The sequence below is a fragment of the Argiope bruennichi genome, chromosome 9, assembly GCF_947563725.1.
Source record: "Argiope bruennichi chromosome 9, qqArgBrue1.1, whole genome shotgun sequence".
Taxonomy (NCBI): domain Eukaryota; kingdom Metazoa; phylum Arthropoda; class Arachnida; order Araneae; family Araneidae; genus Argiope; species Argiope bruennichi.
Window position 1 is genome coordinate 106054473 of NC_079159.1, and position 130130 is coordinate 106184602.

Genomic DNA, 130130 nt, shown 5'->3' on the forward strand with positions numbered 1-130130 from the left:
TTATTACATTCCAATGCATAATTATATTTTATACATATCCTTTCTTCCCTAATGAATTAAACACATTCAATGGATTAATTCTTTTCACATGATATGTGTTGTATCCACAATACTATTTTTTTTGTAACTAACTGCTATTGCCTTCTTTTTTGAAGCTTTATTCATCTTGTATCAAATACAAGAATTTAATTTAATTTAATCTATTGTCATGAGTCACACTATCTTTTAAAGGCTACTTATAATTTCAGTAATTAAACTACAAAATACATACATTTTAATTTATAACTGAAAAAAATTAATTAAATAATTTAGAACAAAGTAGACTTAAATTTAAAAAAAAATGCCTTTAAATACAATATGAAAGAATAACACTAAAAAAAAATGTAATATGTTATTGCAAACTTATGTTCCAAAGTTTGATACATAATATTTAGTGTGAACTTTAAACACTAAATTTACTTCGTGAAGAAAGTAATTACAACTACCACAAAACGCTTGAAAAACTGTACCAATCCATATCTACTTATTAAACAAGAATTCATAAAGGGGGGGCTCAAATGGCTGTTCTAATTCATAAAATACTTTTCAAAAGGAAAATAATCTAGCAAAAATTTCCATGATTAGTAGAAAGATAAAAGTTTTATGAAAACCAAAGAAGGATAATATATGATCTTATACAAATAATTAAGGGTATGCACCACCAACAACCTGGATTTGTTTTCTTTTCTTTGTAAACATTGTTGCTTTAGAAGCTTTGACACAGAGACAGACACACATAACAAACAATGGATACGTTCAGACATTTGAGCGATTCAAAATTTAGAACTGTTTGTTCAAACACAAGGTCTGAAAACAGTCACTGGTTACAAAGGTCGATTGTATTTAAGTACTATACATAAAAAAGGAGATTCAAAATGGCGCGCTGTGAGGCAAAAACTGCACCTCAATCATCACTGAGTTAACTAGGGTTTTCAAAAAGACAAATAAATTTTTAACTATCACTTGGCAACAATACAAAAGAATAAATGATTTTTAAAATGTGGATAACACAGATAAGCACCACTTTAAAAAAAATGAAGATTCCATATTTTTCTCTCATTAAAGTTAATAAACGCATATTGATTAGTAAATCATTTATAAAAATAAAAGAAAAATGAGGTGAAGATTTGCACAGCAAACAAAAAATAAACATGCAATCACTATAATGACAATTTCTTTTTTTTAGTTAAAAAAATTATAAGCTTGCAGCTTTTCTTCTAAATTTTGTTAGATATAAAAACAAAACTCAGCAGCACTGCAAGAGTTATTCATATTGATATAAAGCACTAGAAATTCATTTTATTTAATTCTGATATTAAAATTTTTGTTTAATAATAAAATGATATTTTTTTATTTCTTTATTTATTAATTATAACAAGTTTTATGCCCCATAGTAATGTCATATTGAAAAAGAACGACTGTAATGGCACATAATTTCTTATAAAGACTTAATTATGGGCAAATCTAATGAAACTGCAAATTTTAGTTTGATTTATATTTTCTGATACAGTGAGGATAATACTTGAATCCCAACATTTTTGTCAGTCAAGTCATTCAACAATGAATTCACTTGACTTGACAGATAACATTTTCAAGTCATTTAATTTATATTCACAAACATACTCTTCAAATTAACCAAAAAAAAAAAAAAAAAATGAAGCCAAACAAATTTCACAACTAAAAGAATAGGAAAAAAAATAAAAAAAAAAATTCTACTTTATATTTCAAACAAGACAAATTTATAGCATAACAAAAAAAAATTTAATGTTGTTTGTAGATAATATTCCACAGTTATTGCACAAAGCTATTAAATTAAGTTCTGTCTCAAATATATTTAAGTTTCAGTTGTACTTAATGATAAAATCTGTTCTAAAATAAAAATAAATTTGAATGTTCCAATTTCTTAAGTAGAATTAGTACCACAATAATAAAAAAAGATTTAAAAAAAAAATGCAAATTCAAACAAACATTAATTTTCATGAAATAATATATATATATGTTAGACTCATTTCTCTGAAAAAAGAATCCAGCAATGATTATAATAAATTACATGCAGAATATAAAAAGCCCACATAGTATAAGACAGGACTTCTTAAACCTTTTTTGCTATCAAAGAACAAGGGAAAATTTTATATCACCAGTTTCATCAATAAAACATCGTCATCAAAGTTCGAAAATATATGATAAAATGAATTAACTAAAAATTGCTATTTATCACGTCATAATGAAAGTGATCATTTTCTTTCTTTCTTTTCCATTTTTTCTCCGTTATTTTTACAATTAATGGATCTGAAATAAAACTGCTTTTTCAGTTACAATATTTCACACTTGGGCCCACAGTTTAAGAAGTCCTGTTATAATACATTTAAATCGGCTGAAAATTTCAAGTCATGAAAACAGTGATTACTGATGAAATGGATTTCTACTGATTTCCCTTACTACAGACAAAAAATGTTTCTAAATCTTCACCTCCAACTCTAGAAAACTGTAGCCCCTCCCACAAATTTCAGCATTATTATACAAATAAATAAAGAAGAGTTAACCTAAGCAGGGATAATTGATTGTGTAATTCCAGTACACAAAATTCATGTCTGATACTGAGACAGTCTTAGTGCTACAAAACGATGAAGAATAGTCTTTGGCACAACATTAGAAATAAAATAAAAAGAAGAAAAATCTCAGAAAGATGCTAACCTAATTGTAAGATTCCTATAACAAGTACTTTATTTGCATTTTAAATAAACAAAATTGCAGAACTAGACTATTTTTTCTAGTCTTTTAGTATTTTTATGCTTATTGCATTCTTAAGAATTTCCAAACATTTATACACAACACATTTAAAAAATAAGAGATATTTTAGCCACTAAGATTTATCAGCACTCAAAAAATGCAGGAGGAAAAAAGTGTGCCAGTCTTCTTAATTTACATTGAGCAGTTTCTTCATGTCCTTGTAACATATATTATACTCATTCCCATAAAATATGAATTCTCGTATTCCACATGACATAACATATAGTATACAAGATGGCACGTCTGTTTTGGTTAACAGACAAATACTGCAATATAAGATAAAAATTGTACACAAACTGTAAAATAGAGTATAATAATGAGGGCAAAATTGTGACAGGTAGTTTGAGTTCTATTACTTAATGTGCTGAGTATCGATAACAATAATTAATTTTGTGACCTCAATTAAAAATAAATATTTAAACAGAGTCTGATACTTTGAAGTAAAAAAAAAAAAAAGAGAGATAAAATATTAATATATACAGAATTTCCTTTCACCAAATTCATCAATATCACTTTATTAAATAAACTGTTAAGAATAACAACAGTCAAAATGATGAATCATAAATAAATGAAAATGTGATTCAGCTTTCACAGCACAGTAAAATGTGCAAACTGAAAGAACTTATGATCATTCCAATGCATCCTTTCACACCCAAAAAGAAACAAAATGCATTTTTTTTAAACTAAAAGTTTACATGATAAAACCAAACAAAATCAACCCAATTTTAAACGAAAAGCTGATGTACATCTTTAAACACAAACACTCACCCAGCACAATATCATTTAGTTTTAAAAATGCCAATAGTGGGAGGGAGATCATACCTTTTTCGTTTTAAGTCTTTCTTAAATCCACAAAGCAAAGACTGGAGAAAAGACCATCGTTTTGTTTACCTTTTTTTGTTTCGAAACAGAGATGAGCGTTTTAAGATGCAAAAAGTGGTGAGAAGTATGCGCCAGAAAAATTGAGTTTGGGACACCAATGTTTAGGTGAAAAGGGGGACAAAGCTATAGATAGTCACTAACATTTTCTGTACACATACGTCAATCTAGGGCAGCTAATAAAATGTCCACTGCCTGTAGATACATTTGCTAAAACATAGCAGAGAAGAGAAATTGCAGGAGATGAAGTAGAGAGTCTCGTGTACACATTCACTTTTTTCTCTTGGCCATATAAGTAGCGTATAACATGTCTTAGTTCTTGTAGTACCAACAACACAAGCTTCCATTCATAAGTCACTGTAGAAGAAGTGGAGAAAACGAGTCTGATTATCTTTTACTCACATGATGAAATGATTCTTTCATAGTCTTCAGTTTTTTTTTCAACTCAAATCACATGTTAATCATTCCAGCTTAAAGCCAGAGCAAGTATTCATCTTGATTATTTATTCACAATTGGCAAAAAAGAAAATTCATTATCAAGTTCTAAAGGATGAGCCACAGAGTTTATCGTTTCTCACAAGTGGAATGATTAACTTTTAAGGATTTCCCACAGCATGATTTGTAAATTAGCACACCATCCTTTTCTTTGAGCACCCAAATCAGAAGAAGGGGAAAGAAACTGGGGAAAAAGCTGGCCTCGTTAGAGTGAAACAGTACGTTGCATGAAGTTGTCACAGAACACGATGCTATAGACGAAAGGTGCAATGCATCTTACAAAGTAGATTATTGCCTGAACGTGAGATGTGAGTTGGTGTATATAAGCTCTAATTTTCCATATCCTTTGTCTCCTGCATATTCTCTTATTAGGTGCTACGACTGGGATCAAGCTGATACTAGAAGGTAAAAAAAATACAAAGCGTAATTAAGATTACAAATTAATTCATCAATAGTTCATTTAAAGTACCAGAAAATAAAAAAATTTTGATAGTACAATTTTTAATAATTCTCAATTCAGTGAGCTACACTATTAGAATACAGTTTGCTAATATTACCAAACTTTTTTTTAACTTTCTAAAATGAATGGTTTGATTTTGTATTGAAAAAGAGATTGAAAGAAATGTAATTGGGGAAAAGATAATTCATATAACAGAAGAATTTTCTTTTTTTTGTATGTATATATTCCTTTCATTTTTCATTTTAAAAATATTTTTAAAATTCAACAACAAAAAATAGTAGAAAAAGCACTATTGTGCTTGTTTTTTAGGCACCTCTTATTAAGTCAATTAAGTCAATAAATACAAACACAATTTGCAATATTTCACAACCATAAAAAAATCTCTTGAAAAATCAGAAGGCATGATTTCCTTTTTCTTTTGATTTACAATGACACTGAGTTAAAAAAAAAAAATAGTTTTGTTACACTACTTTTATGCTCTCTGACCACAAATTTCAAGAAAACAGTTATTACTTCATGGCAAAAATGATGCTATGAGAAGATACTGATAAATACTAGTTTACACAAAACCTATTATGAAACCAATTTTTCTTCATCAACTTAGACAGTAACAACAACCTTTATTTTCAGCATTAACAAATGTTATTGAATCTCAGCTATTAAACAAAAATAACTAAATTGAAATTTCTCCATTGAAAGAAAATACTGTATAGCATATTATTTAAGAACAGGCATTATGCAATATAAAGTACAAAAATAATTAGAGTTTCATGAAATTTACGCATGGACAAAAACTCTTTTTTAAACAAGTATAATTCAAATTTTACAGAAAAATCAGAGAAGCAGTTTGAAGATTAAATTTTAAACTTATAAACAAGCAGAAATATTATTAAACTAATTGAATATGGAAATAAAATTTTTTTAAAAAATTACTCATTTATAACTGGTGCTTGTTTTCTGTGCAGTATATTATCATGTCATTCTTGCAATACAATTTACATATTTCATGTTAAATTTGTAATGCTTTTGCTGGAGTAAATTTCTAATACACTTCAGAGTATTTATTTTTGTCTACCAGATATTTAAAATGCAGGCTTTGGAACAGAGCAAATATTTTTTTATCAGCAACACTGATAGGAAATTCTTTTTTTCAATGGTTCATGAAAATAATTTATTTTAAATAGCTTTTATAAATTGATTAAATTAAAATATTAATCCTTCATAATACTCAGTAATTAAACATGCTAAGAATTCAAATCAAAGACCATAGCTTATAATTTAAGGTAGTTAGCTAATAATCAATCAGTTAAATGTTTCTTAAAAAATTCCTGTCAATATACATAGTGCAATGGAATATTTTTCTTTTGTTCAGAAAAGCGTAGTTATAACGATCATATAAATGATGGATCTTTTATAGAATTGAGTCATGAATATACAACTCTGGTTTTGAAATAAAGATTCTAAGATGAAGCTACTAAATGTTCAAAGAATTAAAAACATTGAAACTTAAAAGCACATAATACAATGCTTTTTTTTTTTTTTTTAATTTGCACTGAAATATCAATTCTAAGCACCAAAGAGGTGGCATATGTGTAAACTCTCAATATGACAACTTATTTATAATTTCAAGACAATTATTTGCTTCATTTGAATATTTTCATTAATTAAGGAGCTATAGGAATGTAGGAAATTTCTTCCATTTTATCTTCCTTCTAGCCGGATGATCTATCTAGAAACTTATCTAACTTTTATCCTTCCTATAACATATCCTTGCCAGTTCAACATTCATAAGATAACATCAGGAAGGACAATGATAGATAAATTTTTAAATAGTTGTCTAGGGGCTACCGAGGAGGTTAGGATGCATATTCAATGAAAATATGTTATTAGGTCTATTGATTAAACAAATAAATTAGTCAAAAATACATTCCATGAATCAAGATATATAAGGATAATACTAAAATTTTGTTAAATATATTTGGTTAGGTTCTTACCTGTTTCATTCTTTTCACTTATTCATTATAATATTTTTGAACACATAGCATTTCTTAAATAATATACAAATGTGGATGCTATGTAATAATTTATATATATATGAAATGCTAATATATGTAGCACAAAAATCGCTCTTATTGCCGAATGGCAACAGTCCAATATAAAAGAATATGATCTAGTTTGAAAATAGGTTTAATCATTACTAGATGGATAATCACTATGGAAATTGGTGACCATAAAATATATTTCACAAAAATGACTTTCATATTATTTAAAAACTTAAAATCTTATCTTTTTAAAGATATCAATTCAATTTTGGTACAGTTTTTATTTTTAATAAAATTTTTAAATGCAATAAACAATCTGTAACTGTGATAAATTGATAAGATGAATTAAAATTTTTTTTGGCTATGTTGCTTACAATACAAGGCTTTATCAGTAATTCTTTAAACAAATAAGGAAACTCAATTTTTAGTTGAGTGCCCATAATTATGCTATTTGAACTAAACACCAGATATGGCAGTCAATAGCATCTGTTACTAAAAATTTAATGTTATTGTGAAATTCAAATTCATCCATCACATGCATTAAGTCACATGCTTTGATCAATGCTAATATTAAGATTCAAAAAATTACTTTGTTTGGATATTAACTCAAAACATGCTAATTTAACTCCCACTTTTTATTTTGTGGTACATATATCTTTTAATTTGCACCCACAGTAATTAGTAGCACATTGATTCAATAAAATTCCTTTTTCACATTTGTATTATATTTATGCAAAAGTTTTTTTAAAAAACGCCTTCCATATTTCATAGTTTAACAGGGTGAATCTGGGCAAACAAGCTGGTTGCCAGTTATAAAATAAAATTTATAAAATAAATACTAAAAAAAAAAAAAAAGAAGATGCATAAAAGATATCTTTTAATTTTTAAAAATTTTGATGTCTGTGTAAAATGCTGGGTTAGAATATTGAAAAAAGCATAAATATAGAGAGATTTGAAAGGATCCAGACAAGCTTTCAAGGTAACTCTGATTTAAAAAAAACACATCAATTTTATAATGGGGGAGAATTGTAGGATGTTGAAATCTCATTCTGGCACTGCTCGTTTTCAACCATTTTTATAAACAATAAATTGTAAAGTATGTCTCTTTAAAACAGGTTATTCTTTGCCTTATCCTAAATTTCAAAAATATGAATGATATTTCAAATAAACAAAAGCAATTCGATACCAGAAAGTGATGGTAAAAACAGATTAAAAACATTATGGTTACAACATTTATATTTAATACTTTACTTTGAAAACACATGATATCTTCTATATTATTTTACTACTATCTTCTATAATAAAATTCATATTAATTATATTTTTAAGTGATATTCATTTTGTTAATGGTTTGTCAAAAATAAAGTATAAAGTAATAATTGCAAAATGTGCATCTCATCGATGGAATTTTATTATTTCACCATTTCATTATGTAGATAAAATAATTATAGAAATATATAGATAAATTAACACAAATATTTTTCATTTGTGTAATGATCCCCTTCTTATCCACCCAATCACCTGTTCCATTCTGCTCTTTACCACCTCCCTCTGCAATTCTGACCCAGTCAGAATATTGCAGCACTGCTTAATTTATGATTAAACTGTTGAATAGGGATATAAATGTAGAAACATGTTTGCTACAAGGCACTATATGTCCTAAATTAAATTTGGCAAAAAAGCAAGCATTATTAAATTTAACAAATGTAACCAGAAGAGGATGAAGATGTACTGTTGATATAGCAGACATGTATTTAAAGTATGGAGCAGCAAGGAGAAATGAGTTCTGTGCTAGTTTTATGTATTATAAAATTATTAAATAGTTAATGTGCAACAATAATTGTAAGCCAAATAGTCCCTGTTAGCAAATAAAGTATCAAAATATGCATTGGTAACAATTACTTTTTATTGTGGTCAAGCATTCACAGGTTTTAAACAAGCATTCACAGGTTTTAAACACCTTCAATAAAATTATGTACACATAGTTTAATAAAACTTTTTTCTCTTCATTTCAAAATGAATTGATTTTTTATTGCTTATATATTGCTTTTGCCATGCACATGATATTTCAATGCATATGTTCTTAAATAAATCAGATTTGGCTTGATAACTTACTTTACCTTTCAAGTTTGCTGGAGCCTTTCGAATCGCTTTGCATACAAATTTTAACCACATGCATTGTTATTATTTATTTATTTTAATTAAAAAAATATAAAATATTTTCAACACAAAATAAACTTATTAAATATGTAGATTATACATAAAACAAAAAATTTATCAGACTAAAAAATATATCCAGAATTGAAATTTACTTACAAGTTTTGAAGTTATATAGTTGCAGGGTTCAACTTCTACCAGGTTCAAAAACTGTTCTTTGCAACTATTTCAGAGGTATGCAATAATTTAATTAATTCCCAAATCAAGTTTTGAGTTAATTATTTAAAAATTAAAATTCAAAACAAAAGCAAAAAAATATCTTTAAAAGAATAGCCAACTGTCACTGCATTATATTATCATTTAACCTAATAAGTTCTTCTTTATTAAGAAGATAACTGTATAGGATAGGAGAGGATTGTTAAGTTTAGATTTAATATGTTAGGAATAATTACTTACATTGTCTTGGCCATAATTTGGAATGCCGTAATCCCCTATCTGAGGTCCATCTTCTCTTGGTGTTCCAGGGCCAGTAGCTGGGGAATTCTTCATACCTTCCATACCATCTGCTAGAAACGAAGGTAGTAGTTATATATATAATTAAACAATTTCAATATTTTCAAAGCTTTATAATCAGGGAAATTAAAACAGGAAAAGAAAATAAATTGCTATTTTAATTTTGGGGGAAAAAACAAACCACAATCTGAATCATTTATAAATTTTATTTGTTATAAATTTAAGCAAATTATAAAATATAGCCCAAACTATTTGTGTTATTTCAGATATTATAACTTTATATGGCTATAAATTAAAATACATAGACAATACTGTCAATCTGTTTATTAGATATAAATTTTGATCTTACCTGAAGATATGCCATTCAGAACAGGTGGTCCCATATCTGGACCCATAGGTCCCATAGGGCCATCAGGACCAGGACCCATTGGAAACTAAAAAAAAATTATATATCTATCTTAAACATCTAATGGAAATTAATCAATTGGAAAATGTGTCATGTGGTTCTTTAATGATGAAATAAGCTTAGAATCCAAACTTTCTCTATATACATAGTAAAATCATAAATCATAACTTTTTCCTGCATATTCTCACAAGTAATCTTATAACTGCTGCAAATTAGAAATGCATGGTTTCAATAATGCTAAAAGTTTCATGTAATATTTTAATATTAAAAAAAATTATTTTTAATGTGATGCAAACATAATTTCCATGTTGATTTAGAATAGTTGCTAACATATTGTATATTCTTTGTGTATTGTGTATTCTTTGTCACAAATTTTAATAATCTGTCAAGATAAAATTGATAAATATTTAGAAAGAAAGAAAAAAAAAACCACTCTAGAGAATAATCGGAGTTACAAATTAATATTCAATTAGAGAAAAGGGAATTCAGCACTTTAGTGATGATAGTCCAAATCAGTACTCAACAAACGAAAGAGAAAACAAATAAGCCATCAGAAGATATAAAGTTCAATTAGTTTGTGTTAAATTTAAGTACCAGTTCTTAGAATCTGAAGAAATTTTTAGAAAAATTAAAAAAGTTTGAAATTCTTTAAATTTGAATTTGGAAACTGCAAACATTTGACCAAGATATTTATTAAATATTTCCACAAAATAATATATTTGTTCGATCATTTATAACAGTAAATGATCAAATATATCTGTGAATATTACAGAACATGATACTTAAATTGGTATATAGCATAACATGGCCCCATTATTAAAAAGAAAAAAAAAGATAACAGAAGATAGAACATTGCAAATTATATGATACGATTCCTATTGTAAAAGAATACTTATCACAATTTGTTCTTTTAGTAACTATTATTGATCTAGAAAAATTATAATTCACAACTTTTTAATTCTCCCCATTTAAAATTTCTGGATTTATAAAATAGAACCATAATAACTTTCACAAATGATTTTTTACAATAAATATAAAAAATAGAAATTACATAAATTTAAAACTTTTAGGCTATAAGTTCCCATGAAAAAATACAGATCTTGATAAAGAAATTCAAGAAAGACTTGCTGTTTTATGCTACAGCCTACAAACTAAAATGTGAATTCATCCTAATTATGAAAGAATAATAATAGAAAACTTTATGAGAAGTTTACTTCTTTTTAAATGTTGGTAACAGCATAAGAAAGACAATACAGTATTCTTATAGCACTAAAGAAAAATATAAAAGTAGATTTATTAGAATTTTAATTTCTTCTCTACTTAAAAAAAAAAAAAAAAAAAAAAAACTTTAGGAAATGATAAAATGACACACTAACAAAAAAAAATTATACTTTTGTTTTGCTAATGAAATTGTTTGAAACTATATGTGCATATATTTATATGTATTTTATTTAAATTCTGTAATATTTGAAATAGTACAAATTCCTGATTCACAGAAATTTTCAATAATGAAATATAATTTCATTTACTCTAGCATGATGTTTTATTATTATATTTCAAAGCAAATTAAGAATAATTCTAATCACAAACATTGAAAACAAGTGTTTCACTTACCCCTGGCATATTACCTCCTGGGACAGGTTTCATCATAGTGTACATTCCATCTGGTCCAGATCCTGAAGAATCTAAAGCATATAGCAATCAATTCTTTTTTTAACAACAATAATTATTTCTTCCCCAAACGAATAATGATCAGGCAAGAAATAATTAGGAATACAAAATAAAACATGCAATCATCAAATCAAAATAACATAAAAAAGATACAATAAAAAGTTGAACTAAGTTTTTGAATGCAATGTAAAACTACGTTATCTCAAAAATGCAAAAATAATAGTTATTAACATGAACAAGTAAATAAATAAATTACATCACTTAAGATTGTATACAGACTACAAAATAAATATAAAAAATTAATAAAAAAAACAGACATTAATAAGATTCACCAAAAATAAGGACAAAACCAACAAAAGAAATTAACAGAAAACAAAAACAACTATGGGAAAATTTTATAAACCTCTCTCTTTTAAGCTGTTTAGGGAATCTGAAAAAAATATCTAGAATAAGTTCTGCTTTCCATTGGAAGAAAATGCTTTAATTTTATAATTTGCAACATTAAGAAAATTGACATGATTTTATATACAAAAATTTTCTTTGTTCTTTTTAGAGCTTGGTTGCAAGAGAATTAGTCTGAACCACATTTATGATTTAACTAAAAAGATCTTCCTATTTTTAGGGAAGCCTCTACACTAACCAATAATTTCTTCTCTCTGTTTAAAATAAGTAAATGTTACTTTGAAAATTCTTATAGCAAATTATAATTAAATTATAAAATTTTACTAATATACAAGAGATTATTTAAAAGTAAAATATCATGGACAAAGATCAACAAATTCTATTATTTATGTAGAATACAATGAACCTCATTAATTATGGCACCATTTATCAAAAAATTCAGCAAACATAAAACCAGTGCATAATGGCTTCAAACAAAAAGAAAACATGTTAGAATTATATGTTTAAAAAAATGAAGATTTATGGATATATAATGTTTTGTCAATTTAAATATATAGACTGACAGATGGTCAACCACTTGATGGATTTGGTTCAAACTTTGATACAAACTCCCATTTAGCAAAGATGCTAAAACTATATATCGAATTTTATCTATCCAGCTTTTTATGTTTCACCGATATCGAGTTCACTTCTACACAGAAAGTCAGACAGATATATTTTCAATTTTGAATGAATGTCACTCAGAAGTGAAGAGAAACCTACAATTTTAACTTGAAGATTACATGTCAAATTTCATGTAATCGCTGACACACATTCCAAGATTCCACATTGTGTGTGTGTGTGTAAAACAAGATTTGAAGAAGTAGTTGTTGAGTTCATGAAAACATTTTATTTGTCATTTGAATGAAATAGTCAAATACAGATCCCCCCCCCCTCAGATTCCTTCATTCAAGTCATGGTAAGGGCAGTGAAACAAACTGAAAAGGAAAGTAGAAAACAGGATAGATCTAGCATGAGAAACTATATGGGGCTTATACAGTTTCTGAAAGGAGTTTGTCAATTTAGTAGGGAAAATGTATGGGAAAATGAATAGCCCATGCAACATAAGTTAAAATTACAGTAAAGTACAAGTGACTAGAAAATTATTTTTAGAACATAGCTAATTTGAAATTATTATATATTTTCATATTTCTTGATAAAAACGATATAATTATCATTCCAATTCTTTTTACATAAATGTTAAAAAAAAAAAAAAAGGTTTGTTTCTTTTTAAAAAAATTATGTAAGCAAATTTAATATTTATACTAGTATTTCTTACTTTTAATCTTTTATATATTTTGTAATTACTGCCATATAATATGTAATAATAAATGGCACCTCAACTTTTTCTAAAGTATGAGTAAACTAAACTAAATAAATGGATTGCTGCAGATAATAAAAGAACATTGACAAAAATGCAAAATAAATTCTATTAGGAGCATGCCTGAAATTCTCATGTATATCATATTATAGTGATAGCACTGTCAACCAGTTTAAAATTATTATGGATGTAAAATGATCCGGTAACTAAAACTCATTATAGATTGCAAAAGTTATTGCTGTTAAGATGGAATAAATAGATAAGCCTAAAGATCAACATGACTTAGATGCTAGTTAGATAAAATCAGTTTCTTTAATTTTATTAATTCCTATAATGTATGTATTTTACCTTATTTTGAAACTTATTTAGGACTTCTACTTATAATATCCTTCATATAAATAGGTTTTTTTTTTTTTTTTTTTTTTTTTTTTGTATATATCCAAGTCACTTAATGGAAATTCATTTAAGTTACCTTTGGTTTCACATTAATGAGGTTCCAATGTATAAAAACTTTACATAAACAAAAATTTGGAACATTAATTATGGTTAGGAAAAAAATTAATCATGCTTATATACATTCTAAGTTTTTTTTTTTTATCTCTATTTATAAAGGAAAAGTATTTTAAATCTAAAACTTCTTTCATATTTGAAAATAGATAAACTATTTAATTAGAAAAAAAAACAATTTAATAATTTATACTTCGTCTAGTAGTTATACTACATATTAATAGCATGATAGTAAATAATCATCCAAATAATTTAATGGCTTTCACACTTTTACATTTCTTGTTAAGATAATCATCACATCAAATTAAAACTGCAGAACTGTTTATATAATATCAAAAAAAAAAAAAAAGATATTTAAAAAAAATATTTAAAATTTTATTCAATAGTACTCTATAAACAATTTTTTAAATAAGTCTTCAATTTTGGTATGATAGGCTAAAATAAGGCTAATCTTATAGAAAATATCACAAAGCCTCATCAGTAATTTAATAAAAAAGAAAGTTTGAAAACAACTCTAATCTAATTACTTTGAAAAATTCTATTTTGCATTGTAAACTACACTACATGTATATAGTTTTATATGTAAATAAGATTAAAAGCAACAATCATTATGTTACTATACAGTACCTTGTGGACTTGGCATAATTGGAGTTCCTGGACCTTGGCCCCCTGAACTTGACACAGGTGGACCCTGAAAGAAAATTATAACTTTTAGTACTTATAACTTAACTTTTTTACTTATAACTTTTGTAGAATTATTGATAAATATATTTTGTTAATATTATCTAAAAACATCAGTTAGGGAAAATTATATAAACAGATTTCTATCATATTCTAGATCAATTAAAATAGTATCAGCTAGTGAATTATATACTAATGAAACTTAAAAAGGAATAAGCTAGTGTAATTAATCCAATAATACTTCAGTAATTAAAATTTTTATTTATATTTCCTTATTACAAAGCATATAATTTTTGTTAGAAAACTACTTACTCCATAATGACTTCCAGGTGATGATGATGAATAATTCATCTGAAAAACAGTAAGAGTTTTTTAGCTTTTACCAGAATTCATCTCAAACATTTTTTTTTTTTAAATTCATAATAATCTCTTACAAATATTATTTGATATTAAAATTTTAAAATTAAATTTAGTTAAAAAAATTAACATGTTCTACTTTTAATCATAAGTTGTCTATTTTTTTTAGAAAAAAATATTCTTTCAAAACAATTTCCCAACAAAGTATAATTGCACATAGCTACATAATTAAAGAAATATCTGTTCCAGGTGATGATGATGAATAATTCATTCATTCATTATATGCATTCCAATGCTTTGAATTAAAAACAACAATAAAAAAAAATTCTTACAGAAGATGTGTTTGGATTCCATGGTCGGCCTCCAGGTCCAGGCCTGCAAATAAATATAACAGTTAACTATATTTCTATTTCTAATTTCAATGCCTTAATTATTAAAAAAATTCAACTGTATATAAATGTATATTATTCTGATCAGCAACTGACTTTGTTTATTCACATTTTTATAACACTTCGAAATTCAGCTATCAGAAAATAAAGAGACAAGTATTAAATTATTTAGAAAGTAACTTTTATTTCAGTAATTCAGAAATCTTATTAACAATATAATACAAGAAAAAATATTTTTACTTTATTCTCTGTATGTTTCTCTTTGGTAATGTGCATTGAAACATGGTTATTATATATTATATATATATATATTATTAGGGGCTTTTCTAAATACTCCCTCTGCCTGAAATATGATATACATTCTATACATGAAAATTACAGAAGCAGGCATAGAATTTGGTAAACTAGCAATGTGTTTTGTCACAGTTTTTGAAAAATTACAAATTTTAATTGGCACACATTCTTTTCTGATTAAGTGAAAAGTCTTTATCAATAAATACAATTTCATTCTTTGTGAAAAATGAAGTAACACCTTGTTTTATAAGTAAATTGAAAATTTGAAAATGGAAAGAAAAAAAAATATTTAAAAACGGGGGAAAAAAATACCAAATCAAAGCAATTAACAGACAGAAAGTAATATTGATCTGATATAAAATATATTAATATCTGAAATGACATACCAAATCAAAACAATTAACTAACAGAGTAATATTTCATAAAAATAATGGTGAGCAAATATAAAGTATTCCCAGAATTCCATGGAGAAGAATAGATTCTATTTCAAAATAATTTTCTATATTGAATTTTATGAATATATAACATTATCAATAAAATAAACCTACTTAAATGAAATTGCATTTTTCTTTAAATGTATACCAAATATATGGACAAAAATAATTTTCAAATGCCTATTATATTTTTAGATGGAGAGTGACAGTTTTAAAGGTGAATTTTTTTCTTTCTAATTTTAAATATTTTGTAATTGTAAATTATTTTCAACATTCATAGAGAGATAGTAGGATGAAAAAACAACTGGTCTTCCTTTGAAATATCTTATGAGTCTTTATAAAGCTTAATTTTTAAGTTTCTTAACAAATTGTACAAATTACTAAATGCTAAGCTCTTTGCTTTATAACTATAAGAATAAATCATATTTGGGATGATCCTTAAATAACAAAATATGTATAAAAAATATTTGATACAAATAGCCTCTGAAAACATTTTTTTTTTTTTTTAAATAAGTGTGCTAGAAGATATTTTTAAAACTTGATTTAAATTGGAGATTCGATTTAAAAATTTCACCTTTACAAATACGAATAAGCCAGATTAAATGAAATTGTATTATGTTAATACATATATATTTTAATGATAATATTTCTAAATAAAAACAAAATAGTGAGATAAAAGAGAAAGAATATTTACATAGACATGGGGGACATCTGGGGTCCAGATGGTCCCATGGCTCCACTTGGAGGCCTCATTCCACCATAATTCTAAAACAAAAAAAATTGTCATATTAATATAAAACTGGAAATTTTCTGACAAAAATTTATAATATTAATCAAATGTATTTTTTTTAAAGTTAATGTTATATGAAATATATAATATAAAATTGGGAATATTTATTAAAGAATTCAATTATTGAAAAAATATTTTTAAAATTACACAGATTTCAGAAATATATTAGGCTCTTCAAAGTGATATTAATGTTGATATGCATGTATTAATTAAAAAAAAATTACAAAATATTTTTTGAAAAAAAAATCAAATGTATTTATTATTTGCAATTAAAAAAAATAACATAATCGCATTTGAAATTGTAACTTGAAAGAAGTGATGTAAGTTATACAACTGCAAATAATATAAAATCTATACAGCGGCAGCACCTTTAAAAAGCTATTAATCTAGATAATGTAAGGCCAGAAGTTCAAATTTTCAATGGAAGTTTACATGAAGGTAAGAGTGAAAAAGAGAAAGATAAGAGATTACAATATTTCAAGCACTGAAAAATTGGCAACAAAATTTGCACTTGCATTGATTTATGCATTTGGCATTTTACTATGCATACTTAAATACATTTTTAAAATTTTTAAATTCTCAAACTAGTTTATGGAAATTTCTAAAAATATGAGTCCATTTGGGGAATAATCACACTTTTAAATGCTTGATAATATTTCTTCATGCTTAAACAATTATTTTTATGCTTTTTAAGATAAATCAAATTTTTGATTATGTGAATTAATTGATGGAACATCTCAATTTTTTAACATTGTAAGAAGGATTAAAGAAACTTACGCCTGGATTCATGGGTCCCATAGGCTGCCCCCTCGGAGGGTTCATGCGCGGGTTCATTGGACTCATTCCTGATGGACCTATACAAAGAATACATATTTTACATTAGAAGACATAAAAAATTACGTTTAAAATTATAACAAAATTTTACAATATGCAAATATAATTAACATATATCTAATGGAAAAAAAAAAATAGTTACTGAGCCAGGTAAAATAATGTCAATATAATTGAAGACTGGAAACGGAAAATGTAGTTAAGAGCTGAGTTCCATATTTTAAAAGTATGCCACCTTTTTGATGCATAAATATGCACGGTAAAATATTTTTTAAATGACAATTTTTAATAACCACTGATGAAGCCCTGTAGCACAGTGGAATTAGTTCAGTCCCTCCTGATAACAAAAAATTTAAATGAATTATTATTATTTTTTATGCTTTTATATTATTTATCTCTTTACTAATAAAAATAAAACAATTTTGTTCAATTTAAAAAGAAATAAAATTTTTGTAGAACATGAGACTTTTTATTTTCTAAAATTCCATACCTCAAATGGCTGAGAGTATATTTACAGCATTGTGCAAATTGAAAGCCTAGGTATTTATTACGTCTTGAAATAAAGGGGAAAAATCATTTTCCATTTCCAGTATTCAATTAAAGCAGAAGAAAAATAACTCTAACAAATAAAAACTCCTACAAGAAAATTTTCCTTCATTTGGAGAAAATAATAAATATTTTTTTGCACAGCCTTCAATTATATTGATATTTAAAGCAGTATTCCAATAATTGTATGATTGATTTAGTCAAATCCTTTTAGTAAATAGCATCATTACAGTGCAATTAAGAATGAGATTTTATACCGTATAATCATAGATCAATTTGGAATCATTAGCACAATTAAAATTAGTTATATTGAATTGTTTTATAAAATTAATTTTTTATTCTTTTAAATAAAAAGTAATCACTTCAAAAAAATATATTAAAAAGACGAATTTTTGTATCGAAGTTAAAAAAAAAAAAAAAAAAAAAAAAAAGGACATAATCTTGAATTTTAACATTAATTGAATTTCTTGTTAAATATGTTTGGTTAAAATATAAGGAATAGATTTGTAACTTTTTATTGGTTAGAGGAGGCTATCAATCCGAAGGAATTAAAACATGCATTAATATATGTGAAAGTGTTTCATAGATGTAGAATTTGAAGGAAGAGATGAGAAAATCTCAAAACGATGATGGTTATGATCTGATTGTTAGCAAAGGAGGAACAAAATTCTATAAATAATGATTGGTGAGCAAAAAATAAATCCTCTCTTAGAGCAATTCCTAAGGAAAGATTTCCTTTTTTCCATTAATGCATAATTACTAAATGCAAACGATTAAGTCAGTCCGAATGTATAACACGAGTCTTACTAAATAAACAATATCTTTTCAACTAAAAAATTGAAATTTACTGTTTCGTAGCATATAATTTATGAAACCGTCCTTCGAAGTTATAAAAGCTTTTCTTTATTGTTATAAACTTCTTCCATAAAAATCATTTCTCAAAAAAGGGGCTAATAAAGTTAAGGCCATGGTTTTTGACATCGCCAGCTTCGAATTCGTCTGAACCAGCATCGATTTTCAAGATATAAAATTCAAGAAACGTCAACAGGGGAGAAGAGAAAGAAAGAATGGAAAAGGGGAATGGATAGGCGTGACGGACTCTTACCATCCGGTTCCAAAAAGCAAATTTAACGACTGTTTCGGGCCAACCGATTTCAACAACTTTCTCTCTCGCAACAAGAGCCGCGTCGTCCCAAGCAGAATCCATCATTTCGAAACACCTTTTCCAGTGGAAGAGAAGCAGCAACGAGCAATTAAAATCTCTGGGGACCCATCGAGCAAGCATCCCTTTCCCCATCCCCACGGAGTCCACAGTTTTCTTTTCAAGCACACGACGGGGACTCGTTGCCGATAATTCGCGCACTTTCAGAGAACGTGGGGTCGTTCGTTTGCCTTACACACTCTCGCACCAAATATCGGATGATAGGGCCAGAGAATAAAGAAGGTTACTTACGTGACTACGGTCTCGAAAGGTTGGAAATAAGGAGGAAAAGTGTGTAAAAGAATAAAGAAAAATTACAGCTGCTGGCGTGGGTTGAAGACGAATTGAATCTAAAAGAAAAGCTTCGACGGTAGTAGGAAGAATTTCTACAGGACATCCGCAATCTGTAACAGACCAGTCATACTGTGAAGGATTATATGAATCGATGTGTCTTTGAGCCCTTCTCAAGTAATGGGACCAATGAATGCCTACTAAATCCCTTTTATTTAATGCGAAAAACAGATTTGAAATAAAAAAAAAATGCACAATTATACAACAGGCTAGACCAATACAAACTTTCAATCATGTTTACCTCAAATCTGTAAAATATTTTCGAAACCTTAACTTTTTTGAAGTTTCGAAACGAAAAACTCACATTTTGTTCCGTTTATTAGGTCAATATAGTTCTTTGATGATTTACGATTATTATTATTATTATTGCTTTGAAAATTACAGTTTAGAATTCTTGGTGGAATAAATTTTTTGTATGGCTTTCTTTAAATAAAAGAATTTAAGTATTAGTTCTGCGTAACCCTTGCGTAGAGTACAAAGTTTGTGTTCGCGAAAGTGCAGAAAGCTCGGAGGCTGAATACATGAAAAAACTTAAAATTTTAAAACTTAGGATAATCTCATAAAAAGTACACATAGGGGCACATTGAATAGAGAAAGTTCTAAACAAAAAATAAAATGGGTGTATGAGGGGAGGCAGAATTGAAATTTTGCACAATATTTATAGAATTAGCTCCTCTCGTTTTGTTTAATGCATATGAGTATCATGAATGACAAGGTGCAATTTTTTCCTTTTGCGAAAATGATAATAAAATATCACTTTGATCTTACCTTGCCATGAAACGAATTCTCCGCTTTCACCTGGAATTAGAATACGTAAAAACGGAATGTTAGTTTATCAAAGCGAGCATGCACAAGACAAAAGAAAACAGGTTTGTTAATAACAGCAAGTCATTATCGAAACAAGTCTTGAAAGTGTTACAAATTAGTTCAAAGATTTAAGGTAAAGCAAACAGGCTCGCGCGGTCCAAGAAGGGAATGATTGGTTGTTACCATCAGGATCGAAATTGATAAACAAGAACACACATTAGTACGTTAGCTGTCACGAATATATTCATTTTGACAGATGTTATGTTCAATGGGAACTCGATCTTTTAATAAATCGATTTATGCAAATTAAAAGACAAATCTTCTTGAAGAGTTTCTGAATATTACAATCAATATGACATTAGAATGAAAATGTTAAGAACCAAAAATTATTCAAAAGAGTTCACAAATTTAAAATAAACAAACGAATAAAAAATCGATAAACATAATTAGTCAATGATTTTACTTGTATTATTCAATTTACATGTAATTACAGCATATTTGATAAAGAAGGGAAATAACAGATCTGGCATTTGCATTGCTTTAAGAAAAGATGAACATTAATACTTTTTCCAATACGCCGATTCACGCTTTTAAAGTAAAGGAGTACTCAAAGAATTTAAACGAAGAGGTGAAAATGATATTATAATTAAGTAAGGGAGGAAAAATTCAGACGCCTAACTACATTTATTCTTCAAAAGGCCTATGTAATTTTCGAATTACATAATACTCTATTGATACTTTATTGCTTCAATTTTTTTACCATGCCGTGATGTTTCCTATGCAACCACCATTCTTACTAACTGTTATCAAGTCTAAAACACACGTTTAAGTCGTCAGTGGACAGAAATTACAATAGCGTAGCATAGCTGAGTGGCGTCAAGGCTCCGGTGACTCCATTTTCATCAGTGGTTATCAAGCGTAAATGGAGCCTAGAATTTGATATCACCTCTTCCCTTTCTTTGTCATTATTAGCTTGAAAAACTGACAAAAAGAGCACTCGTGTATTGTCTCCTAAAATTGCCACCTTGCCCATTTATACCCCTCACGCCACTGAGAGACTACAGAAATTTCCAATGGAGTCAATTCATATAACTTCACAGGTAGACAAAAATAACTGCATATACTGTCAAGCATCTAAGCACTTTTTGGTATATATTAAATTAGGATATTAGTATCCTTTTCTTCTTGGCTATGTTCAAATGGATCACAAAATTGGCGTCGCACACTTGACATATTCTCCTAGGGAAAGGTGTAACTACAATAAGAAATCGCAGGATAAGTAACCTCTTCTTGCTTCTCTTATGTGTGTAAGGGAGAGGGTATGGTATTGGTTTTGGACTCAGTTACCTCCAATCCGATGACAGAACTACCTTTAGCAAGAGCGATTAGAAAGTGGCCGCTAATGGTCTTTAGAACTCCGCTCTCAACTTCCGTGTTATTATTGCGATAGCTATCATTCAATTAAACTCCGAATGTTTAGGCAGCCCAATAGTAGTTCATTTGTTATGAGTGGGCATGAACTGACTACACAATCACCATTTTTCTCTTTTATGAATGTTTAACAAATAAAAAAAGAGTCAATCCAATAGTTTTTAATATTTTGACGTCATGGTTGCCTTTCAACAACTATTTGGTTATTTTCATTTAATAGAGATTTTTTCCCCCTTTCAAATCAAAAATTAGTCATAATGATTATGAATCGAATGTACTTGCGACCGTGTTTACTTTCTAATTTATTTTTCACTTCATTGTATTACATACCTAAAGTATAAAACTATAAAAATTCTATTTAATGAAAGAAATGAAAATATAAAGCATATTTGTTACAGTGAAATTGATAAATTTAGTGTATTTGTATGATTTACAGTACATAAATTCTCTTTTATGTTTATGAAAAAGAGTTAATCGGTCCCTCGAAAATTTTCTCTGAAAGGGCACACACTTTTCCACTCGGCAACGAAAATTTCTTTACAGATCCAAATAAATTCTTCACAAGTTCGTTGAAGATCAGGCAATATACACCCACGCACACCAGGTTGCATTTTACAATAAAAACCTTCAAAGGACAATAAATAAACCATCCGAAAAACTGAGGGGGGAGAGAAAATGCTTTCTTTGCAAATGCTAAAAGCGAACAAACGAAAGCACCACTTCAACACACTTAGTTCCGAAAGGACGCGAACGGGCTGACATTAAAACTACTGGCGTGGAACGCAGCAAAACAAGGGGCTTCATTCAGCATGGAAATTTAATTAAGCCAAACGACGACCAGACAGTTGCCATGATCCGATAGCGAAAAGCAGCACAACAGGGCAAAATGGCAGCAGCCCCGCAATGTGCGGTGGGATGCCAAAGAGAGACCTCTCGCCATCCTGCCTGCCAAAGAAGCGGGGGAAAAAATAGTAAAACCTCTCCTGAAGACATTTGAGATAATGGCTTCATCCGAGTCCAGGGGTAATAACCCGTTACCGGAGGCATTGCGCCATTTGATAGCTTCTGACGCTGGGGGATCTGCCTCTTGCTCAAAAGGAGGCTCTTCTGGTCAATGCGTGGCAATGGATGTCTTTTAAGGGAAGTCCCTGGGCGAGATGGAACGTGCCGCCATGCCCGTGGAATACTGCCGACGAGTGAAAATTAAAATGGCCGCCAAATATTCAGGCGCCCGACTACAGCTAATGCCTTTCCTTCTGGACTGATTAGAATACGGAATGGGATGGCTCGAGATAAATCATTCCGAATTCCCTGGAAGATACCGTCATTCGCAGGCAATCTTCGCAAGTAAGATGGCAGGCGATAGAAGGGGGTGAGTGTCTCCCACGGGGTAAATATGCCAGAAACAACGAATAGTATTGGGGTATTTTTGAAATGCGTAATGGGATGCTGTGCAGGTATTACTAAACGATATCGGGTCTCGATTTTTGAGAAGGGAAAGCCTCAATTTTTGAGAAATGTTACAGGCAGCTGATACTTGATACAGAGCTTTGGGGATAAAAATAATCAAATTTAGAAAGAAATTTGGTTTTGATAATAATTACGTCAAAAGCGGGGAGAACATGTAATAAAATTTACGAAAGAAATTTTGAAAAGAAAAAAAAAAAAAAAAATGGAATTTTCTCTTATTATGGTAGCTATATTTTTTTCGAATATTTAAGGACCCATGACAGGAATATTTTTAAGTGACATTCTGAAAATATTTCCTTAAAAAAATGTGGGTCTTATATATGAAAAGAGGTAGTATTCCTTAAAAGTGTAAAAATATTAATTAAATTTGTCATGATATTATCGCGGTGCAATGCAAATGTAACGATTTTACAAAACTTTATAGAAATACGTTTTCTTCTCAAGGAAAAGTTCTAAATTACAGGCAGGGCATTAGTGCGGTAAATTGTCAAAATATGCTTAATTTGGCAGAAATTCATTTGCACAATATATAAGTATTAGTATTTATTTTTTAGACACTTCAAATATGAGTCGCTCAGAAGCCAATACGGTCACGTTTGCTTAATCTTTTTTCGATTTTTGGAAATTTTAATGGGATTAATAATATATATATATTTAGTTATTCATGAATTTACACGTCTCTTTGTTTTTTCCTAAACAAGTACATATTAATAATTATTATATATTCATTTTTAATTTTTAATACATTAAAACATTAATACTCATATATTATGCAAATGATATATGAGTATTAATGTTTGTACTTGTTTATGAAAAAACAAGTACGTCCTTTTTTTTTTAGGACGTAACCGCATTGGCTTCAAAGTGATTCATACTTAGTCAATTAAAATCAGCCAAATCAAGCGCAACTTTGAATAAGAAGATCAAAATAAGCAACACCTAGGACTATAGCCTTACCTTGCCTGGAGGGATCCATACCACTTGGCATCATTGGCTGTCCTGGAACATTACCAGGTGCCTAAAAAATGAAAGAATTTTTAACAGATACAAAAACTTCCCTTCAAAATCATTATTTCATAATATTTTTGAAGGTTTATATAATAAATAAAAAAATTCATAATTATAACACAATAATTCAGAAATAAAGAAAATTAAAAAGCTGATTTCAATGAATCTGAAAGATTCCAATCGAGTCTCTCTTAATAACTGATCTGGGTCAAAATAAATGTCTGGTGGTAGGGTGGTTATTTATTTACCTATTCGGACGACAAACACTAGAAAATAATGATCCGAGGTTGTTTTTTTTTTTTTCGGGTTCAGTAAATACGACCCAATGAAGCATTTTTGTCACGCATGCGAAAGGTGACATTTATTAATAGTTGGATGGTCATTGTTCATGAACATGAAAGACCTTAGCAGGCTGCTGATGGACGCAGGAACTCCGCAAAGTAAACAGTAAATGTCGTATAGAATTCATTTTTCTCCCAGTGGCTAATTTATCGGTGAAAGCAAACGGCACAAATGCAGTGAATAAGAATGTCTGAAATGGTCTGCTTTTATGCTTGGAAGGAAGTGCGCTCAGATATGAAAACAAATGCCAGCATAAAAACAGTACATTAAAGGTATCTTTTAGTAAGTGATAAATAAGCATCTTTACATTTTGATGTTCATGGTTTTCTTTCTGGAGAAAGCCGGTAAATAATCTGGAAAATTTTCTGCTATATAAATGATACTACCACTATTTTCTATGCATAAACTGTGGGAAAGTATTTTCTCATGGAAATATTTTCTGAAATAACTAGTACTGTAATACATTTTTTTATAGTGAATACATAACCAAAAATAAAATTTTACTTTAATGATAGCTGACAGCATTAATATTTTACAAATAAACAAAAAACTGTACGCCAAATAAAACAAAAAATCAAACTATTCACTAAAACAAGACAATCATATTTTAATTCAGTTTTATTATATAACATTTTTGTCTAAGAGTGTATGATCTTTTCAAAACGATTGTAAATTCAAGATAAAATTTCATTGACAGCAGACAAAAATTATAACAAAAATTATAACGAATTATTTTTTAAAAAAATTCAAAGAATTTTTTTAAAAAATCACTTATCAAATTGATCATTTTAATGATAACTGAGTTGATCAATTAAAAAACATCGTGATAAATCTTTGAATATGACTATCACATACGAAAGATGCTATATATTGTTTAAAAAAGTAATGCAAATTAGACTGCGAAACATCAGAATGTTATCATATCATAGACTGACTACTCTGACCCGCCCGAAGGCACGCGTAAAAACTTGAATGACCGGACCGCCGAGACCACAACACTGGCGGGAACTGTGGTTGAGTCCAAAGGGCCATCACCGGCCACGGTACAACCCTTCCCTAAGGCAATATGTCCTTTCATCGATGTGAGGTAACCACCGCCTCAAGGGTGGCGAGAATCAACCACCATGCTAGAAGCTTCTCCTCCTTAATTACAAGGTGCCCCCTTCCTCCCGATGAGGCTAACATGGTAACATATTAGAAACATCTTAGGTTCGGTTCGTCTTCGTTAGACTAAATTGAAACAGTCTTTGCAATCAGTGCCAAAGATACCATGCAACTTACAGAGCGAATACCCATCCTAAAACATTATCACGTTAAAAGAATAGATTTTTTATCGTTAAATTCCATGCTCGGTAAAGCGTTTTGAACGATTTCTTGCATCACGCAATTTTTTAGACAGTATAATAAATTATAAACATCGTCAGGTTAACATCATATTTGGCAATTTAGGAGTACCATGGACATAAAGTTAAGCCTACATAATTTAAATGAAATTAAATATAATTAATAACATCGGTGAACCAGTTGATCACTAAAGACGGCTGTTTCAAATAAAGGCAACATGTTTACTTAAAACTATCGCTCCAGTTCAAGTTTTAATTCAGTCAACTTCGTGGAATTTAAAATTAGCAAACGAATAGGAAGAAAAAGAGGAAACTGACAAATGATGAATTTGAGAAAGTGCATAAATATGAATATAATGGAATAAATTTACTATAGGAACGTGAAGATGATAACCAGTTTTCCCGAACCAACACAGAATTGCAATCATTGAACAAAAATTTTTATTAAGTACTATGAATTCATTTTTATGACAAAAATATTAGATATTCAGAAATTTAAAAAAGCGCAGATAACTTAACAAATAGTCACAGAAAATTAAAAACTTCGACATATCAGTTAAATGTGAAGGGTTAGAAATTCATTAAATAACAGATATATAGAAAAAGAAGTGCAAACAGGATCTAAAAAATGTGCGACCAGTCACCACTTAAGTAAGCAGATGTCTATTCCAGTAGTTAAAACCAGTTTAAACATGTCGGGGCAATTAAGGTGCAGTGAAATAAGGAAAAATAATTAGATGGATTATGGTATGATCGTTAGATAATGAAGGACGGCAATGAAAAAGAAAAAAACATTCCATTCCTTCATACCGAATAGATCATTTAGAAAACATTCCACGGTACAATTTACTTACAGTAAAATTCCGTTTGACTGCAGGATACCTTTAAAGTTGCCGACTATAAGTGGAAAATCCGAGGATGTTAGATTCTCACTTCCTACGCGTCATAGCAGGCGTTCATTTAAATAAAATGCAACATATCCCTTGGATAATCCACAGAATTCAAGATTAACAAAAGTTTCAAAGAATTATGAAATAACACAATGGATATTTACAGCATGGTGACTATGTTAGCAGAGAAACAAGTTTTACAGTTTGGATGCGTGAGACCGAACATAGTGTCATGCATCTAAAATTGAATCCAATACAATTGAATACACAGTGGCTTATGAAATATCATAATAATCGAATCTAGAAAATGGTGGATTATATAATTTTTTCGACTTAGAATTTAAAAATCCTGTACATAAGACATATCCTGTTATACATAAGAATATAAATATATCAAGTATCTTTAAACCATTTAATACTAAGTACGACAGCTTTTTTTTATACATAAGAATCCTGTTATACATAAGAATATAAATATATCAAGTATCTTTAAACCATTTAATACTAAGTACGACAGCTTTTTTTTAATTATAATAATTTAAAAATACATTTCAAACAAAAGCCGGTTATTGCTTGCAGTTTATTTAAAATTTACCGAATTTTTTTTAAATATACGAGGTTTTTTAAATTAAAGCTGATTTAGAGTTATCTAAAGGATGTCAAAACCTAATATGGATATATAGATTTATTTTAAGATTTACAGGATCTTTATTATAAATTTTATAATAAAGATCCTGTTAATTAAATTAAATCCTCATAAATTAAGACGCTTGGAATACTTCAAAGATGTTGAAATCAAAAAGGATAAAAAACTTGTTATGAAAAAAGGGCATTAAAAGTATTCCTACACCGTCTTACTTATTAACTATTCATTTTATTTAAGAATAAATATTTTAATCATATTTTTCTACGAATGCAACTAAAAATATCTAACCATTAATTGCACGGTTAAATTTAATTAACATGCAGATTATAAAGTGCAACAGACTGGTTTCTATAAATACTTAAAAATTCTTAATCTGCTATAAACAGACAACGATAAAAACTATTTAATTGGTTCGAATTATTTCTTTAAGCTGTAAGTTATTAGCCATTAATTAGTTAGCAAGAAGAACATTACGATCATCTAATCAAATACGATGTATTTTTTAATAAAAAATATTAGATTTTATTTTCAAGCGTAGTTAACGACAGATATTTTCAAACAATATGCAGATATTTATTTGTTTTTATTATCATTAACGACTTTTTTATGATTAAAAATATGAAGTATTTAATTGCAAAAAAGGAAATAAATTTTAAACAAGAAAAGTTATAATTTCAACAAGCAGGCGATAATTCTTCCAAAGACAAAATAATTTTATAATATTAAAATACTCGGCAATTAAATCATTTTTCTTTTTATTAATTTATTATTTCGTTTGATGGTAGTCACAATTATTAATAATGTACAAAGGATTTTTAAGATTTTATATTGACAATATTGTTAAGCTGATAGTTCGGAAGCAGTTTAAGCCAGTCTAACGAAAATTATCCAAGAAAATTGTTCCATCAATCCATCAAAATACAAAGCCCTTTTAAAATAATACTTAATCTTCCCATCTTTTATGTGACTTTTTACATATACATAAACTAATAGAGAAAATAACAATAATAAGAATAAAAAATGGCAAAGTAAAAAAAAAAAAAAAAAAAAAAAAAACGGAATACGCGATGCTATTTTCGACAACATTCAGCTTCTGCGTATAGATTTAATCGCATTAATTTTGAATGTAAAAAAAATAGCATGATAATTAGTTGGAACATCGAACATTTCACTCTAAGCATCCACTTAACCTATTCGCGTATTTCTTATCGATTACCGATATTAAAAAAATGTTCTATATGAATTTGCAAACGCATAAAAAAAACTTACATCATAATTTCTACAAATGCTCGTCCTTCAAGTGCAGTAATTGTTTCTAGATCACGCGATGGGAAATTACAGACAGTTTTTATATGTTTTTTTTTCTCGCTTCCAGGTTATCAACACTTACACATTTATTGAACTGCAATAAGCATTATTTTAGTTGAGGCGAAGTTTGCAGCATACGTAGCTTTTCAAGAGTTTTTATGAGGTATTTTTTTAATTCTCATTAATCAATAACAGTAAATCAAATTCATTATTTTAAATTCTTTATTATTCAACTAGAAGTTGTGTCTGTCTAATCTAGAAGGCTAATAATATCTCAGATCTAATTATCACAGATTTATCAATTAAAGATTCAGTAGATAATTTCATGTACATTAGTAGAATGTTTGAGAATTTAAAAAAAAAAAAAAATCGAAATTTGCAACGCACTTTAGATATAAATATATAGTAAATAAACAATAATGGCCCCGAATTTAATGGACTAAAAAATGTTAAGAACATGCAAATCAAAAGTAATCACTAAAATAGGAACGAAACAAATATATACTAAACTAATAAAAAATGGCAATGGCAAACATAAAATAAAAAAATAAAAAAAAACCGCTAAAAATATTAGCAACAAATATATAATATACTGAATCAGCAGAAATAATAAAAGTTGTAAACCTCAGTTTATTGACCTTTGCTACAATCCAGCATAAAATACAAAAACGTGAAGTTCTCATAATATGTTTTTATTTATGCTTAGCTTTATTCATAAAATGATAAATCAGTCACTTTATCAGCCAGCATAAAAAAAGAAACCTTTCTTAGTTACTTGATGTCAAAACAGAAGTTGGGATTTGCGTATCTTATAATGTTGCAGATCAAATGGCGTAGATATTTTTAATACCGCCTAGTGTTACAGATGGCGGTGGACGATTATAGTTACTGATTCATCTATTAGTAAATAACAACAATAAAAAAAATAACGATCGTTTCGTAACGCTTTACTTGCGACCCATTGGTATGTTTACAAAGACTGTCACTTATACCTTACAATTTGTGGGAGAATTTTTTCCTCGAGTTTCTTATATATTTACAAAATGCGGTACATTCTGTAAGAATCTATGATATGATAATAGCAGCATATAAATATAAATGGAAATAGTAGGGTAACAGTAGTTGTAGTATGGAAATAGCAGATAATAGTCGCTGTAGTAAAGTAACGAGAATCGAGTAGGGATTTTACAGCAGGTAAATGTGACCTACAAACAGGATCCAATTATGCTTTCTAGGAGCCCTTAGGCAATGCTTATCTCGGAGCCTTTTTTCCCTTTCAAACTTTCAAAAACAAATACATAAAGATTAAATTAAAATTTATACAAAAATAAGTAAATTTAAACAACAAATTTCGACAAACTGAAATATCAGTACGTTTAATTGTAAAATTTGATTTTCAGTAAATCACATTTAAAAAAAATGTACCACTGAAACTTAAAAAAATCACATTTTGAACCATTATGATCACATACAGATATAATTCCAAAAACGTACTTGGGTTCAAACAGGCGTGTGAAATGTGGAGATTCTTTAAAATTTCGAGTTCGGATTTTTGACGATTACAATACTTTATAATACCGTACACGTGGAAAAAAAATGCATATCTGAATCTTAAAAATAATGTTAGATAAAATAGTAAAAAAGGACATTTTTTTTTACCGCAATCTAAATAATATTTAATAATAGGATCGGATATTTTTTAAATTATAAAGTACTACATTTTTTTAATTATAAAATAACATAAAATTTACAAACAGTAATTAATTACGAATATAACGTTCCAAAATGAATTCAAAAGATACCCTCTTTGCTCGGTCTTTATAATTAAATTTCACAAAATTAAATAACTTTCAAAATACTGCAAAAAAATCTCGAGTATTCGGGGGTTCTCTATAAAGTTCTGGAGCTTCTAGACAATTGATTACTTTGCCTATTTAATAATCTGGCAATTTGGTGAATCATCCTACATAATTTTACAATTTTGGTGAAATCATCACATAAAATATTCATTTATTTGAGTAACATGGGTTTGGTTTTCACACTTACGCAATACACATCGACAAATAGACAACACAGTGATAGATTGAATCCAAAACTTGATGCACAACTATATTACTGATGAAACCACCATAAAACAAATTTCATCCATGTAGTCATTCCTTTTTTTAATTATCGTATTCACATGAATACATCTCTAAAACGTTGAAACCCATCTGAATTTCGAGGGCACATTTTCTAACGACTATAATAGTTTCTCTCAAATATATAAAGGAAAAAACTCATCCTATTACGAATTTTTTTTTTTTAACTAAATGAAAACATTAATGACTTCATTTATTTTTAGCTAATATTTAAAAAGATGCTAACGAAGGAAATTGAATAACAAAACTTAAAACGTAGGACTGGGACGCATTAACTGCCATTAATTATTTCGGAAGGCAGTAAAAAGCATTATGTTCCAAATCCCAAATGATCTTGGCAAAGTCGTGTTATTGGAAGGCAATTAGTCGCTGTCTCAAATAATCGACAAATATTTTTTTAACCTTTTTTCATAATTACCTATTTTTTAAAAATTTGTAACTTTTTTTTTTTGTTAAAATAATTCATCGCAACGGTGGTAGATTAAAGCGGAAAAATTAAATAGTTGTTAACTCAAGTGGGATCTCCGCCATTACTTCTAAACTTCTTCCGTATCAAACAGTTATTTAAAATACCTCGAACAGAAATACACAGGAAAAGCATTAAGAATTTCTTATGCAAAATGTATTGAGACAGTTATAATATATCTAATAATTAATAACAATGTAATTAATATTACTACTATTTAATATTCTGTTTTCCGTAATATTGAGTTGAATATCTTTATTCGCCAAGAAAGTTCTCCAAATCCGAATCCATTTGAGCAACTTCACAGTTGCATGATGTATGTCGCTAATTTTGATTAAACTTATCTTATCCAAACAAAGGAAATTACCATTTAAAACTTTGATTGCATGATGTTGATAGATCACTCTAAGTTGTTATTGCCAAATGGCGAAAATAATTGGCGGAATTGGACTAATTGTTGAAGTCGGGGACACTGTCTAAGTTTTATTTAGCAATATTTGTAGAAAATTGAGATGGACGATCCTTGAGATGACATAATCAAGTGCCATTAACTTTCATATAAGTTAATAATAATAATAATAATAAATGGCGAAATCGATACAGAGTCCGTGATGGGGTTTATTTTTGGCTCTACCAGTTATTTTAGGCATATAGATGGTGGACGAATAGTTGGTCGCCGAAGAAGACTAATAATAGTTGCAATTTCCATCATGCTTTGCGTGCAAATATCTCATCAATTGATTCAACATAAAACCAAATGCTTAGATAAATTAGGAATATCAATTCAAACACGCATATCAGTTTGCTTAACCATAACCATCAGTTTGCTCAGCGTAAACCACATATGCCGAGATGCAGCTGAAGGTCCCAATCGGATATTGCAGTAACCGCCTATCACTATGTTATAAATATGTGACAAATTAAATAAATTAAGTTAAACGGGTTAATTTAACAGAATAAACGTTCCGTTATAAAGTAACAAGAAACTATATCGGAGTGGACCTTGCAGTTTCGAGTTTGAGGTCAGATGACGACGACAACATCGATAATTATCCGACCTTTAATTTATTATTTAACATGATAATATTTAAAAGTAAGATGGTTAAATTGCGACATGTATAAAATAGAAGTCGTTAAACACGTTTTACAAGGAAGACATAGATAAAGAACTACAAATTCTGACAGAAAGCTACTTTTTGATAATCAATGCCCACCAAGAAAAGATTATTCAATTAAACAAGCAAAATTTTAAATGCACTTCGTCAATAACTTTGAAGCATATTATCGTACAAAAGCCCTTTTACACCATTTAAAAAAAAAAAAAATTTAGTTTTATGCTATATCAATTTTATCTTCGTACAACTTTTACTTATTTTATTACATTTAAAAAAATATTTTTGAATATGTTACACATTTAAAAAAAAAATAATTTTAGTCACTGTATCACTACTGTGTGTCTTGCCACGCACAATATTTTTTTTTTGTGTGTGTACATTATCGTAGTTATTATTAACAGTAATTTTTTAAAAATATTATAAAAACCTAATCAAATCAAACCTAAAATATTATCAGGCTACTTCATTTCGAACTAAGAAGTCGAATCTTTTCTACCTTTGCTTTCTAAGCTTGTTTGGCATTTAAAAAAAAAAAAAAAAAAAATACGGAAATGAAGCAACTTTAGGAAATCGGTTTAAGCAAGTTGTTTCATTCTTTCGATATATCTATAAAACATACTCCGTGCCAACATTATCACATTACAGAAGCTGACTTGCATCGCATTTTTCACTAAATAATCAGCCACATATTTCAGTCTGAAGCGAGGCTGGATCCCACTAATATAACTCCGAAGTCAATACCTTATGGCCATCATAGCAATATCAGCTTATCGTCATAATCTAATATACATCAAATACTCTCTCTCACCGCATATGATAGACGAAATGCAATCTATTGTTTCATATCTTCGACACCGGCCACAATGTACCGGTGATGAATCGTTTTATTTACGGAAGAATGATTACCAAGTACACTTTGGGCCACATCGAAATAGCTGCAGTATCGGCACATTGATCCCTGAAGGGTAATTACAACATTACGTTCCGATCGCTCCTAACAGGTTTTCCTAATGAATTAAAGACAGGAAGTGGAGGATGGACGAAGAGCGGTGTTTCTCGTCGCCCCAAGGCTGTTCACCTCCTTCGACATGATGTAAAGTTCCTTGGAGAACACACCAAGGGATTCAATAAGGTTAAAACAAATAATTAATACATCCATGCGTAGCGGTCACAGACAACCCGCAGAAATGAAGTGCGGACAACTAAGTTGCCAGTTGGGTTCCTCAGAAATACACCTGCGAAAGAGGAATGTCCTGGTTTGATCAACCTGGTTGGTGAATAGGCGTGTGGAGCTTAGCTGATGGCGATCGTTTTCAAATGGAAAGTGTTCCATCCTATGGACTTTTCATTTAGAATTGTTCCATAACAGCAGACAACTTCGCAGGATCATAATTCTCCAGGCAGTTGATATTCAAGAATAATGTCTCAGCAATATTCAAGCGCTATAAAATGGATTTTATAACTTGGGAATTGAACCTGCTTTAATTAACTATAGAGATTAGTACTTCAATCCTGGAATTCTTTTCACAAACAAATAAAAGTGTTCTGCCAAACAAACGAAAGAGGAAAAACTCTGAATATAAGACATGTGCATCACTTCTAAGCATTTAATTACATGAAAACGCCTGTTGTTCTTTTTTATTTTACATTCAGAAATTTCTGTATTAATTAATTTGTATTTATTTCGATATATTTTAAACTTATTTGTATTTCTGTTGATCTATATAAATAAAACACTACCATACGTGGCACGGAAATCGTCAGTTAAGTGTGAAGAAATAAGATTTTACAACTGCATTTATTCAACAATTCCTTAATTAATGGAATTACAAAATATCTTAATAGAATTGCAGAATTTATATACATATAAAAAAACGCTAGCGTACCTGGTACAGAAATTGCTCCTATTATTTAATGCCGAATGGCAACAATCAAACGTAAATAAATACTTTTTACACGTACATTTATTTAAGGCCTCACTTATGAATGGAGCTTCAAAATATTATTAGAAATATCCTGGAGAAAGATCGCCATGTCAATGAAAATTTCATTGGGTCAAAAGTAAAAAGATATAAAAGAAATCGAGAAACATGCATCAAACAGTAAGTTTAATCCAGCATGAAAATAGGTTTAACTATCGCCAAATGGGTAATTGACGCGACTTATTTATGGGAATTGATGATCATACAACCCAAAACTATGAGTTCGCGAAAATGGCTTTTACGTTATCTTCAAATTCAAAAAATTACATTTTTAATGACATCTATTTCATCTCTGTAAGAATTTTTGATAAGTTTTAAACATGATACACAATCAGCAACTATGATAAGTTGAAGTGAAATTTTATTGACTAATGCTGTTTGCAAAACAAGGCGTTGCTAAGAATCCTTTAAACAAAGTGGGAAATCCACAATTTGCGCTCCTACGCCCATAATTACGCTATTAAAACCAAACACAAAACCTGGCGGTCAAGAGTATCTGTAACTATGTTTGAAATTGAAATTCATCAATCACAACATTCATTCGTGTGCCAGAGGTAAAATTACGATTTAAAAAATTGCTTTTTTTTTTTGGACTGAAGCAGGATTTTCACTTCCATTTTCATTTCGTAGTATAAACATTTTTTTATTTTATTTCATACTCACAATTATTAGTAGCGCTATAATGCAATTTAATTTATATTTTTAGAGCGCATGATATAGTAAGACGAATTTTTTAAAAATGAATTATATATTCATAATGTAACAGCTTAAAAGTCAGTAGGTACTCTGCGCGAACAAGCTGGTCGTCAAAGGCGGCTAGTTATATTTAATTTTAGAATTAAATTGAGTACTCTTAAATTTAAAACATTTTCAAAATGCAAATATATTTTCAAATAAAAATAATAAAGGAAAAAATAGATTGTTTCTAATTCAATATTTACAATTGTTCTTTGGGGCTCATTTTTTAGAATCCTACCCTCAAGGAAATAACCAAATTCTTTTGGTTTATAACATAAATTGAAATGAATTATTACAAGCAGCTTTTCACTTATCTATTTCGTACAAATAAGATAAAACGCATTTTAACGGGATTTTTTCAAAACTTACATACATATGTGTTAGGTATCTTTTTCACAAGTTATCTTTCAAACGAAATACCCTAGGAATTAGTTTTTCAAAGCATAATAAAATTATCCTCCCAGTTACTTTATATGCATAAAAAAAACCTTAAGGGGAACAAATAAATAATAAAAAGAATTTAAAAACCAATATTTACTTATAATAAAGAATAAGAAACTATATAGTCAGTTGGCAGTTTAATTCATCGAAGATTTAATTCTCCCATTGTCGGCACAGCCAAAAGAATAACCGAAATATAAATAATAAATAATCTTAGATTCTCACCTAGTTGCCAACTTTTGATTAAACAACGTATTTATTTAGTAAAAGTCGTGAAAATAAGTAACATTATGCCGAAGATTTTTAAACAGAAATGCTAGATTATAATTTGCTTAATGCAAGGCTATCAACTCTACTTCAGATAAAATTAAATAATAATGTGTTCTCTAGAGATTCTCAGTCTAACGCAATTTGCTGCCATTTAATTAATGAAAGTAGGCACAGAACATTCCACACAGAATAAATTTAATCAATTTTGCATTGCACATTAAATAATTCTAATTCTTTACATCATTTTGTTTTTAATCTGCATAAGTGTATGAGCTCGAATAAAACGAAATAAAAATTTTAAGACTAAAATTAATTGAATAAATATATAAAATTAGATTATGTTTTAATGACAAATCGTGAATTAAAAGCTTTGATCGAAAATTTAATAATTTTCACACTTTCATTAAAATATCACAATCCACAGCCTTGAGATTAACATCATTTTATTGATATATATTTAGTGATAAATAAAATAAGTAAATAAGTAAAAAAAAAATTCAAAATTACCTTTGTACTTTAAATTTTTATCGCAATTTTATGATTTTTTTTTAGATCCAAAGATAAATGAATGGAAATGCAATGAATTCGCATTCACATGAACTCATTCCGGCAATTTAAATTTGGAATCCAAACAGCAACTCCAACGAGAGAAAAGGATGTGAAATCACAACACTGTGCTACGACACGACATGCTCAGTTACGTTTGTCATGTGACCGCTGTGAAGACCATTATATTTCACTGTTTATATTTGAACATTGTGAACAATTAAAGATTAAAGAAGAAAAAAAGCAGTTCTGTAAATATACCAGTGTACATTGTACATAAAGCACAGGGCGTTAAATAAATAAATAACACAGCTTGTCTTTAGTGACGCCTTCTCCTAGCCCGGTGTTTAGTTTTCAGTCCGGGCTTGCACAGTCTAACGTAAGATATATTCACAGTAGTATTTCTTACATAACAAGAAAACCCAATTAAGTTTATTTAATATTGCAATCAGAATTCAACAACCACTGCAAAACCACTTAATAATGCCGTAAATCGGCAGAAAAGCAATAACTACTGTTAACGCAATAATTTAGTTCCCTCGGAATGCTGTTGTACATTACAGTGGAGAGAATATATGCATACACTGGCCCCGGTATTAGGACAGTGCTAGGTGGTCGGCCATAAACACGCGATGTCTATTTCCTGAACCCACCTTATAATTACGATCATTATCGGTTGTTCCGAGCGAATAATAGAATAGGGATGCGTCGTTAACAGAGAACGATAGATTCGAACTCATAAAACACATCTCGTATCCATAAATCCACCTATAACCGTAACTGGATAGGGAAATAAAACTGCGAGCGCCTAATACTACTACAAAAGGACAAAAACGGTTCGATATTTAATTTAGCTAATAAACGCCCCGGATGATATTTCCGGAAAAGATGAGGGGGTAGGGGGTGGATGGCAATGGCAAAGCGGGATGTATTTTACTTTTGAGAAAAGAAAGAAAGAAAAGAGGAAAATTTATGAGCGAATTAAAATTAAAGCGAAATATTCGTTCCAATTTCGTCGAAGATGAGGAGAGGGTTCAGCAGGAGGATGAGAAAAGGGGGTGGGAGGTTCAGTCAAAAATCATAAAGTAAATTACTACAAACAGAAACGTTAAAAGCGTATCGAAAATATAAATGACGGCAATAACTGGTTTTGAAAAGAGAAAATTGGGCGGTATCGTTTCTATCGGGAGACGTCCATAACGAGCCCGTTCAGTAATTTAACTTTTACACACACAGAAAGAGATGAAAAATGGGGCTCGAAATGGTGAGGGGGGGGGGCGATGAGCGTTAAAGAATGGATGGATTTTTGACTGATGAAAAAGATTATTATGAGTCGAATGGTACGGAGGCGGGAAGCAGGGGATAGGATAGGACAGGAAAAGTCGCGTGTATTCCACGGAAGCATGTGTGATCGATTTTACAACGAAGGGACCGTGGTATTTTATTCAATAAACAGGTGCGTATGTGTGTATTTTTTAAAAAGGTATGTAACATTGTGGTTGACAGATTGAAGTGTCAGTTGTGAGCCGTAAGATGAATGGCATAGTCGGCCGAAGAAAATAATTTTGTAACATTTGTAAACAGATTTATGAATTATTTATTGCATTGTGATCGACCCGGAGTAATGATATTTAATATTGAATCATTCCATTATTATCCTTCAAATGGCGTAGAAGAATTTAAATCCATATCTTATTTTGCCGTGTTAAAGAAATACAAATGATTGATGGGAAAAAGAAAAGTAGCCAGGGACTTGGTAGTGATTGTGTTTAAGGTAAGTAGCTATATTACAAAGTCGGTTTTTTTCCCACTTCCCGGAAATATGATTTTTAAAAAAATTTAATATTCTTAATGCTTGAACAGTTTTTTTTATAAAAAATCTTGAATATTCTTTCTAAGTTCATTTTTTGTGAAATGAAACTGATTTTTATATATACATTTATATACATTTTAATGCTATTTTTCATCTTTAAAACCTAATTTCTCATATTGTTATTTTTGGTAGAATTTTCATACAAAAAAATCTCATAAATAGAAATTTAATGGACATTTTTTTGTTCAAATTTGGTATAGTAATGTCTCGGTATCTCCTGCAGTTTCTGAATTACAGAATAAGTAATCGATTCATTTAGAAATATTCTATAGTTGTTTTAATGCTTCACAATGGAAAAAAAAATTAATGAAAATTTTATATTATTTATCAACTAAACCTAATATTTAAAGAATGAATAGGAAATAGAATATAGGAATTAAGTAATATATATATCTTAAGCTGTCTGCAAAATTTTAAGTTAATTATTTGATAAATCACTAAACTAAAGTAATTTATACCTTTTTTTTTGTATACCTTTTTTGGGCCGAAAAAAGAAACTTTTCCCTAAATAAAAATTTATTGTCATTTAACTAATATATTTTGGTTTCATATATGTTTTTTTTAAATCTTTTTTATGTAACCATTCAAAAATATAGCCATTTTAGAGAGTTTTTTTTAAAAATTCATCCCGAACGTAATCTCATTAAAAAGTCAGCTATATTATTGGCAAATATAACCAAACATTCAAAAACATGCATGGCTATATCAAGCCAGACCCGTCAACTAATATAGACGTAAAAGTGACTGCATGGGGATTAAAGAAAATGATGAAATTCTGAAGTATAGAAAACATGTACATACATATATTCTCCCATTAGAAAAGTCAATTTATCCTGTTTCTCCAAATGAACCTCGCTTCTACGTATACCTATCGACACTCACAGGGAATACCGGCAATTTTAGCAAGGCCGGATTATCAAATAGCCAAACTAGGCCTAACAATTTTAAGGGATCTTGAGCACTCAAGATATTTTTGCAGTATTTTGAGTTATTTAATTTTACATTTTTATTTAATTATAAAGATCTTGCAATATAACTTATTCAAATAAAAATCAAGTATTGTTTAAAATAATTTTGGAACATTACGGCAGCAACATTCCTAATTAATTAATATTTTCACGTTTTTTGTTACGTTATTTCATAACTCTTAAAAAAATACAGGGGCTTCATAATTTTTATCTCATTATTAAATATTTTTAAAATTGTGGTAAGAAACATTTTTATCTCTGTCTGTCTCTCTCTCTCTCTTTTTACTATTTTGTTTGAAAATTTTTTTTATATTTCTATTTACGATATACCGACACCAATTATCCTTTTTTTTTTTTTTTTTTTTTTTTGGAAAGTGATTTATAATTACGCGCATTTTGCTATCTGACTTTGCCACAATTTACTTATAAAAATTAAATTAATATAGATAACAAAAATTGGCTTTAAAAACTTCGTGAGGAAAAGAGACCTCGAGATTTGCATTTCCCAAACGCCTCTAGAATGCTGAAATCCGCCCTGAGTTTTAGGCACAGGTGGACTCTGCATTAGTACTCGAATAACCTGCAAGATATCATACAGCAAAAACGTTCCCGAGACTTCGGTCAAACAGAACACGCGACGCTGGCAAACAGAAGACAAGTTTTCATTAATAATAGCCTATTCGGTCAACACCGCCAACGAAACAAGACTCCTCAACGTAATTGCAAAGGGGACATCCAAGCCTAAAAGCGGGGAGGAGTCGCGGGGAGCTCTACCGTCCATTTCGCTTCTCACGTGAGCAGGCAAGAGGATCCGGGCACGCAAAATTTCGCCCAAACTGTCACCGTCCTGCCCAATTTATATCGCTCGAAGAGGTTGACGCTGTCAAGAGAACGTCATTAATAGCCAGCACCAGTGGCAATGACAAGGAAAGGGATAGGGCTCTCTGGCCATCGATATATTATTATGATGGCACCTGGGAAGGGAAGGTTTTTCACTATCGTGATGAAAAATGTCCCGTTTTTCCTGGGTAAAAATTTATCAGATAACGCATTGGATCGTGGCGGGTTATATCGCTGGAGTGTGCAGCAGAGGAAGAAGATAGAGAGAGGGTATAAATTATGACTGTCAAGATATTTGTCCAAACGCAAGAATTGCGCTATCGGAAATGATAAATAAGATTAAATATATTTTGCAGTATCTTTCTGTAAGAGCAAATATAATAGTTGTCAAAAAAGATTTCATTTGGAATTATTATTACTGAGATAACATTGTTTGGCTTAGGTGCTAAAATATTTTAAAGGCAATTAACAAGGTTGACTATTCATAAATAAATATTGACACGCATATGACATCACAGCAAATAAGCATAGCAAAATGAACGCGTTCTTTTTTTTCCCCCACGTTAAAACTGATTTATTGATTTTCATTTTTGTTAGAAATAATAAGTGCAAAAGACAGTCATTTTTCCTTCCAGAAAATGCGGTATATTTTTGACTTAATTTAAAATTATATAATTTGAGTGAAAAAAAATCATAGCTTTTGAAATTTAAAAAGTACTAACTTATCACTTTAAACCTATTTTTAATGATGACAATAACAGGATGAAAAAAAAAAAAGTTACAAGTATGTCAGCGTACATTTTATTTTTTAAATCCTGTTCCAATATTTTAAATTAAATTCCGATTTCTTAGTTTTTTGATCATTTAAATTACATTATATAAACTAAGCTAATAAAAAGAATTCTCGTTTCATTAACTGAACATTCAATGAAACTTTTCCAACTCCAAAAATCAGTTAATTTCTAAATACTTACTTGATGTTAGAACAGAATTCATTTATTCAATATACTCCTAAAAATAAAACTTCTAATTTTATGTACTAAAATATAAGTAAAAAAAGCCATAAAAATAGTTCGCAATACGGTTTCAAAAAGTTATTTCAGTACTCAGTTTCTTGGCGACGATCTAATTACAACTCGATGTATTAGATTACAGAATAATATAATTGGATCAGAAAAATATATAAAGGAATATCGAATTTTGGTTTATTTTCTTAGTTAACAGAATTTTTCATTTTTATCTGTGCATCCATTATTCATACAAATAGCACTTAAAGCAATACTTTCATTATCATTCTTTCGTTGAAAAGTATAATAATAACAAAATTTAAAACTCTTATAAAGTCCAATAAAGCACGCAAAACTAGACTCACGTTAAATTCCACCTGTTGCGGCATCCGCACACCTGGTCCTCTGGGTCCACCAGGATACCTGGGACCGGGGCCTATGAAGCTCTGAAACAAAAAATTAGAATATGTAAATAGGCTTCACACAAATGGCTTTTATTACATCGGAAATTTGAAAAATGAAATATTTAAATAAATTTCTATAAGAAAGCAGATTAAGAATAGGATTAGAAGTAATTAAACAATTTAAATAAAAAATCTCGGGCGGACTATAATAAACATAAACCATACTTATTAAAATAGCTGTTTCGATTATTAAAAAAAAATCAAACTTTAGAATATCATTGCAATGGTTTGTTTAATATAAATAATATCTGCTATTTTTAAATCACTGGGAAAATATTTTTAATGCCTGTCGATAAAGGAATTTCAAAACAAAGAATAATAAGTACATTAGTAATGAGCTACAATTCGATCCGAACACGGCAAATAGTAGAAAACAATTAAGAAAATAGAGTTAATTGACATCACTGAATATGTTTCAACATTTTAAGATTTGCAGTGATGCATTGAGAAATAGTATCTTGTCTCTACAAATTCCTTTCCGGACTTCAGTGACGAAATCATGAGTGAAAACTGAGTTGATCGGCATTTATACCTAATTAACAGCAAAGATTAACCAGAATAATAACAATGATTAACCAGATTAACAACAATGAATTAACAACATGATTAACCAAATTAACAATAAAAATTACAGATTACAATGCGGTCATAAGTTTTCAGATTGCCGCCATTACTATTCCAAAGCAAAAGGAATTTTAAGGCTATAAACTTTCATGCATCCATTGTTTCCCAACATGTTCGAAATACATATGCTGCGTAACTACAATAATTCGCATATGACTCACATTCAGCAAATTTCTATCTATACTTATAATAAAGCTCAATGTGTGTGTGTGTGTGTGTGTGTGTTGGCGCTCTACAGGCCAGACCGTTTGACATACATCTACCAAATTTGGTACATGTATACCTTGGAGGTTGGGAATGTGCACCTGGGGTTCCTTTTTTCGAATTTTTAATTAGAATTTTAATTATTAATTAAAAACTAACTTTCCCGCCAAAAAAATCTTCCATTTTCCCCACCGCCAACTTTTCCGCCAAAAAAATCTTCCATTTTCCCCATCGCCAAACGAGAAAGGCTTCAGTTTTTTTTTCTCCCAACAGTAATGAGGCTAGGGTTAAAATTTTTCGGCGGATTATTTCAGTCGATTCTGTTTATTTTCTTAATGTTTGATGCATTTAAAATGAAACATTGTTAATTAATCCATGTTTCAGATTCATTCTGAAATACTTTTGAATTAAAATAAAACAGAATAAAGGAAATTAAAAATTTCTAATCCGCATAGCGTTACCCCAACTGGCGTAGAAAAAATCACGTATTTCCGTTACGTAACCGGCGAAGAAAATTCACGCATGCGCATTCTGTTCTGATTGTTGCCATGACAACCGTTATCAATGGATGATTTAAATTATTTTTGGGTTAGTTGCATGCTTTTGTAAGTAAATTGTATTTATGTTAGTTATATATTTTTTGTATATGCTTAAAGTTTTAAGTACATCGTTTTTTAAGTAGTTTTTTTTAAACTTGTTTTAGACCGATTATTTTAAACGATTCTGTTTATTTTCTTAGTGTTTGATGCATTTAAAATGAAACATTGTTAATGAATCGATCTGCTCATAATGAATCTAAGAAAATTTTGTTGACCAACTCTTGAGATATTACATAAATTAAAAAAGATATTCTTTAGTGCGCATAAAGTTTAAACGCTGAGTGACTCTATTTTCAGTAATCAGATTATAAAAAAAAATGCTTTGTTTCAGTAAAAAATATTATTATATTAACTGAAGATTAATTCTTTCCACTTTAATTTAAAGCATAAATTCTACGGGTGCTAACAGAAAATGAGAGAGATACATATTACGTTATGACTGAAGGCCTTTATAATATTATGAATGAATTATATGATAATCAAAATTTGAAGTTTTAAAATATTTTGATGAAGAAGCTATTAAAGTAGAAATTGCATAAAATATTTAATTATTAAAATTTTAACGAACATTAAGATTGGCGAACCGGCTGGTCGCCAAAGGCGGCTAGTTATAAATAAAAGAGAATGTGTATCAAGTGACATTCAAAAAGCCAAAACGTTTGATTCAAAGATAGTAAATTTTGCACAATTATACTTTGGAAGATAGGAAATTTTAATTAATTAAAAACTAAATGTGATTTGGGCGTTTTTTTCAGTGCATATTATTTCCCCAAAACGATTTTTGCATCACTATAAAAACTCAATGCGAAAAAAATTATCGTTTTATTGATATATCAATTCAGTTGTCGTTGTCCCCTTAATTTAGGCAATTTGTCAAGATTATCTTTATTATTTTCGACAATATATTGCATCATTGCATTATAATCCAAACCATTTTTACTGTAACATCAAATATTTAATGGCACAATTTTCTTCTATTGTTAAAAGCCAAGAGAGAAAAATCCTACTTCTAATCCTGGCAGTATGTGAAGAAAAAGGAAATGAAGCTACAATAGAGCGAAAGACAAGAATACAATTAGAAGATAGATTGCCTGGGCAATTACGCTTTAAGGTGCAGTGATATCATGAAGATTGAATCCATTAATGAGGTTCATGTACACAATAAACAAAACCTGTGTAAGGCTACTAAAATAATGCCTGTTTGATGTCTATCATTATCTGATACTTAAAAGTACTTTGCTGAGGGAACCAAGTTAAAATTATGTGTAAGAAATTCATATAAAATTTAACTCAAACGATATTTTCGACAAATCAGGTGGCCATTAAAGACGACGAAAGTAAATGTAAAAGATTAATCTATATATATATAAAACGCTTACGTGGACGCAATATCAGGCCGAATTTGTTAATAGCCGTTTGGCAACATTTCGACCTCTCTGGGAACATCAAGAGGCTGTACGATAAGATTTCAAGCGAACGCTATTCTTGTATCGGTTTGAAAATTTTTTAAACAAAAAATTAACGATCAAAAAACAGACAAACTTTTTTTACAATGAGTGCAAGTCGTGCCGTATCGATTTTAAAAAGAAATCGTCGAAAAAGAGAAGACAGGTCGAATGAAAATGCTCAAGAATCGTTCATAAGAAGATCCAGTCGTAATGAATGAGATAGAGTTAAACGCTTATGTGTCCGGAGTGAAGTTTCCAAACGGACTAAATTTGAATATAGCTGCTTCCAGACTTTTTTTTTTTTTTTGTAAATATCAATTTTTTTTTTAATTCTGTTTATATGGTATAGTTCTCAAATTTGAAAAATTGTGAGAAATGCATAATGTTTTTTTTATTTGTTTTCTTTGGTGGATGTATACAGTTATTCAAATGAAAAATTTTTTGTGTTCACAAATAACTTTGATGCAGGTGATTTTTGTGAGTGTACTTTTAGCTTTACATTTTTCATTTCTTTCATTGTTTTAACAATTTTTGGAATAAATTGAATCTGAATATATCTGTTGCTAGACTGGAGTGGTTTAGTAGATGCGAACCGAGAGGAACTGCATTAACAGTTCCTTAGGGTTGGTGAACAGGGGGGCGAGCAGGGGGCGGAGCCCCCTAGTATTGAATATTTTGTGTTTATAAAATATTACTAGGCTTGTTCTTCATGAAATATATACATATATATTATAGCGGTTAAATAACTCTACTACCTTCTCTTTTGATACAACAGATGGCGTTACCTTAAATAAACATCAAAGTATATTTTCCACGATACTTCTTGGGGGTTATTATTAGATTGTATTCTAAGTGAGTGTCGTGTATTTTCATGTTTGTGTTTGTTTTCTCTTGTGTGAAATGTGGAACTTAGAAAATAATTAAATAACTGTTCCTGAAACTCATCTATTATTTTCATCCACCTCAATAATGAAATTAAGAGTCCCATCCCTCTACAATATTTACAATTATTGTTCGTTAATTATGTGGTAATTATTATACATGAGTTGCGTGTACATTAATATTCAAAATTAATGTGTTTATTTGTAATAAAAAAATGTATGGGAATATTTGCCATATTGGACTATGTTAACTTCATTTCAGTTGAGCGGAAATAAAGGCATTATTTTTTGCACACGAATAACAATAGAGCGAGGCAAGGAAGTTATGAATATAAAAGAATAGTTCTTTAAGCCAAAAAGACGTCACATAATCCAAAATCTTCCACGAAGAAAGCTGACACTGAAGCGTGCAAAACAATTCCGCCATGCGCATCCATCCACCTCTCGGGTCGAAACATGTTTGTCCACGAAATAAAATACGAGATTTAATGTTCTCTAAGCCTCACAATCTCAACCATCTATTCATAGGCAAGTCTCATATATCCATTCTCCTTCCAGCTAAGCAAAGAAAAGTGAAGGGGGGGGGGGAGGAAAGAAAGTAATAATAATAATAACTGATAGTTTCAAAGAAGGACACGCCAATACGGCAGAACAAAAGGTCGGTGATATTAATGGACAAGAGAGCTCTTTTCATCGTCATCTTCCAAGTAGCACAACACAGGAGATAAAAAAAAATAAATAAAAGGAAAAAAGAATCGAACCCCCCCCCTCCCTCCCACTCTGAAGAAAAGAATCCAAAGAATTAAGATCGTAATCGTGTGAGGTACTTATGAATGCTGGCCCATTGCTGTCAGAGTACAATGCAGCAAGGACAAGCGATTAATCACAGGGGAGGACATATTTTCTCCCGTTTGCCCACCCGTAGAGCCTCCAGCCACAGCTAACAGCTAGGACCATTAACTAACAGGTTTCACTCGATTATAATCTCTGAAACACCCTCTTTCGAAAGGAAAGAAGGGGAAAAAGTCGGATTCTTCCCTTGAAATAAGTCACATAAAAAAGAATTAGAGTAAAGGTATGGTCAATTAACGACTCTTTATTTTAATGGTTCGATGGCATGCATCCACTCAAGAGCCTGAAAGGGCTGAAGCACGAAACTTCAGTCAGTTCAACAATTTTGGCCTTTTCATTAATCATTTTGTAAAAACACTATTTATTAGAATGACTAAAATCCACAAATCTCCGATTTATGTTAGAAAATTTAACGAAAATGCTACGTAGTGATCCAGCCATTACACAATACTACCGCGTTATTTTCATTAAATGCAAATATTTCATATTTTTATTCGGTCTGAAAAATTAAAAATGACTGATTTCATTGATAAGTATTTAAAGTAACAAATCAAGAAATATATTCTTTAGTTACGGTTATGACTTCTTGAAGCTGAAAAGTTGCGAAATTTTTCACAAGTCTGTTTTTTCCCTATTTTTTAGTAATTGTCAGCAAAAATAGTTTTCAGGAAATAATTTTGAGATATTAATGAAAAATTTTCGATTTAATAAATTATTTTCACAAAAAAAATTCAAATTAAGTAAAAAAATAATTAGGATTTTATAAAAACCTTCTCAGCAACTAGGGTGTGATTTCTTTTCCAGTTATTACAAATGAACGCTTTATTTCTTAAAAAAAAATTATTTTTTAAACATTGGGTCATGTATTGTAAAAGTTTAAGTCCTGACTTAAAGTTTAAATTATAACAGCATCACAACACTGAATTATTTTCCATTTTATTAAGATAAAAGAAAAATTAATTGTCTGTCTCTGGAATGTCACGGATAAAAAGTAAATATTTCTAAACCAGAAATGCAGAACGGATAATCTGATTGCTTTTCTCCTGCTAATGCCTATAACGAAGCAATCTACGGGTTCAAAGAAAAACTGATGAATCAGTAATCTCCTGATTCATCAATTTGTGTCACTGTATATTACTACAATTTTACGCAAATACACAGAAATAGGAATGAAGCTCAGCTTAACTTGTATTCTGTTCCAAACGCTGGCGAACCAAATTCAAATCCCTCATTACATTTTGGTCTATTGCATTTAAAGGAGCTTTCAGAAACAACCAGGAAAACTTGTTACGACCAAAGATAAAATAACGATTGATTGATTTGTCACAGGATCTACATATCTGACAGAGCAAGTAATTAAAAGAGCCCGCATAAATCAGCCGGTACCTCTGGGTTGATCTCCAAGAAGACGTTTCGCAAGAGCTGCTAATAAGCAAGCACTCTAGTTTGATGCAAATGACATATTAAAGTTGTCAACTGATGAAGGCGAAATCTTACAGGGAGGAAGGAAATAAAAAAAAAAGCCCACTCTGGATTAAATTCATCGCATGACACGTGCTGCCATGAATTTTAATCGCTGATTAAGAGCTGCTACCAAAAAGAAAACACGTAGACATTTCATCAGCAGTATACCTTTACAGGCTCGGAAAATGCTTGACGTCGCAGAAAACGGTGGGAATCTGACATACCAGAAACTAGTTTTATTTCCTTTTGATTGCTCAGTGAATTTCGATTCCATTCAATAGCTTTATTCATGAGAGTCCAATGCAGGTATTCATTTCCGTGTCGTCTGAGACATTCCTTTCATTTCCTTGTATGTCGATGGGTACAGTTTTGCTGAACAAATAGCAAAGTTGAATTTGAGATGCTTGTTTTAAATTCTTAAACACATCAGAGACATATAGTTTGATATATTTCCCAGCTACTGACAAACAAGATTATGCACATGTCTATTCTTTTAGTTAATCGTCCTATTTATATTGAATAGTATATGGTATATCGACGAAATACGAAAACCTACAAATAATTTAAATCTGCAATTTATTTTAGAATCATACAACCATTCATTAAGGCGATTTCTACTCACATTACAAGATAAATAAGGGAATAAACAATATTACAACTATTTTCTAACTGTTTCTGATGAAAGTGCCAAATGTGAAACGATAATAACTTGTGACTTGATGCAGCTGCACAGAAAGAAAAACTGTTCTTTTTATCCTGGTATGTATAATAAAAAAAGGCCATAAAAGCAAAAAAAAAAAAAAAAATCTCACCAAATGAAAATAATAATGATAAAAAAAAATAGATATCAATAAAAGGTCGTACCTCCGAAACGACTGCGCTATCTCATTACACCAGTAATAAAAACCCTTGTTAATGATATATTCTGGCGCGAAGTAAGTTACTGTTCCTTGCGTTTACTCTATAAAGCTTTTTCGAACACATAAAACAGCAGATTATGCAACAACACCAACATATTGTAATGAACAAAGTAGTTAATAATTACGAGGCAATACAGAATATGATGATAATTATAGGAAAATTTAAGAAAATATGACTTTATAGAGAAAATAAATAGAGATGCTTTTATTGAGGAAATAAACTTGAATCTTCCAAATGTATTTACCATGCAACTTCCGAATTTTCCACTTGGACATCTGATAAATAAATATATCGAAGGAGTCTCAGTGACCCACTAACTCCACTTTTCTTCTGAAACAAACATAACTAGTGCACCGTCGATATCTATTTTCCAGAAAGGCAAGCATCCTTAAGCCCAAGATGCGACCTCCCGATAAAGCATGGTAACGGAACAATACTTTCCCATAATGACCCTCTCCAGGAAATCCGGCACACAAGAACAATTACATCCAAAACTTGGGGACAGCAGCAAATGGGTCGGAAGGCATCTCCCACCACCCTCAAGACAGCGGTTTTATGCGAATTTTTAATCCAGGTCTCTCTCGTAATTAAATAAACTCTTCCGTGACGCCCGGCCGCATGTCATTAATCTCCCCCGCGGTGGGGATAGAAATTCAAGATGGTACCCCCAAACAAATTCTTGGTCTCGTAATTATTCGGTCCCCGTCGCCCTGTTAATGGAATGAGACAGCTTATAATAACTGCCTCCTCGCTCTATTCACCCCTTTCCTTACTTGCGCAAGATCCCACTCAGTCAATTATGCCTTGAAATGAGAGATGGTGGCTGGCTGCGCCTAATGCACCTATCGCTCCAGCCGACGCGATAAGGTACGATATGCGGTTGTCATTTACCCCGAGAGCCCGGGTAACTGGATATCTAAGAAGTGGGAATTTATTTTTCGCGTCAACAGCGGATAACGCATAGGAGCCCAGGAAATGGGCTTCAGCACCTCGGTTGGAGGAAAGAGTAATGAGGCTCTGCGATGCTTGCACCACGATAGGAACTCACCAGAGGCATTTCTGCAATTCTTGTATGAAGACTAGTAGAAGTGCCAGCCTAGACGAGCTGTTATGCAGTTCAGATTATCTCAGATATGATTATAACAGGTTAACTAATAAAAGCCATAGCAGAAAACCTCACGCTAACTGGCAAAGTGCTTAAAATTATTATTTGTAGTAACACTTTAGATGCAAATATATAGTCACATTAAAAGTTTTGTTTCCCTTGTAGTGCGGCCTTCTTTATCCGTAATTTTCTCGAACATTCAAATCAAAACTAATCATTAAAATTGAATTTATACAAACAGTGATCCACTAATTTTAAAAAATGCCACGTCCAATACATAATAATAATAAAAAAAAATTTTATACCGAAATAAAATATTAGCTATAGATTCAATTTGGTTCGTGAAAAGAGAATATTATGAATCAGTGTAAATATAAATTAATATCGAATTTTATTGAAATTATCGTTCAAACTTCAGCTCATTGATATTTGTTATAAAGTTTATTATTGTTACTTTGTTATTTATTATTTAAAGTTTATTTGCACATCGATAAAACAATTGAAGCATTATAAATATCACACAGACTCAGCTGCTAGATACCTAGGTAGAAATTTTACACTGACGCAGACCAAATGGGTGAATATATTTTTTTAACTCCACCAGCTTTAAAGATAACGCTGGACAAGGGAAAAAAAGTATCCGGTAGATATATTCTATAGAAATTACTAAAATTTATTCGTAGAGTTCTAAGTGATTAGTATTATTAAATGCGATGCCTTTAATCAAAATTTAAACAAAGCATGACGTCAATGCTAAGAATTGAAAAGTAAATTTGAACAATAGCAGCCCTAAAAGAAAACGCAAAGTATCAAATTCGCCATTCTTGAAGAATGCGAATTTTAAGGCAATTTTGGCTGACAAACAGAATGCAAAAGTATTAACTAAATTAATTTACATTCATTAGAAAGTGAATGGGACTAATCACAATTCTACATTTGTTTCAAGATCATTAGATGTAAGACTGATAATATTAGAATTGTTTTTGATGTTAAAATTTGAAAAATGTATGATTATAGAGATGTGTATTTATCACTACTTAAATCCAAATCACAATTATTAACACTCATCGGATTATTTTATAAAAAGAATGAGATGTAAAGGAATTCGAAATAAATTCAAGAAAATATTTTCAATCAAATTATTGTATGAAATTTTTTAAATGAGAATAATTATAAGATTACGTAGGAAACATCATTTCACAATGCAGAATTAAATTAAAAAAATTCTGAAAGAATAATAAAGAGTTTGTTAAGTGTCGACAAAAAGATAATTTTTCATAATTAGCTAAAAACAAACTATTCTAAAAATTTAAAAAAAGAGTAAAATAATGATTTTTCTTGCTATTATTATAATTTTAAAATGACATTACAGTTTTCAATACTATCTAGTAATACACTAACACTGTCTAAAAACCTTAAAAAGAATTTGCATTTAGTAGATCAAATTTGTAATTATCAAAATTGTTTATTAAAATTTTGACTATACGTCATTTTATACCAGATCAATGAAAGAAATATGAACAATAATAAAAAAAAATATTACGGAAATTGCTAGATTTTTGTTCCTAGTAAAAATAAATTTAAAGATAAATAACAATTTAAGAAAAAATAAACTCATTCTCAAACGCACTCGTGCAACATTAAAGAACTAAATGAATAGTCAGTGAAAGTTTTTCCTGAAAGGATCTAAAAACCAAATTTTAGATAAAATACACTTTTTATTTATGGCGTTCCATCTGCACATTCTTTCTTTTCTTTAATTCCATAACTTTCATTTCAAATAATGAAACAGTAGATGGTTTACGAATTCGAATTTCAGAAAAAAAAGTTAATAAATAAAATGAAAAGAAAGAACAAAACCAACCTAGCCATCTGGCAAAGATGAGTTAATTTCGATCCCCCAGAGACCGTTAGCTTCCTAAAACCATTTCCACTTCCCCAAGTATAAATTTCAATTTTGACCCAACAAAAACAAATAAAATGCAGAGGGAAAAAAATGAACGTAAAAATAGATCACCAATATATTTATGCGACTCACGGATACGCGAAATGTGAGCTATAAATCAGCAACTAAAATGCACAAAGTGAGAGTAAAGAAAAAAATATAAATAAATAACCCTTCATTTTTCACAAGGCATAACCGCGCGCATAACAAACATCGCCTCAGAAAAGAAAGGAAAAAAATAAGTATAAAAATACTTTTTTTCTGGCGTGTAGTTTCGCATTTCACTGTCAGAGCGAAAGATACACTATGTTATTATTCCACTCAGTAACGACGAAGCGCCATCTATGGCTCACCGGAGAAAACTCGGACGAAAGGCAGCAAGTTGTTGACAGAATTCGGTTGGACTTCGATCCCGACAGTTGGGCTGAGCAGATTGGGTGCGATATTTATCGCTTATTCGAATTTTTCTCTGCTGGATTTACGTTATCTGCACTAGCGGTTCTGCTATTTATCATGCCATGCATGCTGTGCATATTTTTCCGTAAAAGATGCTTTAGCAGGGTTTTCTGAATTCTGAGCGAGTGCGTTTTTACAAAAGAAATAGTGCCTTGATTAGTTTAAGAAGTAAGACGCGCAACTGTTGATAATTACGTAGAGGAAAAAAATTGATAAGATTTTTTTTTTAAGATAGTGATTACTGCATACTTAAGAATTGGATTTGATATCGTTTTTAGATTCTAAGCACCTTCTTAAGATACTAACACGAGCACTCGTTTCAGTAAATGTGTTAAATTAAATAAGATGGGGGAAAAAACAATTTTAAACCACTCTATTATTTATATCAATAGTTGAGATCGGGAAAATAATCATGTGATTATCAAGACGGATATTAGAATTCGGAATGGTACTTACAGAGGCAACGGGAATTTAAATATCTGCGGGATTATTTTTGTATTCGTTTTGAGTTTCGGTTTCACATGCGCGTAAACTTGTTTCAGTCGACGAAGCGAAACCAGTGTCGTTGAAGTGTGAAACACCTGCTTAACATGTGCAATTTTCGTGACACTTTTAATCTTGTGGGAAAATTAACCAGCCTAAAGTGCCAACATGTGTGGATTACATTTCCCTGATACATTAATCTTTTTCTTTATGGATTACACGAACCTCTGGAAATGCCTGTTCCAGTTAATGCATCAATAAATGGGGTAAGTCAGAATTTAATTATTTTTATTTTATTTTAGCCGTACTGATGTATGGATTTTTATTTTCAATTAAACTGCGAGAATCATTAGATTAATAAAGTTTATAATTAAATATAACAAGACCCATTTCGCACTATTAAATCTTTATGATATCTAAAATAACTACATATCTAAATAATAATGCAAAAGTAATTGAAATGAACGAAGATGAAAAGAAAAAAGGGCGATTGAATGAAATATAAAACCTAATTCATTCTCTTAAAGTAATGCTTTAGATATAAAATATGAATTAGTATAGAATATGGTAATAATAACACTTTATTTAGTGCAACATTTTAAGTCGTACACTTTTGTTAAGAAAATACTGCATTTTAACCTAGTTTGAAATGTAGCTTTTCTGCAATTTTTCGTATCTGAGTGGGAGGAAGTAAAAATATTCGAAATAAAACTTTCGCATTCTTGCAAAATAAATAAGATCAAAACTGCTATGAACAATTTCAGATCAATTTCTAATAAATCGACATGAAAAGAATCAAGAAAATGCAGTTAAATCTCAAATTTCACATAACGTCATTATACATATTTTAAAAAGTGGAGGAAAAAAAAAAAAAAAAAAAAGGCTAAAATTTATAAAAGTATATTTTATTCCAGAAATTATGCTAATTCAAATTGGCGTGAAATAAAATTGGGTCTTTTCTTTTTTTTAAATTACTTCTTTAAAAATTTACGATTTACGATTACAATATTAAAAAGAATGCTTTTTTAAAAATTACAAATGTTTAATATGTAACTTCGCTTGCTTTGCGGATCGGATATCCTTTTGATGTATATATTCTTATACATGTTTTCTGTAAATTCTACGTTTGTGGTGTATTATCAAGTGGTATCAAATTATCGTTCATTAAATTGTATTCAAAAAATTGCTTATATGTATGGAAACGGAAGCAATGCCGTAACGATTAGTAGAATTTAACCTATTAAAGCAAACGATTTTTTTAAATATTGATTTAGTGAAATAAAATAATTGTAATCACATTAATATAGCTTTTCAAACTGTTGGTTTGTTTTAGAGAAAGCTGCTCAGATAAATCAACAGCTGCTGCAGATAAAATAAGAATTATTGAGGGTAAAAAAAAAAAGAATTAAAAAACGATAAAAAGAGAAGACAGAAAGAAGAGGGGAAGGGGGTAATTTCTAGCTGATAAAACACTGAGATAAGAGAAGCAGATGCTGAGCTGTGCGTTACTGAAGTACACTTTTTTTTCCCCGAACCAAAAGTGAAGGGCTTATTCGTGATAATGTCAACAAAACCTCGCGCGTGACTGGTTCATTGTCAGCGCCCCCTGTGGGCGGTATCAGATCCTAACGGATTACAAGTGTTTCCGGTCATTATGTTCCCCCATGAACAGTCAGGAACTTTGAGCTTTGTTGTTTTAGCGAATTCGAATTCTTTGAAATATCAAATGGGCGGGTTTTCTCAGAATAAATGATTTGACTCGTCTATAAATTATTTTAATATTTCAATCAAAACAACAGCGAAGCTTTCAAAAAGTTTACTTTTAGTTTCCAAACACGTGTTCAGGTCAGTTCCCCCAGAAGCATATTACGCCATAGAAACAGATTAAACGATATGCAGCAAGTCTATTTTCCAGTCACTTTTTATTAACATAAAACTCTCTCTGTTGTTATAAGAACTATGGTACAAGTATTAAAAGGAATTGTGCAATTAAAAAATGGTTATTAATATTAAAAAATTTTGTACGTCCGTCTTTAAACTTAAAATTTAAACAAATAATAATAATAATAATTTTTTCCCCTTAAGACGATTTTTTATAAAAAAAATTAGTTTTATGTTTCTCTTTCTTAATGTACCGAATTATATTTTTGAGTTCCTCATTGTGGACTGTATTTATTATTGTTACTATGCATAGTTAAGGTTATTAAATGTGGTATTTCCTTTGAATTTAAAGAAGCCTAAAAATTTGTATTAGTTTGAGCAAATGCACAAATATGATATAATGTGGAATTATTTAATACCACAAAATTAAGATTCTGTGTAACTTGAATGATTAGAAATGTTTTCTCTTGTACTTTTAATTTTACATCATTAAAGTGTTAAAATATCATTTTTAATTTCTTCTTATTTGAGTTAATTCAATGTCTGTAAAGCATTATTTTTATTCTGAACTGTTTTTATTATTTAAATTCATCTGTACTTTTGCCTTCAGAGACTTGTAAATATTTTTTTTGTTTAAAGTATATTGAATTTAAAAAATCTGAATAGTACAGTAAAATTTTGAGTACGTAAATTGTGAGTCGTACTGTTTATTTTAAAGTTTTCTAGTGGAACTGCTGTATTCAAAAGGCTTTAATTCACTTTATTAAAGTTATATACTAATTAAAATAATTATTTTTAATGTCATTAAATTTTAAATTATTATCATTATTTTTAAATTTACTTTTTGTTCGCTTAATAATTATATATTATTAATTAAAAAATGTAAGATTATTTTTGAAAATCATATTTTTTTTCCGTCAAAACTGCAATTTAATAAAAGTTATCGTTCTCAATTGCTATAATCATTTTCATCCTGGTACCGTCAACTTCGAATTAATCAAGTTCCACAGTAAATAAGGCAGTTATTATTTGTAACAAGAATTAAATATTAAATCTCGGAATTTCAATGCCGAATATCAGTAAATGTTAATTTGGTGATGTCCCCCAGAATTCGTGCAGCTATAGTACTGAATAGCTTTTATTCACCCCTTTCCTGAAGTTAAAAGACGATTTTATTTCTTTGTCTTGGCGTGCAATTTTTTCTATTCCTACTATAACCAGCATTTAAGGAGTGCAGTATCACTTTCAGGTTAAAGTTTAAATAGCGACTTTGTTTCACTCTTATTTAGACAATAGATACTTTATTAGATGACTTAAACACATAATAATGTTGAGTTCCGAATCTTAAATTGTCATTTCATTTTGTTATGTAGCATATTAATTAAAAAAAAAAAAAACTCCGCAACTTAAGTTTTATCCATTTTTAACAATTCATTATAATTATTTTTCAATAAGAAAATTGATGTTTGAAAATGCTTAATGAAAAAAAGTGGTAAATCAACTTGCGGCCATCTTGATTATGATCTTGATGGATTTTAAATAATTGTAAATATTTGTTTAATGACTGCATTCATTAATTTAGTTTTAAATAATTATCCATCAAGGATATGTAGGACGATAGTGGGAGACTATGACTATTAAGTGTCGCCTTCCTCAATGACTGGTCGCAACACGCAAGTCTAAGTATCTCGACTTACGATTCCAACTCATGCGATTATTAGTTAATAATGAATCTGAATTAATATAATTCACTATCCTGAATATTTGTTTTGAACGCAGCTCGTTTGAGTATACAGTACATAAAAATAGATGTAATTTTAAATAAAGTCGTTTTTTAATTATTATTATTATTATCGATCAAGATTCTTGTTCATATTTCTGATTTGAGTTTTTGGTCACGGAAATTACCGAAATTGAACTATTTCTGTCAGATTATTTGTTGTTAGCAAAAAGAATTGGAGTAACGAGTTTGATTAAAAATATTTCATTAATAGATTGGAAATAATTTTTGTTGAATAACTTTCTTGTTTATATAAAAAAAAAAATTCATTTAAAAAAAATCTTTCTTCAAATATATATATTGAAGAAGAGAGAGAGAGAGTGACTTTTCTTCCAAATTTGTTTTTAAATTCATTGACAGGATTCGCTGCATGTCCTTACAGTTAAAGTGATGTCGCTGTTGGGGAGGGGATTTAATTTCGATTTCGGAGAAAGAACAATTTCCCAATGGATATATATATTTATTTTCTTGTCGCATCCAGAAAAGAATAGAAAGATCGCAATTTTCTATTTCGTTAAAGATTGAATACTTAGGAAATGACTACGCTAAATATCCAAAAGATAACGATCGTTTTACCTCAAAAGCTACATCTAGAACCATTTTATTCGTAACCATCATATCTGATAGTTATATAATGGATCAGGATATCCGATTGCCATCAACATTAATAACTACGTCTTATACAAGACAGAATCAATATGCCTCTATAAAAACCAGGCGAACATCGATAACATTTGCAACCAGAGAACTTAGTGGCGCAAAAACCGTCATTCAGCGGGGAATACGAGATCAGAACGGATTCCTTTCAGTCTTGACAGAAAAGTATCTAAAAAACTTCGGTAAGCTACGTACTGTGGCTTTAGCTGCAAGCATTTTAATACTGATTTCATTGGAATTAAAAAAAGTAAAACACATAATAAAAGTAACTTATTATTTTGCAATTAATTTTAATCAAAATCAGAATTTGCTGATGGAAATAATACATATATTGTTGTTTTCCTTCCCTAATCAATTACAAAATATAAGTGACATTAACAATGGGTATTAACTACTTTATTCTGACGTTTAATTGAAACCAGCGGCTTGGTCTTAGTTTAATTAGCTACATTAACGACCTAGTTTGAAGCAAACAGAGTACGACTTACCAGTAACCAGATGACGAGGACGACATTTGGGATGGCATCCCCTTTTCAAACTTTTAGATCACATTATACAAAAGCGTTTTTTTTTTTTTTTTTTTTTTTTTTTTTACGTCAGAATAAGCATGCGCCACAAAGCTCCAGGCCTACATACACGTATGTTTTTGTAGTGCAAGTTTCGAACCTTGAATCGCCCTTCTCACAAAGCAACATGGTCGAGAAAAAAAATCAGCAGTGTCATTTGTCCTCATGTATTTTATGACTGTGGTTCGAGTTTATACTTTCATAACACTTGGACCTATGCCTTTCAACTGAATTTTGTTTGTTTTGATGTCTTATAAATTGGGACAAATAGATAATTGAACACAATTAACAAAAAATGCTGACATAATCTTGACTGTGTCTTCACAAACTTCTACTCGTGGGAGCGAAAATCCCATCGTGGGTCCTCAAATGGGAGAGTAGGGGATAAGCAATAGCATCTGCACATGCCCCCACCATTACACCCATGAATGTAATCGTTATTGTGGAAAATAAAACGCATTTTTCAGATTAACTGGCAAACATTTACACTCCCCCCAACTCGAGATTAAAAACAATTTTAGCATTTCCATAATCAAAGTTTTTACGCTTAATTCACGTGCGGGCGGAATGAATTCGCTTTCCAAAAAAGCAACAACGCGAAAGATCTGTTTCGTCTCGGTTAAGCCGCAAACCGTGCGGCGCAAGCTCGAGTTTCAGTTTCAAAAATTAATCTTGTTTGCTCAGCTTAATCTAGTTGTCGAGTTTCGTGCAAATTTCCCGTCGTTTATTCTCGCCATTTGCGGCGCTCTCTGCATTGGGAGACGCCGGCGAACGTTTTCAGGTGCTCGCATTCCTAATAAAAATGCTACTTTACTGCTACTGAGAATGGGGGGCGGCGGCTGCAGGAGCGGGCGCTACGAAAAATGCAGGTGCCGCTGAGTTCTGAAATGAAAAATGAACCGCATCAACTCGCTGTCCCAAGGCCGCGTTATGAAGTAGGCTTTCAAAGATGTCACTGGCGGCGGTCGCCCGTTAAGAGTTGAATTAATCGTCGGTGGCAAAAGTCATTTAAATTGATTTTCGTTTCACCCTCTTTGAAAATAATCCGTTTAGGGTTCTCGGAAGTCGGACCTTCGCCTGGATTATTTGGAGGACCGCGATTTATATTCGGGCCGTCATTAACGTGACTGAAAAGGTGAGGGAAGAAGAGGGGGTTGGTTATTTTACTTTGTTTTTCTGAATCATTCTAGTGTGGAATTCCGGCTCGATAAGATCACAATCAATCATTTTTAGAAGTGGTGCGTCGGTTGAAGTTCCAATATGACTTCAATCATCATTATCTTAATGAAGAATAAAAAGGCTCTAACGTGAGACTTCTTAGTTATGAGCTGTTTCCGAATCAGATGTTCTCGAATCCTTTTTTAAAAAATAGATTTCATTTATTTGTAATAAAAACTAGTTAATTGTTCTACATGAAAGTTAACGGTGATTGGGTTTCAAATACATTTTCGAGATAAATTTACGAATTCTAATGGTAAGATGTATAATATTTAAAATCCGTAAAAAATTTTTCAACATAATCAAATATAAAGTTATGAATGAAAATGAGTATGCCCACGAAATATTAATTAGTACAGAAAATAAACCGCTTTTTCGCTATCCAAAAACCATGGAATCTCATTTTGAATGTCGACCAATATTTAGAAACGCCACGACTTGCTTTCCTCCAAAGGTGTTCCATATTTGGTCATTATCACTTAACTTTGCATGCAGTTTAGAGTTTCTTTAATACGCATTTTGTTTTAGCTAGATTTCAAAACGTTACAGCAATTTTACTTATTTTTATGTAGAAAAAAAAAAAAAAAAAAAAAACTAGCTGCCTGTGCCCGAGGATCGAAACCAGATCTTCCAACATTCCTCAACCTCAATGCATGGTTTATATATTTATCCCCCCAGTGAATAATAATCAGAAAGGGCACGTTCCCATGAAAAGAATCGAAGGACATCGACAAGTGACGGAACCTGGACACCTGTTATTAGACGAAGGGAAACTAATTAGGAAGTAGGGCCGATGCACTCCACCCGGGGCACTAACTCACTTGGGTGCATTAAAGCAAACAAGATTCGTCCGGCTGGATCCCTCATTAATCTAAATGTCTGTCCGCGTTGTTCCGCATTCGTGCCGGGGATCACCCGTCGAGTTCTGGCCGCAGTGAATTAAGGGGCGCATATCAAAGCCCCAGTTGCGTGAGCGGCCTTCCCGGGGGAATAAATGTGGCATCTTGGCTTGAGCAATCTACTTAGGGCGCCGGGAAATAATATGGCTCTGCGAGGGATGTTTCCATCTTAACTCTAGGAAAATTTCTCATTAATTTCATACATTTTGGGAATCATTTGTTTCACGGAGGTCGTCACGGTGTGGACGGACTCATTTTTATATATAAATGAGGAGCTAAATTTAAACAAAATGACTCATTTTTAAATTTAAAAAATATATCTCCTAAATAAACTTTATTACAAATTTGAATACCATGTTGTTTCTTTTTGTGGTTAATGAGATTTTTTTTTTAGATGTTAATTTCGGAGATAAATATTGTTCAAAAGTAGCATTAAATAAGAGGTAAGACAGTGAAACTGCGTAATGCATGCATTAACTAACTTTTGAGTTTTCGATTTGCTCTATAATTATTTGATTTGTCTTATTTGAAGGTAATTCTGTTTCTACGCGATGTAAAGTCATAGAAACTTAATTTCATTTTTTGTTAACATAGCTTTTGGTTTTAAGAGTGTTTTTCAGGTCCATTGCCAATGTTAAATTGCCAATATGATGTCTCCGTTCGTTTTGTCTATTTTGAAGTATGACTAGTTGAAAAAATTCTTTTTTCACTTCAACAGATACAAAGTTTATAATATGCTGATATCTAAGTTATAATTAAACATAACTTAGTAAAGATTAATGGGAATTGGGTGGTTGTTATTGAGTAATGATAAAATATCAAAAGACGAAATATAATATAAAGATCATGGAAATAATTAAACCATCGGATTATATGAAGAATAATAACAATCCCCTACTCTTATCCGTTCATTCTTTATCTTGAACTTCGAGCAGGATTATTTTTAAGTTATCGGTCGATTCACAACTGATGATCTAGTTGATCTTAAAAACAGATTCCATTTACATTCATCCACTGGATGTCGGATTTTGTTCCTACTGATGAATATCGGTGCAAGTCTTTTGTTCTTCTTGGTAAGATATTCAGCCTAGCTTGCAAGAAATAGCGTTTCTGCGTGTGACACACATTCATAGACGCAGAATAACGGGATTAGATGACAGCGGAGAAGGCTGGGGGAGACAGGGGGAGGGGAGTGACAAGCAAAAAAGAAAAAGAAAAAAAATCTCACAGGCAAAAGAAGAGACAAAGGGAAACCGTTCCTCCTAACGGCTGACTGGAATATCAGGAGTCGAAGAAGTAACAAGTGGCCCGAAGACACTACGGTGACAGAGGCAGCAGGGAGAGAAAGGAACATCTCTCCTCTTTCTTCGGAATCAAAAGCAAAACAAAAAGGGGATGCCATTTCTCTTGCGCCCATGTCCAGAAAAGAAAATGGCTCTCTTCCTTCTCTCTCCCCGAGGCAAATGCCACTCTGCGCACAAAGTTCAATCAGGCATGTCACACGGTATTACTCATGTTCGGACGGTCAGAGCCGTCGTTTTCTGGAGGACTGTCATGCCTCGTATCTCACGGTACATCGGCCTGCTGCTGCTTTACTTTTTGATGTGCCGTTATAAGAGGGGAAAAATATATATAACTTAAAATGACTTTTTTTTCCCTCTTCCTTCCTTCAAACTCCGACACACACACCCCCCTTTTCCAGAGGATCCTTTCTTCCTGGAGCATCGCGTTTTTTGATATCGGACGTCTGGAGAACGGTTTTGGGATGCGTTTCTATTTTATTTTTGGAAAATGCCAGAGGCGACACACGAAGGATGGGTGGATGGAGGGAAGATCCCGAGAAGCTGGATAGAGGATTTTGTTTTTGTGTAGATAACGTTTAAGGTAACATTTTTGCCGAACACTTCTTTTAGCTATTAAAAAGTTCGAAAATTCCTAGTGTTAACAGTTCCTAGTTCATTGGCTTTAGATAGATGTAAACAAATCAGTGTAGCGAAAGTGATAATGTTGAAACATAATTTTAGGGGTGGGTGGGTGCAAGATAAATATTTTAAAATGCATGGTAAAATATGACACTTTGTGAAAAAGGCAAATAATAACTGGCATATCCTGTTCAGCCTGCAGTTTCTGATGGCGATTTTTTTTTCCTTCTCATTTGTTACTAAACTATTTTAAAATTAAAATTTAAAAAAAAAAATATAATAAACCAAAGTTTTGGGTTCATTGACATAAAAATACCTTAATGGCCCATATATCATTTATTTAAATAGATATAATAGTGAATAACACTTAAGCAGCCCGAAAACTAAATTCGAGTTCAAAGCTTTAATAAGGGAAGCCATAAAAAAAATTAAACATCTGCATTCAGGTACGAAACCAAATGACATCGCAACTGGTTCAACCGGCTTAAAAGTAACTCTAATACATAATGACTATAAGGGAACTCAAATCATGAAATAGCAAGATCAGTATTTTAATATAAACAAGAGACAAACTTAAGTGCCGAATTAATTTGCCAATAATTTTTTAATTTCATTTTAAATAATTTTTTTGTGCAGAATAATCCTACGTAAGTGTTAATTAATTATGAAACATTTTAATATCTGTCTTCTCCTGCTTAATGTCAGACTCTTGTAAATACTATTAAAGGAACAAAGTATATGTATTGGATTAAAGCAGTGCATTTCAGCATTGTCGTGATGTAAATGACATTTCTAATTATTACTGGCATGATTGGCTGTGACCTCAAAGTTGCAGAAAGAAAAATAAAATAACGAGCTTTTTAAAACTTTTCAAAAGATCCTCACCCCTCTTTTTTTTCCCCATAACAAGCCACGCAATTATTCTAAACTGAATTTCGAAATGCTCTACCCCTCTCTCTTTAACCATTTTTGAATCTCGTATCTTTAATGGTTTCTGAGGCAAGCTTTAAATCTGTTCCAACTGCCAGCAAATGAATGGCGGGCAGTATCTGAATTAAATCCCTACTAGAGAAATGAGAAAACAGCCTTAACATTCCAATCCCAACTGCTTATTTGTGTGAGAGAGGAGATGGACTGCGCGCTCCCCCAAATCGAAGAGCAAACGAATTCGATTTAAGGTTTTCGGGCTGCCAGAGGAGAATGTTTATTCACACAGTTAACTTCTAAACGTGAGCACACACGAATACAAAACAAACACGGTGCACGACTTTCGGTCGTTTATGGGCCATTAGGGAATCGCTGTTTCGGGAACGATCTTGCGCAAACACGGCCCGGAAATAATGCGGGAATACGATACGTCTGCTCCTCCCCCCGATGCCAATCAAAAAGAAATCACTTCATAGTTGTGTGCAAGAGTGCATACATGTATGTTTCGTTTCGAGACTAGAAAATCTCGGGAAACACAGCGTCTGTGTAATGAGATGGCTCTTTGGGCAAATACATTTCGATCAATCTCAACTACTACCAGATTCGGAAAATAGAGTGCTGTTTTAGGGTTTTGAATAAATCTTTCGCTCTCCCTCCCTCCCCTATTTGAGAGGATGAATGTTTTTAGGTAAGCAGTATCTTGACATCAGAGAACGAAAAAAAAAAAAAAAAAAAAAAAAATTACGGTTTTTATGGAAATATATATATTTGCTGTCGCTTTTTGCATATTTTGTGCTTGTTTGACAATTCAATAAATGCAAAATGTGAATCTTATTACTATTTTTTTTATTCTCTGTCATTGTAAAAACATTGTTGATCAACTGATCACAATCAATTCACAGTTAAATTCAAGGGAATGTGAAAAATAAACACTAACAAAAGGGCATTTTCGCTTTAACAGAGAATATACAAATTGCAGTTACTTGATCGATACAGAGATATAAAATATTTGGACGACCTTCTAAATGGCTCAAATTAAACTATTGTCCAATGAATGGAATTTTTGTCCCCCACTGAAATGGTTTCTGTTCAACTAAAGAAATCCAAAATAGAGAAATTCTATTCAGTATTATCATATCTGAATCATTTTTTAAAAATTATTACTAAAATTTTTTTTATTTATTTAAAAAAATTATTGTTAAAATTTCAGAATAAAGCTACTTATTAAATATTTGAAGGAAAAAAAAAAACCCTTTCTTTTAGGCGAGCGATAGATTTATAATAAAGTTTTTTGTAGACGATAATTTTAATCCATTTCATAATATTTTCAAAAAATTAAACAGAATTAATTTTGATAAAAAAAAATGTAAGAATTCCATTTCGACATGCAGACGATATATTTTTTTAATTCAGAAAAGTATCTTAATTAAATTGCGCATTAAATTACGATTTCATCTTTTTTGGCTTTTATTAGAATATTTAATATATGATTAAAATAATAAAGAAGAATTGCCATCTGTATTTCGAAATTTTACTTCATTGTAGAATGATGGTAATGAAAGCCACTGCTGCAGATTTAATAAAATATGATTAAGATTTATATGAATGTAATTTAGATTTTTTTTGATCAAGAATTCTTGATAGGGCTCGTTTTTATTCTTTTTATCTCATTTTAGTTAGCTAAATTTAATAAATAGCATAAATTTATCCGAATATTGGAATAACTTATTCTTTAGAAGGGATCATACAAATGGAAACTCAATGATTCTGGATCATAATAGATTACATAATAAACATTTTTTAAAGTATATTTTTACCGTAAAAAAAATGGGCCGGAGCGATGTGCTGCTTTTGTAAAGTGAAAATTTCAGAACACTCGATTCAAATGCTCAAACATAAATTACAAGTGCATCATCAGAGCCTTTCTTCTGCAACAGCGAAACCGCTTCAAGAAAACTGCCAGTTTATTTTTAGTGACCTCCTCTTTTTGGCGAGAGGATTGGGAAGATACGATTTATGACATCGGCGAGGCACACGACACCGGACATAAAGCAGAAGTCCCTCCGAATGTGGCCCATAGCACGTCAGCGAGGTGCTTTCGCCCTAAACTTCGGTCGGCAGTCATTAGAGGAGCGCAGACCATTTCTCACGTATCCCCGGAGCCAGATGACGCAGGATCTCTCTTTAAAGTGAAAGAGAGAGTGAAAAAAAAATTTAATAACGCTCCGGGACTTGGGCCGCACGTCCCAGGAAAGACGAACCGCGAAATGGGCTTCTTTAATGGCCTGGCGAGATGGCGCGAATGGAATTTCTGATACGAACCCCTTTACTCCCCCGATGAGCACGCGGAAAGGGACTAGGTGGCACAGGCCTCGAGAAATTCATCTGTCTTTCCCCCGGAGTTGTCGGTTATCAGGATCTGCTGCAGTTATTATCGGGAGAGGGCGCGCTTCGATTTGTACGCACCGATGACATTCCTTGAAAGGTTTTTAAATTGGGGATGTGTTATGGGAGAACCTTAATTTACGAAGCCCATGTCGAGTAGTCGAGTTATTAACCTAATATCGTCCCGAACTTAGTGATGAAAGTTGATCGTGTTTTATTTATTTTTTCGTTATTAAAATTTTTTCCTGCAGACGGCGCTGGAGGATAAATTTTCCAAGAAACTTTTTATGCATGAAAACTATCGAGTTGCATGAATTTTTATTCATTTTATTAAGTTCCTGTAAACAGATTTCTGCTTCTGAAACGGGACAAGCCAAAGTAAATAAATTAAAATGGAAATTTTTATAGGTTTTTACTAAGCAAAATTAGGAAAAAAAGAGAGTAGTTATATATTGTAAATGTTAAAAAGACTTATATGATGTACTAGAATTTTCGTTATCATAATCTAAATATCCCTTTCCTTGAATATTTTAATCACTTCAATCGTTTGATTTTTGCAATATAATGTCAGATTAGACTTATTAGTAATGAATTTCAAATTTTAATGGAAGAAAAAGCTATAAACAATTATGAAGATGCGCGACTTTAAAGTTTTTTTTTTTTTTTTTTTTTTTTTTTTTACTGTCTACATCATTTTTCTTGATGCTTAAAATGTTAAACTTGTTGCATCTATACGAGAGAACACGGTTTATGCTATTTGCTCATTTTTTATTAACCCTTTATTTACCGACTGTACTTTAAAATGCCATTTAATATCTTCTGATATCTTCACAATCAGTGAAGACTATTTTTTCTAACAGTTTTTGAAAGAACACGAGGAACGTATTTCCAATAGAAAGCAGTAGATATCAACTATAAGTAACATTAAAATTATTAATTTAATTAATTAAATTCTTTAATTAATTGAAAAGTTTTTTTTCTTCTTCCTGGGTTTATTCTATACTAAAACTTAACTAATGGTTCAAAATTAAATTTGAAAAATTGATGGTAAAATAATTCGGTAAATAAAAAGGGTTAATAAAAGCGCTTTAACTATTTCCGTTTAATTTAGTTTTTAAAAAATTCCGAAGAATCATATCATAAACATGTTTCTGTTGTTCATAAAATCATCGCTAATAAACGTTAATTAAACGAAATCATTTTAATTAATACCATTTTGAGGAAATTTACTTTTGATTTTAGAAAATAAAAAAATGCCGGGAATTTAAGAGAAATTTAATTTTATGGTTTCTAAGGAACACCGCGAAAATGTCAAAATATTCAGTACTGTTACCAACATTGCATAAGTGACCTGGTTAACGGTATTTCCCATTACTGAAAAGCTATAGGAAGTTGCATTATATGCTGAAATGAGTTTCGCTTAGAAAAAAGCGCGGTGCAAGATTTTTGGGCTAACATGCTACGAGACATTTTTCTGTTGGATCACAGAAAGATTTGAGAATAAGGAAGAAATCAACATGTTCATTTTTTTCAATAAATAAATCGATGTAGGAGAAAACTCTGAGCAACAACTGATGCAAAAAGATTCTTAACGATGCTTTTAAGAACAGAGCGTATTGAAGTTCTGAAGTTTTTCTTTCCAGCTCTGATCAGATTTCAGGATTCGATTCGTAACTAGGATGCATTCTCTCTTCTTACTTCATAAAAAAAAGCACCACTGAATATGAGCCGTCATTCCGCTTCGAACCGTGTATGGTTTTCAAATAACTGCTCTCCCGAGATAGGCGAACGTTCTGAAATCGCATCACGTAACATACGAACGCATCCACTCCCTTCTAAGGCTCGGCAACTTTTCAAAACCAAATATTTTCGGTCCCACAAAAATATTATTAAAAAAAAAAAAAAAGGAAAAGAAAAGCGAGAGGACAGCGCTTGGAAGATCTGTACGCGGAATACCAACGACCGACAAGGACAGTATGGGCCGCTCTGCTATTTGCCGCTTCCTATATCATATTTTTATTGACTCCCATTGCCTCGGAACCAATCAGCGGTCGACATCCGCGGCCCATAAAAACCACTACCTGCAGCAGAAGAGAAGAGAGATGTACTCATGAAGAAAAATGAAGGGCTGATGCGAAACGGTAATGGATGCGAGCTCAGTAGGCGAGCTGCTGCAGTGTTGAAACGTTCAGAATTATTGTTATGATTTTTTTCCCCCCCAAGAAGAAATGCTCGGAGAATAGGAGGAACGGGCATGAAGAAATATAAAGGTAGAATGCGCTGTTATGTAAACCCGATTCTCTGGCGAGTTATGGAGGAGATTTAGATACGCAGCAGGATGGCAGGTGGCATTACAGTCAAAATTTAAATAACCGTGTGGAAAAAAAAGAGAATAAAATCTCAATATCGAGCTCGCGAGTACTTTTTTTCTTCTGCCAAGTCGACACTGCGTGTAAAGCAAATCTGTTGCGCGCGCCTATTTGGTTACAGCACGTAACGTGTTACATAGCTGCGTGATATTTGTCAAATGAATTCCTGAAGATTTCAAAATTTTATTCGTGATGTTTGTTTTCTTTGAACAGCTGGAGCTAAAAGGAATTGTATAACAGGGCACATCATGGGATCCAATTAGAATTTATTTTTGTTTTTAATTTTTAGCATTTGCTCTCTGATGTCTCATTTCCTTGCACTGCAGTATCATTAACGTTTCTGAGTTTTCTATTTGTAAAATTTCGTAAATTATTCAAGAGATCGTCCTGAACGCTGACCACGAATTCTATGTCAGATTCATTTTCAGGAAAATAATTACCCAGTAAATTCTGTTTTTAATCATTTAACATTTTTTTTTTTTATGATAGCAACACCAAGGTTGTAAATAAAACATTATTCAATCAAAAAGAAAGCTTTCCGAGTTTACAACTGTTTAAAATTAATTTTATTAAAAAGTATTCGGAAAAAAGAATGGGGGGGGGGGTAGTCCTATGAGAAATCCCACGTACCCAATATTTGACTTGTGGGAGATCATTTGAGCTGTGATCAGCAATTTAAGCCTTGTTTATAGGAAAAATCAATGTATGATTTTCTGTAATTAATTAAGAATTATCCTAAATATAATTCCCAATTCTTATTTATAGTTAAGAGTGTGTTTTTAATGAGCATGTATTGTAAGTTACTTAAATCCATCCGTTTTGCATGAGTTTGTTCATAGTTTTGGTTCAAAACTCAATTGGAACTAATATTTTGAAAGCCATTTCTCTTTCAAGAACAAAGGCCCTTTCATGTCTAGGCAATGAGTTCGTTTCTTAAAAGTGAACAATGGAATTTTTAATAATCAACATTATAATATATAGGCTGGACACTATTTGTTAATTACGTGATGCAAAAATCATTCAAAATGCATGACAAAGTTGACCGTTAGACCTTAAGTTTCCAAATTTGGTTCAGAGAGAGAAAAAAAAAATTAAACTTAAAAATCCAAATACTATTTTAAATTATTAAAAATTAATAAAAACTTTAATGCTTAACTCATTAACTTATATATTTATTGAAGAGGTTAAAGAAGACAAAATGGTTACATAGAATTATAGCCAATTTCGCCCATAAACCATTTTTATTCCACTTAAAAATTATCAATGGTATTAGTTTTATTACCATGCAACATTTTTCTCTTATTTTAATAAACTTCTATAATTTAATACTTAATAATATTTTTTAATATCGTTTCATTGTTGTAATAAATAAACTAATTTTATTATTTCGATCACATTTTCACTCGCAATCCATTTTCCACTGTATTTCGAGCTAGATGTCAAGAGTGGAAATTAAGTGAGTCTGAAAATCAAATGAGTGTAGGAATGGATAATAAGTCTAAAGATACAAAAATATCGCCAGTTCTTTTCGATTGTATAAAATCTCTTTCGTTAATGAATCGGTTACGACTTCATGCTATTAATGTAATGAGCACATTATGGGTACTCGGAGAAACAAAAGGGTACAGAAGTTTTGATTGATTTGAATATTTCGCCGCAAGAACGAGATTAAATCACGAGGTTAATCGAGGTTATGATGGTATTATCGATACGAATACAATCGTACATGGAAAATTTTGCTTTCTTTTCTGCATTCTATGAGCCACAGTGTCTAGAATGTCAATTCAAGACATTGAAAATAATTACTAAAGAAATACTTTATTATTACTAAAAAATAGAAAATGACTAAAGAAATAGCAATTCCAGTGTATCGAATTCGTGATATTTTTTTTTTTTTTTTCATTCATGCATTCGATGGTACGCATTTAATTCAATAATTCTCACCAACTTATCGGTGATCATTTGATAAAAAGTGTAACATTTTAGATTATTTTGTATACGTATCATGAAAAAAAATCCTATTAATATATGTAATCATCCACTACACTGGGTGGAGTTGAAAAATATTCCCGTGTTTTATCCCGTCATTATCGGATGCGAAATCTTAACATCTGTTTTGGCAGGCAGCTTTTTATTATTATTATTATTACTGAGACAGTTTTTTTTAATGTTAAAATTGACTGATTTATCTGTGTGTGAATAAAGTTAAGTACGGGTAAAAATTATGGGATCGTAAATTTAATATTTTATTTACATTATTTAATGCTGGATTATAATAAAGGTCAATGACTTAAGGTCAGCAAATTGTATTATTTTAAATTTAGATCGATTCATTATAATCTTCTTTCACGGATGAGTTGTAGTTATTGCTAATATTTTCTTTCTTTCTTTTTTAATTTTGTATTCAGCAGTCATTTTTTTTAAAAAAAGGGAATCACTATTTATTTTGATCTGAGTGTAGTTACGTTTTGTAGTTCATACAATTCTAGGCTTTTATCGTTTAATTTTAATATATTTATACATCGAAAATGCGCTACAAATTTTTTAAATACCCTGCCTATATGCATGGAATTTTCTACTACAACTTTCGTTAGTTAATCTATGACAGTCAAATCTGAGATATTATTAACAGAAAAACAGCCTATATAGACAGGCATATCTTCTAGTTCACATATATGCAAATATATTCGCCATTTTGTCGATAGATGATTGAACGTATAATTTAAAAGCAAGGGCATGATGAAGGAATTACACATATAAGTTACCTGGTTTTTCAACAAAAACCCGAGAGAACACGCGGCTCATTTCAAGAGTTTCAAATCGAACTTTTTCGAAGAGTTAGTGCGGAAAATGTCTCTTTAAAAGCAGAAGAGAATTATGGAAACGTCGATTAAAAATCGCTTAGCGGTGGCGTGCTGCAGTTCCACCAAGGCAAACGCTGTTCGTTACCGAGAAAAAAAAAATATTACCTTCGGAACACATCAACGTCTTAACTGATGTACACATAAATAAACCTTCCTAAAATAATAGCCGTTTCTCCTGTTTGTCTATCCGTGTTTACACAGTTGTGGATCTCTAAAAGAAAGTTGCAGGAGGAAATTGTGTTTGTGGAAAAAAGGGGTGAAGGAAATTTAGAATTTAGAACAAAGAAATTAAAAGCACCGTCCTGTTTCGTGATCACCAGTTCTTTTAAGAATTATTGAACACATTAAAGGCAATATATTCATATGATGCACACTAAGCGTCCCGTTCTGGTTTAATTTTGTAATTCAATGCGACCTTTATAGAGGGGGGAAGAATGCGATGTCACCCATACAGGTGAAAATTTGGAGTTAAATATTTAGACTCCATGCGAATTGTTTAATCATATGACTGTGTGGTTAAGTGAATTTAAATTTATATTATCAGAAATTCGAATGATTTGCATTTAGTCATTTTTTTCAGGGCAGGTGACAAAAAAAAAAATAAATCATTTTGCATATTATTAATAAGATGTTGAAAAAAATAGAACGTCTGCTTTTTTTTCCTTTTTGGCTGAGAAGAAGAATATTTGCATTTGTTAAAGTATCGGAATTAATAATTATTCACTGAGATAACTCAGTAGATTGTAATAAACGTGCAGGTATTAAATATATATACCATTAAAATATTCCAGAAAAATAATAGCATTTTTAAAATTTTTAAAATATTATTTACGATTACGCACAATGAACACAAAATAATGTTTTAAAAAACATTTTTTGGGGAGGTGACTTAAATTGGACTCAGTTGACTTAAGATCTCAAAGCATTAACAACAATAAATCGGAATGGAATATCCAGAAAGTATGAAATAATATTTATATTATAATTAATAATTATTACTTACTTAACGCAGCTTTTATTTAGCCTTATTTATCTATCTCGAGGTAGATCCACCATTGAACCTATCATCAGTGGCAACTCAAATTTTGTGACAATATTGCGAATGTTACGTGTATCATTACACCAGTTTAATAATTTTATTTAATTCATACAAAGGATCCCCCCCCCGAATTGCAGCTTTCTCTCATGTGGAAATAGCTTAGGTTGGACTCGCTGATTTTCGGATTCTCAGCTTAATGATTATATAAAAATTCCAGGTTCAATCAGAAACGTATTTAACAGTTTATCCCTCTTCCTTTCATTTTTTTTAAAAATCTCCACTCGATCATTTCAGTATTATATAAATATAGATAATGTTATATATATTGAGAGGAACTTTAAAATTCTTGAAACTCCTCCATTTTTAAACTGGATAGGCATTTTGAAATAGAACTCGTTATTTTCAGTCAAAGTCTGGTGAGGAGGGCACCTCAGCAGTTCCATGCTCAAAAATGTCCCAGACTCAAGAGTTGTCGGATCTTAGATGTAATAGAAACTCAAACAGTAACCTTCCTATCCCTATCCCAAAGCTGAAATCTTTGGTTGATTTACGAACTTCGCCATTGGGTTCTCATAAAAAAGTTACGCATGTAAATGCTGAGTTTTTAAATGAATTTGATTTCATCCAGAGACATTGTTGAAAGCGAAAACTGCTTACTGTCCATGGAGATCAATAGAAAACAATAGTAGGATATTCGCAGATGGAAATGTGGTTCTAATTACATATGCACTTTTAATTTGTCAGCACAGTACACTCCCAAGTATCCGGCCTAATGTGGCGGAAGGACTAGCCGGATAACAAAAAAGCCGGAGTTCCATGAACTCATTTCTTTGCTCACCAGTACCAAAAGACAAAATTTTTATACTAAAACTCAATGTTACGATACGTATTTTCTGACTTCTTATTGAGTTACTAAGACCTCCATTCATCTCAAGCCACGTAGAATGTGGACGCAGTCGCGGCCCGGTGAAACACAGAAGCAGTTGCCGGTAACGTGTCGATTTACAATAGAAGGCTCTGTACTGTTAATTTATATATGTTTATATATTGAATTTATTAGAGAAAAAGTAAGTTAAAGGATATAAACTGTTCACATTTTAACATGAATTCTGTACACTTCACTGTGTTATACTTAAAAAGCATTAAGTATAACAACAATTTACGAATCCTATACGTACTGTGCAGTTATAATCAAGAACAGCGACGACACCTGAGGTCCGCTGCACATTGACGAAACAATGAACAACGAGCAGAACACTGCTCTTTTCCTGTCACAACTTGTATTTTGCACAGCAAACGCCCGTTCCCAATACCTTGGCAATGTTGCCAATGCAATACCTTGCCTTCCTCAATTAATTACGGTAAAGAAATCTAGGTCGGATAGTACGGAAGCCGGATAATCGCGAACTGGATACTCGAGAGTGTACTGTATTTACGGAGAAAAAAAATCAATGTTAATAGAAAGAGCTAGTTGAATTAGAAGGAAATAAAGACAAGTAGAAAAAGCATTCAAACGCTGTCACTTAGGCATGGTAATTTTTCTGAGAAAAACGCAAAATTTATGGAACCAGATATAAAGTACACGTTCTTCAACGGCAATCACCATTCCGTTTAATTACGTGGTGAATCGATAAATAAAAGGCCCGAGGAAGAAGCTGCCGCCTCTTTTTAAATTCATTAAAAGGTAAATACACTTTTCTTAGCGTAATTATGTCCTCACGCCGAGTAATCGACCGAAGTAGATAAAAACGGCCATTCATATTCGCTTGGGAATTCTGCACTTTTCATTTTGTTTTACAAGAGGGTTATTATAATATTTAAAAGAGCAAAGACATTTTAGAGAGATGACTTTTTTCTCTTCCCCGCTTTCATCTCGAGAATATTTTTTTTTTTTTTTTTTTTCATCAGGGGCCACATTCTCTGTGCGCAACTTAAAGCGGGGCGCTTTTTATTAAGATGATTGGTGATTTCATGAGAATCGTTCTTTTTAATAATATCGCGTATGCGCCGTGAACATTTTTCAACTGGTGTGAATTTTTTAAAAAGGCCCAACTGGGTAAAAAAAATTATTGTTATCCATTTATAACATTGCTTATTTTTGCTGTATCTGTTACGATCGTATTTCTTTTTAATTAGTAAAACTTCAGTTAAGTGCTAAGTGAATACTGATAATTTTGGCGGACAAGATAAAGTGATGTGCCCCCCCCCCACGTTTAGGGGAAAGAAAAAAAAAACCTGTTACTTAAAGATGTCAGTAAAGATAAATTTTGAGACAAACCTACCATTTTTCATTACTTATTTACCACTTTTCCCCCCAGTAAAATTTTGGTTTTATAACAATGAATTATCGTTAATACGGTATCAAATAATAATTATTTTAGTTTGCTGTCACAATCGATTGCTAAAAATTAACAAAAAAAAAAAAAAAAAAAAAAAAAAAAAAATTAGGCTTAGATTTTTTTTTAACTCTTTTTTTGAAGTAGCAGTATCTGAAAGGAAAAAGGAAAATGATTTTAATTATTATATCCACACTATTCGAAACTTGTGGGACTAATTATTTATTTAATTCGAATAAAAATTTGATTTATTTAAAAGTTTGAATCCGTGGAAACTTGATCAAGAACTGAATAGTGTTCATAATTTTGGTACTAAATGGTTATGAAGATTTATTTTTGATATTAATAGTTTAATTTAACAGTTTTACTGATTAAAACATAAGAAATTCACATTAAACATTTTTTATTAATATGGTAATAATAATTATTTTTCTTGTCTTTATAAAAATAACAACTTCAGAGACAAACAATTAAAAGTGATAATAAAAATAAAAAACAGTATGCAGTGTTTTGAATACAAAAGTTGCATAATAAAATTTACACCTTACATCATAAAGCTTTCAAAAAAAAGTGACGGGTTTTTTTTATATTATTATTATTATTATTATTGAATCTCTATAAACAGCAATTATTTTTCTCATAATTATTGAGAACACAAGATATAATTATTTACTTTTAAAAAAAATTCAAAAATAAAAAATTTTAGCTTTGATTTCGAATTAACCAAACAAATTGTATATATATATATATATATATATATATATATATATATAAATATAAATAAACATCCATAAAAATATCGCCCGAATGAATGCAGTATATCTCGACATGTTTTATAACATAAGGAACCAATTATTTCCTTTAAACAGGATTGCGAAAAAGATCAGAAAGCGATGTTTACAGGTTAATGTAAAATTTTAACAATACAATTATCTGTGCTACTTTTCGCTCTTTTTGTAATAACTTGTTTTCAAAACATTTATTTTCCGTTGTGTTATCAGTTTTACATGGCAAACAATTAAAAGACGTAAATATCAACTACTGTAAATGAATGGTACGCCACGATAAATGTTGTTTTAAATGCTTTTAATTTGAAAGCAAAGATAGAAGCGATTATCTCTTTTAAAAAGTTTCCTTCACCGATTTAAATTTTCTTTATACTTAATACAAACTCGAAAACATTTATTAATATGCTATTAACTTGCAACTCCTTTTTTTAACGATAAATGCAAGCATTTTGACCATGTTATTTTCACAAACAGTGTGTAAAATTATCTCTCTTCATTCTTCTAAAAATGTTTATAATTTTATACTGGTATCCGTCGTTTTAATATCCAAATCACAGACTTTTAGATATCAAAGCAATGAATACCAAACAAAATTGCTCTGTCAATTCTGCTTACAAGTGGTTTGGATGTAAGGGATTAAATGGTGCATCTCACTCACCATTCAAGACGGTGCATCGTTTTGACGTTTTATTTATTTATTTTTCAATTTTGATTGTTTAAAACGCCTACAGAATGGTAAAAAGATGTAGATTCATTTTTTCAGGGAAATTCAACTTAAAACAATTGTATGTATTTATTTTTTGGTGTAATAAACAAGCCCATGTATTAAGTGAATTACTTTGCCGAGTTTAAAGGGTTAATATAGTCCATGCTAACTTTCTTGGCATTACCATAAGAGTTAGAGTTAGTCTCTATTCTACAACCCCTCGTTTTGATTTAGTGCATTTTTGATGAACTATGAACTAAGATTTATTCGTATTTTAATGCTACTTTATTGTTTTATAAATGACTGATTAAAAAATGCGCATGTATTTAAAAAAAAAAAGAAATTTCAATTATAGAAAATTATAAACAAACTAGTGAAAGGGGGGAAAAAAAAACTTTTTAAAAAAATTTGTCAAGAACTTTCAGGTTGTTCAGTTCTGTAAGAGATGGCATCTGTGTATAAATTTAATTTTGAAAAGGTTTCAAAACTCGACCAATAATCACTGATGGAATACGTTTTTCGGCGAGAAGTGCTTCACGGCAAAATTCCGATTGAGTCGAAATAACCAGTTCAGCTTTTATGGAGATAATAAAAACACTACTTTTAATTTTTCTTATCGCTAGCTCCGGAGAGCTGATGGGTCTGTTCGGTAATAAATCGTAGAGCATTTAAAATTTTACGTCCATATTTCTAATGCATACTTGAGTTGAATGTTTTTTGAGGACTCCTGCTTTGTGTGGAATGATTTAATTAAGCCTTATTTGATATTGCGATACGTCTGGTAGTAGACGAAGATCAAACTTAAAATCTTCAAGTAAAAAAAAGTACTAAATTGCATCTTATTCACTTAAAATCGGAGTAAAAAGAAATAAAATAAAAACCCTTTTGGTTTAAAAAAATTTAATAAATGCTAGTCCATATTCAGAGATTTCACAATTCAATTCAATCGCATAGCATGAGCTAACCTAAATATAATATAAATAAGCTACCAATGCTACTCATCTTGATTCGTGCTCTACACTTGTGTTTTTAAACTGTGAAGTTCAGAAATATTGGAAGGCAAGAGATCTAATGGCGTCATATCCAATCTTCTGGGCATTTGTAATAAATAAATAAGCTACCATATTATTAATGGCTAGTAATGTTTCTATGAGTTAACTCGGACAAGATATCAGCTATGACTTATTTTGAGATGGCTATCAATGTATGAAGATATATAACATATTTGAGCTGTTGCATGGCCGAATACAAGAAATTTTTGAAAATTTTAAACTTCGATTTATTTTACCACAGATGGTATAATTTACGTACAAAGAATAAGTGACAAGAAATATGTCAGTGTACATCTCGACACAAGAGTAGAAAAGCAAAAAAAAAAAAAAAAAGACCGAAATTTTCTCTTCAGTGGTTTTTACAATGAGATTTTGATAAGAATTTCTTTGGCGCGTGTAGATTTAGGATAGGAAAATTTAGGTATCTTAAAAAAAAATAAAAAAAAATATGGTAAGCACTATGGATTTTTTTATGTCTTCTCTCAGAGCGTGAGAGTCTGCTGAATTTAGTTTTCTAGAGCGCGTGTTAAAAGTAATTAAATAAAAAAAAAAAAGTAGGAATTGGATCAGGAAATAAGAGGAACATTTTAGAATTAAGTTAATGTGGGTTAAATTAAAATAAAAATTAGGAAATGAATTAAGACTTAAATTAGATCAAGAGATATCATTACACACACACTATTAAGTAAATTATTTGATGGCTTTTTAGATTTAGAGCCCTTAACTTAGTTCTTTCTTTGAAATATTTTCATCTGGACATGAAACATTTTATCTGAATCCTTAATGTACAAAAAGCAGGACAATACAGCAACAATTAACGCCAACAAAATAAGTTAAAAGTAAATTCTCGGAATAAGTTGTAGTAAATCCATTATCATTCCTAGATCTCATTATAAAATATGAATTCTTGGGTTAATTCTAGTTGTGGGCCTAGTCTCAAATAGGATAAGAATCAGTACCTATTAGCATTATTTTCATAAGATATTTCAACATCAGAATAATGTAAGGTATTAATGACAAGGTAGTCATGAACGCACCGAGCTCTGAACACTTTCGAAACTTCAATTTGGAGCTAGGACCAATAATTTAAAAGCTATCTGATTTTTTTTTTTGTTTGAATTTAAACAATTAGCTGCTTGAAAGACCTGATATTGGCCAAGATCGATATAGACATAGATACTTGTATTTAACCCTTTGGTACTGAACTAGAATTTCAGGCGATATGAGTTTTCTGCGTTTTTATTTATTTATTTAAAATCGGCAGCTACGTAACCGCTATCCGAGTGCCCAACTTCTGTTTGAATATATGCATGAGCAACCATTTTAAAGATGCATCCAACATTTCCCGACTGCGTTCGGAATGAGAGTACTTTTCGCGCTGCTCATGCCTTCATGGGCAATGAGAAAAAGAATTTTACTGTCCATCTACTAGGCTGCCTCCCATACGTGCCGAAACCACTTCTGAGAGCAAATAGCGATGCAGATTTCTGCAGGCTCGGATTTCTCCCCTGAAGTATCACTTCGATATCCGGCGAAGTCACGTGACGGGGGGGGGGGATGAAAGTAGTAAATATTTCGCCCGACGTGACAGGGCAGAGAATGCTGAAGATGAAAATAAAATATATCAGTTTTTTTTTTTTTTTTTCTTTCGGGGATGAATTGGGAAATGTTGCTCTTTGCACACAATGGTAATTCCGCAGGAACACGAAAATAGTCAGGGTAGGCCTTCACGTGAAAATTTAAAACTGTAAGATACGAAATACAGAAAGAACATTAGGAAAAACATAAGTTAAGGTTCAAATGAAATTATTAATTCGCAGCCCATGTCATTTTAAATATTTATATTTTTTACAATATTGATAATTTTCTTTCGAAATATACTAAAAGTCGATTTGATTAATAAATCAAGAGAAAAAATACTCAATCTTTCAAATGCTGAAAAGTATGTATTGTAGTTTTGTATCGCTTGAATACATCGGATACGGCATGAAAAATAGCACCTCAAAACATATATTAGAATAATAATAATAACATTAATTGTTGATTTACTGAATTCCTTAATAATGATAAAAGTGAATGAATTGGGAGTTGAGGTTTTTAGGATTTCAACACCTGCACTTAACGTACCACAAGTAAATTTTAAAGTAAAAAATTTGAGATTCAACGAACCAAATAATAAGAAGAGAAAATATTGGTTTTCTATCAGGGTTACATAATTAATATTCACATTAGAGTACTTATAATTAGAAACGCGAACTCGTGTATATGTATGTACCAATACATACAATGAAACGAGAAGAATAAATCCGCAAGACATTACTGTAATTGTCTTGTTATAAATTTTATCCATCTTATTTAACAATGCAAAAGAAATTCATTCCATTTTTTAAACTTATATTCCAATATCTTCTCATTGAACCTAACCTTGGGATGGAAGCGAAACAGCCGAAACCCATTATTCCGCACATAAACGTCACCCTTTTTCTCTCCCAGCGCATCCAATTGCCCATTTGTCTTGGGTGCTAACCGCGGTACCAGACGATAATACGCTTTTTTTTTTCTCTGCTAGAGTCAGAGAATGAAGGAAGGAAGGGCGAAGCCAAGCTCATGTGTACCTATTTACACGCACCCACACTACTCACTTGCCCAATAACAACACAATATACTACATTGTTACAGCGTCCTTTTGTGCCGAGGAAAAGGGCCTCGTTATGGACCTGCATTTGTGATGGTCTGCCAATTAAACGCCGCGTATTCTCTCAACAATTCCGCTGTGGACGGACGCGGGCTGCTGTTATCATTAGGAAAAGGCATGTATGAGGTGAAGACTATTAACGGAGCGACGTTATGGTTGAAGGAATAGGCTGCCCAAGAGAGGGGAGGGGGGAGATACGTAACACCCCGAGCAAAAGCATCTAATAAGAGAGTTTGTCTTAGGATTTTCAGCTGTACGTATAATGCATGTTAATGGCCGGGGAAGTGAAAGGTTGATTTGAGTCGTTATCCCCGTATTTACGCTCGTGAGCACACGTCTCTTGTCCTGGCGGGTACCTCCCATCCGCGAACGACGGGTGCTTCGGAAAGCACCCTTTGTGCAGAGGCAGTGTGGCGTTGCACACTATAATTTGAACGTGGATCGAATTTTAGGCACGCATTTTGTGGCATATTAAGCAAATCCAGAAGGAATACGGGGAGGAAGAGAGGCCCATTATCACGCACGCTGACAGAGCTGGAGTGGTTGCACGTCATTAAGAAATCGGTGTAATAATGGCTAGCAGTAAAATTATGGTCACTGATAATAACTGTGATAAAAGGACTGTTTGACAGTGCTTAAAAATGCAATCGATAAATGAATTCTTAAACTCAAACACGACATGAAAAGACACTGGTTAGGACTTCGCAATTATATTCGGTTAAGTTTCTAGGACTAAATTTATGCTTTTCGGGTTTTAAATGGAATGAATGTAAATAAATTGATGGGAAAATTAAAAAGAAATTGAAAGACACAATCTAAGTTGGAAAAAAATATTTAAAAATCAATTCCATATAGATAATATATAAAAAAAATTCATTTAATTCATTGTTTATGCGGACCAAAGATTATAGTATGCTTAAATAGCACCCTTTATCAAAAAAGTATGGAATATTTTAAATGTTTTCATGTCTATTTCGATTCTGTTGAATATTTAAAGAGCATAATGTTGTCAACTCTGTGTTAATTTGAATCATTTCGCCGAAATTTCATTAAAAAATAATTAAATATTTTTCATTGTTTTATTTTAAGCTGTCTCTTTTTATGGACAAACACGTACTACAATAATAAGTTTTATTGAGAAGATTAAAATATTAGAATGTATTTGTTTTTTACAATAATGATATCCCCAAATCTAAATTAAATCTTAATTTCCTAATTTTTATCTTCAATTAATCCATATTAACTTCATTCTAAAATCTCTTATTTCCTGATCCAATTCCACCTTTATTTATTTGTTTAATTAATGCTACAGGAGCTCTGTAAAAATACTTAAATCAGCGGTTCCCACACTACGAGTGAAGGGATAAAAATATGTCAGTCTAAACATTCTTTCAAAAGATACCTATATTTTCCTTACCTAAATCCACACACGTAAAGAAATCCCTATCAGAATCTCATAGTAAATAATCGCTGGGGATAAATATTTCGCTCTCTGCTGCTCTTGTATCGCTTGTGAACAGACGTTAGTTCGTTCTCGCTTCTTGTACATAAATTATGCCTCCCGGGATGGAATAAAAGCGAAGTTTAAAATTACAAACGTGTTATTTCTCTTCGGCCACGAAACTGTTCAAATATATATATATATATATATATATATATATATATATATATATATATATATATATATATATATATATATATAGATGGAGATTATACATTTAGGTTTATGAAGGAAAAAAAATGTTTCCTAATGTATATAAGCTCAGATTGTGGCACGAAAAAAAAAAAAAAAAAAAAAAAAAAAGAACATCATCAAGGATCCTTTACGAAGCACTTTCATGGCGAATGCAGCCTCACATCGACGCAGCAACTTGGAGCTAATGGAAACGGCAGGAAACGTGGCAATAAAAGCGAATTAAGACCAAGGTTAACGCAGCAGAGGGCCAATTTCTAGGAGTTGATGCTTCCTTGTAACAGCCCAGAAATAAAGCTCGGCGCGGCAGTTAAACTGCGGGACGCACGGACAACATTATGCAGAATGCTGCATTAGCCAAAGGGGGCATATCAGTTAGCCGCGCTGAGTGATGGTCTTGCATGTCCCATATAAATTATGTAATAATGATGCAGGTCCCTCCAGTGTTGTCCCATCGCTCCAAATGGTTATAGTTATACAACCAGATTCTATTAAATATCGATCACAATAATTCTAATTACTGATATTATTAGAGGTATTCTACTCCCGGCTCTACTGAAACAAGCGTTGTTATGAATTATCGATGTATGTATATACATAAACTGTACATATTTTTTTTATATAGTGACATTTTTATTTAACTCTTTTACATATTTTTTTGCGATTCAGTTATTTTCTGCTTTTTTATTCATCAAAAATATTTCCAATGCATTTCGAAAGATTATTACGGTTGCCATATAGTTTTTTTTTTTTTTTTAAAGAGTGTAAAGAATTTTCAAATGTTAAACTTTTTTTTGCATTGGAGATGAAAAATAAAATTAATCAAAGCTTTGGGTGTAAAGAACATTCCTTCCATCATAAAAGTAGTCAAGTGAAACTTAAACTTTACTTCGACTCAACTTCAGGTTTTCTTTTCAGTTTATGTTTTAAATTTTATTTATTGCAGTCGTCTTTGTAATTTTGATGAATTCTATTCGATTTTACTTTATAATTAATTTTGACTCCCCCCCCTCTTACTTTAACATTTTCTCCTGTAACATAAATATGCCTGCACAATTGATTTCAGTTCATTAAACTGGATAGCCTATAATTTGAATATTCAGCCTAGCAGATGTGTTGCCCAAGAACAATAGATGAGCATTGTGTTCGATTTCCCACGCAGTAATTTCAACATATCCTTTTTTTTTAATGTCTGCTTTTTCAGTCAGATTCTGAATATGAAGATTCTGATTCTTCAAGAGTTACGGGGTTTTTCTTATACATGGATAAAAATTTATCATCATTATATATGTACCTTTATCTAAAAAATAATTCATCAAATAGAATAAAAAAATGCTATTTTGTTACAGTGCAATAACCTATCACTATTATTTTAAAAAAGAATAAAAATCATTACAATAATAAATAGGAACAAATATGTGAAAGAAATAATGATAATAGTGAGTCATGTGGATTCTTCGAGATCCTTTTCGGAACTGAATATAAATTTTATTTGTATTTTCACCTTATAAGATTGAATGCGATCCAAATAATATCAGATCACAGACCAATAAGAATTATATAGATTTCGGAGAATAATTATAGGTAAAGGGGTGTTTGTTCATTCTAGAATCCCAGGAATTACTTCGTGTTTTAGACGAATCTATTCTCATCTCGCAAAACTATGAAAATTTCTACGTATGATCATATTTTAAGCATACATTCATAGATTTATTAATCATAAATCTATGAATTATCTCATCCACGTAAAATGCGACCAGCAAATAGTGCGAATAAGATAGCGATAAAATAGACTGAATTTTAAGATACACTCTTCGAACTGTATTATAATGCTTCTATTACTTGTGAATGCAAAAAAAAAAAAAAAAAAAAAAATCTATTCTATCATTGGCTTTCCTGGTTAGCAATATTTCTGATCATCTCCTCCTGGAGTGCAATGACATAGAAAAATACAATCATCTATGAGATAATTATATAGTTCCTCTGATTAAGCTAAATAAAATTCTTAATTCTTAGTGATTTAAACGATATTTCAGTTTGCATACAATTTTTTATGTCTTATTATCTGTATCGCTCACAAGAAAAAAGTTTTTAACTTTTTTTTTTCTTTTCAAATTTATATACAATTAACAGTTTTGTTAAAGCCCCAAATTAAAGCATTTACTTACTGCCATTTCGCTGAAACGTAATAGGCAACAACCTTCGGTGCACTTCAGAATTAAGTTCTCGTGCACGAGGTTATACAGAGATAAATTATTATTTTCATCCAAAATTTAGAATTGGAGATTTCGACAGATTTTCAGAGCACTCTGAGACTTAAAAGCATGTTCTTGGAATTATGTTTATGCATCTATAGAAAAGATAATTCAAAAACGCCTCGAGCTAAACATATGGAATTTCGCATGTAGTTTTTATGCACAATTTATAGATTTATATCAAATTTTGAACGGAATCCATTCAGTGGTCATCTGTTTGTCAGGCTGTCCGAATACAAGTTAACGCGATAATTACAAAAAGAAAAGATCTAAAGGAATGGAATTTGGTACATTGGTATATCACCTAAAGTGTAGATAGCTATCAAATTTAGCTAAGAAATCTATCAAGGGGGTGTCCCTCTGTCGGTCTGTAAGCAGGGAAATGCAATAACTTACAAACGCAATGATATAGATAGTTGAAATTTGGCGAATATCTTGCGAGTACAATTGTACCAATAGTGGTGTTAAACGGTCAGAAGAAAGAGGTTAAATATACTTTCATTCCACATTCCATTTCTATATACATGTAACGATATTTTTAAATTTAAATTAAAACTTAGTTAATTTCATAATTTTTATCTTAATTTAACCGTTATTAACTTAATTCTAAAACGTTCTCTTATTTTCTGATTCAATTTCACCTTTTTTTATTTAATTAATTCAACACAAGCTCTATAAAACTGCTGAAATAGGCGATTCCCACACTCCGAGTGAAAGGATAAAAATCTGTCCATCTAAACAAATTCTTTTAAAAGATACCTATTTTTCCCCTTACCTAAATCGACACGTGTAAAGAAATCCCTATCAGAATCTCATGGTATATAATCATCAGAATTTTTTTTTTTTTTTTTTTTTTTTTTGTCGCACTTGGCTTTTTTCTTTTTTAAGTTGTGATGTAGATTGACGAGTCTCGTCGCTTCTTGCTTGTACTGTACATAAATTATGTCACCCGGGATGAAATAAAAGCGAAGTTAAAAAAATCAAAAGTGCTCTCTCTTCGGTTCACGGCTCTGCTTCAAAAAATGTGTTTACATTATATACATGTTTGTGCCATAACCACATTTCAGCTATTAATCGCACACTAATAGGCTCTTCCACAATAAATATTATTGCCAATACACGCATATACGAGAAAAGTTCTGCTGGTTTAGAGAAATTCCAGTCGGGACTCTCTATATAAGAAACGAAAGGCAACCTCTAAAAAGGTCAATCTTTTTTCGGTGCTTCCAGATCGTAAAAACTTCAGCACCAGTCCTCGGGAATCCCGCTTATCGTGCTTCAAAAGATAAGAGATCAAACTTAAGAGCTTCATCTTATTCCCGCATATATCTATATACACAGACCCACACGCGCGCCTCTCTCAACCCATAGCAAAGCGGCTATGATATCTTCTTAAAATTACGATGGAAAGAGGAAAAGATGGGTGTAAAAACGAACTGAAAAAGATTTTTAAAAAAATATTTTTACTGGCGAGATGGGCAGAGATGCTGGCAATAACCATAAAACTTTACACGTCATTTATTCATAGGATAGAGAATTTTTTTTTTTTCTTTCTTTCTTTCCCTTTTACCAGCCCTTTACTTTAGCAGTTTCAATTCAGTTGCTAGGTCACGGCGTGGTTTTAAAAGTTTTTTTGCTATCTGTTGTGTTAAGATAACGACTTTGGCGGCACGGTTCGATAATGTAGCAGCAGTTGGATGACTGTGTTGCGTTACCTTATATGCACTTTCCGCCTCTTACTTCATTTGACCCCCCTTTCTCGCCGTGTCTGAGACAACATTTTTCAGTAACATGATACGTGCGGCCTGTACACAAAGAAAAAGCTCACTTATCATCGCACTTTATGAAGCTACTGGGTATGCTGTGACATTATTATTATTATGCACAGTACCTTTCAACTTTTCAGTATCCCCCCCCCCTCTGCCTGCACCTAGAGGATCCTACTAGAGGAAGTGTGTGTATGGAGGGGTAGGTCAAATAATCTATAGAACCATATGTCATGTACTGCTTAAGATAAGATTTGTCAAGATTATTAAGCTATTAAAATTGAAAGATTTCATACCTACATACGTGCACTGAAATGAAATGAACTCTAATGAATTTGTGAGACAAATATTAATTAGATGAAAGACCAAATAAACTGGAATATTAATTTATTCCAGTCTTTTATAGCTTGTACTAGAGAAGTGGTGTATTTATCATAATACAGCAGATTCATATAATTTTTTTAATTACTAAGAAAGGCCTCGACTGTTTAACACAAGATTTTAGAAAATTTCACTAGTTCTGAAAATAATCTAAAAAGTGTAGATATTTAATGACTAAGGCAAATAACTCGAAATGATTGATATCAATCTTGTCCATTATTTAATAGTATAAGTTAGCAAAATCAATTTTTATCAATGAGCGATAGAAATTGATTTTGCTAACATGAAAATCAAAAAATCAGCAATAAAAATGAATTCTGCTTGCGAGCATGCTATCAATTTTAAGATGAATAGACATTTAACTATTATAATGAATTATACAAATCTAACTAACGGAGTCATGTAAAATTTTGTCCATTAACTTTTCTTATACTGGTAGAATAGTAATTTCTTTCTTAATATAATTTTAATTACTAATGTAATTCTAAATACAAAAAAAAAAAAAAAAAGATAAATGTCTGAAGTGCCTTGAAAAGAATCAAACTATTTATCTAATTATTATTTTTTTAAAAACATTTTTCAATTGAATTTGATACATTTTACTTTTATCAGTCAGAAAATCATACTTTTTTTTTGTTATGTCTAACGGGATAAAAACGCTTCAGATCTATGCACCGAATGTCCCATAATTTTTTTAAAAAAGAGTAATAATCAGAAAAATGCTTCTTCTACTAACATCTTCTCTCATATAAAGATATGTTTTTGAAAAAAACTTACTCTTTTACATAAAAGTAAGTTTGTAGCAGTATTAAAGATAACATTGAAATGTAACATTATTTTAGGTCAAAATAACTTAATCGTGTCGTTTTTAAGTAGATGAATATATAATTTCACTGTAAAGAACAACAGATTTCAAATCGATAAAAATTAATAATTAAAGTTAAAAAAAATCTTCAGGATTGTGCTCTAATATAAAATACACCATCAGCAGCTTTAAAGAAAAATGTTCTAATAAAAAAATCCGACATCGACAATTTGACAATTCAAAATATCAAACTTTATAAAAATTGCCAAATGCAAAAAAGGCTGCATAAACAACACTGTTAGAATTGGAAAAGTTCTGTTTAAAACACGGCTTTTTCATCGTAACTTAATTGAGCTGTAAATTTAATTTGAAATTGGGAAAACAGGTTTGTTCTCAAAACGCTATTCTTTCTAACTCTATTTTTTCCCACTTTTTCCAAATAAAAATCTTTGGAAAAGATGAGAGAGGAAAAATCCAGCTGTACGTATGTGTGTATATATATATAAACGATACAATCTTTCGAAAGGCATAATACAACAATGGAGACAGAAAAAGAAGGATAAGACGGTAAAAACAGTCAAAAATACTTTCTCTTAAAAGTGCGAGAAGCTAAATTTAATAAGGTACTTCGGTAAATTTTGGAATAGGAACTGTTTCCGAAGATAAAATCGCCGCCTTTTTGGTGCAAGCGAATTTCATTTTTAGAATAATCTTTAACCCCCAATTCACCCCCTCCCACCGTAGAACGTTTACTAAAATATGAATAAAAAGAATAACAATAATAAAAAAAAGCGGGAATGCAAACACATGTGAAAAAAAATCAAATTTATGATGTGGCGTATATTTCTATTTAAAATTGAAGTAATTTAAAAGAAGAGGGAAAAAATGCAATAACAAACATTCTTTTCATTTTAAAGTCAGACTCATTGGAAAAAAAAAAAAAAAAAAAAAAAAAAAAACTTCAAACGAATTGCTCGACTTAAGAATCTTCTGTCACATAATTAATTATATGATGTACGTATTAAATTCTGCTGATTTAAAGAAGCGATACTTCTGCATTTCCCCCTCCTCCAATTTATTTACTTTTAATATTTTTCTTCTTATTTTGTTTCATTCTTAATGAAGCGCCAACCGATTCCAGCAGAATTCGAACTCCATACACATTAAAAGAGAAAAGAAATGTCAGCAGCAATACTGGCATAAAAATGAATATCTTTATTGAAGTATTGTAATATCGGAAAAATGCTTTTTTTCCGAGGGGAATACGCTGCTCTGACAGTAAATCGTTCGACAAACGTAATTATTTTTTATCCAGTTAAAAGAATTCCCCAACCGTAAAAAATAATACATTTGAAGTAAATAATACAATGCATTTGCAGGAGTAGTGGTGTAATATTGTCTTCGAGAAGAAGAAAAGTAAAAAATAAAACATTTATTCTTTACTCAACAATCATTTATTTTATCTCTTTTTTTTTAAATATTTTATTCACACTTTAATTTTTTAAATTCCATTTTTTCAGATAACAGACATGTTCAGAGGGGGGGGAAAAATATTTTTACTGATATTTCTACTTAGAGCTAGGATGTCGGCAGCAATTATGGGAAATTAGATAATAAAATGGTACAATAATTTCTGATTCAACAACAAATTTATCATAATTTATTTACAGATAAAATATCTTTTCTTTGCTTTGCAAATTATAAAGGCACACTTAGAAATTTGTTAAGCAAATAATACTTGAAAAATTAACAGAACATATACAGTTTTAAATAAAAAATGTGAATCATTTAATTCAAATATTTACATTTATTAATAATATTTTGTTTTTAATTTAGCACGAGATTATATTTAAATTTCAAATATGAGCTAATAATTAACTTTTTGTAGATATTTATCAGATTTAAAAAAAGAATCTGGTATAATCAATTAAAGATAAAATTTTGTAGATTCATTTTTAGTTAGTTCCTATTGAAAATTTAAATTCTGGCTATTATAACTGGTATAATATTATAAATGGTTCAGCCTTATAGAAAAATAAAATTGATTAGGTTACGGCAATTTTGGGAACTGATAAAGTATATAATAACCTATATTCATAGATATTAGTTTTCTAGGAACTGTGCGTTTCATTATTCTGAGACGACCATTTTTCGACGGTTCTATCTCACTATAGGGTGAACGGAAGGATGTGGGTCATTTCCGGAATTTACTTTATTGTTAAATGTAAACATCCCCTGTTTCCTCTCACCTCTAATTTACCGAATTAAACCCACGCAAAAGCGTGGAGGGTTTTAGAATTCGGTGGCAAATAATAGTTTGGCTGGTTTAGCAATACGTTGATTGAAATTAGAGAGGTATTCATTTAATTTGAATGTTTCATGGGAAACTATTCAGTTTCTTTGTGTATCATCTACCATTAAATTTTTTTTTCATTAAAATTCATGCCCAACTTTTATAATTCTCGGTGACAGGCAACAGCAGAGATTGTTTTCTTTTTCTACCCCCCCCCCTCTCTCTTTCCTCCATAGTGAGTGGATAAAACCTTTTTAAGGCGAGCTAAAATGCATTCAAGGGGGAGAAAAATTACAGTTAAGTTGACAACTTCAAATGCCGTGACATCGTCTTAAAGAGAGGCAAAATTCGAAACACCCTTGTTAATAGTTGCCACATAAAATCCCTCTACACTTAGAAATAGAGGGGGGAGGAGGGGTGGGGGGAGTCGTGAATAGCAGTTTAAAATACTGCTACGGCAGTAATTACGATAAACGTCTCCTAAGCATAAGTACATAATATGAATCCAACTCCTTCCGCCGGAATAATAATAAAAAAAAAGGTATAATTTTTTTAACAAAAAAAATCTAGATTTAAGCTCAAGTATTCGAAAGAGCATTAGCGGCAAGGGGGAAGAGAAAGGATGGGAAGAAGGGAGGGGGGTATAAATGAAAACCAGGAAGCATAAAAATGAAAACAACGGCAGCAGCAAGAAATGCATAAAACGCTATTTCCTTAATGGTGTTTTTAAAAACTCCCGTGACGAGAAAACCATGTTACGTGTGCGTATTCCGACGTTGTAACAATGCGGCAATTAACTCACTCAGCTACCCCCCCCCTCTCGCACATTGAGGGCATCGAAAAGTGAAAATGCATATTTGAGAGCATTAACTAAATACGTTAGCGGAAAACGAAGTGTCTCTTTTGCATAAAACATATCCCATTTGTAGGTTGTACTGTTTTTAACGCACAGCTTCCGAAATAGAGAGCGAATTAAAAGGGAAAAAAAAAAAGTGCACCTTTCTAAAAGTGATGTAAACAGTAACGGCGAAGGCATTGTTTAATTGCTTTTTTTTTACAACGCTTTTCGCTAACCCTATCTGTCCCTTTTGGGATTAAACATGGCATAAATATGAACGACGATTGCGAAAACCATTTTTGCAAAAAAAAAAAAAATGCATCTTTGATTAACTTATTAGAATTTTATAAATAATTTAACCGAAAGAGAATGAAAAGACAGTAATTTTCGAAATGTTTTGATGCGTGAATTAATATTGCACACCTGATATCACGCAAAACCATAAAACCAGTATCAAGGTTAAATGAAAATCATTAGAAAATAAAAGCATCAATTTGTCTTAAATATAAGTCTTATCTTTATTTCCCTGCATAATTTACTCATTTCATTTCGACGAAATTAACCACACTATAATTATATTTTATGGAGAAAAAATTTTCCAAAGAATTATTTCCAATGGATAAATAAATAAAAAAAAAATCATTCAATAAGAGTCGTAATCCCAATTACATTATCATAAATATTTAGACTTCTCTCTTTGTTCTGAGAAACAGTATATATTTTCTTTTCTCTTACTTTAGTAGGGAAATTCAGAAAGAAAAATAAAATAAAGAACAATTATTTATTTTTATTCCTTAACATTCCTAAGCTCTAGAACATACGAATTAAAGCGTTAAGGAAGGACTGTTGAATGAAAACAGCATTATCAAGTAAATTAATATAAAAACTACAGAAACCAAAACAGAAAGAGCATTGTTTATTCTATCTGAAAGATCCTATCCACCTAATTCAGACGTTATTAGAATTCAAACGATTTTTTTAAAAATTCAGGCTGAAGGAAAGAAAATTGCTTTGCGGCATTACATAAGAAAGTTTGAGAGAAATTTGAAATTTATAATTGCCAGCAGATGCATAAAATCTAAATGCAGTAAATTTAGGCGTCTAAGGTAATTAATTCGTAAAGGTGTCTACAGGTTCTTCCCGTAAAGGTTCTAGATTGGATATTAGAGCCGAGAAAGAGCACAGATCGAATTGAAATCATAATAAAAATTAACTATTTTAAATATTAAACTCTCAGAATGCAGTAATATGACACGAGGCGAAATTAAGTTATTGAAATAAATAATTTTACCATTTAATTCAGATATCACAAAAAGAACAACCAGCATTCTTAATTATTTCGTGTAACGTATAAAAAAATTCAATAGAAAAATTACGAAGCTATAGCGAATGGAAGAATTTAAAGCTTTCTGTTGGTCGCGTTCTTTATAATAACTTTTTAAAAAAATCTGTAAAACAAAAACAACCGCTAACATTTTTAAGGTTTTAAAAACAAATATCAGCAAAATAATTACTTAATTTTAAGAAATTCATTTCTGAAATATAATGAAACGTTTATAAAATATTTCCTTAAAATTCCAACTTCTACTTAGTTTTAGTAATGCAGTTTAAATAACTATTTCTAAAAAACTATCTTGAAATCACTATTTTTATTTTATTTTTACAGCATAATTTTAAATGGAAATAGTCATAGATCTAACAGAAATGTATCATAAATTTGAAGAAAATCAATAAACATTTAAGTTTGTGAACTTACATATAAATTAATGGCATATAATATATAAATATTGTAATTCAACACCTTTTTCTCTTCATTCCTTTCAATATATTTCATTTAATTCTCACAGGTTTGAGTCCTGATTCTTTCCAGCTCTTCTTGAAGTATAAACGTTACGAGGATGCAACGAAAGCAAAAAGAATTCTAAAACCGTCCGCGCAGAAGACTCTCTTTCAGGCCTCAAAGATCAAGGGACAGTGGACAAGTCGTTCAAGAGAACAAACACCAAGTCGGCAAGTAACATTTCCTTCGCGTCCGAACCCTCGCCTTTATTTTTCTTCTCCCTTCACTTTTTATTTCACATTTTTTTCTTTCTTACGGTTCTTAAATAAAGCAATTTATAGCCAAACGACATCGATAAATAATAATGCGAAGGAATTGGGAGGAAGGTGGATGGAAAAAAGAAAAAGAAGGGTGGTGGTAGTGGGGAGTAAGCAAGCATCACCCCACCCGCCAACGTTCGAGTACCAGAAACGTGTGTGTCCATATTTTATACGAGCCCCCGAACTGTATGTTTAAGCAACCTGTCACGCTTCACTTCTTTACCGATGACAGTTCGAATTTTGCAACTTGAGATGAAGGGAGAGCAGGGAGGAGGGATATGGGGTTTTTCGAAAAAGCGCGAATAAGAAGTTTCAAGAACAAAATGGAGGAAGACAGACCAGTGATGCAATAATAATAATAATAAAACGAAGAAGTTCCTGTGAAAAAAAAAAAAAAAAAAAAAAAACAATACAAAAAGAGAAAGGAGGGGGAAGGTAAGGAAAGAGAGCATTTGTCAAGACGTAAATGGAACCTTTCAAATCTGAAGAAATTGAATTTTATTCCCGCCTCTGTGTTCTTTTTTATGCCCCCCCCCCCTTCCAAACATGAGTACAAGTTGGAAATTTTCTTTCTGTAGCTTCTGAATAAACGATTTTTTTTAGCGTTATGTTTATTTTTTTCCCCTTTCTAAAAAAATTGATTGCATTATTTAATGCAAACAGGAAGAGGGGAGGGATGAGGATAGTAAAAAGTGTACCTAAAAGAGAAAAGGATGGGTTGTTTTAGATGATCGTCTTATGAGATAGCGACGATTGTCGCGAAGCATGGGGAGGGGGGGGAGGTCTGTCACAATAATCGAATGTTTCTGTTTTCAAGAATTTTTTTTGTTTAATGAAGATATTTATAAAGGAAACAGAAATTGTTCATACAATTTTGATCACAATTAACCAAACAATAAAATTAAGACAATTTTTAAAGAAGTAAATAAAGATAATCTATTTAAGATATATGTTATTAAGACTGAAAATTTTTTGTATGAACTGTTACATCGTATGAATACCTACAGTATTAAAATAATTTTGACATTAGTTCGATTAAAAAGGAATCTAAATCAGATTAAATTTAATAATGAAGAAAAATTCAATTCAAATTTAAAAGAATAATAAAAATATTTCGTTAATAAAAAGAAGGAAAAAACACATTCATTGTGGATCTTAAATAAAAAACGGAGAAAGGATCTTTATATATTACATTTTAACTCTAAAAAAGAGAATGAAAATTTTAAAAATCAACCTCACAAGATGATTATATCTGGCGTTAAAAATAAAAGTATGAAGAAACGCGATCCTTTTAGATAGTTTGATGTTAGTGCCCTTTCTTAAGAAATTGCAATGTAAAAGAAGAGTTCTAATATAATTTACTGAATTAACTGAGTACATTGGACTTAAAATGATTTCCATAAATGCACGATGAAATTTGCAAAAGGACGATATGAAGCTCACTTCTTCATTGCAATTAATTATTCAAATTTTAATTAAATTCAAATAAAATTAATTTGCCTCTCCTCTATTCCTGCGAAATCTCCCAGCATATTAAAATTGTTAATAATATATCCTATTAAAGTTTATTCTGCATGAATTGTGTTATAATTCATTGTACTATAATTATTATATTCCTGAATTAATCAAGTATCAATGAATTATTTGCAAAATATCGTTTGGAATTAAGATTCATAAACATGAAGATAAAATAAAAGTATCACTTGGCACACGCACACATACATACACACACACACAAAAAAAAAAAAGTAATTTATATTAAGAGAAGAACGTCAGTTCCGTTTGGCAAGATGGCAAAACAATCAAACATTTAGATTTTGATCAGATTCATTCAAAAAGCATAAAATATCGTCTGTCTTCAAATATTTCTATTTAAAATATCATCTGCCTTCAAATATCTTTATTTAAAATATCGTCTGCCTTCAAATATCTTCATTTAAATTCATCCAGTATTTAATTGTTAAAATACAAAATATTAAAAACTGTAAAATTATATAAAAACAATTTAAGTCGAAACTTTTTTTATTTCATGATTAACTTAATTAAATGTGTTAAAATTTAAATCCAAATAAAATGGGTATTCTGCGTTATTCTTTTCCCCCACAGACGAAATTATTCACCAGAAATAGTTCTTTTAATTGCAGTGTCTCCTATATTATCCACTTCTGGCATAGCTTTACATTTTGCATTCATTAAAAATCGCAAAAACTTATCGCCAACACAATCGTTTGCACACTGGGATCATTTCAGTGCAAGTTTTCGTGAAGTTAAAAATGTTTCATGGAAAAACATCGACGAGAGAAAAAGCACACTAATTATAATAACCCAGAGCATTCTCACACTTTCGAAAATCTTCCGTGGAACGTTTAATGACTCTGTCAGAATTGAGCGAAAATAAAATGTAAAGTAAAAAAAAAAAAAAAAAAAAGTCGAAAGTTACGTACCCATTAACTTAAATTACTCATTATGGTTGTATTCATTATAACGACAAGCGTGATGCTCGGTCTCTCCGCAATTTTTTTATTTCCCGCCACCATTCCATTCCTTCTTTGCGGGGAATGATTATGTAAGGGGACGGTATTTTCGAGGAAAGGAACACGGGGTAAATGTATGTAAATGAGGTTTCAGAGTAATTATTGTCACAATTTGCGCCAGGGCTGCTCCATAGGCAGAGCGTCACGCTTGCTTTCCAGAACACGGACCTTTTCTGGAAAACTTGGAAGATCCAAAATGGTTCGTGGTGGAAAAGCGAATGTTAAAATGACTTCCACAGAAAAGGATTTTAGATAAGACGATGGGGTTTGTAATGGGTACTATAAGAAGCAAAAATTTAATACGCTTGCTTTCGTAATTTTTTCCCTTCGTTTTCAGCAACTCATTTGCTCGTTCCCCCCCCCCTGTATGTGCTTCCTACCAGAGACTATCAAAATTCAAATATGAAGTCAGTTTTTTAACAATTTGCATTATGAATTAAAAGAAATAATTACGAACTTCGTGTTTCACACTTAACATTAAAAAAAATTCCTCCTTACCCTCTTATCGTGAGCAGTAATTAATGAATCAGTTTTGGTAATGTTCAAAATTTGCATTTTGAAAATTTAATTGAAATATCGAAACAACATGAGTTAATAATCATCATATCTTGTACCCTTTTGTTCCTTGTTTATTAAATAGGTATTTTCTGCAAAGTTGGATTTTCTAAAAATATGAAGCAAATTCAAAAATAACAGCAAATTCCATGTCAACAACGAGACACGAAGCGATTAATCCACTGTTTTAAATCTGAATGCATTCGCTATATTTCTGCAATGTCTTCAATAACAGTTTAAACAAGCTTTTAAAACATTCATCACAAATTTATTTAATGATGGGAAAAAAATTATAATTTATACCCTCCAATTTTTTATAAAATGCTTGAAAAACAAAAGCATTATTAAATTGCATTAATACGTAAATTAATGTTATTAATTTACGTTTTGAATTAAGTATTAATTTGTTTACAAACGTAAACAAATTGTAAAACAAAACGCTAATACTAATACCTGATTTTTATTTAATCTCCGCAATACCTTTTATTTGCAGATTCAGATAACGTAAGTAGCATTAAATGCTTATTTTATGATTAAAAAAAAAAGCATCGAAAAGAGGTGGCATGGGGCTAGGTCACCTGCTGATTTTAACGGGAGATTAAAAAAACCCGGTCAATCCTACTACTACTACTAACCCTTTACAAAGAAGAATAGTTAGTTGTAAAAGAAAAAAAGGGAACAGCCGGGGGTGGAAAGGACGCTGGCTACGGAAATGCGTGAATGTAATGATAAGCCCCGTTCTTTTCTTTTACGCTTTCGAAGGCGTTTCCGTCACTTGTCGTCCCTCCGCCTTTTTGCGTCAGGAAAAGACGTTCAATTACGGGCGATGTGATGACAATAGCCGCAATTTCCTCTTACCTCAATTTCCGCGCCCAAGAAGCCTTTCCTCTGACAGGCCTTTCATCCTGCAGAAATAACGGAGAGGGGGAAAAAAAGGAGTGGGTGGGAAAGAAGAATATATGTCGATGCATTTAGCTCCACCACAACTGACATTCCAAATAAATTCTAGAACGCAATATATCACCGCCGTTCCCAATGCCTTATTGTTTCTAACTATTACCACAGTGGCAAGCCTTATAAATAAGAACGATTGCTTTGTATGCAAGAACAGCATAAAGGGGTTCGATAAAGTAAGAACCAGTTACGAACAACAATTTATGAGATAAATAAAAGATTCAATCAACTACAGGTGAAAATAGAGAACAGACTTTTTTGAAACTGGCTAAGTTCTAGTAAATAAAAGGTTAAATTGTAGTAAATAAAATAATCTGAACTATATAATTTTTGAATAAAGACTGAATAACACTAGCTGAATAATATAATTATTCAATAAACACTAAATAATAAAATACTAGAATTAATTCCATCATTATGTGCAAAAACCGCGTAAATGTAAAAGTTTCATTTTAAAATTATTTCATTGTCAGTTCATGAATCAAATTCACTATTTTAATTACTGTGCTTTCCAGGATTAAATGTTATTTCACCAAACACTGTATCTCCTCGTTATTGTGATTAATAAATTTAATCAGTAAATGGCTTATTATTTCATTTCTGTATAAACAACAACCAATCTTTCTGTACTAATAGTTAAATCTGAATAAATTTTATCATCTAACGAATTGTTATTCTTTAAATACAAAATCTGATTTATTAACTGCTAAATTTAATTTAAAGCAGAGTATAATTTTAGGTACAAATTGTCAAAAGATCAATTATGCATTTAAACATGACTGCCTGTTTAATCCATTTATTGTTGATAAATAAAAATTTCTTTCTACAAAAAAATAAATAAATAAAAGAATATTTCTAAGTTTGTATTTCAATTTTAAATGTAGCGCAGAGCTTCATATAACAACCTGTTTATATATTTATACAAAAAAAAACAAAAAACTTTACATTTTCTGTTTTTAACACGAAGCACGCTTTTAATTAATTTTAATTACATCATCATAAACAATAATATTACATGTAAGAAATAGAAATCAGTAGCGTGCCCCACATGGAAATACAATTATCATTACCTTGAAAATGGCAATAAAATAAACAGATTCATTTTAAAAATGGTGGATAAACGTTTTTCTTTTTTAAAAAATAAATGTCAATTTTGAAATACAACTGTTAAACAGGCACAGTCATCTATGGCGGAGGGAAAAAAAATCAAAGCGCACAGTGACCGCAACGCATTCGAGTTTTAAATGAAGTTTTAACGAGAATCCTCAGTGCAGCAAAGGAAAGAAACTAATGGGTGGCTGGGCTGTAAAAATATTTCCTTCCAAAGCATCCCGTTCTCTTTTTAAATGCCAAGTACCGGCGCGTTTCGTTTGCCTTTTAATGGTCTTTCATCCGTCAAACAACATCACGGAAAAAAGAACTTTACTCAGCATGCAGCCGGGCATTTTATTTTATGACGCTTTTTAGAGGCCTGCTACGCCCATCAAACGCATCTGAGTCGCGTGGTTGATGGTTTCATTAAATGACGCCAGTAAAAATAAGGCCGAAAAATAAAGCCGCTATCCTTGCCTCATAAAACACTAATGCTGAAATTTATTTGAAATGATCCTACAACGCTGTGCTGCTATATAGATGGTTCGAATGATGGAAGAAATAGCCGTCGCAATAGACTACTAAAAAAATAATAAAATTGACACAGCGCGACATTTTTTTTTAATCGATATGATTGCATATGTATAAAATATACATTTGCTCATTTATTACCAAGTTTTTTTTAGGAGGAGAGGTAATAACAACAGGTCTAAGCAAATTGACAACCAATAAGAAAAGCAAGGGGGAAAAAAATGAAGAAATTTAAAATGCATCTCTTTTTCGCAAAATCGGATCCCTAACATTCGGACGAGTGGTATTCTCCAAATGATCATGCTTTACAACTTTTATTTTAAAAAAGAGAGAAAAAAATCTAAGAAAAAATTTTTTTGCAATGTATATACTATTTATAATATTTATTTACCGATAATGATCAACTTTTTAAGAACTGAAGAATTATTATTTCAGATATATTCATTCCATATTATGTATTCTTAAACTTTTCAGTTCAAAAGCTATTTTTTAATTAAATAGCCATTATTTTTAGTAATGATATGAAATATCCGCCAATTATACAATAAGCTTTTCATTTAGCATTATTAATGCTGATAATTAAATTTATTGGAATATCAAAAGGTATTAAAGCAGATGAAAACAATCTGTTAAAAAAAAGTACCGCATTTTATATTCCCTTCCATTCTGGCATCACTTGGCATTCCATTTTACATTGAGGTTCGACAATGTAAATGTTACAATCGAATTTTATCACACAATAGATGCAAAAAAAAAAAAAAAAAAAAAAAAAAAAGCATTTAAGACATGCTTGAATACGCTGAAATAGATATTAATCAATTGACATAAAAAGCAAACGGATTTTTAAAAATAATCAATAGAAGTAAAGCCGGCATTTTTTAAAAGTCACAACGAAAACTTAGCTTACAATGGAGATTTATTTTAGGTTCCAAACTAAGACTTCTTCACGATGTTTGATAACTTCAGCAGGAAGTTGCTCTTTCCAATTCACAGCATTAAAAAAAACGACAAATAAAAAATAAAACAATACCTCCTCTCAACGTTTCAAAAGGCCTAAACAATACGAGATGTGTTTATAAACTGTCATTATCGTATGCATCGGAGGTACCTTCCCTGCCGTAATCCAGCTGTCCCGTTCCATGTTCCACAACAGCCTTTTGCTTCATATCCCCCAGATGAGAGGATAGCGGAGAATGGGTTCAGGAAATTGCGTGATAACACAAGGGGAAAAATCATCTCAAATTTTCTTTTCTTGGTGAAAGCGCACGAAATAAATGGATAGTCTTTCACAAAAGAAATATCTATAATGACATATTCATAATGCATCACGCATCAAGAAATTACAAGACATCCAGACATGTAACGACTTCGGTCGTTTCGTTTCAACCAGTAATTACAATAATGGACCTTCCCTGCTGTAATGTCACAGCTCAAGATAGGGGAACTGCAATTCATTATTGGCCGGCAACGACGAATCGGGCGCGTTGGAGAAAAGAGGAAGCTATGCACAATGGCCCGTTTGCAACTATTTCCGGACTCGGTTCGAAAACGCGGTGCCTAATTAAACGGGACCCTTTGAATACAAAGCAGGAATTGGTTATCTGCAGTACGTAGAATCTTTGTTTCTGCTACAACTAGGGCCGGTAGGTGATTAAGTCGCTGGCTAAAAATATCGTGCAAGAATCATTATCAAAATTTTGGCAGGAGCCTTATTTTTTTTTGGTTTCCAGTGATGTAGTGCATGTTTTTAGAAGGGGGAGGGGAATAAAAAAAATTATGGAACATTAATGCAGACAGTATCATAAGAACAATATTGTTGCTGTACGAAAATTAGCTTGCTAATTCTTCAAAGTTCTATATTCTGCTCTGAAGCTGAAAATTATTTTTAAATTATATTAAGTGTTTGGATATTCACTTTAAAACGGAGATTATTAGGAATTAGAATAAAATGTCAGGTTCTTGAGATACGTATAAAAAAAATGTATAAGAAATAAGTGTACTGGCAAAAAAAAAAAAAAAAAAATCTAGAGAATCCATATGAATAACAGGACCTTCATGGAAGACTTGATTACAATTTTAGTAGTTCCAATATAAAAATTCTTTGATTTTTCTATGTACATATTTTTTAAAAACTGTTATTCCAAACTCTTAATGATAAAGAATGGCTCGTCATTAAACATAACAAGTTTTGAAAATTATACTGTGGTGGGAAAGTGAGCATAGAAAAAAAAAGAAAGGAAAAGAAAATTCTAATTTAATAGATTAGTCCAGTAGATAGATTAACACATTTAGTTCAGTTTAATATATTCTAAATACACCCTTATATCAATACATTAAAAAAAAAAAAAACTCAAAATGACAAGGGGGAAAAAATGCCCTTTTTTTTTTATGGATTTTGTTATTCTCTCCCCCCCCCCCAAAAAAAATAGAACATTTCTTAAGTTGAAGTCCAAATCATTTTTATATTATTTTTTTTAAGGTATTGCTAAATATATATGTATAAAAAAAAACCTCTAAAAAAATGAATAATGAAGGAACAATCTGAAATGTTCTTATATTTCTAAAAAAAAATTTTCTTTTTAATTTTAAAAATTATTAATACCAGTACTTTTATTTTGCTTTCTCAAGCAACAATTGCTCTGTTACTTACAACAGTGATGAATCATTCTGAAGTTTATTTTTCACTAATTCAATGCATGGACATCAATACATCATTGGTTGTGTTTTATATTGCATTTATTTTCTGCAAAACGTTCGCACATGCTCTGTCTCAGGTTATACATAACACACATGCAAGCACAAAAAGAAAAGAAAAAAGATATTTTTTCATTTGGCACAACATTTATTTGTTGCCATGAACAACAATTCCAATAATAACTGCATATGATAGGCATTCTCTAACTGACCAAATTGGCATTATCTTTTTCTTATGCTCAGTTCAAAACAAATTATATATCTTTTTAAATTCCATGTATAATAATTGAGTTTTTATTACTGAATTTAATGAAAAGCATGGTTTTAAACATCTTTAAGAACTTAACAATTATTCTATCAAAATAACTGGACACTTGAAGGGTTATAAGACACCTTGAATATATTTATCCTTAAAAAAAAATGTGAAAATATTTTCTTAAAATTTCTTAATGTCTGCATTCCTGTACTCATCAGTTATTAAAAAAAAGCTTGGTGAAGTAAGTTAAAACATAATAATTGATTCTTTAGAATAATTCACATCTTTTTTTATAATCTCTGATCCTATAGCGCGAGACACTTGCAAATCACCTTGCCAACTTCGAAATAATTTTTGAATATTCCTATAACAAAAAATAAACTGAATGAAACAATTGTCAGTTCTCACTTTCAGAATCTAACATTTCTTTAAATTAGATAACTTATTTGTTTATATTAGAAACTACAAAATAATTCCTTGCCCTATATAAATATGTGTGTATATTTAAAAATTAAAACATAACAAAACCAAAACAAATTTAGCCACAAAAAAATAGTTTCTGATACAAATTTTTTGGTATTGGAAGTACTTAATTATTTAAAGGCATGCAAATTTTATTCAAACTACATGCTTTTTGTTTTGCATTCTGTTCTGTATAAGAATGCTAATTAAATATAGTGATTCTGGCCTAATTAATAATCATCAACTAATAAATTTCTTTGAGAGATTTTTTGAATGGTTATAACTTCTGTTCTTAGTAATTTTTTTAAATTTATTTCATTAGAAATAACAAATACTATTCCTGTTTCACTGAAATCATGCTGAAATTCAATGTTTCGCATCACTGTTCATGTTAAAAGATTAGTACTCTCCTACACAAAGATGATTTAACGTAAATTTAATATTAATAAAAAAAATAAATGAAACATTATTATTGTCTTAATATTTTAGTCATGTTATTAGAACTGCTATGCCTAGCACTGAAGGTTTTGCATTCTACATTCTCTTACCTTTATGGAGTTACATCCCACTGCTGCATTATTAACACAACCAGAATCTCTGCAGGCACAGTTCTTACAAGACAGCATGTGAATCCCCTGATGTGCATCATTCCATTTATTTAATTCCATTTTTTTAAAATTGAATTTAACATACACACAATAATAAATCTTAACCTTATAAAAATTTCAAGACTTAATTAGTTCATTAAAAAACAGTATGCTGTTCTTTATTTACTCCTGAAAATTAAAATGATGCTTTTTTTTTTTAATTTATAATCAAAACTGCATAATAGAAATAAAAAATTGAACAAATTTTTAAAGTCTAATCATAATTGTTTACTTAAATATAAATTTCAAAAAAGTTATTGCACATACATTCTAAATTTTAATAAATAATAAACTTGCCAGATGAATAAAATAAAAACTGAATAATGTACTAAAACAATATTGTTTGCTTTTTAAGTAGGTAATAATTAAGAGTGTGAAATATAAAATAATTTTTGTCCAGAAAAATAATGATAGTAATAGTTAAAAAAAAATTTTTGCTTATATATTTTCACATTTTATTTTTTAGAAGAAACTACTTCTTGATACCAATAAAAAAAAAGGAAAGGAATGGAAAACTAGTAAGTATAAAAATGCCATATCTCATTTTATTTAAGGGGAGGAAAATCAAGCCCTTGTAAAAAAATAAACACTTTTTCAAAAACTGTAAGAATGGCTTCATTATTTCATATTTATATAAAATATGTATATAGTTCAAGACTTTTATTCATAACAAAAAGGTACAAATGAATTAAAATTATTCTATTCAAATATATATTTTCTGATGTTTGTTGTTTAAGAGTTCTTTGAAAAGCAAATAATAATAATTCTTTGTTTTGAAATAGTTTTAAGTGAAATTTAAATAGTCATTTTTAAGCGAAATATATTTAAATAAAAATGAAATATACTAATATAACAACCATTTGAAAGTAATAATGAAAAAAGCTAAATAAAAATTTAACAATCAGATTTTTATAAGATATAAAAAATAATTAAATTCTATATTTTATTTAAATTTCTTCATTGACATAATAAATTATTAAAATGCTAATCAAAACATGAGTTTTCTTCCCATTTTATTTTTCTTTTGTGCTTATTTTTCAGCACATATGTCTGTTACCAATTTAAAATTAATAATTTTTTAAACTGTAACTTAAAAATAATGAGCATAACTTAAATAATTAAATGATAATATTTCATTTATACATTTAAAGCATAAGGAGGAGGGGGGGGTGTCTAATAATTACTGTAATGAAATAAAACTAAATATGAATTTACATTTAAAATGTGATCATATTTAAACAAACTAAATACTGGTAAAAACTATTTTTGAAAATTATAAATAGTGTAATAAGATAAATGGTAGAGAATATGATTATAGTTAACATACTGATAGAAATGGTTTAATTAACTAAATGGATATAATTTCATTTTTTAAATATATGCTCATCTGCAACACTTTGCTCATGATAAATTTTAGTTAATTTTTTTAAGTAGTTAATGATTTCAAAATATTTTAATAAAAGCTTTCTATTTTATAAATAACAGGAAAATCCAAAACCTCTATTATAAACAAAATATAATCTCACAAATCAAAACTTTATATTTTATTGTAACACAATAAGGTATTAATCTTGTGTTTATTTCTTTCATCTAACTAGATTTGATAACAAAATTAAGATCAATAACAAATGATTAATCAAATTAGTATTTAAAAACAGTTTTTAATTTCACTTAATATTTTATTTCTGCTTTCTTTCATAAAATATTTTGCGATAGAAATTCTGAAAAATTATTCGGCATAAAGTTAGTGACCATAGAAACTAAAAATTTTTAATGAAGAGATCATCAAAAACATTAATGGACACATTTAAGATATCACCTTAAAAGATCACACTTCTTTACAGTACAAATAATATGAAATGAATTCTGTAAATATTTAGAGTTTACCTTTAAAAGATTTATTGTGTTATACCCTTAAAAAGTTATGAAATTCAATCAATGGACCACATGAGTGTTGTATCCTGATACATGAATGTGATTTGTACAGGTTTCAATTTATAAAGAGAAACATTATTTTACTATAAAGACATATGATAAGTAAAATTAATTTAATTAATTAATAGTTTTTTCTAACCATTGTTAAAAATAAGATAAACAGTCATTCCCAAAAATAGAATTTAATGTATGGACAAGAGGTGATAAAAATAATTTCATTTAATTTAATTAAAAGTTGCACATTAAAGCTATGAAAAGCGATTTTGGATAATAAATGAAAAATTAGTAAATAACTTCATTCATTAAAAAAAATAATAAAAAATAAATCTAGAAGCAATGTGAATAATGAAATGTAACAGATGATAAAGTAACTGAAGGGAAGAAGGATAAGCATTATTTAATATAAACACATATGCATTCAAATAAATATTTAAAAATAAAAATCTTTAATCCAGAATAAACATTAATTCTCCAAGAAAATGAGAAATTGCTTTTTCTTATGTGAAAAGGAAGCAAAATTTTGAGCTTAATTTGCATGAAATAAAACAATAATATACACTAGGAAACCAAATTATTATGACCACTTGACTCTTATATGCAGATCTGTAACTTCATATTGTTGCCATTAGAGATCAAGATAGCTATAAAAAAGGAATGCAGAAAAAATGAAGCATCAATTGTCCTATGTTACTAGCGAAGAAATAGGTAAAAATTGCAAATTGAATTTCATTGTGGGCACTTGAAATACCAAGACCAATATTAGATAAATAACTGCAATTTTGAAGTGTTCAAAAGCAGCAATTTTTAATGTATACAGAGAGTAGATTGCTAAAGGTGTAATAATAATCATTAAAAAAAAAAAAATCTCAATGTCAGGCTTGTATAGCTCTCAGTCTATTAAATGTTCAATCTGAAAGGAAACATGCAAGAATTGTACAATCCAATAGAAAAGCTATAGTACATGAAATTACAGGGAATTTTAATCAATGTGCAATTACAACGGTCTCTAAACAAATTGTCACACCAATGGAAGCTGACAGTCTGTTTGAAAACCTCAACTGTCTACCTTAAACAAGAGAAGATATCTTTAATTCGCAAAGGAGCATCAGGACAGTACATGATTGGAAGTCATATGGTCCAGTGAACTACATTTTCAATTACAGCATAAAGATTGCAGAATGATAATATGGAAAAAGCAGCACAAAAGCATGGATTCCAAATGCACTGCCACAACACTGCAAGCTGGTAATGACAATATTATGATTAAAGTTTTTTTTTTTTTTTTTTTTTTTTTTTTTGCACTGTATAGGTCTTTAGATTATGATGAAACAACATCTGAATGTTCACGAGTATTTGAGTGTTATCATAAGTCAAGTACAACGTTATGTTAATGATGTACCCTTCCAAGCTTGGTTTATTTCTAGCTGGACAGTGCTCCTTATCATAATGCTGATATTGTCTGCATTATGGTTTGAAAAGCATGATGGAGACTTTTAACCTGACTTCATTGGCCTGATAAATGAGCCAGGTCTGTGGAATGAAATTGAATGGGAGTATCAGGCAGCTGGATCCAGTAGTATCAAATCTTGTGGAATAAGGACTCAAATTCTTCATAACTTCTCATAGAGTCCATGCCAAGAAGAATATATTCAGTATTAATTGCAAAAGGGGTTTAATGATGTAATGATGAGGTGGTCATAATAATTTGGACACTCAATATATATTCCGAGCATTTGGAATATAACTGTCCCTCATTATGAACTGCTTCCAGTACTAGATTCAGTTACTATTATTGGATTCTTTTAAGCTGATGTCAATAAGAATGCAACAAAAACTTACAACAATATATTAAGCAAAATATTTTTAGAATTTAGTATATTAATTCTTAATTTTGGGAACCACTGTCTATAAATAATTAACTACACTGATAAAAATAATTAACTTAGTATAATATAACCTAAAAACTATTTGTTAGTTTCTAACATTACAATAATTAATTATTTTAAAGACTAATGTTTGATACTGCTGTTATATTTTGTAATGATAAGGTTTATGAAAACAATTTATCTTAATATCAGAAGCATAAAGCTTACCTGATTCTGCATCATCTGCGAGTGAGGTGGCGGTTGAGGATGGGGGGACGGTTGAGAAGCTGGCTGTTGTGGTGGTGAAGGTCGCATATGAGAATTCTGAGGAAAAAATTTCATTATAGAAATAAATACATTAAATAAATTTGAAATAAATTCCAACAATAACAGTAACAATTATCAATCAAAATTTACAGCATACACATCAATATTCAAAGTATAGAATTGGTTAAATAATATTCGAAGAGAAAAATGAACTTTTAACGAGTAAGATTACAACTTAAGGAACTTAACTGATTATCATTAGGATATAATTTTAGAAAAAAAATTTCAATAAAATGAGCGAACAAAAAGTACCAATAATCAAATTTTTATTTTTTTCAGTTTGTTTACTAGGTTTGAATTAGCATTCCATATTACAGCATTTTTAACTATCGAGTTTTAAATTAGTATTTTAAAATAAAAAAGGGTCAAACATTTTAAATCATATAATTTAACATTTTGTAATACATTTATTAGGCAGTTCATTTATGGCCATTGCACAATGAAAGTAAAAAAGTATATCTTCACAAAACAAGAAAAATAAAGGAATTTACAGCACAATGTAATGTGTGTTATGAATTTAAATTTCTAATTTGACATTCTGTAGAGAGGCTAGGGACACAGAATTAGATCAGAATTCTTAAAAATCAAAGCAATTGTAAAAATTAAATGAAAATCTAGAAAAACTCAGGTAGGGAATATTAAAGACTGATTTTTTAATAAATGGAATGATAAATACATGTCATTAAAATTCTAAATATATTAAAGTTAATGATAATTCAAGTAATAATGCATATGAACACTGGTGAGTTATATACATAAGGCTTTTTTAAATAACTTTGGGCAACAGAAAGAATTCCATCAAGTTTTGCAACTTCTATTTTAGATACAATTTTATTACTTAGACTATGGTTATTGTTTCAAAGATCAAATTTTGATTAAATATATAAATTAATAAAAAAAAAATCGGAACTTTTTAAACAATCATGAAATTCTACTTAATTTTCATCATATACAGTTGAGTTGTCATATAGTTATAGCCTCTATTTTCTTCAATTAGCCATTTAAAATTAAAATATAATACTAACTGGAAAGAAACCAGGTGGCATTGGACCTCCAGGCATTCCATCATTTGGTGGCATTTGGCCAAGAGGACTGGGAGCTGTTGGATTCTGAAATGATTAATGTAAATAAATATATTAATATAATTGGATAATAATAAAATAATGAAAAAGAAAATAAATATCAATTGTATTACTCTTTAAATATACCTCAGGAATTATAATAATGGAAGTAATTAACGATTCTAGCAATAACTATATATTTATAAATCAGCCAAAAATTTTATATAAATGTTCTCATTTTTGTCAATTATTATAGTACATTAAAATGCATATTATGATAATTCAGAATTGCAACACATAACAATTTTGAATGTAGTAACACATGCTATTAAAAATATTTGGTAATAGACCATTTCCAGTCACAACAATCATGATATTTCAAAGCATGAATATCAAATACAAGGTACAGAGACTTAATAGCAATAACTTTTTTTTTTAACCTTCTTTTCAAACACTGGTAGAAGTTGAAGATATCTTAATTCTATTCTTCTTAATATAACTTATACATTTTACAATTAACCTGAAATTTAAACAATACCTTGATCAGATTTTATAAATAATTTCAAATTTCATTAAATCTTCCACCTTCCTATATCACATTTCTAAATCAAATCCACAGAAGTTTTTGGAAATAATAATTAATTTTATTTGAATTTATAAATCTATTTGACATTTTCCACTAATGCTTTTACTATCAAAACAAATTTATAGTAAGCGATAAATTTATCTTAAACTTTTATACTAAATTTAACATTATGTACAAATAATGGCAAAGATATCAGTAGAAAAAAAAAAAAAAAAAAAAAAACGCAATATATACTTAAATTTAAAATAATAATAATAATATGGCCATAGAAGGAAAATTTTGTATGAAATATAATAATGTTAACCATAATTAAAATATGAAAAAATAAATAAATACTGATTACTGAATTCCAGAAATCTTTAACAATTAGTTGGGAAAAATGAGCACTTATGTGAAATTATTTATATTCATGTTTCATATCATTTAATCCAATTAATCATCCCCAAGTACTAAATTTTTAGAGACTATATATAATGCAATTATTTATCATATATTTAAGCATAAATTTTAATGAATACAATTCATTATTTAAAGGGAATTAGTTCAATTGGGAAGAAAAATTTCCATGCAACTCAGTCCTACCTCAGCATTCCTATAGGAAACGTAATGCTAATATTTCAAAAGCCTACATTATAAAACTGGGTTTAGCATAAATTATAAAATTCGAAAACTAATTATTAAATTAAAGAAAATGTTTTTCATTTACATACATGTGCAATTCCATTTACAGCATAACCGGAATTTACAAAGCCCTGAAATAAAAATAAAATAATAGATTAAAAGAGTAGAAATAAAATAAAAACATCCCCCCTAGAAATAACTTAGAAAAACAAAAGACGAATAAAAACTGGTGCGCTAAATTTAATTTAGCCTAGGGATTTTTATAATTCATTTAACTAGAAACTTTTATTACTTGATAAAAAGAAACCTACAACTGCTTCCACAACTAATCAAGCTAATTAACCGATTATGCATCAATGAATTTTAATTCAAAAATAATATAGTGTAGCTCTATATTTAAATTTTCTAAATAAAATAATTATTTTATGTACATGACAAATAAATGGCTTAACTAGGGAAAAAAAGATAAAAATCAACTCATAAAAAAATACTTCCTTTACTGAAACTATGGTATACATTTTTCAAAACATTGCAAATTAATGAGCAAAATTAATAATTAAGTAATCAAATAATTTATTTATTATATGCAATAATTCTTAATCTAATATGTGACAGCAAACAACTATTTTATTTTGTATGAATACCAGCTATAATTTTAAAAAATTTCATGCATAAAAAGTAAACAAATCAAAGCAATTAATGAACAATTGATTGCCAAGCTGAAACGGTGGTGTTATTCTGCTTTAACATCAATATTCTTCACTAAGAAAACTATTGCTAAGCTTTGGCAATACCATAACAATTATATTAACAGTAAGGCAAAATTTCTTTATAACCATCAAAATTTATTTATTATCAAGAAGCACTAAGAAAGGTAAACTACCACTATAGATTATTTATAAATATCCTAATATTTTAAATTTTTCATGTATACATTAAAAGATGTATTTGCATAACAAATATTGCAAATGCATACCAGAAATTCAGACAAAATTATTTTGAAATGGGTACTATATTTTTTAACAGAAAAGGTTTTATTAGGCATGTTAGTAAGGAATTAAATGAAAAGAAAGATGCATGGTAAATAATTTTTAATATTGAACACATTTGTATAGCTTCAATATACAAAAATAGATTTATTTAGCTGATACAGACAGTAAATATGATTATATTTAGCATAAAAAATTTATTTATTGAATTCCATTGTAAATCTAACATCATTTCCATTACAATAGGTTAATTTAATCACATGCATAATGGTAATATTTCTAAAAATATTTTCAATACATTTAATAAATAATTTAAGAACCAAATAAAATTTGTGTCATTGCAAATTAAAATTTAATTTATCTATGGAAATGACTAAGTTTCAAAGAAAATAAATTCACATCTGAAAGCAAGACCCCCCCCCTCCCACCCCACCCCCACACATAAAAAAGTTTATTAGCAAGGATTTTATTTTAAACAACTGTTTGTTAACTTCCTCGTATAATTTTTAATACGATACTACTTTTTCGATAAAAGCGCTTTTTATTTTATGAATCAATCATGAATTTAATGATGAATAATCAAAAATCTATAATTTCTTCATTATAGATGACAAATTTTTCAAATTAATTTAAACAAGTAAATATCAATATATAGAATGAAGATTATTCTTAAAACAAGAACTCAAATGTAACATCCCAATTATAATCTATTATTAGTAAATACACTTTTTAGTATGATTTTAATTTGAGTTTGCTGCTTAAATATTATCAACACATTCTCTCTCTCTCTCTCTTTTTACAATAAATGATGAATAGTCATTAAAAAATTACTATTTCAAATGCTTCAAATCCACCAAAACACAGCCTTTAAAAATGTAACAACTGTTCATTAAAAAAATACAGATAGCTGTTCAGAAACTAGAAAAATTTGCACTGTAATATGAGATGCTAACTGAAGAGCTGAAGTGTATGTTAATTGAAAGTAAAAATGATAAGCCCTGATATTGGTTGTCGAAGAAACAGTTACACTGCTAAGAACTGATATGTTCTCTATACTGAAATCTGAGTGGGAAAGAAGGGAAAAAAAAAAAAAAAAAAAGGGCTTCTAAAAAGTGAAATAACAAATGCACCAGGGAATAATAATTTTAAGAAATCAAAGTTTCATAACTAAAATTGAAAAATAATATCCATTAAAATTAATGCATTAATTAATCTGAGTCATAATTTCATCAAAGGCCTATTTTAATGAAATTCAGATGAAAGCATGGTTAGGATCAAAGAACACAAAATTGCCAACGCATTCATTGGATCTTATTACTGATGGAATTCTTATTCTTATTGAAATACACTGTTTGCTGCTTAAAAGCTATCAAAATCAATGACTGAGAATAAACTATACACAGAGAATTGGGTCCTAACAGTGATTGATATCTAGCTAATATTTGCACTACAAATGGAATTTGTGAAACAAAAGCAGAAATTTTACACTCGCAAGCACTCACAAGATTCTCTATTTATTTATATTTCAATAATGATCTTTATAATAATTATTCAATACGTATACGTGAATTTTGTAACAACCAATGTATAAGTCACAACATATTTCATATTTAAACATAATAATTCAAAGTTCTATATCTCATCTATCCATATTCAGTCAAATAACTTACTTTTCAATAATTTTCATAGAGAGAGGTGTGAAAATAAATCCTAACTAGAATTATTTTTCCATTTATCTGATAATAATTTCACTTCTTTTTATCACCACATACATATTTTACTATATAATACTAGTATCAAGCAAAAACATTCTTCTTTCATTTCATGAGATGGTAATTTGATCTCAACAATAAGATCTCTTTTCACGAGATCTTATTAATGATACTAATCTTGTGTTATACGTTTTGGGACGAATAAGTAATATGAAATAAAATTCTCAAAATATACACAAAACTTTATTCCATTTTAAGAATTAAAATGAAAAGTAGAAAAAAAAAAATCAAGATTTTTTAAAGCAATTTTTATGAAAAAAATAAGCCAGTATGGTCAATAGTTTTACTACAAATAGAATCAAGATTCTAAGTATTTGTAGCCACCTATATTAATTTTACTGAACACCAGGGGAAAAAAAAATACAGAGCTGCAGTTTCTAAGTATTATAATTATTCTTGGATAAAGCACATATGCACGCACATGCACACACACAAAGAAAAAAAAGAACAAAGATGACAATTTAAATTGTGTGCATGCCTAACCATTTTTCAACCTTTTTGCTCAATACTGGCATCTGAATGGAAAAAGTTATGTTTTGAAATATGAATCTATTTGATATTTTTGCATGTCTTGCATATAAAATTTAAACAGTACTCTCTCAAAGTAAAAAAATAGTATTTATTTTTAGAGTAATTACCTTCAAGCAACTAGATATCCATGTATGCAAAATATCTAAACAAAAAATTAAATTAAATGCACGTGAAAAATATATTTTCTTCCCTCTACTTTTTGATTATTTATTCAGTTTAGTTTAATTAAGATTGACATTTTGTTTTGAAATTACATTAACTATTTTGTGACAGACATCAAAATTTTGAATCATTGTTAGATGATGAGGATAAAACTGAAAAAGAACTCCTTCAAGCTTTCACACCACATCCATAAGAGGATGATTATATTAAATAGATTTAATATTTGTCTATTCTATATACTATAACATTATTTTTTTTCAAATTGAAATTTTTTACCTGACAATTTTTATAATAATCACAAAAATATGCTGCCTCTAAATACAGATTCAATAGATTTACAAGCATGGAGCCAACAACATTTTTTACTATTTCCTACACACTGATTAATGGACGGGATGAACCTGCCTATCTGGTGGATGACCACTTGTAGTAAATATAGATTCATATTTCTAATTAAAAATGGTTAAGTTCGTACCTTTACAGACTTCTTACTTCACGTAAATTCGATTAATGCTCTTACTATAATAAAGTGTGGGTGGCAATAATTTGTTTTTTCACATGAAATAAAGCATAAATTATAAAGATAACTTAAATTTAAAATACGCCTATCTTATTTATTGTTTTAAATACTGAAATATGAAGTCAAATTTATATTTCAATATTGAAAAAAATGAATAAGAATATATCAGTAGAAAATATTAAATTACTACATTTAAATGAGAAATACATTGTTACAAACAACTTTAGTACAACAATGCATAGGCACTTCTTATAATGCCAAGGGAAATTTATCTTTAAATTATAATGGGGAAAAAAAATTTTTTTTTTTTTTTTAGCTCAAGCCTCTGAGTCAATTTCAAAAATTTTTCTGTTATGAAAATTTATGAACCTTATATGCATTATCAATCATTGCAAGCCCTTCACCACTTACAATTTCAAGATGAGCAACAGAAACTCTAGTTGTTTATATATCCTCTACAGAGAAAAAAAATAGTAAGTGTTCCCCAACAACAATTTTAATAATTATAAAAAAGCTCTTAACTTCCTAAATATTTCTCAATGATAACAGGGTCTCCACATCTTTCTAAAGAGTTATTACAAAATAAACCTATGGCAGGGCTCTCAACTTTACGAAATAGCTTGATTTCACCAATCTATACATTTAAAATAATTCAAAAAGCCAAAATATTGAAAAGCCAAAAAATTCAACCCCAATCATTGATCCAATTTCAATAATTTTTATTTCAAATGAAAGCTCAAGATGCCTATATGAGACTTAGCTAATCTCCTGCCCTTCATTAGCGTTCAGTTTCAAAAAATGCAGCAAAAAAAAAAAGTTTTATTACACTCAATAACTAGAATGATTTTTGGCAATAAAGTTTGACATTACTAATCAATCAAAATATTCTTATGCTTATTGAGCAAATATAATTTTAAAAAATCCCTTGGTTGCAATAAGATGTAGTCCCTTAAATTTGATTGACATGATAAATTAATACTGTTAATATGGTGGTGAACAGCTGGTTATCAAAAGTAGCTATTATTTTACATGTGCTCCAAAGTTATTAAGCAATTTATGAGTAAATTTTATGGCATGATATCTAGATACAACTTTGTATTGCCAAATATACAGTAAGACACTTTGATGATATGTAATAATAAGTTAAGATATTTGTATGAACAGAACAATTAAAACGACAATCAAATCTACCACATTTCAAAAGGACAATCAAGCTTATCACTTAGAAAAGAATAAAAAATATCATGAATTTTCTTTCTGAAACACACATCATTTTTTCTAGCATTTTCTTTAAAATTTTTCAAATACATTGGAAAAATATGGAAGATTGAATTCATGAAAAATTTTAAACAGAGCATCTTTACTTAGAGCTAATGCTAATTCCATGTATTTTTGATAATCTATCATCTAAATTTAAAAAAATAGTGATTGTACAAAGTATTATTATTTATACTTTGTGCAGTCATTACAATGTACCAAAATTTACAGGAAATATATACATAAATATGTCTCGATTAATCATAACTATAAAATTTAACATAATTATGAAAGAATGGCAAGTTTTAAAATAGTAGAAAAGAAATACATACATAATCATGAAATGCTTTGGCTTCACTTGAATGTTCACAAGTTTCTCTTCTTTCAGGGGCTGCACAATACAGATCCCAAAAAACACTGTAAAAACATAATTCGATCAAATCTGGTAGTTGAAAAATAACATATGTCAATAGAGGGAATGAGAGAAAATATATCACACACATGTTACAAAATATTATAAAATGAAATATTTGTTTAAACTATTTTCTAAGTATAACAAGTTCCTTTTTTAAATAGATTTCTATTTAATTTTAAAAAAAGCTTTACATTGTAGTATTTTAAATATTCATAGAGAATCTAGTATGATAATGAAAATTTTTTAAAAATCGTTAAACCAATCATCTGACACAACCAAACCAATTTATATATATAATCAAAATATGCAATATGATTGGGAATGAAAAAATCTCCAATTTATGAACAATGAATAAAAATGCTTAATAAAAAAATATATATAATTATTATTTTTTTCTTTTTTTAAATAGTCGTAACAGAAATTACATTTCTTACATTTTTATATTTGAAAACTATATATACAGTAAATAGTTTTATTTTTCAAAATTATATATGCAATTTGATATATGCTTGTTGTTGTAGCTATTATAAATCGATAAATTCAAATGTCATAAAATATTTAGAAGCATTCATGGACATGATCAAAAGAAGAAAAGAATTACTTAAAATGATAGCATAAATATAAAACAACATAATTTATTGCACCAAATACATAAAAAATGGTTCTTACCACCACCAGGAGTGTAAGAAACCTGGAGGTTCACCTAAAGTGATATTTTTTTCCCATCTTATCTGCAAAAATAAAATAAGCACATGAGTTTGACACATGGAATAAATTCAGATATGAAAAATAAAATTGAAATGTGATATAAATTAAAACTAAATATCACAAATAAAATTGGTTTCTAGAACAATACAATGATTTAAGATTATTGCTGTTACTTTTATACGTTACTTAATGTAGGATTAATAAAAAAAAAAAAAAAAAAAAAATTTAGTCACCATATTTTACTTATATATTTAGGTACATACTTTTTTTATTTATAATCTTCAAAATCTCATGATTGTGGATGGAAATACAAAATAAACAATAGAACATAATTAAAAAAAAAATGCTTGGTTACATATTTTACTTTACTTTTAATAAAAGCTTTGTTCTAGTAAAACACTTAAAATACAATTTCTCAATCAATAAGTAATCTTTGCTCACACTTATAAAATGTATTCAACAAAATAAATTAAGTAACACCTTACATTGCCTGGATAGGATTTTAAAGTTATGTTATCTATATTTATTTTAAATAAAGAGATAATCACTGTAGGTAGCTGAAGTAATTATAATGCAATTGTAAAATTAATAAAATTTAGTTGTATATTAAAATCCCATCTTAAAACTGGATGCAAACTATTTTGATTGGATGGCAAAGTTATGAATCTTTTCGAGATAACAAGTGGCAGCCCATGTTATCTCGAACTTGAACTTATTTCTGGATTTCAAATCCAATGCCCTCCATATCCACAATAAAGACTGTGATTAGACCATAAATCCCCATTAAAAATATCATGCAATACATTTTTCACTTCTAACTAACCAATCTTGAGCAGTGCAAATCTTAATTTCATGAGCTGAAACAATAACTTACACAAAGGATTAAGAGATTCAACATAGATATTTGTGATGATAAAAATGCCTAGAGCATAAGGTTATATATCTAAGAAATTATATATATATATATATATATATATATATATATATATATATATATATATATATATATATATATATATATATATATATATATATATATATATATATATAAAGTTAGCACTAATAGATTAAATTGACAATTTGCATAACTATAGCTGGGCATTAACAAAAAAATTAGATTAAGAATGTAAACTTCTGTTTGTATTAAATTAATAGGGTAATTTGTATTGACTTTTCATTATAAGAAAATACAATCAACATTTTAGTTTAACGCATTAAATAAGTTTCATTTTTATAAATTATAATCTTACAAATTAACAGAAATTAAAATATATTATAAAGGATTTTCTTTAAATAAAACATTATGAAATAAAATTATAAGCAATAAAAAAATTCTACCTCTGACAAAAATGTCTGTGCAGCCTTTTGAGCTCCAACATGAAGTAAGTATTCATATACGTAAAGAGCAAGCCTAAAAAATGAAAAATCAAATCATTAATGCCATATTAGATCACAATTTATTTATATATTGTATCATTTGAATTGAAAATATCAAAGAAATTAAAAGAAATAACCACAAGGTGAACCAGCATACAAAGATATTAATAATTTTAATATAAGCAAGCATCATCTATTAATAGCATATATCCTATTCAGAATATAAAACATTTTTTATATACAGAACATTTTTTTAAAAACAGCTATATATGTATTAACTGCATGACATTGGTGAACCTTCGACACAATTGTATGCCTTAGGTGAGTTTTAAGCTTAAACTCATGTCACTGATAACTTTTGTCAATAGCCCAATACGACATCTTTGGGGGCAATTAATTGCTGAATGCAATAAACATGATGTGTTTGATAACTAATTTCCAACATGTAATTAATAAACAAGTATCAAAAACTGTTCACACTTGTTGAAAATATAGCTTTAAAAATTAAAGAGTATCAGAAATGACTTTCAATGTGTCAACTAATAAAGCAGTTGTATACATTTAAAAAAAAAAGAAACTCTTGTAATAATCAATTACAATAAATATATCAGAAAAAATAAATATATCATCTTTAGTTTAAAAGCACAACAAAGAAAAGAAAAAAATATTATATTTGATTCCCTTAATGCTATTAATATTAATGCAATTTCTATAAGCTATGCCCTCAATATTATATACTTAATAATGTCAAGTTGAAATCGAAGGATTTATACAAAAATTTCTACAAAATTTCAGAAAATAGAATATTTATAGTTAATTGTTTGTTCATTTCATCTTAAATCAATAACAGATAAATAATAATGCAATATAAGGTATACAGACAGATTATTAAAATTTCTACGATGATATTTAAATAGGAGAAATGGCATACGCGTAATATTAATTTTTCGTACCCATAATTTCGGAGATCTCAAATATGAAGCTTATTATAAATATGCTATGACATAAATTATATCTAATGCAAATGTTTCAAAAATATGTAGTGCTTACATCAGTTTATGCCACAAACAAATGTTAGGATTAACCACATTACACCGGATAACCTAGGTTAAAATTAACCACAAAATCTTGGGTGTTTTTAGGCAATTAGTTATTGGCATGTGGTTAACATTCGAATACTAAATACTCCGCAGTTGTAAATCAATGGCATACTAATGATCAATCAATGTCCTGTTTATTACAATCAGCAATTATTTATCAAAAAATTTACTAAAGATGGCCTGTTAATTGATTGAAGGTGAAACTTGACTTTGTCCACCAATGACATGCAATTAATACACCAGTTCCAAATGTTCTATGATTTCTAATAAATGCACTTTTCTTAGTAATTTTCCTACTTAAAATTTTGCTCCAAGTTAGAAGGAAAATTGCTACATTTAATTCAGAAAATAATATCGTTTCATTCTGTATCATTTGTAATTCAATTTGCATTAAATCTTTTTAAAAAAATTCATGTTTTTAGCAGCATATTTCAATTTAGTATTTTTTCACATTTAGCATAAATTACTTATCGCATTTAAAATAGAATTATGACAAAAGTATGCTACTATCATGCTTGTTAGTAGTATACAGTTAACAAGTAAGCAATATATATATATTTGAAACATTTAAATTAAAAATCAGTTATATCATTCTATTTACAGTAAGCTTTATTATGATTATTTGACGATTAAGATTTTAAATTAAGTTTTTCGATGAAAGATCATAAAAAAAGAAAGAATGATTCAAAGATCAAACATGCAGTTCAGGTTGCAATAATTGGATTCATGTTGACATTCTAATAAATTCAGAATGCACTATTCTTTAAATGTTTACAATTATTATGAATAGTTATTCAAGCTAGCAATAGGCAAAGTTATGTATTACAATCTACTATACAGATAAAGACTTGGGTATAACACTATTACATAATATAAAATGAAAGATTTAGAATTGAAAGTAATTAAAAAAAAAAGTTTTTTTTTTTTTTTTTTTTTTAATTTTAACAATCTTGAAAATTTTTTACTTAAATTAATGTATGTTGAGCTTGGCTGAATAGTTTTAAACATTTTGCATAACGATACAATTGATTTAAAAATATTTCAAGACAAGGTCTTTTTCGTGAAATCTAAACTAATTTCAGAAATTTCTGTGTTTTTTTGTTTTTTAATAAATTTATATGTGAATAACTCATAACATGGTTTCAATGGAAGAATAAATAAAATTAATAATCTGGCCAATTTCTGGGAAAATTGTAAATTTATTTGATTTTATACGCTAATAATAATAATTTTATTTGACTGAATATTATTGATGTCTAAACTATTTATCTCTCAAATTAAAATAAAATATAACTTCTAAATAGAAACAAAATCACATCATTCACTGATAATACAGAAGGGGAAGAGAATATTATCACCTCAATTTTCAGTTATTATATTTAAGACACTGAAAACAAATCTTTCAATAATATTAATAAAAATCTTCCTTATATTTTTATTTCAAATACTTTTTCTTTATATTTTTATATCAATAAAATCTCTTTCATTATCAATGCTTTGAACTATTTTACAAAGTATTCCAAACTTAATTTTTAAATTAATTCTAAATTAGGAAGTTTAGAAATATTTTTTAAGTATTTAAAATTACATTTATAATACTATTTGACTTTAAAACTTTAAAAAAAAAAATTATTAATACAAGCATTTTTTTTTTTTATCTACATCACCTGCCTGTTTCAAAACTGAAATAAGATACATTAAATTAACAATAGTACGAAGAGAAAAATCCAACCAGTATTTTTTTTTTTTTTAATTACAATTTTCATGAAGCGATCAAATTCTGAATAAACATTTCAAGGTAATTATATGTTGTAGAATTTCTGTTATTGACCTATACAATTGTATTTTTTAAAATTCCTCACATGTAAGAATAATAGAAAAATCATATAATAATTTATGTATACATTGGTGTAACATAAATTATAAGAAAAATTTCAATTTTTAAACAAAAATTTTTTTTAAAAGTTCATTAAAAAATTACAAAATTATGAAACATACTATTCAATTTCACAATCACAATTAATCCATCAACTGGTGACTATCCAGAACCTGAATCTCTCTAAAATGGTGGCACTTGAATATACAAAGAACAGCTTTCTATATTCCACCGATTACTGACAAAACTTGTTGGAACAAATTTTTCCACTACAGCCAGTTGAAGGCTTAAACTAACCAATTTTTAATTGAGACAATTTTACACTATACAGTTCCTGAAGAATAATTTTTTAAGAATACTGTTTTTTTTTTTAAAAAAAAAAGGCTCCGCATGAAAAATTTTAAATTCTTAATTTTGCAAATTATGCTCTTATTTAAGTTTTCCATGCACAATATATATATATATATAAAGTAATCTAAATTTTGTACATTGAAAGGCTTTAAAAAAGGCTGTTTGATTTATTAAATGGTTATATATGTTGATAATTTACTAACAATTTCATTTAAGACGTAATGATAGCCTGATCTGTATTAAAACTAATTATCAATTTAGTCAATTGTAACTGAACTAATAAATTTTTCATGAGGTTATCAATAATCACACATTTATGATTAGTACTGTTTTTAAAGGAATATTTCTTCATCACCACCGAGAAAGATACACTACAGCTAAGTAAATTATTAAAAATTTAGTTGTTTTCCAAAATTGAGCAACAACATATATCTAAATAATGAAATCATATTACGATAATATCATATAAGGTGTGAGTAGATTTCTTGATACTACGAGGTAAAAAAAAAAGGCATAAATTAAAATTTGTCTTCAGATAATAATAAAAAAAGATAAATTAAAATTTGTCTACAGATTTTTTTATTTTACCTTAGCCCTAATTAAGAGCTAAATGAAAATAAAATACACCAGAAAAATTACACTAATAAGTATCATATTCGACTCCTATAGCACAGGTAAACAGTTCGAGAAGAACATTGGGAAAACTTATTCTGCCGTTACAATAAAATAACTAATTGTAAGATTAGAAAATGTTTAATACATCTCATATAAGCCAAGAAAACAAAAAATGGAATATTAAATAAAAATGTTGGGGAGCTATCAACATGTTACAAAAAATGAAAGAAATGGGCTTACTTTTCCCTTGCTTGAGCATCTGACGGTACTGTTGAGCCTTTGCCTTTAGCATACATGCTGTAAGAATATAACAATCGTATCGGAGTCAACACTTATAGAACATCGCCAAGTAGGTTTCCATGGAAACATCAATTCGGGTACGTAAAATACAACAGATTATCCGATACTTTTATCACATTAAATACAGATTTACTTGAAGTGTACAGACTAACTGTACGTCATCGCTAAAAAACAACTTGATGTGCAGCTTTATCTTCACGGATACAATCACAACACAACATCAGCCATTTGTCATAGATAAGTCTGAAGACCAAAAATCACTTAAATAATTAAGTTTAACACAAAGATACCGGTTCCGTAAATATTTACAAAAAAAAAATTACACAGTGTTTTGACCAAATCACCACAATGTTTCGATTGGAGAATGGCGTCTTTTGACCAAAAATCAGGTTGCCATTCTTGTTTAAAAAACGGTAGAAACTTCGTGGTTCATGTTTTGAAAATGTCACTCATCCAAGTTGACAGATTACCCCTCAGTTAATAATTTCAATATTTGTTGCATATTGCATAAAATATTTCTGATTAAACATTACGTCCGAAACATTTAATAGAAAATTATATTTTTATTATACTTCAGTTTATCATAGAATTTTACAGATATTTGAAATGTACCAAAAAAGAAATATTATATTAAATTAAAGCAACAAATCACTACTCACTACGAAAACTGAGCATTTTAAAAATGGAGCCAAGAATGGTGTAAACAGGATAACATTTCATTTTCTGGTATAACTTAATAAAATGATAAGAAAAACGGTCATTTTAACATTTTAATTGCACAATTTATTTTATAAATAACTATATTTGTTGCAATAAATTCAAATATAGGGTCTAGTAATGATTCCAGATTCTTATATTCATTCATATTTATGGGCTGACTGAATATATGGATTTGATCTAATATGGCACAAGCCGTTTTTTAGAAAGAGAGAAAAGAAAAAAAGAAAAAAACATTTATTTGGATTAACTTTGATTTTATAGTCGACATGTCAGAACTATAACTGTGCTACATAGTTCTCTAGCATTTTAATTACTAACTATGGAAACGTTTAGTCATATTTAAGGGGATATCAACGCAAAGATTGCGGAGTGATATGGTAGAATCAAAGAATATTATCAAGAACTATTTATTAAGAGATGCAGGCGAAAGTAGACTTCTCATCCTCGTGGGATTATAATGTGCCCAGGGAAGGAATAATACCGTTACAAATCTGTGTACTGTTTCCCGGGTTAATGAATCTTATTGTTAGGGACAAAGAATTACAGAATTCTTAATGGATGCAAAATAGATTATATAATGATCTTCTGGCTTTGGTGATAATTTTGATGACAATTTAGCGGCGAATTTGGAGATAAAATGAAAGTTCTGAAAAATGCAGGAATAAGGAGTTACTTTATATCTGGGAAAAAAAAGAAAAAAAAAAAGAGACAGAAGATTTTTCGAGAAATGTCCGTGTGACATCACGGTTATATAATCAAAGGTATTCTCACGAGCAAAATTTCACTCCTGAATATTTATCGCATTCGCTAAATAGTGGCAACGAGCACTGTTGATTGTACTGTTGTTTAATTAGCAATTTTTCATATGCTTGTGAGTTGCAGATTTTTATAAATGCTGATCTATGGCTTATGTTTTTATCACATTGTTTTGTGATAAAAACATAAGCCGTTTTCCATTGTCCAACTTGTTGGATTTCATCCAATGATACCCACGTGGCGAAATTTCTGCAACAATCCTTTACTGGTAATTGCAGAGTTACGAGTTATGAGTGAATATAATTATTTTGATTTATTTAGCCAAAAAATCAAGTCGCACGTGTTTGGATATTAAGCCCTGATGCCAACATTTATCAGAGGTTTTAACTAAAAAAGGTGCAGATTTAGAAAAGATTTTGCGTATTATATTAAATTATATTAAAGACACTCATGTATTAAGAATTCTGATATGAAATAATTTTATAATATGGTAATAATCTTTGATATAATAAATTCAAAAAATGAATTCTGAAGCATATGAAATGTTCTAAGTTTGGTTGTAAATAAATAATAAGCCACTTTTTCAAATGAGGGGGGGGGGAAACTGGAAAATAATTTCGTTTCGAGCAACACTGAGTATATGAGCCTGTGATATTTTTACATATATATGTAACATGTACACTACGAAATGAAAGCGAACACGAAAGTCTTATTATAAAGCCCAAAGAAAGACTTTTCTTTTTACTTTCTTTTATACGAAGTAATACTTCGTAAAACGATTACAATACTTTCTCTATACATCGGAAGTGTAGAGAAAGTATTGTAATCGTCAAAAAATTCGAATTCGAGATTTTAACGAATCTCCACATTTTCGACCTCTCTGAGTTTGAAAAAGGGATTTTTTTGAAAAGGTCCCACTGTCTATCTCTGATAAAGATTACTAAAAAGTTCTTTGAACTAGGCATATGAAATTTGGTATATGGTATTTACACCAAATTTCTATATTTCTATCAAATTTTGAGTAAAATCCGTTTAGAGGAAGTCTATCTGACAGCCTGTCATAATATACGTTAACTACAAAAAGGAAGAGAGCTAGATATAGATTTGGTACAGCGATTTAACATTTATAGTGTCGACACCTGTCAAATTTTCAGCCAAATCCAACAAAGGGTTGATTGTCTGTCGGTCTGTACTTCCAGAAACATGTAAACACGGTAATTCAAAACAAAATGGCTTAAATAAATCAAATTTGGTACGAAATATTGTGACTTTACGTGTAGTTCTATGTCAAATTTATGTTTCAATCGGTTTGTAAGAACGCTTCCGAAACCCAAATTCGATTTTAGGATATTATTAACTGCATGCTACTAGTTATTCGCAAATAACTCGCCAAGAATCACATGATAGATTCAGTAAAAATGCTAAATTCCTGTCAAAGATAAATATTTCTTAACTATCGTTCCCCAATGTCACGCAAGGCGTTCTTTAGGATTACAGCTTTATTAGTGAGTATGAGACAAAGTTTTGGAGAAACCACTTTCTTTAGTTTTTATTTTATCATTCGTGCAACAATGGCAAAAGTAAGAGAAACTATAGCACTACAGAAAATCCGTCTAAAATGTCTAGCATGCTCGATAATGAACAACAACATTTTATTTCTTAAGAAAAACGTGAAATATCTAATTAAATAACAGCACAACTCAGAGAGTCCACTTCGTGATTGTACTCCAAAGTGAGATTTTCTGGATTGATTCGCTTTAGCTCTCTTCAATTTTTTGACCAAGCACAGCAGCTTCTAGATGGAATAATGAATATAATCTCCTTATAGAGATACAGCACTAATTCTTGAATTTTGAAGAACCTTCATTCTTCTCCCCAAAGCCGATTATTGATATGCCAGCCGTTAAAATATCTGCAAAACTCTCTTTCTTACTATAAGATAAATCACGCAGGGAAATAATATTGCAGATTCTTTTACAGCACTGGATTTCGAAAAAGGAGTATGAAGATAATTAAAACTTGTTTAGTTTTTATAAATTGATATTTTCATCACCTTTCGGATCTCGAAGATTTAACAGGACATAAATGAGCTCATTTTAAAAAGCATACATGTCTAATATAATCAATAAAACAAAACCATGGATTTCTATAAGGAATTCTCACAAATGGACATTTCGTTTTATATGTACCATATATATGTGTGTATATTACCACATTATTATGTGTATTGGATGGAAATCTACCTTAATGTACATTGTTCTATTCATTTTGTATGCATTTCCCTAATTTTCTGTCTATACATTTGGATATCCAAATATAAAGTTTAAGAAACTATAACAACAACCGCAGCAGTGTTTAAAAATGGGCACAGTCAAAAGCTTTTCATCGTTGTTTGATTCTTTTTATTATTCTTTGATTTCTTTCAAAAACTTTATTAAAATCATCTTTATACTGAAATCTATTCAACACTGAAAAATAATCCGAATCTTCATATCCTAATTTTCAACAATGGTAAAAAAAAAGAAAAAAGGAGAAATCTTAAGATCAACAATATAAATGATTTGAATTTCATGTAAACAATGAAATATATTGCAAAATATGCTTAAAATATTTTTTTTTTAAAAAAGTTGATATAAAATAGAAAAAAACATGCTATAAAAAATTGATGTCATTGGAAAGATCATCTTTTAAATTTTAAGATGACGTAAATTTTTTTTTTGCCTCTGCAATATTTTTGGTAATAAAAACGTCAAAATTACATTCTACTTTAATTAATTAAATTTAAAAAAAACCTTTCCAAAGTGCATTCCCCCCTCCCAAATTTCTCTCCCTCATATACCTTTTATTATTAACTGAAATTGAGATTAGTTATGTGATTTTTTAATTTCAAGTAAAAATAAATTAAGATGGAAAACTGTTAGCGAAAAACACGTATACATCTAGAAACGCATATAATTCGCTTAGAGTAATATCATGATGTTATGAGTGAGATATGACCAATGAAAAGCGCAGTCTAAATTTGCATATAAGTGCAAGTGAATTATAATTAAGTAAAAACTAGGATATGGACAGTTGCTTGAAATGAAATTTGTACAAAGTTAATGTATGGCAGTCTTCAAAATATTAAAGCAAAAGTATTATATAAAAATGAGTTATATCGATGACGATATTCCAAAAATATTTTTTAAAAAAACTTGTCGGGTAATTCAATTATTCTATTATTATTTGTTTTGAAAACAAAATGTTTTCATAGAAGGCAAATATATTTTTTATTCCCTTCCTTGTAAATTTCTCATTATTGACAAGTATCTTCAAAGTTGTTACTCCTTTCTCAATCCAGCCTAAATTTTCTCTGAAGTTTGAGTTTGTCATTTGCTTTTCTGATTGAGTCTGGGTCTTAGATGTCAACTTTTATATCTGAGATTTATTGATTCATTTTTATAAATCTAACGACTTTCAACTCGTTCAATGCGAGTTTATTCTTATACTATTATTACAACGATTTTGAGCCAAAATTTTTGGAGACCAAATTAATATTTGGTTCCCGAGATACGAGAGCTTCCTCAAAACTTCGTCTCCTAACCTTGTCAGAAATTGAATTTCTTAATCTATTACAAACCCTATCTAGTGCTCACCTAATTTTCCAAAAGACTGTCATGTTTTTGAAGTGCCATATTTTACTGAAAACTTCGTCAATGATTCTGCTTTGAATTATTATTCAACTAACATACTTACCTTTTTAGTCTCTCCACTTTCTACATCCAAAGAACAAAAGTCATCATTTATGCCTCTTTCACAAGTAAAAAATTAAAAATTCGAAATGGAATAGGCAAGTCATTTATATAAAGAAAAATGGACAAATTTTTCCATTATTGTGTTTAATATGATACTAAAATGCAACCTAGCCATTGCAGGAAGGGAAAAAAAAAAAAAAAACTTTCGAATTATTACGAATCTTTGATACGTTTCCAAGCAATAATAGTTTCATGACTAAGAGAGAATTACAAGGATTCTTAACGTATGTGACTACGTTAAAAAGATTTTTTATTAAATTGTTAATTTAATATTCTTAATGTTTGAACAGGTTTCTTTCTGTTAGAATTTTGCTTTTAAGTCTGTTTTTTGGGAAGTTACACCGATTTTTATACTTGCATTTACATACGGCTTAGTGGTATTTTACATCTTTAAAACCTATTTTCTCAAATTCCTGTGTTTGGCAGAATTTTCTTGCGGAAAACCTCATAAAAATTAAAAGTTAATGTATATTTTGTCATAAAAATTAAAAGTTAATGCATATTTTTTGTTCAAATTTAGTAAAATAATTTCCCAGTATTCTATGCAGTTCCTGAATAACAGAATAAGTATTCTATTCATTTAGATATATTTTATAGTTGTTTTAATGCTTCATAATGTTAAAAAAATTGACAATTTAATGCTGTTTATAACCAAACATAATATTTAAAGATTGGATAGAAATATAAAAATAGAAAATAATTTTAGTTCAGAAATTAGATAATATATTTCCTAAGCTATCAGCAAAATTTTAAGCACATCATTTGATAAATCTCGAAACTAGAAGATTTTTACTTTATACCTCTTTTAAGCCCCCCCCCCCCAAAAAAAAAATCATTTTTAAAAATATCTTTTGACACTTAACTTGTTTATTTCGGCTTCAGAGATGTTTTTTCGATCTTTTTTTATGTAAATATACAAAAAACATAACTATTTTCGAACATTTTTCAAAAAATTCGTCCCGAATATAGTCATATACCTTAATGGATGGCAGGTCTGACCATTCCAAATCTCCGACAAGAAAGATAATAATGAAAAATGCAAGGTTTATGGCCATATCTCTATAAGGAACCAAGATCTAGGGAACTTCTTGAGAATTCCATATGACATCACTCCCTCTTAGATAATCTGCATAAACCCGAGAGACTGAAGCGAAGTGATTGTCATGGAAATTAAGTCTGCAGAATGAGATCAACTACATATTCGCCTGCGATTGCTGCGATGCTGTTATTTCACTAGAGATTTGCTGCTTGCTTATGCTGTTAGTGATTATTAGAGCTTAGAGATAGTTAGAAAAATAATTAATATCCATTAACATAAATAGTTCTTTGACTTTCTAGGAGCATTATCATCTTTGAATCATTTTATTATTTGCAGGTTGTATGTGTGTTTCCTGTGGGATGGCACAGATACATAAGAATTAGGAGTCCTTAGATATTGAAATAGCAGCAATGAAGTTCTTTGAAACGCAATATAATTATAATTTTTTTCCCATTACCAACAAACACGCTTAATATGGTATTTCAAATTGGGCAGAAATTGAGTAACTTGATAATCGTCAATATTTTGTTCGTACTAAATAAATGAAAATTATTTACAGATAACTCTCAATCTTGCCTGAAATCGATTTTGTACAATAAAAAAAAAAAAATCGTTTCAAACATTTTTTTTCCACATCTGTTGACCATACTCTTGAAAGGAAAAAAAAAATTAACAAAGTAGGAAAATTATGGAAATTACAGATTCTTTCGATAAGTACAAATATAGAAAGGAACTTCTCCCCTTTAATCAAAACTGTAAATAGATGACACGCTTTCGATTGAATTGCAATTAGGGCCCACAAAATTCTGTTTTGTGAATAGGACTATTTTGACGATCCATTTCAAGGAGCAGGCATTCCATTTATAATTAATTTCTGTAAATTCTTAATTTAGGAATATGAAATGTATTTACACTTGCTTTGAAATAAAATTATACTAAATATCTTTAAAGATCTTTTAAACAAAATGATTTCAAAATTCATTGATCATTTTTCAAAAAACTATATGTGTGGATGGACTTTCCTTAATTTTTTTTAACTAAACTAATTTAATTAACAGAAAGTTGAAATCTAAAATGGATATACAGATTTGTTATTATAACTAACTTTACTTGTGTAACTCATTATAAGATAAAGGAATTTGATAATTTCTGATTGTAAAAGTGAGTTTGGAGTTCCAAAGTATTGTCTAAGTAAAAGCCTAATGTATTATAATATATGATAGGAATCTATATTTTTACAACTTCCTCCGTGGTTGTAATGCATAAGATAAAGGAATTTGATAATTTCTGATTGTAAAAGTGAGTTTGGAGTTCCAAAGTATTGTCTAAGTAAAAGCCTAATGTATTATAATATATGATAGGAATCTATATTTTTACAACTTCCTCCGTGGTTGTAATGCATAGAACGTTTCTGTCAGTTGAAAATCGTCTCTTCAATTTTCGTTATTTTTTAAACTTTAAACCATTTTGTTCCTTTTCTCATGTTCTTCACCATTTTGAGATTATAATTTTTTCTTGACCCATTTTTTTTTTCTGATTTATTTAGAATGTGCAAGATTTATTTAGAATACAATTTCTTTTGTGATTTGAAAATCCTCTATCCTCTTGCATTTTTTTCTTCCCCATTTTGGCTGAACTAATGTTTTAAAATATATATTTCTTCGTTAAGTTTTTTAACCTCAACATTTTCATTTAAGAAACTTCACTTTCAACTGTGGTCTGGCCATTAGATTATATCATTAGAATCTCAACTATTTCTCACAATTTCTGATAAGGCTTTTAACCTTTTCGAAATTTTTATGAAAACTTGCTTATTCGATTTTTGGATACATCAAAAATTCTCAAATTCTAATGGGCTGCAAGCCACATCATTCAAAAAGTTGTTCAATTTATTAGTATCAATCCTTTTTCTTGCAATTGACAAGAACACAAAGATTGGCTTTCAGCCTGTAATAGTAGGACTTGTTTGTATATTTTATGGAAATATGTATTATGACATTACATTAGTACTTTATTATAAAACTACATACAAATTCCTAAGATTCATGTTTCATGTTGTTTTCTATTTTCTCGAAAGGTTTTTAATTTTTTTTATTATTAATGAAACTTTTTAGAATTTTGTTTTTAAAGAATCCAGGATTAATTTTTCTGATATCAATATACGATTTACTATTAGAAAAAAAATCAAAGATACACTATTTACAATTTTCAAAACTTCAAAAAAATCTATTTTCATTACATTCAAATTTTCAAACAGTCAGTGATCATCTTTCTCATAATCTGTGCTACAAATAGGAAATCTACATAGAAGAATGTAAAAATAATGGTTAGATAACTTCAGCAACTGACGGGAAAACCTCCATATGACATACAGAATCTTTGTTGCATTTAAACCTTGGTGTCATAAATTGCCCTTTTCGATATAGAATATCAAAGACTGCTCATTTCGACTGCTTGCTTAAAAGTAGCTGCATTTTTTAAATATTTGATAATTGAAAAATTCTTAGGAAATTTCCCATTCTCTAAAAATTTGATGTATATTATTCTCTCCTCATTGGTGAATTTTTGAATAAGTAGTATACCTTAGATAAACAAGAGTTCAAAATCCAATGAAGGCTACAACTACTCACATTTATTAACACAGTTGGAAATTCGCTTTGAATTTCCAATTTAATGATGGGCAATCTATTGAGATAGGCAAAATCTTTCCCATATCCAATTTTTCAGTAGAACACAAAAGTATCATACAATACTGTTGATTCTAGAATGGCTACTTAAAGTTGAAGGACATAAATCTAGTTTCAAACTCCTTGGATTTTTTAAAAAAATTCTAAAATAGAAAGTGCAAATTAATTTGTCTTGTTTCAAGGATTGGTTAAATGTTCATTAAGCATTAAACTTACATAAAAATCAGTATGACTTTTAAATAAAATACATTGAATGTAGGGAAAAATAATAAATATAAATGCATTTAAATAAGAGCCATATGAAAATAAAAACTCTTCTCACACTTCACTTCTGCATGTAAGGCATCCTTTCTCTTTCCTTCAAACTGTGCAGAGAGTAAAGATTGGAGATTGACAACTCTCCCACATCAACATCTCTTTTCTGTTGGTGGAATCCTCAAGGCAAAACCAATAATGTAATCAAATACCAAAATGTAATGTCGAATGTCAGATAACACAATTAAATTTTAAGATAGGAATAAATTTAAAAAAAAAATAAATTTGGAAAAAAACAAACAAAAAAAAACCACACACACACACATTTATTTATTTTCAATTTGAGTTAAATTTTTGAAATTCCACTTAAAAATGTGTTAAATAGAAGAAGGAAATGCAAGTAAAAATTTTAGAACTGATATTTGCAAAAATCAACTTCCTTGAAAAAAAGATTTTTGAAAAATGACTATAAATAATTTACTATCTATTCAAATTCGTGGACTAATAAAAAGATGATATAATAATTGTCAGAAAAAAAATGGTGTGAATAAAAGTTTAAAAAAAATCTAACTAAAGTGATGATTGGTTATTAAAAATGCCAAATAGTAGTTTTCCCAGTGGGTAAGGGTAATCAGAGAGCATGTTCAGACTTACTAATTGACACAAAATGTTAATCTCAAATTTAATTTTCACTTCTCTTTATTTAAAAAAAAATGATTATTATAAAGTCCTCTTAAATTGTACAACATTTTTATGACAGGATTTTCTTTTTTTTTTGGGGGGGGGGGGGATTTTTGAACTGAAAAACCTGATTGGAAATTTTGCTTATATTTTAAAGTTTTTCCCCCCAAAGGACCTAACAAAAAATCAAATACTTTTCCAGGGCCCTGAGTACAACAAAATAAAATTCAATGATTTTTCAAGGACATGGGAATTTTGTAAAAATAAGTAAACGGAGAAGAGCATCTTGAGAAAGAATATTGAGTTTGGATTCTTAATTTTTTTCTTCATGAAGCAATCACAAGAAATGGCATTTTGTGTTGGAGTAATAAGACTGCATCTTAACTGTCATCTACTGGAACAGGCACAGATGAAATAAACAGTTGGATGTTAGGATAGGAATACATCCAAATTCCATTTTCATTTGTTTCATTGGAGAAAGAGGAAAATCTGATCTTACTTTATATAAGATTATTTCTTGAATAAGATTCTGGAAATTGCACTTAGCCTTTGCACATAAAAAAGTTGTTTTTTAGTTTGTGAAATTTTGCAAGTGCCGTTGTTTTTTAAAACAAAAATCTAGAGAAACAACTTAAAAAAACCCAGATAAAGCAAAAAAAAAAAAAAAAAAAAGTTAAGTATCAAAAAGTGTACTCACTACAGAAAGCAAGTAAAATACTGCTGTGATCAAAAAAGTTCAAAGAATGGTACAAATAATACGAAGAATCGTACAATATAAAACAAAAAGCATTAATTTATTGCATCACTTTCAAAGTAAACTTCTCAGACTGCAATGCAATTAAATCAACTTTTTTTCCAATCATCAAAATATCCCTTAAAGTCATTTTTGAGAAACCCCTTCAAAGTGCACTGCGAATTTTCTTTTATTTAACTAATGGACCCAAAACAGTGACCACGAAAAGACAATTTGAAATGTGGAAAAAGAAAATATCAAACAATCAAGTGAATAAAGAGCTTGTAAAGCCATATTCAATGACATTGTCAAAAATTCTTGAATAATAATAGAACTGTGAAAAAATACATTATCATTTTGCAATGCCCATGAGTTATCTCCTCACAGTTTCTGTTGTTTTCAACATTTTCCATATGGTTCAATAATATCTTTGATTGTTAAAAGATTATCACTAAGTACAAATTCTCTGATCTATTTGACACAT

At 29.7% G+C, this 130130-nt stretch overlaps 1 protein-coding gene and 1 long non-coding RNA gene across 9 annotated transcripts; one reads left to right on the forward strand and one right to left on the reverse strand.

Annotated features, from left to right (window-relative positions):
- Window positions 1-4348: 4348 nt before the first annotated feature.
- On the reverse strand, window positions 4349-119362 carry LOC129985261 (single-stranded DNA-binding protein 3-like). 8 transcript variants are annotated; one of them, XM_056095222.1, is made up of 21 exons: window positions 118922-119362; window positions 114701-114773; window positions 113324-113385; window positions 112572-112656; window positions 107098-107139; window positions 105766-105849; window positions 104642-104737; window positions 100515-100601; window positions 41593-41673; window positions 24261-24321; window positions 20364-20393; window positions 17444-17520; window positions 16571-16641; window positions 15092-15134; window positions 14715-14753; window positions 14349-14412; window positions 11396-11457; window positions 9725-9809; window positions 9319-9428; window positions 9022-9085; window positions 4349-4601 (listed from the first exon to the last, which is right to left on the reverse strand). In XM_056095222.1, exons 1-20 carry the CDS (start codon window positions 118975-118977, stop codon window positions 9050-9052), a joined length of 1344 nt encoding a protein of 447 aa, XP_055951197.1. In that variant the 5' UTR covers window positions 118978-119362; the 3' UTR covers window positions 4349-4601; window positions 9022-9049. The 8 variants fall into 8 exon arrangements, with proteins under 8 accessions (XP_055951197.1, XP_055951195.1, XP_055951194.1 ...); XM_056095220.1 differs by having other exon boundaries at window positions 9319-9425; window positions 11396-11466; XM_056095219.1 differs by having other exon boundaries at window positions 11396-11466.
- Window positions 52145-91312, forward strand: LOC129985263 (uncharacterized). Its single transcript, XR_008785548.1, has 2 exons — window positions 52145-52939; window positions 90636-91312. It is a non-coding gene; the product is annotated as an uncharacterized LOC129985263 (long non-coding RNA).
- Window positions 119363-130130: the final 10768 nt, after the last annotated feature.

Excerpts from the sequence above, each read along its gene's own strand:
- LOC129985261 (XM_056095219.1), bottom strand. The coding sequence starts at position 118,977 with ATGTATGCTAAAGGCAAAGGCTCAACAGTACCGTCAGATGCTCAAGCA. Across the intron at positions 107,140-112,571 it reads CCAAAGCATTTCATGATTAT|GGCTTTGTAAATTCCGGTTA; the intron begins GTATGTATTTCT and ends TTTTTATTTCAG. Across the intron at positions 105,850-107,097 it reads CTGTAAATGGAATTGCACAT|AATCCAACAGCTCCCAGTCC; the intron begins GTATGTAAATGA and ends TAATCATTTCAG.